The sequence below is a fragment of a genome, unplaced genomic scaffold (genome assembly GCF_019419815.1).
Source record: "Pyrus x bretschneideri cultivar Hongxiangsu unplaced genomic scaffold, Pyrus_bretschneideri_v1 Contig10, whole genome shotgun sequence".
NCBI classification, from domain to species: domain Eukaryota; kingdom Viridiplantae; phylum Streptophyta; class Magnoliopsida; order Rosales; family Rosaceae; genus Pyrus; species Pyrus x bretschneideri.
The window spans coordinates 539,986-675,064 of record NW_025999391.1 but is presented as its reverse complement, the minus strand read 5'-3'; the positions used below and the strand labels follow the sequence as shown (position 1 = coordinate 675,064).

General features: G+C 36.6%; 12 protein-coding genes across 18 annotated transcripts in view; 5 read left to right on the top strand and 7 right to left on the bottom strand.

Annotated features, from left to right (window-relative positions):
- LOC103938352 (proline-rich protein 4) overlaps positions 1 to 1,166 on the bottom strand; it is a 2,182-nt gene extending 1,016 nt beyond the window's left edge. The window contains exons 1-2 of the mRNA XM_009348359.3: positions 908 to 1,166; positions 1 to 508 (exon numbers count right to left, since the gene is read on the bottom strand). The exon at positions 1 to 508 is cut by the window's left edge and continues 1,016 nt beyond it. Of these exons, the coding sequence (XP_009346634.2) occupies positions 1 to 508; positions 908 to 1,049 (650 nt within the window). The 5' untranslated portion in view covers positions 1,050 to 1,166. The remainder of the gene's footprint in view (positions 509 to 907) is intronic.
- Positions 1,167 to 25,845: 24,679 nt separating this feature from the next.
- On the bottom strand, positions 25,846 to 31,801 carry LOC125468530. 3 transcript variants are annotated; one of them, XM_048564362.1, is made up of 5 exons: positions 31,164 to 31,798; positions 30,577 to 30,654; positions 28,602 to 28,698; positions 26,494 to 26,559; positions 25,846 to 26,147 (listed from the first exon to the last, which is right to left on the bottom strand). In XM_048564362.1, the coding sequence occupies exons 1-5, from the start codon at positions 31,190 to 31,192 to the stop codon at positions 26,142 to 26,144; spliced, it is 276 nt and encodes a 91-aa protein (XP_048420319.1). In that variant the 5' UTR covers positions 31,193 to 31,798; the 3' UTR covers positions 25,846 to 26,141. The 3 variants fall into 3 exon arrangements, 2 of the variants coding, with proteins under 2 accessions (XP_048420319.1, XP_048420316.1); XR_007250926.1 differs by lacking the exon at positions 28,602 to 28,698 and having other exon boundaries at positions 31,164 to 31,794; XM_048564359.1 differs by having other exon boundaries at positions 25,846 to 26,559; positions 31,164 to 31,801.
- A 1,394-nt stretch (positions 31,802 to 33,195) lies between these two features.
- LOC103946467 (protein FAR1-RELATED SEQUENCE 5-like) lies at positions 33,196 to 34,782 on the top strand. The gene is made up of 2 exons (XM_048569012.1): positions 33,196 to 34,457; positions 34,680 to 34,782. Exons 1-2 carry the CDS (start codon positions 33,196 to 33,198, stop codon positions 34,780 to 34,782), a joined length of 1,365 nt encoding a protein of 454 aa, XP_048424969.1.
- A 6,480-nt stretch (positions 34,783 to 41,262) lies between these two features.
- On the top strand, positions 41,263 to 44,785 carry LOC103938351 (transcription factor bHLH121). Of its 3 annotated transcripts, none has more exons than XM_009348358.3 (6): positions 41,263 to 41,606; positions 42,177 to 42,298; positions 43,105 to 43,232; positions 43,329 to 43,832; positions 43,982 to 44,163; positions 44,596 to 44,785. In XM_009348358.3, exons 1-5 carry the CDS (start codon positions 41,302 to 41,304, stop codon positions 44,126 to 44,128), a joined length of 1,206 nt encoding a protein of 401 aa, XP_009346633.2. In that variant the 5' UTR covers positions 41,263 to 41,301; the 3' UTR covers positions 44,129 to 44,163; positions 44,596 to 44,785. The 3 variants fall into 3 exon arrangements, with proteins under 3 accessions (XP_009346633.2, XP_048420312.1, XP_009346632.2); XM_048564355.1 differs by having other exon boundaries at positions 43,982 to 44,167; XM_009348357.3 differs by lacking the exon at positions 44,596 to 44,785 and having other exon boundaries at positions 43,982 to 44,383.
- Positions 44,786 to 46,596: 1,811 nt separating this feature from the next.
- On the top strand, positions 46,597 to 50,180 carry LOC103938349 (triosephosphate isomerase, chloroplastic). The gene is made up of 9 exons (XM_009348355.3): positions 46,597 to 46,908; positions 47,203 to 47,229; positions 47,573 to 47,642; positions 48,029 to 48,152; positions 48,640 to 48,724; positions 48,843 to 48,975; positions 49,058 to 49,231; positions 49,595 to 49,677; positions 49,810 to 50,180. Exons 1-9 carry the CDS (start codon positions 46,693 to 46,695, stop codon positions 49,864 to 49,866), a joined length of 969 nt encoding a protein of 322 aa, XP_009346630.2. The 5' UTR covers positions 46,597 to 46,692; the 3' UTR covers positions 49,867 to 50,180.
- Positions 50,181 to 51,137: 957 nt separating this feature from the next.
- On the bottom strand, positions 51,138 to 54,570 carry LOC103938348 (PI-PLC X-box domain-containing protein DDB_G0293730-like). The gene has a single exon (XM_009348354.3). The coding sequence runs from the start codon at positions 52,320 to 52,322 to the stop codon at positions 51,363 to 51,365; it is 960 nt and encodes a 319-aa protein (XP_009346629.2). The 5' UTR covers positions 52,323 to 54,570; the 3' UTR covers positions 51,138 to 51,362.
- Positions 54,571 to 54,877: 307 nt separating this feature from the next.
- LOC103938347 lies at positions 54,878 to 55,483 on the bottom strand. Its single transcript, XM_009348353.3, has one exon. The coding sequence runs from the start codon at positions 55,374 to 55,376 to the stop codon at positions 54,987 to 54,989; it is 390 nt and encodes a 129-aa protein (XP_009346628.1). The 5' UTR covers positions 55,377 to 55,483; the 3' UTR covers positions 54,878 to 54,986.
- Positions 55,484 to 57,501: 2,018 nt separating this feature from the next.
- On the bottom strand, positions 57,502 to 67,686 carry LOC103958506. Its single transcript, XM_048564335.1, has 11 exons — positions 67,312 to 67,686; positions 65,126 to 66,737; positions 63,425 to 64,879; positions 62,879 to 63,264; positions 60,741 to 62,491; positions 60,096 to 60,543; positions 59,692 to 59,854; positions 59,451 to 59,554; positions 58,905 to 58,996; positions 58,671 to 58,818; positions 57,502 to 57,979 (listed from the first exon to the last, which is right to left on the bottom strand). Exons 1-10 carry the CDS (start codon positions 67,575 to 67,577, stop codon positions 58,742 to 58,744), a joined length of 6,354 nt encoding a protein of 2,117 aa, XP_048420292.1. The 5' UTR covers positions 67,578 to 67,686; the 3' UTR covers positions 57,502 to 57,979; positions 58,671 to 58,741.
- A 6,655-nt stretch (positions 67,687 to 74,341) lies between these two features.
- LOC103930341 (probable alkaline/neutral invertase B) lies at positions 74,342 to 79,044 on the top strand. Of its 3 annotated transcripts, none has more exons than XM_048564326.1 (6): positions 74,342 to 74,631; positions 75,147 to 75,183; positions 75,505 to 75,999; positions 76,443 to 76,874; positions 77,623 to 78,181; positions 78,515 to 79,044. In XM_048564326.1, the coding sequence occupies exons 3-6, from the start codon at positions 75,568 to 75,570 to the stop codon at positions 78,808 to 78,810; spliced, it is 1,719 nt and encodes a 572-aa protein (XP_048420283.1). In that variant the 5' UTR covers positions 74,342 to 74,631; positions 75,147 to 75,183; positions 75,505 to 75,567; the 3' UTR covers positions 78,811 to 79,044. The 3 variants fall into 3 exon arrangements, with proteins under 3 accessions (XP_048420283.1, XP_048420279.1, XP_048420286.1); XM_048564322.1 differs by having other exon boundaries at positions 75,129 to 75,183; XM_048564329.1 differs by lacking the exon at positions 75,147 to 75,183.
- A 1,060-nt stretch (positions 79,045 to 80,104) lies between these two features.
- LOC125468497 (ER lumen protein-retaining receptor erd-2.2-like) lies at positions 80,105 to 82,755 on the top strand. Its single transcript, XM_048564315.1, has 6 exons — positions 80,105 to 80,514; positions 80,946 to 81,145; positions 81,507 to 81,647; positions 81,739 to 81,819; positions 82,275 to 82,399; positions 82,500 to 82,755. Exons 1-6 carry the CDS (start codon positions 80,292 to 80,294, stop codon positions 82,546 to 82,548), a joined length of 819 nt encoding a protein of 272 aa, XP_048420272.1. The 5' UTR covers positions 80,105 to 80,291; the 3' UTR covers positions 82,549 to 82,755.
- A 1,124-nt stretch (positions 82,756 to 83,879) lies between these two features.
- LOC125480652 (type III polyketide synthase B) lies at positions 83,880 to 85,499 on the bottom strand. Its single transcript, XM_048591659.1, is given in 4 exon segments — positions 83,880 to 84,978; positions 85,041 to 85,069; positions 85,287 to 85,303; positions 85,305 to 85,499. Coding segments are annotated over 4 exon segments (1,236 nt in total). The 3' UTR covers positions 83,880 to 83,983.
- Positions 85,500 to 107,304: 21,805 nt separating this feature from the next.
- Positions 107,305 to 115,657, bottom strand: LOC103942584 (COBRA-like protein 1). Its single transcript, XM_048569010.1, has 7 exons — positions 115,019 to 115,657; positions 114,830 to 114,909; positions 114,101 to 114,557; positions 113,137 to 113,299; positions 112,757 to 113,022; positions 112,057 to 112,275; positions 107,305 to 107,483 (listed from the first exon to the last, which is right to left on the bottom strand). The coding sequence occupies exons 1-7, from the start codon at positions 115,107 to 115,109 to the stop codon at positions 107,305 to 107,307; spliced, it is 1,455 nt and encodes a 484-aa protein (XP_048424967.1). The 5' UTR covers positions 115,110 to 115,657.
- Between the last annotated feature and the right edge of the window lie 19,422 nt (positions 115,658 to 135,079).

Genomic DNA, 135,079 nt, shown 5'->3' with positions numbered 1-135,079 from the left:
ACTGGTACTGGTGGAGGGACTGGCTTCTTGTAGATTGGCACTGGTGGAGGAAAAGGCTTCTTGAAGATTGGAACTTTTGGAGGGAAGACCTTAGGAGGGAATGGCAATGGGTGTCCAAAAATTGGGTGAGATTTATGGAAAGGTGGCAACTTAGGCAAAGGTGGCAATTTGGAAAAAAGTGGGTGCTTCTTGTGAGGCCAAAAGAAGGCAGAAGTGCAAGTCACAGGTGAAAATTTGAGATTTCCACCAGCCACTCCAAGGGTTTGTGTCCCATCACTTGCCTTGGACTTGAAGACTATTTTTGTGGATTTCAGGCCGTCATGGGCAGCACAAGGGGCAGCTGATGCACTGTGGAGTTGGGCATAACATTCCTCTTTTAGTTGGTTTTCTTCTTTCACAATCTCTTTAGGAAGTAAGACTTTGAACTCTCCCTGTTCATTGAGCTCCCCAACACCTCTTGTTTTGAAGTGCCCATTTTCGGGCTTGCAGTCAATTGATACACGAAGACCTGTAAAATTGTAGCTAAGTTTAATAACAATTTAGGTCGAGAATAAACCCTAATTGGTTTCTTTGTTCACAAGAGGAAGAAAACAAGAGTAAGTGCTCTAAGCTATAATAAGTTCCATACATAGAAAGTGGAAATGAAACTTCAGTGAAACTGTTAAGTTTATGAGCACGTTTCTCAATGCTTAAATAATAATTCAATCATCAACTTCCATGTAATTTAATTTACAAAATTTTATGTACAAATTTAGTCTCACTAGCATTACTCTTCCAAATATAGTCACTTTGCTGTCCACTTTTGAAGTTCATGCAATGCAACACATGCAGTAATGTGCATGGCAATGCAAAAATACCTAAAATATTAGCAACTTATGAAAGAAAATGCAACCAGAAATTTTGTTACCTGAAAAGGCTTGGCTAGTCTTAATGTTATTCCGAGCACAGTCAGTGCATTCTCCAACCCCAACTACCTCAATTGTCTGCTCAGCATGGCTAAAGCTCACAAAAAGCACACACAGCCAGAAGCACTTCTGGAAAATCTTCATTGGGAACACTACCCCCAACACAGACGTACGGGGGAGAGAAAGTTCAAGAAGAAAACGGCTTATTCTATAAGCTGTTGCTATTACCCATCTTTACAAAGCTTATTATATAGGGTTTATAAGCACTTTGATCTAAAAGCACATCGACACTGAAATTTAAGGGCTTCACATGAGATTAGGGTCCCTAGGGACCCTTTCTTTAGGGGTGACCTTGCGTTTAGGGGAGAAGAAAAGGACCGTAACGTGCATACCGACTTCATCCCCCATATCACAATGTCATTCATTCAATGAATAGCTCCCAACTGTATATCTTATCTGTCTAAACCTACTTACTCGGATCCCATTAATACCATGCTTTTTACACATACCCACGTTTAATTTACCTAAGTAATTTATGTTCTACGATCAACGCATGTTCCTAAATACTTAAATTGTAAGGAAATGAATCAACAATGTATATCAAACTTATACTTTTTGACATGTGCATGATTATTTATGCACATGCATGAATAGCCCAACTTGTGGAATAAGAGTGACAAACATATAAAATGTATATCAAGCCTACACCGTCTAACACATGCATGATTATTTATGCACTTATTGGAATACATCAACTCTTGGAATGTAAACGAGAATCAAACTCGGTCAAGAATGAGAGGTGAACCATTCAACTTAATTACACTGATATTGACTCAACTTAATTACTTGCACTGATATTATCTCAACTTAATTACTTGCACAACTCGACAAATGTTGATTTTTATCACAAAAGACAACTGTGATTACAAGTGAAAATGTTCAATATAAATTATAATTTATTCTGTCAAATTTTCGAATTGCAATCTTCAATAGGGCGCACCCTTTCCTCATGAGCCCCTATTTATTTTCTTTTATTGGGCTTGGTGGCTTAATTTGTCACAGTTGGGAGACTAAAAGAGGAAACAAATGGTGGCATTTGCAGGCACATACCTAATTCACGCGATCATCATATCAAATAAACTATCAACCAATTTTTCATAACAACCTCTCGCCAAAAGTCCAAATTATGTATTAAATGTGGACACACACTCATCATGTGCCTGTTCAATTACAATAGGAGGCTAATGGAGCTGGAAGTTCAAATTGAAACCTCATCTCTTTTCTTTGTCAAATTTGAAATTAGCTAGAGAAAATTGATTTTGTACTATATTTGTATTTGGTCTAACAGAAGCTTTCGTTCAATTGAAATTTTGGTTCCTAAATTAAAAATATGTGAGTATTAGTCTCAAAACTCGTCACAATATGGAGCAATGTTCCTAATAACACTGTTAGAACTTTTAGTCAGATTAATGGATTTTAAGAGGAAAATTAGGGACGAAAGTTATAACAAAGGGCGTATAGGATTCTCTTCCCTCCTACCATTACTTTACACACAGTAAAAATACAAAAACTAATACTCACAAATTTTTAATTCAATGATTAAACTCCAACTAGATCAAAATTCAAAAACTGCTATAATTTTATGAAATTGATTATTCATATGGGTATGGTGGGGTGGGTTCTAAAATTGTGGAATTATAGAGCACATGGTAGAGCACATGGAAAAAGTTGAGTCGCTCGAAGGAGAGCAATCAGAGAGCATAGTGGCACAGGCAAATTTGTTGGTATTTCGTACAAAAAATTAACTCAAGCCCCTAGGAGCAATTCCAGCATGACGAAGGCCCCCTAGGGCAACTTCCTATTCAATCCCCTTCAATGAACAATAATTGCCTTTTGCATATTCTCCCATAAACTGATTAGCCATGGCAATAGGTAATAAAGTATTAATATTTTTTATTTTATAAAAAATAAAAAATAACTTTATTTGTAATTTCGGATAGAATTTTTAATCAGTCTCGTTGTATCACGTGTCATTAAATAAGAAATTACAACCCAAAATATTTGAGAAAATATAAAATTGTGGTGTAAGTTGGAAGATAAGGTTAACATAAATATAGAAAAATTGATTTTTTTTAATTTTTAAAATTTTTTCAGATTTTTTATTAATTTTTTACATTTTTTAATTAATTTTTTTATATTTTTATTAAGTTTAAAATGTGGCTAACGTCAGCCAAGTATCACATAACCTTAGGCTCTTGAGCCACCAATTCGAATCGGGCCTCTCACTCGAGCCCCCCTTAGTCCACTAGCCCGTATGGGCTGGAGCTTGCAGCTCTGGCTATTGGGTTGGAAAAATGGTTGGTCCATCGTGCTATTCCCCCCACTGGAGTTGCTCTAACAAGAAACTTGCCAATATGGGGTTAGACATCATTCCACTTGTGGGCTCGAGTCCTATATTAAGTTGTACGTACAAGGGACAGCTGTAGGTATTTTGTACAAAATAAAGGCATGTGGGCGGAATGAAAGGCCGGGCGATTCTTGCATGGGCATTGGGTCGGGTTTGGCTTGGCTAACCACTTGTTCTCTGATTTTTTGGCCGCCAGAGGACATTTTTTAGTTTAACGGCAATTTAGAAGCCCTTGCCCTTGCCCTTGCCCTTGCCCCGGTGGAATCGCTCCTAAGGGTACCTATAGTGTTAAGTCATTGATATGACCGTGTAAGGAAGAGAGGAAAAATCTTAAAAATTTGTATACTAACAGTTGTGGCATGTTTTGTCTATTATTCATTTCTTTAGCGTGCCTGGATTCAAGGTTAAATTATATTTGGAATCATCTGCAACATATTTTATTTGTAAACTACGCAGATCAAGTAAGAACATGTTTATGTGCAACGAATAAGAATATGTATCAATTCAATTTCAGATATTTACTCAAATGCAGACAAGTGAATCATTTTACATAACTTGTTTACAAATGCTAGACAACGAATCTTGACTCGTATATACAAGAATAACAATTGTCATTACTCAAGAACCAAAACACTAATCAATATCTTCAACATGGAGCTTTGGGTACAATTGCTAGTATACAAGCAATTCAAAGGCTCTCCTTAAACAAATTTACAATTATTAGTTACCCAATAACCAATGAGCATGACAACTGTACAAATTAGTATCCAATGCAGAGATGCCATTTGGCATCCTAACAACTTGTTGGAAATGTGCCCTAAAACCAATCATATGATGATACTTTATGGACATTTCACATGTTAAACTAATCTAGTTTAATATTAAGGGCAAACATTATTGTTTGAGCCGTCTCATATAAATGTTATATGCTTAAACGATAAGTCCAAGGAATATGTGATTGGAAGAATGCGATCTAAAGAAGTTAGATTCATGAGACCATTCTTTCGTTGACACATCCTAAACGTTCCTGATCATAGGATTGTCAATTGGGCATTGACAGTCCGTTAAGATCAGTACGTGCTATGTCTTCTCTCAGGGAGAGTGACTAGTCTCGAGTCATTGGTGTGTGTGACATCAAGACAAGTACGTAGGTGCTCAATAGAGAATGAGTTCACTGAACACGATCAACGAAGAGTTCTCATATTCATGTCACATGAGAACTCATGGTTGGGATAATGCAAATTAGTCTTTTGACCTGAGGCATCACAGTTGTCTTATGGTTAGGTCCTTAATCTTTGATTATGTCAAAATCACTCCATCAGGATGGTGTCCATGGCATCGTTGGGGTTAAGCCACTTAGCCATGGAGGCAAGTGAATGCACAACAAGGGATCTCTAACCTTCAAACTGTTTGAGGGAGAATACTCTATGATATGATTAAGAATCTTTGGCCAAAGTATGAATGAGATTTAGGAATGTGTTCCAAATCACATTCAAGGTAATCATATAAGCACAAGACTCACATTGGATAGTAGACATGAATAAACTATCAAACCAAACAATGTGGTCAAGAGTATTGTATTAGAGAAAGACCGTATTGCATTTGTAATCCTAAAACTGAATAGGTTCTCCACCTCTTCTGATTAGCTTGGGTAACCATGACATGCTGCTAGGCGTCAACCATGGTTTGTGGAAGCCCTAAAAGTGTATTATCACTAATGGGAGAATTGAAAGTAAGTTTCAATTCACAATCGATTAGAAAGAGTTTTGATCGCCCACTGCCTCGCTAAAAGGAACCTAATGGATCGTTCACCGAGTAAGGTAGAGTTTGAAGAAACAACGGAGATGAGTAAGAATAATTAAATGGTTTAATTATTTATCTAAGGCTAGGATTAATTAATATGTTAATTAATCAAACGAATAAGTTCGTTAAAGACCTCGGGTTAGTTTTGAGCCGCAAGGCCCAATGGGATTTGAATGTCAAGCCCATTAACTCAAGTTGTATGACAACTTGAATAAACAAAGGGCTTGAAAGCCCAATAAACCCTATAGGCTTGCCATGTTAGAAGAATAGGGCTTTTGGTCCATTAGGTCACTTATTTGAAGGGACTATATAAAGGACTTTATAGCCTAAAATTTACATATGGTAATTTTTGGGGAAAGGATGAGAACACAAGCTCTCCTTTCTCTCTAAAATTTAGGCCACCTTGGAGGGATCATCTAGCAATCAAACTCCTCCAAGGTCACTCATTTCTTCTTCATTATGCCTTGGTGATGAATATTAGAGGTTCTCAATTTTGGGAACTTGGAGAAACCTTTTCATCCATCCAAATCCATGGATCTAAGATGCAAGGAATGAAGGCCCTCTCTTTGGGTGATTAGCCTTTGCTTATGCAAAGAGGAATCTACAAAGGTATTGATTTCTCAACTCACTTTGTTTTGAGTTGAGTCTTGGTTCACCTATCTACTAGGCTTTGAATTTCATGGGTAAATGTTTTGTTTTAAGTGCATACAAGCATGATTCCGCCTTTAATTGTTAATTGCATGCTATTGATGTTGCTTAAATGAACATGTTTTTCACAAATTTTCCTTCAAGTGGTATCAAGAGCCTAAGTCTAGTAGTTGGTGAATCCTTTTGGGTTTTGTAGTTCATAGTTTGTGATTTGAATGTTGTAATTGTTACAAGCTTTATTCTTGCTTCTTTGAATGTAAATTTTGTTAGAAAATTTGCCATCTCAAATGTTGTAGATGTAGTTCATATGAGCATGAATTTTGGAGCTAAAATTTGGTGCCATGTTTTTGGGGAAATTCGGCCAAATCCAAAGGGTGGATTTTTGGGTTCTTGTTTGACTTGTTAAAAGTGTTTTAAAGTGACTTTTGGAACCCCTATGTACCCTAGTATGGTTGTATGTTATTTCCCTTAAGTTTGAGTGGTTTTGGTATGTTTTTGGGTGAAGAATGTTCATGGAGCTCTTATGGGTTTTCATGGATGTTCTTCATTGTTCTTGATATGTTCTTGCCAAGAACAAAAGGTTTGGTGTTTTGATTCAAAGTTTTGATTTATTTCATAAAGTTTTTGTTTTGAAATATTTCTTATGTTTAAATATATTAGATATTTATTTTGAAAAATTAAAGAAATTTTAGTGGGTTGGTGTGTAATGATTTATTCCATTTCACACACCCCACTTACAAAAACTTTGAAATTTTTTTTAATACTTTGCTTCAATGGCCGGCCACCCTACTCAATTAGGGTCTTTGTGGGGCTTTCATGCAATTACATAAAGTTTTGATACTTTTGTGTATTTGTACTTTGACCCAAAAGTTTACGTTTTTACGTAAAGGTCCAAAATCACTAAAAGGACAAATTGTTTTGCTCCTTTAATGAAGTTTTAGCTTTTGTGGAAATTTTTTGGGTTCTAGTTGTAATTACATGAAGTAGTGGACTTTTGTGTTTTTACAAAGTGACCCCAAAAGTTTAAGTTTTGCAAAATGGCCCAAAAGTTGAGGTCATAGCATTTTGGCCCAAATTAGGTAGAGAACAAAATTGTTTTGTCTCTTTAAATGAGAATTGGATTTTCATTTCATTTAGCTCCATTTAAATCAATTCTATGGATACAAAAACCAAATGAAAATGTTGCATTCAAGTTTAATTAGTTAAAGCGTTAATTAATTAAAGAAAGGGTGATTATGAACCTAAGCCTACTATAATTGAGCTATGTGAAAGGCCGTTTCAAATTTGTTTGAACCATGGGAATGTGTAGATTAAATTTTGGTTGTAATTTGATATGATCAATTGTTGTAAAAGAGCATAAGCTCTTCTTTACTTTAAAGTAATTTGATTTGATCAATTGTTGTAAAAGAGTATAAGCTCTTATTTACTTTGAAGTACTCCTTTCTTGTTTTATTCGATATGCATGAAATTGGAGTAGTTGGGTCCAACGCCCAATAAGACAACACGCCTTAATGTGATTAAACGCGTAACTAAAATCAATCTCCATCCCTAGACCGAGATTCAACACTAGGCTCGTGTTGAATCGAATCAAAGGTTCATAGTCATCCTAAGGCCCTAAGGCAACTATATAGTCCATCAATGAATGCAAACCTTATGTTAGTAGTATCATATACTCTTGCTTTAAAAAACCGTTTTAAAAGCTTAGTGGGAGTATTATATACAACTAAATCAATCAAATGGACCAATAGTTGTAATAGGACCAAAATGTTTTAATTGGATTAAAATGTATGTTTATATGTGATGAGACCTAAAACCCTCAACAAACCATTATTAAGTTGATAAGCGAGAGATGCTTTGAATATCTCTTCGTGGCCTTCCACCGTGGTGGGCTCCAATCGTTTGTGACTTGTACACCGGCTTCACCCTATCATGGGGGAGTACAAAGTGCATGCTTACACTCAGGAGGAGTCCATAAACATATGATGAGGTAAGTGTAGGCAACGAGGATAGCCAACATCGTATCATCGTGAGGTTATTCTTGAACCCCTACACGAACTAAGCATGGTGGGAATAACTTAACTAAGTGCAATAGTGCCAACATCGTATCATCGTGAGGCAACATTCTCTAGAGGCCAAACAAGATGGGTAATTACAAACGTTGTAAATGAGTAAATCGTTATTCTCTCATCATTATTTTTGCTAACCAACATCGTATCATCGTGAGGTGGGCTTGGTAATGGTGAGTCTCCCATACCCTGCTAAGAGTTCAACAAAACTCTCGAATTCTGATGAGGGATATGGAATTTGCCAAAAATAGTGGGTGGTGCTATTTGATTTAAAGACCCGAATCAAATGGCTTAAAATCAATCAATTTATATTCGTTATGTATTTGTTTACCAATATATTTGCAAACGCTATCCAAAACTTGACAAAGAAAAGCCGAATGCTTTAATTTCCGGACTTAGTTCTACAATCCCATAGATTGTCTTTAATGGCTTGTAGATGTAACTAAGTAGTCTCATCCTCACAATCTTCCTATTGATAATGTATCATTGGAAGAATATGTTAGATAAGTCTAACATGAGAAGGACAACACTTTTAATGTCATAATTCTTCAAAAACAAATTGTTGTATGAAGAAATAAGAGTTGCTTTGAACAACCCTTAATCAACACAAACTTTAGTGCTTGTTTCTTTGTTACATAAACAAGGAACTTTTGAAGTAAGCACAAGGGCATGGACGCTTTATGTGCCATGATTCTTCACTTACAAATTGTTGTATGAAGAAATGAGAGTTGCCTTGAACAACTCTTGAAAGTTTGTAATTATGTTTAGAACATAATGGTTGGTTGACAAAAATAGTCCATCAACATGGACTTATGATGATTTTGAATCATTGAGTGTTGAAGTGTTAAACCACTTAACGAGACGGAAACGAGGCAAGGACTTCACCTTTGTGTCCCTATCCTAATGGTTCGCTAAGTTTATTGTAAACTATATAGTGAACAATAACCGCACGCTCTCCAAATCGTTTGATGTGTATAACACATTTGAAATAAGTTTCAAGAGAGATAGTGGGAGTTTAGGGACCATGACTATTGTAGTCAAAAGGGAAGTCAAATGAAGAAGGCAAAATAACTCCAAGGGAACAAACTTTCTTTATGAAAGGATGGACATTGGAAGGGGTATTTGCAAGAAATGTCTTGCAAGTGTCAAGAACACACCTTTCGAAGGTGTTGTAATATGTTCTTGAAATAGTTCAAAACAGTTGGTTCTTCTACTTGAATGCTTGATTCCGTATTAGTAACTATGTTTTACAATTGTTGTAAAAGTATGATAATAAAAAGTAGAAGATTAATGAGAGAAGAGAAAGTACTTCACATTCGGAAAGTGAATAAAATATAGATCTCTGCGAAAGCGGATTGTACTTACTTCCTCATATGAACTACCAAAGAAATTGGAAAATACTAAAGATTGTCTTTACATTCCAATTTTAAGGAACTTAAATCCGTCACTATAGTAGAGATGGATAAATGTTTTGTTTGACAAAACATTGTTCTTTATTAATCAATAATTAGATTATTGTAATTTAATTGGTTGTCTCTATAGTAGAGATGATGTGGTAGTTCAACTGTTTAGAATACGATGATGCTTAAAACCCAAAAGGTTGCAAGGTAGTGACTAATCCCAACTGAGTTGTGATACCTCTAAAACATAAGTTACGAGTTGGTCATAGATGGATGCTTTGGATCGTTAGATCCGGATCCAATACCTTCTTGTTAAAATTGTATAGAGGCGAAATGTTCGAATCTTTATTCTTTTGGAAAGAAGAAAGAATCACAAAGTTGTTGAGGTTAATTCACTTAGATGTTAGTGGCACTTATCCACAACATAATACTACTCATGTTGTATGACATTCACCGAAGATCACTCTCGGTTGGATTATAGTTTATTTTGAATAAACACAAGTCCGAATACTTTGCAAAAGGTTTCAAAGAATTCAAGAAATGTAAGTAGATGAGTAAGACGTCTAAAGTATTTACCTCCTTAGATTTGATCCAAGGAAAAAGTAACACTTTAGATTAATTTCCTTGAAAAATATCAAGGAAAGTAGCATCGTAAGATAATGAATTTCTCCATTAGGAGAAGAATGAACATGAATAAGATTTAGTTCGTTGGACATTATCAATTACCCTTATATATATGATATATACTTCTAAGACAACCTAGTTCCTATACCACAAGCTCCAAGGTAGTCCAGAAGGATTTATAAACCGTCTCAGTTGAATGGTTTGGACATAATATGGGTTTCCGAAACCATTATTAAGATAGTCTTGATAATATATGTCTAAAACTATAAATCACAAGACAGGTTAGTTGTAGAGATCCATCCATCATGGATCTTAGCAAGCTAGTGGGAGCTATAAGCGTCTTATGAGAAAAGATCAATTGTTTGATTTCTCATAAAGATGTAAATGAATCTTTTGTTTACTAGGTTTACAAAAGATTAGTGGGAGTTGATCATATTCCTAAATTTGAATATATATACATGATATATATTAATTTTGAAAATGAAAGGAATTCTTCATCGTTAAAGTTATGACTTTAAACATTCTATAATGATAGAATGTATATGGGAGACATAGTCTATATACATGGGATGGAAATCTATAATGATAGATTTCAAGATATAATTGGATTATATCAATCCCTAAAATAGACAAGAGATGCTAGGAAGTTTCTCATATGATGATAAACTTCAATTAGAATGACAATTCTAGTGAGACTAGGAAGTTGTTCTTCTCAAAGGGAATATACCCTTTGACTCCCAAAGAAATAATGCGTAAATAGAATCCTTTATGCATACGCAGAAAGGTGATTTATGTATTTCATATTGTATGAAAACATTGATATAAGTTGTACCTAGAACGGTACAAGATGATATCAGTGCAAGCCCAGGATCAGAACCATGGCAACTGTCAAGTGAATCCTTAGGTATTTAAGAAATACTAAGGATGGATTCCTCAAGAATGAGGAAGAATTAGAGTAACGTAATGGAAGCGTAAATGTATTAGATTATGAATCTAATCCATCATAGAATATCTCTTCATTATGAATGAAGTGATAATGAGATATCTCTTTATTATGACTAAAGAGATATTTGGGTGGAAACGTTAAAAGTAAATGACTTTAATGTGTTCCATCATGTATGCAAAATATATTGCCATATAGAAGCTTACAACATTGTTGTTTGGATGGGAAAGTTCATTCATGAACTCTCCATTCGGTTCCAACCAAAAAGTGTATGACACTAATGGGGCGATAGCTCAAGCCAGGGAATCAAGGTCTCATCAAGGTCCGAACTCAAATGAGAGACTGAACCACATGATTGAGAATCATGTATAATGGTGACGTCGTTATTCTCAAGGTTGCTTCTATGGATAACATATAGATATCCATTGTCTAGGCCTACTACTCAGCCATTTATGAAATGACTACAGAAGAGGTATCATCACTGATGACTAAGCTGATTGGCTCTAGTGCAAGTGGGAGATTGTTGGAAATGTGCCCTAAAACCAATCATATGATGATACTTTATGGACATTTCACATGTTAAACTAATCTAGTTTAATATTAAGGGCAAACATTATTGTTTGAGCCGTCTCATATAAATGTTATATGCTTAAACGATAAGTCCAAGGAATATGTGATTGGAAGAATGCGATCTAAAGAAGTTAGATTCATGAGACCATTCTTTCGTTGACACATCCTAAACGTTCCTGATCATAGGATTGTCAATTGGGCATTGACAGTCCGTTAATATCAGTACGTGCTATGTCTTCTCTCAGGGAGAGTGACTAGTCTCGAGTCATTGGTGTGTGTGACATCAAGACAAGTACGTAGGTGCTCAATAGAGAATGAGTTCACTGAACACGATCAACGAAGAGTTCTCATATTCATGTCATATGAGAACTCATGGTTGGGATAATGCAAATTAGTCTTTTGACCTGAGGCATTACAGTTGTCTTGTGGTTAGGTCCTTAATCTTTGATTATGTCAAAGTCACTCCATCAGGAGGGTGTCCATGGCATCGTTGGGGTTAAGCCACTTAGCCATGGAGGCAAGTGAATGCGCAACAAGGGATCTCTAACCTTCAAACTGTTTGAGGGAGAATACTCTATGATATGATTAAGAATCTTTGGCCAAAGTATGAATGAGATTTAGGAATGTGTTCCAAATCACATTCAAGGTAATCATATAAGCACAAGACTCACATTGGATAGTAGACATGAATAAACTATCAAACCAAACAATGTGGTCAAGAGTATTGTATTAGAGAAAGACCGTATTGCATTTGTAATCCTAAAACTGAATAGGTTCTCCACCTCTTCTGATTAGCTTGGGTAACCATGACATGCTGCTAGGCGTCAACCATGGTTTGTAGAAGCCCTAAAAGTGTATTATCACTAACGGGAGAATTGAAAGTAAGTTTCAATTCACAATCGATTAGAAAGAGTTTTGATCGCCCACTGCCTCGCTAAAAGGAACCTAATGGATCGTTCACCGAGTAAGGTAGAGTTTGAAGAAACAACGGAGATGAGTAAGAATAATTAAATGGTTTAATTATTTATCTAAGGCTAGGATTAATTAATATGTTAATTAATCAAACGAATAAGTTCGTTAAAGACCTCGGGTTAGTTTTGAGCCGCAAGGCCCAATGGGATTTGAATGTCAAGCCCATTAACTCAAGTTGTATGACAACTTGAATAAACAAAGGGCTTGAAAGCCCAATAAACCCTATAGGCTTGCCATGTTAGAAGAATAGGGCTTTTGGTCCATTAGGTCACTTATTTGAAGGGACTATATAAAGGACTTTATAGCCTAAAATTTACATATGGTAATTTTTGGGGAAAGGATGAGAACACAAGCTCTCCTTTCTCTCTAAAATTTAGGCCACCTTGGAGGGATCATCTAGCAATCAAACTCCTCCAAGGTCACTCATTTCTTCTTCATTATGCCTTGGTGATGAATATTAGAGGTTCTCAATTTTGGGAACTTGGAGAAACCTTTTCATCCATCCAAATCCATGGATCTAAGATGCAAGGAATGAAGGCCCTCTCTTTGGGTGATTAGCCTTTGCTTATGCAAAGAGGAATCTACAAAGGTATTGATTTCTCAACTCACTTTGTTTTGAGTTGAGTCTTGGTTCACCTATCTACTAGGCTTTGAATTTCATGGGTAAATGTTTTGTTTTAAGTGCATACAAGCATGATTCCGCCTTTAATTGTTAATTGCATGCTATTGATGTTGCTTAAATGAACATGTTTTTCACAAATTTTCCTTCACAACTAACATCCTAACAACTAACACATAAAAAAATCGCAAAAATGTGAATTTTCCCTTAAAACCTGTAATCAAAAACAAAAAATCAAGAATCATATGAATTAATGGAGCTAGATGATCTGATTCACTTCCTCACTTCCTCCCATTTTAAGTTATCTGATTCTTTCCCTCTCTCGTTTATGTCTTAAGTAAATATGCTTTTCTCATAAGTTCGAACCTAGCTACAAATGTACGGCAAACTGAAGTACAGCTTTTTAAGCATTTCTTTTGTTTTTAAAAGGTGTCAACTGGTAGCAAGCCATGGTTATCCACCCCTTCCAGATCCGAAGAGGCTATTAGAAATTTCACATTACCCGTAGCCACAGTCAAGCAGACTCACCTAGGAGTGGGCAAATGGGTAGAGAACCCGTGGGTTGGGGCGGGTAATCATGGTTGGGGCAGTTACAGGGCAGGTCCAATTTTTTTTAGAACAAATGGGGAAGGATGAGGCGGGGCAGTGATATATATGGGGCGGGGCGGGTCCAAATCTTCAAGCCCGTTTCTATAATGCAAGGGATGGCACTGCTGGGCTAATAGAAATTGGGCTTGTTTCTACTTTGATTTCAAACTGGCCCGTTTCCTATAATTATATAGAATGAAACCATCCAAGATGGACGAAGATGGCGCATGGGTCCAGATCAGAGAAGACGCCCTGATGACAGAGAAAGAGAAGGGATTGAGAGGGGCAGAGCTAAGACACTGAGTTGGCGAGAGCAGAAGTACTGAACGCGTACAAAGCTTTGTTACGAACGATGTGCAAGTCGTTCACTGGAGACGTGACGATGCTAAACGACTCGGTTGGGTTAGGGTTTTTTTTATTTTGGGGATTAGGGTCAATTGTGTTGTTTTAGGGCCCAAGGTTACTGATTTAGGGGTTTTCTATGATGGTGGATTGAATGGCGAGCAGGTATTGGGTGGTGTCTTTGCCGGTTCAAAACTCAGTGTCATCCCCATCATCGCCGTCCGATCATCCATCATCATCATCGTCGTTGCCGCCGTCATCATGTTACTCAAAAGTTGACATGCAAGCGAAATCAGATGGCGGCGCTGCCGACAAAGGGTTTGGGTGGGAAAAAAAAAGACCTGTGTACCCAGCTCGAACCAACCGGTTTCAAACGGGCCGGTTTAGGTCCGGTTCCAGTGATCATATTTGCAATACCCAGCCCGGCCCGTCCAATTTCCTTTTTAAGCGGGTTCGGTCCGGTCCCTCCAAATTTGGGCCCGGCCCGGCCTGTGCCCACCCCTAAACTCACCAACTCAAAGCATCGAACCCGAAGCTTTTTAAATATTTCGTACTAACTACTTGTGCAGCATTAATTCAAAATGTGTATTATTTCATTTATATCCTTTAATTTACTCTCTGCATTATTAGCAAAGCCACTATTCCTTGCATTCCTTCTCTAAAATCCAACCGACAGTGTCATCAAACTTTGGCCCAGACACACACCGACAAAACGTACAAGGCAAACATCAACGTCTTCGTGTATGAACTGCATCTTTGAAAAACGGAAAGCAGCTAAGGCAGTGTACAATTAAGGATTAAGAAGCTAAAACTATTCTTGTTTAAGGTAAGAATAAAGGTTAAGTGTAAAAATAGTGGGTGTTTGGTTTAGTGGTATGATTCTCGTTTCAGATGCAAGAGGTCGTGAGTTCAATTCTCGCAACACCCCAAACTTATTCATATTTTTTTTAACAAACCATAATTTATTCTTCTTACAACTTTATTTTTATCTCACTTTCTTATCATTAGCCTCTTATCATACACATGTGGCAGAGAACTCTTTTTTATTAAAAATATATTTCGAAAAATAATGAACTTACTAATCACCCACAATCTCACTACGTTGGGTTGTTTTTGTGAATATTTATTTACTTGTTTTTTAAATTTCTAATGAGAGAAGGTCAACTTGGGTATTATGAAAGTTCATCATTTTTGTCTTTTCCTTTTATATATATGTAGATTCATATACTCTAGTATTCATTAATTTTATGTGAGACTCTGTGTTTTCAAAATCTATATTCATTATCTAAACTACCTATTAATAAAACTCTCTTTGTCAACTAAAAGAGAGTGAAAAAACCAAATTAACATTGTTAACAAAACTAAAGAAAAATAACCAAGATAGGAACTGTGGGCAATATAGTAATTAAACACAAAACAATTTTACTATTTTTTTAAAGCCCCACAACTAGGTAACCACTAGAAACATTGCCCGTATGTTGTTGCGGGATTAGAAACCATATGAAAAAAAATCTGTTTCAAAGCCATAAGGGATTGTCAAAGAAGGTTAATGTTATTTACATTGACTGATGTTTTAGCTTTTTGAAAGAATTTTTACATGAAGAGTAGAAATTGGGTGAATGAAACTCTTGGAATTCTTTGAACCACTTGAAGAATAGCATGACCTATGAGTGATCAATTGTGTAACAAAAATTAGTAAGAGAGTATAAGAGTTATATATGAAAGACACAATAAATACAAATTTATAAAAGACACAAAAGATAAGTGTTTTTTTGAGATATATGCACAACAACTAAAATATACTAATGTTAAAATTTATATGATTTCACCTAAACTAACTAAAATGATTTGTTTATTTTGGTAGGGCATTAAAAAAATTAGATATAATTTAGTAGAGTAATTGTTAGAATGGATCAAACACTTTCAGCAACTAAACGTTTTATACAAAAGCTTTACAATAGCTTAGTTGGAGAATGCAATATCTCAAACATATAACTGGAAAGAAAAACAGATTCAAACTTACAAATTCTACATATGAAACTATATAACAAAATGTCAAAAAGCTTACCACATTGTTTAACAACTTTTTACCAAGAAATGTAAAATAATTTGCAACGTAGCAAGGAAAACATTGATTCATACCATATGTAACAACTCGTCCCTAATTTTATAATTTTATTAATTTTAAAATAATGAATCGACGAAAATGCCCTAGAAGCGAGTGGGTTGACTTTCTTTGACCGTCGTATAGCGACACGTATGATCCATTTTTTAGTGCATTTGTGTAGTACTCGACGTTGTGAACGCGTGGGCGCATGCATAGTCGAATTTGGAGTTATAACGAAGATTTCACGAATCACTGAATACCGAGGGCAAATTAGTAATTTCATATTTGGGGATATTTTGAGTCTAGTTTTGTGAGCCGTGTGGGACCCACACCTCACTCATTCCCTCACTCTCGTGTCTCCTTCTTTTTTGGAAACTCTCCCTCATCTTTTCTCCTTCTCGTCTCTCTCCCTCCGTAACCCTCTCCCCGTCTACACTATTCTAAAAATCCCCGCTTGACCCCGCCTAGGCACTAGGCAGCTGGCCACTGCCCCAATTACGCTTAGGCATCTGAAAATTAAGAAAGGGCTCCTAGACCTACTGAGGCGCCCGCCTAGACTGCCTAAAGACTCGTTTAGCCTGCCCAAACCTGTCTAGGTCACGACTCAATTAGACAGAAAATATATCACTTTCGCTTTACATTTTATTTTTTCAATAAATTGTAAGAGACTTGTTGCATACTTAATAGAACACACATTATATCCTTGTTCCCTATGTTTTCATTATGTTCCAATACTTCATAATATATATGTCATTCTATTTTGTAGTCTATGAAGAACTTATATATATTTTAAGTATAAGTAGACACTTATTTACACGAAATATTATAGATTTACTTAAATCCACCTAATCCTCCTAGGCACTCGCCTAGGCCCCATCTAGCTACCTAGGTGCTAGGCCCCAACTCGACGCCCGACTAGAGCCTAACGTCTTTAGAACCTTGCCCGTTTCAGACGAACACCGAAACCGAGCCCAACAACCACCACCTCACCATTCTTCCTCCGACGAACCACCCAAACCACCATTACTTCCCCTAACGTGCTCAGGACGCCAAGTTGATGGTTCGAAACGCACAGTGGCCACTGCCACTATTCTTGATTTTTCCCAGCAATTCCTCAATTTTTTCGACGAAGGTGAGTTTCAGGACTCCCTTAATCTTTCTCATTTAGCTATCCTAAGTTTAATTGTTAGGTTAGACGTGCGTATTGATGAAGTTTTGGTGCATATCGACTTGGGGGAAAAGTTCCCCAGATTCCGATGAATATCTGGTAGTTTCGAGCCTTTTTCCAGCCAACTTGGGCTACAACCAATCCTCGATCAGAGCTTAGGATAATTTTTCCAGTTTCTGTCATTCTTTTACGTTTGGCTCCAGTAGGTGCAACCTGTAAGCGTAATTGGATCCAACCCAACCCCTTTTTTAAAAAAAAGCCCAAGCCCAAACCCAGATCCAAGCTTGGTTCTGAACCAGTCGACTCGGACCCATTTTGGAAATTGGAAGGAATATTCCAAAAGAATATTCTGTTGACTTTCTAGTTAACATTAACAGAATATTTCGTTAAAGTTAACTGTTGACTATTTCTTGACTTTTTTTAAATTTTCTCGGAAACATTTCTAGGCTAATTTCGACGTCCCTAGTCCGTTTTTGACATCCGTTTAGTGAAATTCCAAGTTTTACTGTAGTTGACAACTAGGCCAGCTCGGTTGACATTTTAGGGTTGATCGTTGACTTTTTACAAAATTTACCGACCCTTCTTAGCGTATTTCGACGCTCTGATTCCAAATCTGCACTCAATTTTTTCAAATTTAGTCGTTTTAGTTGAGTTTTACTAACGGGCCCCAATATTATGCTTAGGTGCGATTACTTTCTGAGACTTCAGCTTTCTTAGCTCGAAATGATATGACATCGCAAGTACCTGTGAGTGGGTCTTTGTTTTTATATATAGTATATATGTTTGTTAGTTTCTATTTTGTATATTTCATAAAGAATTTTCTACTATACGTCTAGATTATCTTAACATTTATAATTTAGCGCATTGATATAAATTATGAAATTATGCTACATCCTACGGGATGCACAAGTATGCATATTATTATCAATGCCTTAATTATATTTATGGCCGTGAATAATATTATGGTGATGTAATTATCAATTTACCGTTGTATGATTTTAATTACATTATCTGCTCATTGTGTGCTACACTGGTGTTAGTACTCGCCCAGGGTCAGGGCAAGTTTTTCACGTGTATATTCACATCACACCATACGCTCACTTTAGATCCATTGTAGGTGCTAGTCCTGTCCTAGATTGCTATAGGCAATTAAGACTCGTATGTGATGCGCATAGCGCCAGTTTTCGTGTGATTGTAGTACTAGAGCATAAATCATTATTACAACCAGTCATGTTCATGTCAGAATATCTCTACATGAATTCGTGTATCAGCATATGTCGATGAGCACTCAATATGATATGTTGTTTATGCGGGATTATGTGATTACCAGACATTAAATGTTTATATATGATTTATTGTGACACATAGAATTCTTGGGATATTGCAGGTTACAGTAAGTATTTCATACTATACGTAGTGTATATTTTGGAACTGTACTTGTTTTACGGTAAGGGGTTATTGTTTTTTGAAAAATTTTTACAAAGTTTTATTTTTAGGCCCACTTACCCTTGTTTTTCGTCCTTCCAAGTTTTAGTGGTAGAACTTTTATATCGACGAGGATTCTTGGTAAATCTTGGTATCGGAGGTTACTTTCAATGGTATAATTCTCAATCTACCCTATTGTACTTTACTTATTCTCTAATATCACATATGGAATGAATTCATTCTCGCTCACTAGCGCACTCTTACATTTAGGCACTTTTAGGTTTAAATTTACTCGCATTTTCCACATCACTACACTATACGGTTTTGTCACCCTTCTGGTGTCGGCCACCACACTCGATTCGGAGTCCTGGTGGATATTCTGGGTCAAGGTGAGTTAGTTTGGGCATTATTATGTTCATCACACTTGTGATGTAAGTATTCTCGGTTCTTGAGCCTAATTTTCGAATCTTGCCATCTTGTCAAGCACGAAAAATGTGTTAGCTTTTATTAAGTTTTAGGTTACTTAGACAACTTATCAATCTTCTAGAAGAACATTTTGGCGACCGCCTCTAAATTTAAATAAAGTACCTTGCTGCCAAGGAAAAGTCCCGTTTTGGATTGAGTTGATGGCCCTGATGCAGGGCTAATGTAACGGTAATTGTGCACCATCGGAGATTTACCTATCAATCTCAGCACTATTCTTCCGCCATCATTACCAAACCTTTCAAGATAGGAAACCACAATCAGTTTTGATTCTTTGGTAGCAACAATTAGTATACCACATGTTAGAATTCCTACGAAGTTTTACTTTCGTCAAAATTTCCAGAAATGTCACGAGTGACAATATGGTGCTAAAGTGGTAGCACTCGATGGAAGAACATTTGGGGGACAATCACCTTTGGTCCCCAACTATACTAATCTTTCAAGCATTGTTATAATTTCGAACCTTCAGCAAAAAGATTGTTTTTTTCGTTAAACCCCGATTTAAAGTAGGTTATTAGCAAATCTTTTTCCGGCATTGGGACATTCCAACCAACACTAGTTCCCAGATTTCCTTTCGATGTTGTACTCGTCATTTCGAGGAGTATAGGCATGAGAGTACGAGTTGTTATACCTTCAGATAGCAGAAATCATAGAACCAGTAAGTAATTTTCCTTATAACCAATGAATCCAGCTTTCAGGACCAATTTCTTACCAATCATCCGAGACCATCCATCCGAGCGGCTCTAACGTGTAATCAACCTATGGTGGCGCTACCAATTGACGGTACTTTTCGATATCTAGAAGTTGTCAACTAGTATTCAGGCGGTATGATTTCTGGTATTGGACACATGCTAGTATCTAAGAGTGATACATTTTTACCAAAATACCAGTTCACAGTTTGAGGGTAGTGAACAATATCAAAATATCATACGCGAGTTAATTAGCGGCGTGACTGATAGACTAATTAACAGTGACAACCTGAGTCGAAAAAATTTAAATCGTGGAAACTTAGGAGCAAGCCTTGTAAGAGGACAGTAAACTCGTAGTTGTTTTAACCTTATCACCCATCTAGATAACCAAAACCTCTTCGACCAGTCATCTTTTTTATCACGTTCATAGGTAAACATCAGAATCGAAGCACAACTTAAATTTCTGCTGTAAGAGTGATTTGAGTATCAAGAAAGTTATGAAGACCTATTAGTACGAGTTGTAGAGAAAAGAAGTAGTATAGTACGTTTCAAGAACGTATATTTTTGGTGTCATTTCTTAAAATTTTACCTGGGTCACCAAATTGTGAAGTAAAATACACCATCGATCCACTTTCTCGTACTACACTTATTCTCCTTGCATCTTATTCAACGATTTCTTCGACTTTGAGAAACCTAGTTATAAAAGCTTATTGATTAGGAATCATTCAACCCAACAATTTATGTAGGGAAACTCAAACCTAGTCAAGAGGACGATAGACCAAACCTTAGGATCCTACCTAGATTTTACCAACTCAATCGGGTGATTATTAAAAACCATTAACCCCTACTTCAAGTTGATGATCTTTCCAACCAACTTTTAGAGCCTGAGTTTTCGTCCATAGCCTGATGAATTCGTAGTTGTTTTACTGACGATTTTCTCACCTACTTCAGCAATGAAATCAAAATTTCGAAACATTAACACTCAGCTTTATACCAATCTCAAATGTTAGCTTTCTTAGACTGGTACTTTTCTTGGGAGACATGCACTCAATAGACAATATTCTTTTCTTTTTCCCAAAAGGTTGTAACTGAAGAAAATTGAAATCCTCACAAAGTGTTGTGACATTCGAGATATCTTTAGTCTTTTCGATTTTATCGACAGTTTGTTAGCGATTTTTCAGCTATAGCGTTTTCCTCACTTGTCGATTGAGGAAAGTTAGTTTAGTTTGTAATGTTACATGTGAATAAAATTTCTGACAACCGAAGTGTTGTCTCTTCCTGAACATTATTCCTACACTTTTTATGACATCGATTATTTTGAAATCTACTATGATGTTCTGCTGAATGCTTTAACTGCGTATCAATGTAGCGTGACGGAGTCTCACTTTTGCTTCCCGACGATTGAAACCATACGAAATGAACCATCTTATTCATGACTTAGAGTCAACAATTATATTTTTCATTTGAAAATCAGATGACACTTCTCTGTGGAGAAACGTGTCCAAAATCTTTACCCACCTTATCCTTCTCAAATACATCTTCATTTGAAAGGAACTAAATTTCTGACAGCGACGATGGAAAAACCAAATCAACGTCTACGATTAAACTATTGTGTATCACCTCGGTTGTGCAAACGTAATTACTATTTACTGCATCAAAAGACATATCCCATTTCAACTATAATTCACAAGTGTTGATATGACGTTACTTACAAATCATCAAGAAATCGTTCGAGTGGTTATAATCCCTTTTCTGTATCAAAATGAAGATGGGGAAATATCACCATAAGCTTCATGTATGAAGTATCTTGTACATATAGAGATTCTGATGATGTTTTGGTGATTATCGACCGACTTGACAAGTCAGTTACTTTCTGTTGGTTCAAAAGGACTACATTTTGGATCACTTGGTCAAATTACTCAATCTTGAATTTATTGGATTTTCTGGCGTTTCGATCAGCATCTACTTTGACTGTGATTCTATATTCACCTCCTTGTGATGGAAAGCTTTTCAATCAACCATGGGTACGTGTCTACCCTACCACACTTCGTATCATTTTTCTTTAGCAGACAGATCGTCTAGGAGAATCGATTGGACATTGAAGTTTTAGTTGTGACCATTAATTCCTTAATCACCTATCAAATACTTTTCTAGATGAATCTTTATCCTTGGTGATTGTATATTCCATAAGCTATCGTTGTAGCAGGATGCTATGCATTCAATCCAGTTATCTTATACTCTAGATTTGATGGACTTATTTTGACTCTCAAATTCTTAAATGTTCTTTTAGCCTTTTTGGCATAATTTTTCACTAAACCCGAGGGAAAGTTCATAATGAATCTACTTGCTGAGGCATATGTGGGCTACATTGTTCGGTTACTTGGTGTGCATGTCGTTATTGTATCTCACTATGATGCGTGTTTCACTTCCAAGTCTTAGGAAGTCTTCTTGAAGGCTATGAGTACTGAGTTTTTGTCCAGTACTACATTTCACCCTCAAACTTATGGCCAGTTTGAATGAACTATCTGGACCTTGGAGAACATATTGTTTTTGTCTGTCCTGCAATTTTTGCATGGTTATGATAAACACCTATCTTTGTATGTGTTACGCACTACGATAGTTATTATTTCTGGTGGGTATGGTACCGTTTAAGGCATTGCATAGAGATTCTATGCACAGTACATGATTGACAGAAAAATATTGCGAACAGATGTTCGAAGGATCGAGATTACGATGTAAGAAATTCTGTACCATTAACGAAGTTGCCCAAAAGGGTAGTACGTGAGTGCGATTAAGGCATTAACCGGAGGATTTATGTGTATTTCCCATTAAGGGGCAAGATGGTAATATTGTACCCTCGGGAAAAAATTTCTTGTTTATCGTGACAACAGTGAATTGTCGGTATTACAGGTTGCAGACTGTGATATCGATAACTTATTCATTGGATTCGTTAAGCAAGTAGATGAGTAGGCCCGTCGGAGTTAGTATTTTTATTTATTCATTTAGTTATTTATTTATGGTTTGCGCTTGACCCAAAGATACTACAGTTATTCATGGAGTTCGTGACGCTACGAGTGCGTAGGTGAAATTTTTCTATGTTCGGTTTTGATTTCAGTACAACTATTTTTGACGTTATGTTTTTATAATGGTATTATGTACAACCACTCTGACTTGATTTCTTCGTTATATATATATATATATATATTTTTTTTTTATCTCTTTTTTTTTTTTCCTTCCTATATTTTTCGAGTATTTTATGTACAACAAGTTATTTCAAATTTCAGGGACGAAATTTTTTTAAGCTAGGTAGATTGTAACAACCAGTCCTTAATTTATTAATTTTAAAATAATGAATCGACGAACATGCCCTAGAAGCGAGTGGGTTGACTTTCGTTGACTGTCATATGGCAACACATATGATCCATTCTTTTAGCACAAATGTGCAGTACTCGACGTTGTGAATGCGTGGGTGGAAGCAGAATCAAATTTTGAGTTATAATGAAGATTTTATGAATCATTGAATACCGAGGGTAAATTAGTAATTTCATATTTAGGGGATATTTTAAGTCTAATTTTGTGAGCCGGTGGGGCCCACACCCCATTCCTTTCCTTACTCCCGTGTCTCTTTCTTTTTTGAAAACTCTCCCTCATCTCTTCTTCCTGTTGTCTCTCTCTCCCTTCGTTAGCCCTCTCCCCGACTCAGACGAACGCCGATACCGAGCCCAACAACCACCACCTCGCCATTCTTCCTTCAACAAACCACCCAGACCACCATCATTTCCCTTAACGTGCTCAGGACGTCAAGTTTATGGTTCGAAACACACAATGGCCGCTGCTACTATTCTTGATTTTTCTCGGTAATTCCTCAATTTTTCCAACGAAGGTGATGCTTAGGACTCCCTTAATCTTTCTTATCTAGCTATCCTAAGTTTATTGTTGGGTTATATGTGCGTATTGATGAAGTTTTGGTGCAGATTGACTGGGAAGAAAAGTTCCCAAGATTTCAACGGCTTCGAGCTGTTTTTCGGCCAACTCTAACCACGGCCAGTCCTCGAATTAGTGAATCCTTGTTCTCCTCTTCCTTAGCTTCATTTTGAGTTATAAATTATTGAAAATAGTGGAGATTCGAGCTCGATATAATTTTCTCAATTTCCGGCCTTCTTCTACGTTTGGCTCCGGCGGGTGCAACCCATGAGCCTAATCAGATCCAACCCGACCCGTTTAAAAAAAAAAAAAAAAGCCCAAGCCTAAACCCGGATCCAAGCCTAGATCTGAACCAGTTCCAAACTCAGATCTGAACCAGCCGACCCAGACCCATTTAGGAAATTAGAGGGAATATTCCTAACTTTCCAGTTAACTTTAACAGAATATTCTGTCTAAGGATGAAATATTTCGTTAAAGTTAACGGTTGACTATTTGTTGACTTTTGATGACTTTTTCAAAATTTTCTCGAAAACCCTCATAGGCTAATTTCGACGTCTCGAGTCTGTTTTTGACATCCGTATAGTGAAATTCTAAAGTTTTAATGTAGTTGACCGCTGGGGTGGCTCACTTGACTTTTTAGGGTTCACCGTTCACTTTGTCATTGACTTTTTACAAAATTTGCCAGGTACCTGTCTTAGCATATTTCGACACTTTGATTCCAAATTCTCACTCCGTTTTTCCAAATTTAGTCGCTTTAGTTAAGTTTTACTAACGAGCCCCAACGTTATGCTTAGGTGCATTTACCATCGAAGACTCTAGCTTTCTTAGCTCGGAAGGATGTGACATTGCAAGTACTTATGAGTGGGTCTTTTCTTTTATATAGTATATATGTTTGTTAGTTTCTATTTGTATATTTCATAAAGAATTTTCTACGATACACATAGATTAGTTTAACGTTTATAAGATTTAGCGCATTGATAGAAATTTTGAAATTTTACTACATCCTAGGGGATGCACAGGTATGCATATTATTATTGATGCATTAATTATATTTATGGCCATGAATAGTATTATGGTGACGTGAATTATCAATTTGCTGTTGTCTGATTTTAATTACGTTATCTACTCATCGTGTGTTATACTGGTGTTAGTACTTGCCTAGGCCAGGGCTAATCTTTCACTTGTATGTTCACTTCGCATCGTATGCTCACTTTGGATCTATTGTTGGTGCCCGTCCTGTCTTAAATTGCTATAGGCAATTAGGACTCGTAGTGATGCGCATAGCACTAGTCTTCACGTGATTGTAGTACTAGAGCGTAAATCATTATTACACCTAATCCTGTTCATGTCAGAATATCTTTGCATGAACACATGTGTCAACATGTGTCAATGAGCACTCGATATGATATGTTGTTTATGCAGGATTATGTGATTACCAAACGTTAGATGTTTATATATGATTTATTGTGATGTATTGAATTCTTGGGATATTGCAGGCTATAGTAAGTATTTTCATACTATATGTAGTATGTATATTTTGGAACTATGCTTGTTTCACGGCGAATGGTTATTATGTTTCCAAAAATAAATTTACAAAGCTTTATTTTTAGGCTCACTCACCTTTGTTTTTCGCCCCTCCAGGTTTTAGTGGCAGAACTTCTATGTCGACGAGAATTCTTGGCAAATCTTGGTATTGAAGGTTACTTTCAATGGTATAATTCTCAATCTACCCTACTATACGTCACTTATGCTTTGACATCACGTGTGGAATTGGTTCATTCCCGATCACTAGCGCACTCTTACATTTAGGCACTTTTAGGTTTAAATTTACTCACATTTTTCACGTCACTGTACTTTATGACTTCGTTGCCCTCCTGGTGTTGGCCAGCACATGATATAAAATCATAAAAAAAGCAGAAAATGATTATTCTTAAAATACCTAAAAAATATAAGAGTAGATGGATGTTTATGTATTTGGTCTTAAGAGCACACAAAAAATTAAAGATCCGGAACATCAGAACAATAGTTTGAACAATTTAGATACAAATTTCAACTCTAAGCAGGAGTTTGAGGTTTAGCTAATAGAAAAATGTGGTCCAAAGAAACTAAAACTGGATCCTAGCCGTGTTAATGAGATATTATGTATAGAACAATGTTGTGGGTGTAGAAAACCTAGCAGATTGAATTCCCATTAATAATTCAGTGTGAAATGTGGAGAAAGACCGAGATATTACTTACAGAAAGTGAATTAAAATGTGTATCAGTTGTGGCGGTAACAAAGGCCAGGGTCGATCAGACAATGAACAACTTCTTCACATTGTAAGCAAATAAGTGTAAACAACAATGGTTAGGAAATCATTTTTTACTAAGTTGACAAAGAAAGAAAAGATTACTACCTTTCCTGGATTTCATAGTTGGGAGTTCGTTTTTTCTTCCATAAACATGACTTTAGAATAAACTACGGCTGCAATGAACAAAAATTGAAAAGAATTAGAGATTTGTGGTTCTTACCCAAATTTAAGCCTACCCTCAACAAATTTAGTTTGTGCAGCCTTAAATCTGGATCACCAACTTTTATCAATTAGTTAATTAAATATTAATTACTATACTTTATTTCCAAGGTGTCTTTTACCTATGTGTCTACTATATACTTTTATTGTGTGGCCATACTTTTATGCCATAGAAACAATATGGCTGGGAAGGAATAGTTTTATGTGATAGAAACAATACATGCAGGGGTTCTTCCCAGTTTACAAAAGCCTCTTTTTAATCATTGGAGTGAAAAATTTAGAAACGCAACAATTAAATACCTGAAATTGAAGGAACCGAAGCGTTACAAACTGGAATTCGTTTATTAAAAATGTAAATAAACTCCTCTGCAACGCAACAAAACTAAGTTTAACAATCTTATTTAAACCTTAATAGAAAACTTGTACCAAACAAATAAATAAAGGCCTAATTTTCCAACTAAATAAAACAAATTGATAAAAAGAAGCTGAATCAGAAGAAGAAAATAATAATAAACTGAAAGTTTTCAACCGGGTTTTATCAAAATGTAACTATATAATCACAGGTTAACCTGATCCTCTAAAATGATTGAATTCTCTTGTTTCAAGATTCTTAACTGTGCTTCAACCTAAATGCATGTGTATAGATGTTTGTTAATGTATTTGTAAGAGCAATTCCACCATGGGCAATAGCCCAGTGGACTGGCTCTCAAACTGGGCGAGAAAGCCCGAGCAACTTGGTCCAGCGTGTGCTGGCGATGGAGCCCGAGCGAGCCCGAAGGAGAGGCCTGGCAAGAGTTGCCAGCCCGAGAGCCCGAAGGGCATGTGACGCAAGGCTGACGTCTGGGCGACGTTAGCCACGTGGTGGACGGGCCTGGACAGCTCTTCGCAGAGGTCGATCTCGATGCCAATATCCCAGAGACGGAGGACGAGCTTCTCGCCGATGCCGGTGACTCCACCACACCACCAGGCGTTCCCATTTCTTTATTCTCTCTCATTTTCTTCCCAAAAAATAAACAATACAATTTCTTCAAGTTCACAGAGGGGAGAAAAGGAGAGAGAGAGAGAGAGAGAGATGGTGCGGATAATTCCCATGGCGTCTTCAATCAGACCCTCGCTATCCACGATGAGGTTCGCTGGAGCTTCTCGCCTAGGCTTTTCCTTAGCTTCCTTCGCTCCTTCCCGACAACTCGCTTGCTTCCAACTCGGCTTCAATGGTGGTTTACACCATGATGGTTCGATGACGCATGCAATGGTATAGTTAGGATCCTTTAGTCCCAGAGATTAAGGTTTCATGGTTTTGGAGTTTGATTTGTTTAATTTTCGAAGAGGAAAGTGGGTGAGAGCTCTCGCAAAGGGAAAACAATGAGGAAGAGGGGAGTGAGAGAGTGGGAAGGAAGAAGAAAACAAAAATGGTAGAAGTTTCGGGAAGAGATTGGAAAAGATAAATTAATAATATAATATTAATTTATACAAATTAAATAATATAATATTAATTATAAATAAATAAAAAATACTAATATTTTATTGCCTATTACCAGGACTATTGAAGTGCAACGGTGGAGATGCAAAATGCGGTTACTGTTCATTAAGGGTAGTTACTGTTCACTAGATGGATATCATAGTGTATTGCCCGGGGGAGGGTTCACAGACTGGAACTACTCTAAGGAGATTGTTTATTAATTTGAAAGGACTATTTTGTAAATGTGCTACTGAATAAAATCTTTAGCAAAGCTGTAGTAGGATGAAAATGTTTAGCAACCGATTTTCTCAATCTTGATGTCTAACTGTGCCCCCTCATTATACTCAACATTGAAAGTAAATACCGTGATGTAGCTGGCTGACTAATCAACTAGAACACCTAAATTCTTTTTCATTGAGAACCAAATAAAGAGTAGCCAATTCCCAATTGGGAAACACTTCAAAAACCAAAAGTAACAATGAATTTGAACTTCAGTCAGAAGAAAACCACAATTCATTTGAAACTTCTAATAAATTTAATAAGTGTACATATTTTTTTTTTTCCAATACCTTAAAATGTATAAGTAAAACTGTAAACACTCAATCACTATTTACAAACAGATACTCGTTTCAAAAATATAAATCACCAGTAAGGAATGACAAATAATATATACATATATGGGAGCTATTTTGTAAACATATATACTGAATATAAATTAAATTTTTCTAATTATGTTTAGTGTTATCAGGATATGTCTAAGAATATTGAAGAAGTTTTCACAATTAACTACACCTTTACCTGTTGTCATTGGCATTGATCAGTGGGTGAAACAGAAAATTTCCAAGTTAATTAAAGGTTTTTGCATAAAAAGAAAGCTTGTGTCATTTCATTAAATAATAAAAATTTGCAAGGTTGAAGGTAAAATTAAATACTAATTAAATGAAGTAACCTGTAACTTTCTCTTGCAAACAACACTCAACGAAGTCGATGCATAAGCTCTTCTCTCCAGGACAAAAAGTTGGGTCATATGTTTTAAGAAAATAAGTCTAAACAAAAAAAAAAAAAAATACAAAATCAGTAAATTGTTGGATAAATTTGGAATCTGAGCTGTTTTGTTGAAGGAAAAAAAGTGTGAACTTTTTCTGAGAAACTAGAAGCCAAATTGTGATCAGAGAGGAAACAATCATGTTATAACAAAATTCTTAACCACCATTAAAGATGCTTTCATCTCTCTTTGTGATCTCTAATTATCATTTAATTCCAAAATTGATACAATACAACATAGCAGTTTTAGTTAAGCATTGCTTAAAATGATAATTCATAATAAATTAGAGATGAATTATATCAACCTAATGCAGAAAAAGTCACAAAGTTCTGTACCACAGCTTTATAACAATGAAAAAGAAAGATCCACTATAATAAAAACTAAAAAGTTAAAACATTATCTAATTTTTCTCAACAGCACATAACAATTATTATCTTGGACATGGGCAGATGCTTGATGTTCAATTTTAAGTTACATAATCATATATCCCTAAATATCATCACATAATAAGTTAGGGTAAATTACATTTTACCTCCTCAAGTTTGAGGTCAATTTCAATTCCTTACAACATCTTTAAAATATTTCAATTTCATACATTTACTTATCATTTTATTTCAATTTCATACATCTGTTAGAAAATCCGTTAAGTAAACCATTAAATGATGACGTGTCAAATATGAGATCCACATTTGTGCTGACATGGCTACCAAATTTGTGCCACGTGGCAATTTTTTTTTTTTCTATGCATTTAAAATATTATAATAATTTACCCTATTAATAAAAATTAAAATTTTAAATAAAAATAAAAAAAAATAAAACCATCTTCTTCCCCAACCCATTCCTCTTCCTTGCAACCCAAACACCTCATCCCCCACTCCACCCCACCCAAAACCCCAAAAAACCCAGCTGTTCACCTCCCCTCCCATACAAAATACCCATCACAAACTTCTCCGACGCCGCCGCCACCATCTTCTCCCTCAGCAGAGCTCCGCCACACCCTTTGACCAAATCGAGATTTGGGACGACCTCATCGGCACCGTCGACCCAACTGGTGAGCTTGGTCCTCTGTGCGCTTAGAAGTCGGGACTCCAACAATGTCCTTCAATTCGCCGGATTTGAAGAGTTCACCGAGCTTGAAGACCATGAAGGATGCGGTGGAACCGATGCCAAGGCCGAGGACCATTCCCGATTTGACATACTTGACTGCCTTGTCGACGACGAGCTTCTTGAGGCATTGTGGGGGGAGAGGAGGGATAGGGAGGAGGAAGCCATTGGAGAGGTGGAGGGAGAAGTGGGTCGGGGGTTGCAGAATGGTAAGGGGGAAGGAAGGGGATCTGGGTGTGGGTTTGGGTTTTGTTTTTTTTTTTTTTTTTTTTCTTCTAAATAAAGAGGGTAAATTATTATAATATTTTTAATGTATAAAAAATTATTTTTTTTGCCACATGACACAAATTTGGCAACCACGATAGCTCTTAAAGGACCAATAGATGGAAAATGTAACAGATGTATTATATTGAAATAAAACAGTACATGAGGTATGAAAGTGATATATTTTGAAGATATTGTATGAGGTTGTAATAGACCTCAAACATGAGGTGGTAAAGTGTAATTTACCCGTAATGTTAACATCCTCTTTGGTTCTCTTAAGACCAATCATCCTATTTCTTGCCATAAAAAAACCCTCATTTTACGAGTTATGCCACAACCAATGATTTGAGCATGCATTACTTTTAACTTGATTATCGTATGATGAGAATTGGGATAATAATAAAGATATTGACAGTGGTATACAATAGTTCAGATTAAAATATTTGTAAGGAAACTCCATACCTGCCAACATGGAAGCAATAAGGAAAAAGGAATGCATATTCTACTTTACCTTCTGAGTAGCACTTGAAAGCTCTTTTTGAACTCTCCTGTGCTCATCCGAGTGAGAATGTTGTGATCACCCAAGTGCCTACACAAATCAACATCCCATAAAAATCATACAAAAGAAAAATCTAAAACAAAAGCAGTAATAACAAAAATGTTAAAAACTCTAAGAAAGTTTCAATCAAAAGTTCAAGACTTAATTCACAGGAAGCTCTGTGAGTAAATTTGTGGGGCAAAAAATTTCCATCAACGCATTCTCTTACAAAAAATTCTTTAAATACTGATTTCATGCAATCCAGTAGCTAAATGTTTAAACCAGAAAAATTTCTTTAACCCAAGTAGGAAGGGAAGAAAAATTCCTTTCCCAAATGACTAACATGCCTCCTTCCCAGATGAAACTACATCTCTAAATAATGAAACAGTCCTTACAAAATTGGAGGCTTGAAAATAAAATAAAAAACAAATTCAAAAGAAATCAAAACAACTAAAAATTCTAACATTTCTTAACAACCATTCAGTAAAGGATCAAAAAATCATGCCGTCAAACAAATTTGACAAAAAAAATGTACTGAATTTAAGTTGAAAATTGCTTACCCAGAAACCGAAACCAAATCCCTAACCATTAAGCACCGCAAAACCCTAGAAATCACCAATATTCATTTGCTACCAAAGCCAAAACCCTTTAACATACGGGACCGGAGAACCAAAGCCCACCAAAAAATCTCAGGAATAGTCGAGAATTCCTGAGAAAATTCAAAATTTTCAGCAAAGATGGTGTTTTTTTTCGATTTGTTGGAAGGCTTGAGGGTTTTTGGGATTTGTTGGTTTCAGGTTGAGATTAAAGGGGAGCAAGTGTCGAGAGATCAGAGAGTGGTTGCACCATCACCAACACTTGCTTCCCCTCCCAGATGGCCAACACCCGTACATCCAGCCTCCTCCTTTTCCTAGATGACTAACATGCGTACACCCAGCCTCATTTCCTTCCCACGATGACCAAAATACATAATTTCACTGTGCAACAAAGGAAGAAGGCTGAGAATTGGGCAGCAAATGAGGGGCATTTTCACTAAATTTTTAGTGACAAGTAATTATCCAAAAACAGTTAATAAATATGAACAACTTTTCAGTGACAAAAAAACCGTTTGAAGATCGCCACTAAAAAGTTTTAGTGACCATTTTATTTTTTTTTCTTTGTAAATTTTATTTTCAAACTTTTAATAAGCACATGCATAACATGTGTACAATTGCTAGTTATCGTTGAAAAAGCGTTTTTATTAGGTTTTCTTATATATACATATTATCTCCTAGCTTTGGCTTAGGTTTCCCCGTGATGCCGTTGTGCTAGAAAAACAATTCTACCTATTTCATTTAGCAATCCATTTCATTCATATCTTGAAACAGATTGAGCGATTGAGCACTCTACCTTCACTTTGCTGCCAACCTAGCAACACTATCACCTAGCTTAGTTGTCATATTTGCGTTGGAGTAAGATTTTCTCCCCTCCTATTCTCATATATTTCCCTCTCCTCATCTCACTTTGCTTTTTGTCTTTTTCGTCTTTTTTGTTTCTATAAAAAAATCAATATAAGATGTTGATGTGGTTTAATCGTAACTGTTTAAGTAAGAGGAGAGAAAAGAAGAAAGAAATTAATAAGGGAGAGAATCCTCCTCCATTTGCGTTACATTCTTGTCAGACTTCACTACAATATGCTTACACCTTTCAAGCCAACTTATTTTTATAGCTGCCAAAGCCCATCAATTAGCAAGAAGTCAGAGCCACTTTTTTTATTCTATAAATAGCAGTTCATTTCACAATTTTATTCATACCACTCTTTAGTCACGTTGCATGGATGCATAGTAGTAGTCTTGCATGCGTAATATTTGTATATATTATGTTAAACATATAGAGAAAAAAAGAAAGAGAGAGCTAGGGTTTGAGGTGTGGAGATTGCTAGTAGGCTTGTTTTGCTAAGGTTTTAGTTATCGATCGAGGTGAGTGGTTTATGTAATGTGTTAGAAAATTCCTTATTTTGTAACAAATGAAAATCTGAAGTATCATCAGATTTTACTCTATTTTCAAATAGGGTAAAGTACAAAAAACTACTTCAACTATTGGAGTCACGACAGTTTCATACCTCATCTTTTAAAATTGACAATGTCATACCGCATCTTACGAATTTGTGACAATGTCATACCTCCGTCAATTTTTCTGTTAGTTTTTCTGTTAAATGCTGACGTGGCAAGAGATGGGGACCACTTTCTATTAAAAAATTAATAAAATATTATTAAAAACTAAAAGCAATATTTAATATTTTTTAAATATTAAAATAATAAAAAAAAGTAAAATTTTAAAAAAAAAAGGATAAAGTACAAAAAACTACCTCAACTATTGGAGAAAAAATTGTGTGGGGCTTGGCTTGCCACTGGATTTCGTTGAGTGGCACTACAATCCACTCAAAACTCGCCATGTGGCAAGTCTTAAATATAATCTTTTATCATTCTTTTATATTTAAAAATTTTATAATTATTTTTTTAACTAATTAATATATTATATTATATATATTAATGTTATGTTTCCATTTTTATTTATAATTATGTTTGGTTATTTAAGACATTCTTAGAGTCGATGGGCAATAAACAACCAAAGACTATTTTCACTGATGAAGATCAAGCAATGGCAAATGCTATTGAGCAAGTGTTTACGGGGACACGTCATCGGTTGTGTACTTGGCACATCGCACATAATGCTACAAAAAATATTTCTAGCCTTTATGCCAATCCTGAGTTCAGGACACATTTCAACAAGGTGTTTGGTGGTTGTCAAAGTGTACCAGAATTTGAAGTTGCATGGGATTCCATGACTAGTAAGTTCAACCTTCAAACTCATCCATGGCTTAATAAGCTATATAACCTTCGTAATAAGTGGTGTCCTGCTTTTAGCTTAGATACTTTCTCTGCAAATATGAAATCCACTCAAAGAGTTGAGAGTACAAATAATGTTTTCCATCAAATGTGTACAAAGACAACAAATATTGTTGAGTTTGTGCTTCACTATGAGAAAAAGCTAGAAGACATGCGTTTGACAGAGTTACAAGAAGATTTTCGCTGCAAACAAGGTATGCCTCGTCTCAAAGTAATTAGTGGAATTTTATGTCATGCAGCTGAGGTGTACACCAATAAAATATTCAAGTTCTTTGAAATTGAGTACATGAGTTGTTTGACAGTAAGGTTAAGAGAAGTTAGTAATGAAGAAGGTGTTACTATCTATGAAGCAACCGAAGAAGGTCATAAAAGAGTGAACACAATTGAGTTTATCTCTCATACTTCCATGGTTTCCTGCTCATGTAAAATGTATGAAGCTAAGGGCATATTGTGTCGTCATGCTTTAAGGGTGTTTGATTCGAAATATCTTACTAGTATACCGACCCAATATGTATTAAAGAGATGGACCAAAACGGTCAAAGAAGGGATGCTTTTGAGTAGTGATTTAGATGATTCATCACCACAAGGAAATCTGAAGTCTGCTCAATCATTACGTCTCAGTCAATTGATGCATAAAGGAAATAGTCTTTTTAGCTTAGCGTCAATGAGTGATTGGGGTGCTCACATTGTTAGTGAAAAATTATCAGAGGCAATGAAGTTGGTTGAAAAGGACATAAAAGCAAAGAAAGCCTCAGATAAGGTTAAAAAGAAAAATAGCCTATCTACTTCCGGTGTTCAAGATGATGATCAACATATATTGGATCCTCCAACAGTGAGAGCTAAAGGGGTAACCAATAAGAGATTGAAGAGTGCTTTGGAAAAATCGAAGAAAGTGGCAAAAGTTAGATATACCTCGAAAATGTCACCACCTAATACTGTAGTTTCTGGTAATACTCATTCAATATGGTACTTTATACTTTTTATTGTGAATATACTATATTATTATGTAATGAATATATATACACTTGCAGAGCAACATAATCAAGAGTATATCAATGCTCCATCAAATATGACAACCTTGTATCCATCATTTCATGACTTTTATAATCAGGTTTGTATTGAAACTTATATTTGGAGTTATAAGTCACAATTTGTGTTATCATTCTAACATTTTGTTTATTGATTTAGGTTAATGGCAGTAGACATCTTGGATAACATAACTTTAGCTCTTCAACTTCAAGAATTCTTAGAAAAATGCGCAGATGCTGGAAACATAGAGCTCATGGATTGAAGATGGATGAATTGAAGAGACAATGTGGGATTTTTTTTTCTTTTTATTTATATAGTTTGGTTGCTTGACATTTAGTCAAAATAACTTTTACATTCACCTGGGATATCAAGTTTTTTAATAGCTAATGTTTTGATCAAAGTTTTATTTCAAATAGTATTATCTATGGTTCTTAATTATATTTGGTAGAGAAGTACTTTCTTGAAAATAGAAAGTTACTACGATCAAAACAAAGTGAAAGATAACAAATATGAAAAAATTGACTCGATAATCTGGAGTGTGCATAGCAACGATTGTATAAAGAAAGAAAAGAAACTTATGGTTGCTTTCCATGATAAACTTGGAGTGGGTGCATAACCCTTTTTTTTTTTTAAAAAAAAAAAAAAAGAAACAAACAAACAAAACTGGGAAAGAAAGAAAGGGGAGGGAGTCGGCAAAACAAAGTGTGGTGGGGGGATTTGGGAAGAAAATAAATAGGGGGAAAGAAATAAAAAAGGAAACATAACATTAATATATATAATATATTAATTAGTTAAAAAAATAATTATAAAAATTTTAAATATAAAAGAATGACAAAAGAATATATTTAAGACTTGCCACGTGGCGAGTTTTAAGTGGATTGTAGTGCCATTTAACAAAGTCCAGTGGCAAGTCAAGCCCCATACAAGTTTTTCTCCAACTATTGGGGTCACGATAGTTTCATACCTCATCTTTTAAAATTGACAATATCATACCGCATCTTACGAATTTGTGACAATGTCATACCTCCGTCAATTTTTCTGTTAGTTTTTCTGTTAAGTGCTGACGTGGCTTGATTCGGGACCTACTTTCTATTAAAAAATTATTAAAAACTAAAAAACAAATTTTTTAAACATTAAAATAATAATAAAAAGCAGAAAAAAAAACCCCCCTCATTTCGTCCCTCCCCTCCCCCCTCCTCCCCTCTCTCCTCTCCCCATCTTCATCTTCTTCCCCCACGTGCAAATCCCAACAAAAAAAAAAAAAAAAATTCAATTTGTCTTCCCCCCACACCCACACCCACCCACATTCTTCTCCCTCCTGCAACCCAAAAAAAAAAAAAAAACCCCCAAATCCCGTCGGCGGGAAGATAGGTGAGTAGAGAAGGTAGAGGATGGGTGCGGAAGAGGATGTAGAGAATGGATGAAAGTGGTGTATTTGGGGTTTGATGGGTTTTCAAAAAAAAATTTTTTCCTTCTTTTTTTCCTCTTCTTCTTCTTCTTCTTCTTCTTCTTCCGCAGGGGAGTTGATGGTTTTAAAAAAAAAAAAAAATTTCCTTCCTCCTTTTTTTCCTCTTCTTCTTCTTCCTCTTTCTACTTCTCCTTCTCCTTCTTCTTCCTTCTCCTTCTCCTTCTCCTTCTCCTTCTTCCGCAGGGGGGGTGTTGATGGGTTTTCAAATTTTTTTTTTAATTTTTTCTTCCTCTCCTCCTTTTCTTCCTCTTCTTCTTCTTCCTCCTTCTCCTTCTCCCTTCTTCTTCTTCCGCGCCGACAGGGGGGAATTTTTGTTTTTTTTCTTCCTCTTTTTTTTCCTCTTCTTCTTCTTCCTCCTCCTCCTCCTCCTCCTCCTTCTCCTTCTTGTTCTTCCGCAGGGGATTGTTGGGTTTTCAAAATATTTTTATTTTTTTTATTTTTTTGGGTTTGCAGGTGGGGGAAAAAAATGAAGATGGGGAGAATAGAGAGGAGGGGGAGGGGGAGGGGGAGGGGAGGGACGAACTGATGGTTTTTTTTTTTCTCTGCTTTTTATTATTATTTTAATATTTAAAAAATATTAAATAATTGTTTTTTAGTTTTTAATAATTTTTTAATAGAAAGTATGTACCGAATCAAGCCACGTCAATACTTAACAGAAAAACTAACAGAAAAATTGACGAAGGTATGACATTGTCACAAATTCGTCAGATGCGGTATGACATTGTCAATTTCAAAAGATGAGGTATGAAATTGTCGTGACCCCAATAGTTGAGATAGTTTTTTGTACTTTACCTTTTTTTTTAATTTTACTTTTATTTATTATTTTAATATTTAAAAAATATTAAATATTTTTTTTAGTTTTTAATAATATTTTATTAATTTTTTAATAGAAAGTGGTCCCCGTCTCTTGCCACGTCAGCATTTAACAGAAAAACTAATAGAAAAATTGATGGAGGTATGACATTGTCACAAATTCGTAAGATGCGGTATGACATTATCAATTTTAAAAGATGAGGTATGAAACTGTCGTGACCCCAATAATTGTGGTAGTTTTTTGTACTTTACCCTTTCAAATATCTCTCCATTTTCAAGTCAAGCATGTGTGATTTCGTGTATCATTTTGATGTGTATATATAAATATACTATGTGGATTGTTGAGATTGTTCATGGAGAATGAGAACTTTAGTGTTAGGTCATCCGAGAGATATATGTACAGGGCACAGGGATAATAAGGCAAGTAATCCACATTTTTATAAAAAAAAAAAATTAAACAAAAATTCATTCCCTTAAAGATTTCCCTCAAACTATTGTGAAAAACTTTAACTACAGTAATATTATTCTAAAACTTGCACTTTACCACGCTTACCAAGTCAAGTTTGAAAGTTTTATTACAGAAAATCTCAGTACAATAACTATTTAAGTTAATATAATTTTATCAGTTTCCTCTATATGAGTTTTATATTTATTTAACTTTGTAACAAAATTACCAAATCAAAAAATAAAAAGAAGAAGCAAAAATTATGTGAAAAAAGAAGAAGAAAAGGCAGTCAAATGTTGATAGGTCCAGACAACTGCGAGTCTGTCACCAGAGAAGCGAAAAACGACGTTCTGGCATATAAGATTCGCACTTTACAAATTACATTTGCACACGACACCTGAAAACAATGTGTTGCCTTCAATTCGCACATCGTAGATGGATGGCTCCATTCTCTTATATATATGTAGATTCATATATTCTAGTATTCGTTAATTTTATGTGAGACTCCGTATTTTTTAACTATATATTCATTAGTTAAACTATTTATTAATAAAATTCTCTTAGTCGACCAAAAAAAGATGAAAATACCAAATTAACATTGTCAACAAAACGAAATAAAAATAAACAAAATAAGAATTGTGGGCAACATAGTAATTAAATACAAAATAATTTTACTATTTTTTAAAGGCCCACAACTAGGTAACCATATCATTTGCCCCTATCTTTTCTTTCGCATTTTTCTCCCATATAAGATAAATTTTAGTGATAAAATAGTTATCCAAAACAGTTGCTAAATATGAACAATTCTTGATCGACGAAACACTATTTGAAGATCATCACTAATAAGTTTTAGCGACCATTTTATAGTCTTTTACTTTGTAAATTTTACTTTCAAACTTTTAATACGCACATGCATAACATGTGTAAAATAGATAGTTATCATTTAAAAAGACTTTTTATTAGATTTTCTTATATATACATATTATCTTCTAGTTTGGGCTTGGGGTTTCCCCGTGATGCCTTTGTGCTAGAAAAACGATTCTACCTATTTTTATTTAGCAATGCAATTCATTCATATCTTGAAATAGATTGAGCGACTGAGCATTCTATTTTGATGATTATAGGAAGTTATTTAGTGGACGTGTCCTCCATTTGAGCCATGCATTTTTTTTTAGCACAATGGTATATTTTACATTAAAGAGAGGGGAAGTTCGGTTTAATCATACAATGAACAATCTAATTTAGTATTGGATTTACCATCCACGAGATTTAAATCTAAAACTTTTCACTTACAAAAGAATAAAAATACCACTAGATTATATACTGGGTGGCATTTGAGCCATGCATTTGACAACTTCACTTTATGGCAACACTATCACCTAGCTTAGTTGTTATATTTGCGTTACATTCTTATCAGACTTCTCTACAACACTTGCACCTTCGTGCCAACTTTTTTATAGCCGCCAAAGCCCACCAATTAGCAGGAGGTTGTAGCCGCTTTTTTTTTTATTCTATAAAATTATAAGTAGTAGTCCATTTCACAATTTTATTATAGGAATTGTTATTAACACTTCAAAAATTTCATTCTATACTCCAAACTTTCTATATTTGGAAAGAAAAATACACTTGTAAAAAGTGTAGAATGAGATTTTTGAAGTGCCAATAACACTTCCCTTTTATTATTTATGCCAATCTTTAGTCACGTTGCATGGATGTATAGTAGTAGTCTTGCAATGCGTAATATTTGTATATATTATGTCACATATTTGTATATATTTTGAGGTGTATATATAAATACGTTATGTGGATTGTTGAGACTATTTATGGAGCATGATAATTTTAGTGTTGGGTCATCTGAGAAATAAATGTATGGGGCACGGGATGGTAGGGCAAAATGGCTAATATAGGGGTCATGCAGTGGGCTGCATATTATGAAGGATAACAAACACGTGAATGGATGATGTGATGTGGAATTATGTGGCATGATATGTGATAAAACTTTTGATATAATTATACTATTTTCTAGCGTGAGCAAACATTATCGCTTGACTATCATATTACATATTCTATTTACTAGTGACAGTGGTTGTTCCTCACCCTCACCCTTTAATTTTTTGGAGGAATATATCTATATGACGGGCTAGACAAGCTGAGGTTGTGTAAGTAAGACAAGAGAGATAGAGTTTTGTTATTTATTTAGTACAATTGTAACGTTTTTGGAGCTATTTGTATAAAAGAAGTTTATTTTCAACCACGTATTTCGTCTATTTTCATTTTTATTTATTTATTCGCACACCGAGGATGGAGTTAAGTTTTGCACCCACCACGAATATGGGGCGTGACATTTTATGTTGAGACTGGACATATATATTTTTTATTAGGCAAATTCAAATTTAAAGACAGATTTTAAGGAAAACTATAACATCCTCATCCTGTTTAATTTGGATAAAGCCATAATTTGTGGCCAGTGCATTTATAAGTATAGGAATATTTACATATTTGTTCCAATAACATAACTCATATGCCACTGGCACCGATATCAATTTTTGGGTCGCTGGAAAATTTCATATATGTTGCAATTCTATTGGAATAGAAATGTGATTGTGTAAATTTTAGTAGATATGAAAATATATCTTAAGAGTAGATTACCTATTAAATATTGTAATCCTAAAGGGTAAGGAATTAACATTCCTTACTACTTAAAGGCACAAAGGGGTGGAATAACACACACCCACAATTACACATCTCTCTCTTTCTCTCTCTATGCCGCACCCTCTCTCTCTTTCTGGCCTCCATAATTGTAGTAAATTATGCCTACAACAATATCAATGTGACCTCCATAATTGTTCAGTAAATTATGCCTACAACAATATCAATGTTCAACAATGACTTAAAAAATAGCAATATGTTCAACTTTAAACATCTTGAATTATGTTCTGTTGAGTAAGTTTTTTGTTTTGTTGAGAAAATTCATCACTTAACTTCTTTTTTTTTTTTTTGAAAATCATTTTTGAGCAATTATATTGAGATCGGAAAATTGGATTGGCCGCGGGCCAAAAAATTGGATTGATCGGTCGTGAAAAAGTTGGCCGGTCATAAACCGTGGTAGAATTACGTGATAATTATGTAATTATATTAAGTTATAATGGTATGTATAAGTTATTTTGGTTGATTTTTTCATTAGAGCAATTCCACCGCATCTCAATTGCCTAAGCAATCGGGCAATTAGATCCCCCATAACTCAAAAATCCTTCCCCACCTCAGCCCAATTAGTCGGGACATCCGTGGACCCATTGCCTAAACTAAAATAATAATACTTTAGTTTAAAATAATCTAAAAATTAATATTTAAACTAAAAGATCCTTTTTGTTATAAAAAAAAAAAAGTTGTCTATACATTTGAACTCATAACCTCATTGAAAATATTTAAATAAGAAGTTTTTTTTTTAATTTTTTATTTCATGAGAGAGTTCATTGATTCAATACATTGTTTAATAATAAATGGATTTTAGAAATAGATAATTTTTATGAGAATTTTAGAAAATTAAAAAACTCATGAAATTCACCCTTGAATTCTTGGTTCTTATAATAGAATCATCTTATAGTAAATTGGTAAAAAGTATTGTTTGAAATACACACTATTAGGCCTTTCATAAACATAAATTTTCTACAATGGGCCGAATAATTGAAGTATGATAATGATATATTAAACTCATGAATTAATACCAATGTATTAAACTCATGAGTGGTATATCAGTAAATTGAATTTACGCTAGTGTAACAATAGCATATAAGTATTAAACTACCTCATTTTCACATATAAGTATCACACTCACTCAAACTATTATGAAAAACTTTAACTACAATAATATTATTCTAAAACTTGAACTTTATCACGCATACCAAGTCAAGTTTGAGAGTTTTATTACAGAAAATCTCGGTATAATAACTATTTTTATATTTATTTAACTTTGTAACAAAATTACCAAAATACATTTGTTAAAAAAATAGAAGAAGCAAAAATTAGGCGAAAAAAGAAGAATTAAAGGGAGTCAGATGCCCGGTGGCACCGGGCGACTGCGAGTCTGTCACCAGAGAAGCAAAAAAACAACGTTCTGGCAGATAAGATTCGCACTTTACAAATTGCATTTGCACACGACACCTGAAAACAATGTGCTGCCTTCAATTCTCTTCATCTACTTCCTCCACCATGTAGACAGACTCTCTCTCTCTCTCATGGATCAGCTCAAACACGAGGACTTGAACCAATCCGCGCCGCCTCCGTTCTCATTTGCCGCCGAATTTCCGCAGCCCGCTTCCGATCGCGGCGTGCCCCCAACTCGCTCCCAACCCAATTCAAGGTTCGTCCTGCTCTTTACGATTCCAGATCCTATATATATATATATATATATTATGTTTATGAAAATTTATGTTTGTTGCCCTTTTATCGCAGCAGCATCAGATTAAATGTTGAAAATTAGAACTATATAGCTATCTTTTTCTGGGTTTGTTTCTAGCTGAGCTAATTTTCAATAACTTTTGCTTTCCAGTCCAAATGGTGCTTTTTTTTTTACATGGGTTTGCTTACATTCTGCTTAATTACTGTGCTAAACACATTTTTTAAGATTTTGGTTGTAATGGGGATTCAAACTTGGGGCCCCAGAAGGTTGCGAGGGAGAATGCTCCAACAAACTGAGCTACAAGCCCCTTGCTTGCTAGTTTAACGGATTATTGTGTGTTTTGCTGTGTGCAACTTCTCTGTTGTGAATCCACTTAGCAAATGAATGTGTGCAAAAAAAGCCTTTTCATTAGTTGACTTTCTGCATTACCATTACCTAAAAGTAGTTGACTTTCGGGGTACACTGAGATTATTGGTGGGTTACCTTGTGATCAATGTATGTTAAAGCATCATGATTGATTACTGTTTGCAGCCAAAGGCCTGAGGGGGAAGTTAAGGATTGTCTGACTGCTAGAAAGATTCAGAAGGCTGACCGGGAGAAGTTGAGGAGGGATCGACTAAATGAGCAGTTTCTTGAGTTGGGAAATGTCTTGGGTGAGCTTAGCACTATATAAAAGCACTATATAAAAATAACTATTTAATTTTTGTGAATATATCAATAATCGACTAATAACCGGTTCTTTTCTGAATGCCTCATAATGTGATGAAGTTCAGCTATGACATAGATAACCATAGATAGAGATTTTGATACTTTGATATCTGTAACTCTGTCCAGATGAGTATTGCTATAGCCTATTGTCAAATTCTGTTTTTGTATTATTTCGTGATAGTGAAGTATGTATAGATAGACTACTTATACTTGAGTTTCCTTACAGAGCTGAGTGCCATATTCGAATTGTGGCACGCATTTATTAACCCCCTACTCTTTATAGACTTGCATATGAAAGTTTTGTGTTCTGCAGTTCACTGCATGTTTGCTCAATTTCCTTCTTCTGGTTATGCGAACAGCCTTCTAAGTTCTAAGAAATGCTTCATTTTCTTAGTACATTTGTATCGCATTTTTTTTTGGAGTCAGTGCTATGCGGAGAAGTATTTGTCACCGAAATTTTCATCTGACCCTTATGGATAACTAGTATCTTTCTAAGATAAAGTTTCTAATGAGAAACCTGAGTCAAGTTAACTATGCTCTGAACTCTAGTTTGGGGAGTATGATCTAGAAGTTTGGAAACTTGGGCCAGATTGATGGGGGACTATATCTTACTGATGAACTTCTTTATGCTTCCTGCATAACTACCATAACTTTTAGTATGATGCACACTTATGGATTTTCACTTTTTCTTTCCTTGCTGGAGACATGAGTAGCACATACTTTTGCGTTGATTTACATGTGTAAAATGCAGATCCGGACAGACCCAAAAATGACAAAGCAACCATTATAGCGGATACAATTCAAGTGCTGAAGGATTTGACATTAGAAGTAGACAAACTTAAATCTGAGTGTGTTTCTCTAACCGAAGAGTCTCGTGAGGTGATTTAGTAATTATCTCTGTACTCTGGTGAATTATGTCCAGATATGTTGGATTCATTTATTGGACACCTAATCACTGTTTTATTTTAATAACAGTTGACACATGAGAAAAATGACCTTAGAGAAGAGAAGGCATCTCTTAAATCTGACATTGAGAACCTTAATGCTCAGTATCAGCAGAGACTCAGGACTATGTTCCCTTGGGGTGCTATGGATCACTCAGTTGTAATGGCTCCACCTTCATATCCATATCCGATGCCGATGACAATGCCAATGCCAATGCCCATGCAAATGCCTGCACGACCAATGCCCGTGCATCCACATATGCAGCCATACCATTATTTCGGAAATCAGAATCCTGGGGTCATTCCGAACCCCTGCTCAACTTATCTTCCATATATTACTCCTAATACTCTGGTTGAGCAGCAGTCTACCCAATATATATCTCCAATAGTGCATCCAGGAAGCCAGTCTCAAGTTTCAGGCAAACAAGATGCTATAAACAAATCACCTGGGGAGAGCCAGGTTCACAAAAGTGATGATTCAATCGATGTCACTACAGAACTAGAGTTGAAGACTCCCGGATCTACTTCGGATCAGGTTAGCTGTAGCCTTTTAATGTTTAAGTTGTTTTGTGAAAGATATAAAGCTATACAATCATTTTAACGCAATTACGATGGACCTTGTTGGTTTCATTTTACATTTTTGGGAATGGCAGTCCTCATTTACCTAACTTCATTGTTTTGTAGGATTTGTCATCAGTACGAAGAAAATCTAAAAAGTCAGCGAGGCTGGAAAACAGAGAAGGCAGTTCGTCAAGTAGATGTTCTTCTTCTCGTAGTGTACAGGATAGCTCATCTAATAGTGTAGTTGGTGGCAAAAAGGCTGACGACTGAAAAGGAGAAAAAGGGTTAACAAAGAACAGAACAAGGCAGGTTCTATTTTTATTTATTCTCTTTAAAGCCATTGTCTTATGATTTGGAAAATATCTATGAAAAATGCACGAGTCATCTCACTTCAAGAACGTGTTACGTGTAGACCTAGCCATCAAAGAATATAACCAACTGTTTTTTTCATTTAACGAGAATAGAGTTTGTTATTATTTTATGGTATCAATTGCATCAGGTCGGTTATAAAATGTACTAACGACATCCTCAAACTCTCTAATATGCATATCCCGTGGAAAATAGGAAGGATTTACATCATTCCTGGTTAAGTTCATGTATTGGCATATTAGCATGGAACATAATGCATGAAGTAGTGGGAGAACTCGTTGGATGCAGATAATGTTTCAATGTTCTAATGCGAGGGTCGAGTTTTTTTATCAATGGTATCTGGTTCTGGTTTATTACGGTTTTTGCAGTTCATCATGAGGGAGAAGGTGAATTTCGGGTACATGGGCGCCATGGGGACGACCGAGATGAACTATCATAATGTACATAATTCTTGGATCAAAGTCGATCGGGGTATAATTTACGTCCAAATACATTTGGACGTGATTTTCAAGCATGAAATTGTAGCATGTATAATACAAAAGAGACCAAAACTTATCATTTCTTAATTCTTAGGCAGATGAGCGGCTGTGGTTGAAAGTTTTACGTTGTTTTCCCAGAAGAATCTGATCTGTAGATATTTTGGGATAAAATTAAAAGGAAGCGTGTCGTAATCGTGAATCTTGTGAGGTTGAGGTCCAAAAAGGGCAAAATACGAGATGGCACGGGGGCTGTGATTGGTGAAACCATTTGGAGGACCTTAAATGCTGAAAGGGATACAAGAGTGGGGTGCTTGCATTGCATGAATACAAAGAAATGTCCAATGAAAGCCACAAATTCGATAAACGGATGAAATGAGTTTTGCATCCAATCCAAACACTTTGAGTGAACGGCGAAATTTGGTCGGAGAGGAGAAAAACGTACTCCGATGCAGGCAACTCAATAGAGACAACACTCGTTCATGAAATTTGAGCGCATGAGATGCTTTGACGGAATTTTTTATGAGATTTGAACTCAAAATTTACTCCGAGAGATTGGAAGGCGTACTTCTTGGATGCCAGTGTATTTGCAATTTGAGTGCTGAATATGATGATGCAACTGTAATGCATGAAACAATACCGAAATATATCCAAATTGAATATCCTTCTTTGTCGCTTTAGTACGCTGTGCTTAACTTCAATGAAAAGACAAAATAAAGCGGCAAACTTGACCTCATTATCTCAACTGTTTTTCCAACTGTTTCTTGGTTTCTACTCAAACTTCAATTCAAGATGCATATTACTCAAACTTTTTTGTTTAATTTTTGTCAACAATCAATTTTCAGGAGAGAACCGAACAGAGAATTTCAAGTGCTAAGAAAAATACTTTTAACTGCTCTCAATTAAATTTCTCAATATCTCACATTCTTCGTGTTTGAAGGTCCAAAATGATATCATTCATCCTTAATATAATATTTATCATAAATTATAGTTAAATCCATCAAATGACATTGTTTTTGACGTCGTTCTAAGTTGAACACAGAAAAATGAATAGGCAACAGCTGCTCTACCCACAATCTTAGTGGATGAGCCTAAAGTTGTTTTGAGATGACACCTAGGTTGATAAACCACGTTAGGAGAGAGAATCAAGTCAAACACTTGAAATGCACGTGTAAATACGTACATTTTTACTTTTCGATTCACTTTTTATTTTTGTTGATGAACAAAATCAACGAGATTTTTTAGCAACATAAAGTGTCAAGTTTATGACCTTAGTTCGGTTACTCCGATCATCTAATAAAGATAATATGTAAAGAGACAGATATAGAAGTAAACATAAGATGTACGTGGTTCACTTTAAGTTTGGCTACGTCTACAGAGTAAAGCAGTTCTCATCATTAGTGAGTTCTAATGACTAGTTTAAGTACAATAATGACATTAGAGATTAATTATAGAAGAATGGTCTTCTTTTATAGTTGAGGAAGGTCTTCGGTTTTCGTCCACAATTGATGTGGGACTCTAGAAGTTTTATTCTGACATTAACACATGTCGTTCTGTGATTGGCCTCTTGGTGGGAAAGTGCTTCAACAGGGGTGCCTCAACATGAATCCTTGAAGGTATGAAGTTGACCAATGTTTAGTAATTTCGGGATTAGTCAAGTAAGGTACAAACAGTTGTATTTATTTTTTCTTTTTTTTTTTAAGGGGAATAAGCTAGGCGACCGTTGGTTGGTACCTGACAAACCACCGGTTAAAAAACCAAAGCTAGATTGTTAGCTGGTCAAAAAAAAAAAAAAATTGAAGTCGCGTGCAATTGACGTGTCTAGCAACCGCGTGAAGGCTCCTATCCTAACAACCCTTTCTGGTTACCATAAAACCTAACCACCACAAGTGGCGAAGTTTCTCTCGCTCTCTGACTCACTACCTCACTCGCACCAAACAAGTAAAACACCCCCGACTCGGAAGCTCCCAACTCACTGAGTCAGCAGCCATGGCGGTGGCCTCCACATCTCTAGCCTCCCAACTCTCAGGCCCTAAATCTCTCTCCTCTTACTCGGGCCTCCGGCCGTCGTGCTCCAAGCTCGAATCCTCTCACTCTCTCTCCGCTACCCAATCCCTCTTCCAGCACCTCCACTCCCACCTCCGCCTCTCCTCCTCCTCCCGCAAGGCCTCCAGAGGCGTCGTCGCCATGGCCGGCACTGGAAAGGTAGATTATTAGTTCTATTACTCCAGCTTCCTTCTTGTTATCGCGTCCTTGTCTTTTGTTTGGTTTCCGAGAAAATTGAAAGGAGGGACCTTCGATCTTAATCGATTAAAATTTCATATTTTCTATTGGATTTTCCTAGAAATTTTGAACATTTTAGTACTTATACTCAGAATGCAGTTGTCCTTCACTATAAATTTCTGGAAATTTTCACACGATGTATTCATAGTTATTCATATTTATGGGGTCTCCTTTCCGGAGTTTACTAATTGATTGTATCTTTTATTTTTCTTGCAGTTCTTTGTTGGTGGAAACTGGAAGTGTGTAAGTACTTTTGCTGCATTGTCTATTTGCTTTGTTTTTTGTTCAACGAATTTGCGCGGTTCCTTGATAGAGCATCTGTAAAAAACTACCATTTTTCAATGGATTTTAAATATAAAGCCGGCACAATGCTGCCCTGGTATTTTAATTTTAGTTGTTAATTTCAGTGATACATAATTAATAAGTTTTTCAAAATTTGTATAACCTGTTTTGTTTAATCTATATTCTTAGCCTCTTTTGTTGGATGTTGAAGATGTATATAAGTAGTCAAATTTGAAACCCTTTTAGTATGGTTCGGTTCTTCTTTTGACGTTTTTATCTTCATTTTTTTTTTCCTGTCTTTTAGAATGGCACAAAAGACTCCATCAGCAAGCTAGTTGCCGACTTGAACAGCGCAAAACTGGAACCGGATGTCGGTGAGATAATGCTATGTTTAATCTTCATTATATACCTCTTTCAGTTTGCAGTTGATTTAAAATATTGCTTTTATCCTGTCTTTACTTATACATGAAGAATGACCAAAATTGGGTAGAAAGATAACTCTGCATGAATGGAAGTGAAAAATAAGTTTAGGTGATATGACTTCAGAAAATAAGGCAGCGATAGAATTGTATCTAGGTAAGAAACTTGGAACCATATACAACGGCCAAAAAGGTGTTGGTCATAGATGTTCAAGGGTGGCAAGTCCAACATGTTACTTTGCATGTACATAATGGTTTCATATGTGTAAAATCAAGTTTGTATTGATATCATTTAAGAAGTTTAGTGTTGTTAACTTTTGGTTTTCTTATAACATGTACAGATGTTGTTGTAGCACCACCATTTCTTTACTTAGATCAGGTGAAGAGCTCGTTAACAGATCGTATTGAGTTATCTGGTCAAAATTCCTGGGTTGGAAAAGGTGGGGCTTTCACAGGAGAAATCAGGTCAGTTTCTCTTCCTTGTTAAATTACTAGTAGTTTTTTTTTTTTTCACATATACATGTACTTTCATTTTGCAATGGATGTATGATCTTTGGTTGTGTTGATTGGAGACTATTCTCATTATGACATTTTAAACTTGCTGGGTAGCGGTTTCATAGTTTCTGTTTTTCCCCCTTTCGAAGCTCTTCTCCAATTATGTATGGAATACTTCTTTTTTTTCTTTCAATATAAATGAATTTAAACATTATTCAAGTCCTGTTTGAATTTAGAATCAATTCCACAGGGTTATTAAGTCCTTGTACTTCAAGGAAAGTGAGTGGTCTGTTTCAAGATTGCGACTCAAACATCCATATCTTATAACAGTAGTGTATATAAGCTCTGAGGTGACATGGGTCTCTGATGATTCTCTTATGAATGCATTAGCACACTTCCGTCCGTGTTTTCAGTTTGATGAATTTACATAATTACTAGTACCATTTTCATTTTGCAGTGTGGAACAATTGAAGGATATTGGAGCCACTTGGGTTATTCTTGGGCACTCAGAACGGAGACATGTGATTGGTGAAGATGACCAGGTGAATGCTTTGAAAATCTTTTGTTTAAATTTTAACGGAGGTGTCCTGAATAAAAAAATTTATGAACTTTCTGATCTATTGTAAGTATTCAAAATGTAACTGAAGTTTTTTATTACAGTTTATAGGAAAGAAAGCTGCCTATGCGTTGAATGAGGGTCTTGGAGTAATTGCTTGCATTGGTGAGAAGCTAGAAGAAAGGGAAGCTGGGAAAACTTTTGACGTCTGCTTTCAGCAGCTGAAGGCTTTTGCAGGTAACTTCACCCTTCTTTTTAGTGATTGTGTAGTCAAGGTATTCAGCTTATCCTTTGTATAACCCATGTCTCCTATGCACAGACGCAGTACCCAGCTGGGATAAGATAGTTGTTGCTTATGAGCCTGTATGGGCCATTGGGACTGGTAAGGTAGCCAGTCCAGAACAAGCTCAGGAAGTACATGTAGCTGTTCGTGATTGGCTGAAACAGAATGTGTCAGCAGAAGTTGCATCTAAAACAAGAATTATTTATGGAGGTAACTTTTTTCCTGCAACTTTCTGATTGAGGGTCTGTTTGTTAAAAATTGCACTGCTGCGGTTGAGCAACTTAAATTAGTTATACACTTTCGGCTCAAGAGGGGCCTGTTGATATATGGATTTAACTTCACCTTGAAATTTTGTGTGAGTTTGGTGTTTGGCTTGGCAATAATGGCATCGTTGATGCTTTGACTGTAAGATGTAAAGAACTTTAGGAGACATTCAAATTGTCGTTGTTGTAAATATCATTTGAACATAATGATTCCGCTCAGCTGTCAGCTGGTCAGGATATTCCAGTCTTAGATCTGGACGAATATCTGAGTGCCGGTAGTAGATTTAACTGAATTTGGATATGATTTCAGGATCTGTAAATGGAGGCAATTCTGCTGAGCTTGCAAAGAAGGAAGATATTGATGGTTTTCTTGTTGGCGGTGCTTCCCTAAAGGTATACCCCTGCAATTATTTGCGTTGAGATTTCAAACACGAAGGCGAAAAGCATTACGTGGTTTAGAACCATCTTTTTTTGGTTGCAACTTTTACAAAAATGACACTAACAAGTTGAGTTTTCTTCCTCCAGGGCCCTGAATTTGCTACTATCGTCAACGCTGTGACAGCCAAGAAAGTTGCTGCTTGATTATGGTGGTTCCGAGATCAAATAAAGGGCCGATGCGAAGGTACCTTGAGATTGAAGCATATTGTAACAAATGTACGAGCCAGTTTATCATAAGGAATTTTTTTTCCTGGGTCGTTTTTGAAGTGTTTTCCCCCTCCATAAAGATAGGAAAATATATCTTCTATCCATTTTCCATCGGTCACTTATTGTGTGGTGGACATTAGAGAGCAATACAAGTCATATTATGTGGCATAAACATTTTGAACAAAAGGGTCCTCTCGTAATCAAATCCACATCTTGGGGTCCTCTCTTTCCTGCCCTAAATCTCAATTGAATTCTGGCGTACTGAATTTGGTGGATCAATATTGTAAAACAAGAAACTTTTTTGGTGTGTTACCTGACACATGACGTTACTAATCCACTGTCTTATAATATAGCTAGATGATAGGGTCGGTATTTAATGGATGTTGGGTCTACTCCTAGTAATTAGATACGCGTGTTATATCAAAGCTTGGATCGGTAAACCCGATGTGAGAGTCACATTGAAAAGTTTCTCTAGAATTTAGGAGCAACTAATCAAAGACATCAACGCCAATTAGGCAATCAATCACATGATTAGTCACCAACCATTACTTGCATATCTAGGGAGAGCATTTGTTCAAAGTAAAACTTTGTGAGAAGCAAAGCCTACACTCAAAGCATATATGCCAAACCCACAACCTAATGTAAAACTCAAGCCAAAAAACCCACATCCTCTCTTTTTACCTCTTATACACACACACACGCGCACACAGAGAAACCCTAGCTGCAAGGAGACCGAAGGAGGAAGACAAGGATGGAGTGGTTCTACCCTAAGAGGAGGGGCCCACGGTGGAAGCAAGGTTGGACCGGCCAAACCCTAACCTCAATCTCTGCACCTCCCCTACATTTGCTCACCATCTTTGCCATTGTTATTGCTTTCTTATGGCTTTCTCAGTACACCGACTACAAGTCCCAAATGCAACACACAGCCATCAACGCCCACCTTTTCCTAATATCCTTGCCTATTTTCTTGATATTTTTGGTAGCTTTGTACTCTTCGATTTCTTCTACCGGATGGTTCAACTTCAGGTACCGGCCTTCACAGCGCGAGGCAGTTCAACGAGCAGGCAGGGGTGGCAGCTCAAACTCGCTGTGGGGTGTTGCCATCTTGTTGGTGCTGCTTCTGGTCTTACCTATCATCGGTTCATTCCAAGTGGTTTGGTGGGAGGTCGGATTGATTAAATCGTTTGTTAACTAAAAGATGTAATGGGTTGGAATTGGATAAACGAATGCCTGTGCATTTTAGCATCATTACTATTTTGTTTTATTTTCCCTTTTGAAGTAAATACACAACGGTATGGATAGGCAAAGTTTCAACAATTGTGTCTATCCGAAAGTGTCAACGGTATGGATACACAACTTTACACGTTGAATATTTGCAGAAGGTTGCCATCAACAAAGACAAAGCTACACATGACACAAGCTAAGATGAAAAATCAGGCTTTCCCGTGATCAATTCTTGAGTACGTAACAGCAACACATGCATCAACAAAATCCTCATCTATAAAATCAGTAGAGAAGATTTGCAACCTATCTGCAATACCCCTACAGAAGCACTCCGTTATAAACAACCTCGCAAACTCGTGAATCCGTTGGGTCACAGGTCTAACACACACAATAGGGTTATCAGCCTGAGGTGTCACTGTGTTCTCCACCCTGTAAAAAAATTTCCTTGATGAAATTGGAGGTTGTTCACTCAAACACTTCAAATTGTTCTCGAATTTCGTTGATGGCAAATCCGTGTCAATCCAATCATCATTCAAGTAGACAGAATTCCACAGAGGCGCCCCTGCCTCAGGGGAAGGTGAATTCCTCGGCTTCCACACGCATATTATTCGCTTCGGCAACAACTCTGAAATAGTCTTGTTGAACACATTGTCGTCCTGGTTGATAAGGACCTCTCCGAGCTGATCCACCAAATACTTATCGAAATCAGGAGGGTCTTGGTGCCCATATTCCGTCCTGATTTCAAGGAGTATGATCTCAGACTTTGTTTCGGACAGAAATTTTTTAATGTCCTTGATCACAACATCAATGTGGTACGTGATAAGAATTCCGTGGCACACCCGGCGATCTTTTTGAACCCGAATGTCAAGCACTCTGGTGCCTGTGACAAGCTGTTTGTATATAGACATTGTTTGGCATTGTCCAAAAGGCCTAGTGATGCATGGAATTCCAATCTTGTCGGTTGCAGAATCATGAGTTCCCGGCCATACAATTTTGTTTATGTGAACTTTTTTCGGGTTGATTCCCGCCATCCAATTTTTCCTGTCTGGAGGCCTGTAGGCACATGCTGGGAAGTCCTCACCAACGCTTTGGTGGAGATCGCGTAGTGCTTTCCCCTCCGTTGAGATCGCCTTCCGGCGTTCGAGCTGTTTAGGGAAGCAGGAACCCATTGTTAATAAGAATTAAAGATTAAGAAGAAGAAGAGAAGAAGAGTTAAGGTTATGCTCTTCCTCTTCTTCTTGTTCTGAGGATGAAAATTATGGATTAGGCTGAGCAGAGAAATATTAAGATTATGGGATATAAAAGGAAGCATCGTAACGTTTAGAGAGAATAATTTTTATTAGAGTCTAAGTTATTGATTTGTAGTAGAAACTGATTATTTTCTTTTGAGCAGAAATCTTGTTGATATATTATTATCTTCAAATGTGTTGTTTTTTAGGGCTTGGAAAGTCTTCCATTGATTGAGTAATTGGTGGAGAGTTATAATCGATTCTTCTCTTGTTTTGATCCACTTGTATTCGTTTGTTTTTTTCCTTGATTGGTCCACTTGTTTGGCTCTCCAAAGTTATATGACCTGTTGGTTTTCATTTAATTTTCCATAACATTTCCAAAGGTAGAAAGCAAACTTGTGTACGGAGACCTTTTATTTCCACGTCATTTATTCAACACTTCTTATAAGAGCATTATACTTTATTGTATTTGGTCTCATCCAATCTCCTTCAATCCCCACTCAAGAAAAAATTACCCTAACCAGACAGTTGTAACGAATATCTGCTTGTATTATTATAGAAAATTTGTATAAGAATACCCTCTCCTCTCATAAGACCTTATTGTATTTTATCTCATTCAATTTCATGCGATCCCTGCTCTTTTCTCCTAATAAGATAGCCCTGACGAATATCTTCTTCCATTGTTATGATTAATGGTCTATTAATGACATCCATTATTCCATATGGATTGCTTCAACCAGGACAAAGTTCACTATTCCTTGCCTTCTCATTTCATCAACAGCTACATTTGATCAATGGAATCCCACCATTTGTCCGCCATTTGTTTTCCATTTTCTTGAAAAGTAATAAGATGCTTTCATGACGTTTATAATCCATACATGTTTCATGATAAGGTCGTTCTGAGGATAACCACACCTTTTTTTTGGATTTTTGGATTCACAAATTTTTATTAACTGTTAAATTATTAAACTTATTTGTAATTTTTTAAATTTAATTAGACTTGTGTGTTTCATTTATGTGTCACATCAGCACTTAACAAAATATTTGACAGAATTGTAATGGAAATGCTACATTGATTTGGGACATTTACTTGCGGGACTACATTGATCGATTTTCAATTTTAGGAACCATTTTGATGTCGCAGGTCAATTTTAGATACCATTTTCATGTCGCGGGTCAATTTCAATGATCATTTATGAGAAAAAATGACTTATGAGACTCATTTATGTGCCACATCAGCACTTAACAAAATTGTGATGGAAGAACTACATTGATTTGTGACACCTATTTTCAGGAACTACATTAATTGATTTTCAATTTTAAGGATCATCTTGATGATGATCGTCAATTTCAGAGACTATTTATGATAAAAACCTGAATCTAAAATATGCCCTTACTAATTTGGCCTGATATATTATTTGAGGTAAGGATTATGATTATCTATAAGAGTCCCTGATTATTCAAGGGTCGGTTTGCTAAGAGCAGTCGACGACAAAGACAGGTGTCGGTAGGGTTGGTTTGGGTTAATTTATAATTAAATGGGTTAGGGCGGGTTGTTTTCAAAGTTTGATTACAGATGTGAGAGAAGTCAGACGTAAACAAATAGCTGAAAACGAAATACACAATATGAGGACATTACCAGGCTAAATTCCTTGTCTTTTGGCTGGCCGGCTTGACAATTATCTCATAACCTTGAAGCACATAAGTTGCTTATCTAATTATTTTTTATCAGAACCGTTCATGTACTTGCTACATATATTTCTTCGTATCAGTAAGATCAAATTATTTTAGTCATATGCATTTGAGTGTAACAAGTAACATTCTTATTAATTATTAATATGAGTCACGAGTCTATTTGGCCCCTCGTCTAACTAATAGGACAAACTTCATATGAAGAGCAAACGGATCAAGCAATTGACTTATTTGATTGTACTCAAGTCTCACGATGCCTCAACACAACTTTATGAATATTTGAAGGTTTCATCCCAAAATCAACTGGCAACGTGATCGGAATTATCAAATTCCTTTTAAGTTACTTTTCTGATGTGGGATAATTTTTTTTCACATACTCAAATAGGTTACCTATTTCATGTTTCTATAAATATGATCACTTACAAATTACAACAACCCTAGCTTAAGTATAAAGTTTGCCTATAATACGTACTTTGGACAGTTACTTATTATTCCCAAGCAAGCAAATTAGGCTAATGAAACAATTAGAGAAACATATAACGGAAGAACCTAAAACCCACAATGATCATATTACATATAGATGGAATAAAGAAGGAAACGTTTTTTTTTTTTTTTTTTTTTTGACAAACTGTATGACAACAACATAACAACATAAGATACTTTCATTTCAAATCACAGATTATGTTACATTTTTTCTTGAACTGTGAGTCTAAATTCAAAATCAGACAATATAAACATTTGCATCTCTTTCTTTCATGAAATTTTTATCATGATTAGTATGAAAGTAAAAAGCAACACAGAAATTTGAAGTAGAAGATCAAACTTCACTATATACAGCTCCAATATACACATACAAAACTTGAACTCAGAGCATAAAAAAAAACAAACAATCCTACTACATCCGCATGCTAATTAAATGAGCCAGCTATCACGAAAAGAAGACTGGTATTGCAGCAAAACAAGCAAGAGAATAATGAAAGCAGCAACACCCCAAGGTGAGCTTCCCTCTGAAGGTATATGGTGAGTCCTCCGGCGGCGGTCCCACGGCGACATGGAGAAGAGCCAACCAGGATCCATAGATGAGAGCCCCTTCACAATGAGGATGAGAAATATTGGCGTGAGCAAAAGCACCCAATTGAATTGCCCTTCAGCTTCTTCCACAGCTGACTCGTAGGAGGAGTACCATGAGATGCCCAAGAAGATGGAGATCACTGCCAGGATTAGGAGTACTGGGTAGGGCAGAGGGCTTAGAGAAAACCCTTCTAAGAAGGAGCTGGTTTGGCTTCTTCTGTAGTAAGCCATGTGATTTGGAGGGAAGATTTTTTGTTGTTGGAAAGAGAGTAGATTTATTCAAGAGGTTGTTATGGATTCAAGGTCTTGTGGTTTTATAGACAAAAGATGGTGGGTTGGGGAGTAAATGTTTTGGAGGTATGCAACTTTCGAATTAAGTAGAGAATAATGCTTGGGTTTTCTGTATAAAAAAGTCATTTTCTCCTTTATTGTAAACCACCGACTCACACGCATAAACAAGTAATTTATGAAAAACAAAAATTCTGCACACATTATTAAACTCTGATTTGTTTAAAGAAATTAAAAAATATAAAGGATCAAGTATTTCTTTGAGTAATGCTTTTGATAAGGCAAAATTGTTCACATTATCGACGCATTATTTAATACAAATCATAATTAGAAAAGTTCATCCATCATTAATGTAGTCAATTTTACGTATCTAAATGACATTATTGTTTCTTTGTTAAGAGTATATGCTTAGATATTTGGTTTTCGATTTCTTTGTTTATATTGCTTAATAAAGTTGTGGGGTTTGATGGGTGAAGTGGAGGGCAATGCAATGGTCGACAAGGAAAACAAGACCAATAAGATAAGAAGAGTTGTTTAACTTATGCATACGTGTCTGCTTTCAAGCACATGAACTCTCGTACGATACCTGCACCGGCCAAAAAGAAAGAGATTCCAGTAAATATTATAAAGATAAAAATGCAGTGATTGATAAAGACATATATATAGTTTATTTTACATATTTTAAGCTTCTACCATTTTTTGTGCAAGAAAAAGGAAAAGAAGGTTTGACGATTTTAATCGTTGCCTATGTTACAAGGGAATTTGTTGAGATTGATTTTCTGTAAGGTGATCCGCAAATGAATCCCATAATATGGGTTTGATTAAAAAGATTCCTACAATACATATATGTTTTCCCAATATTAATTTTGTTTAAATTTGATCGACATTTTTTTTTTAATTGAAAGGAGGAAATTGAACTTTAACATGCTCTGGAATTGAAAAGAAAATTAGTACCTACACTGTTACTAAGAGCTATTGCTAAGCTTCCCTTCAATTAGGTCATCAACTTGAGAGCGTTGATCTCGTGGCAGAAAAAAGAGGATATTATATGTACTTATAAATAATTAAGTTATTTTTTATATTGTTAATTGATTTAATGATGAAATCTCATACTTTTTTTTATAGTATCAGAACATATTGTTTCATATATAAATCTTAACTGTTACACATACTTTATGTCACACAATTTATGTTATTCGGATGACAAATTATAAATAATTACGTTTCATATTTCCAATGCGTTGCATGCATCCACTATGTGTCCCAACAAAGAGTCGGTGGAGGCTTCCAATCCGTTGCATGCATCCATCCCCTCTGTGTGCCCTAGCAAAAAGTCGGTGGAGGCACTTTAACTTAAAATATCAACCCTCTGAGCCCGATGATAATTACAACCCCATTCCTCCACTGGACATGAAAATTTAATAATAGAGCGGACGTTGACTCAGTTGATACTGACGCAGTTGAGCAGGTGACCAGTGAATATTCTTGACCATCAGATGACTAGGGAATATGTTGCAGGACGAAACAAGGGTGGATGGAAAGAACGGGGGATAGGTATGGGGAAATCAATCAATCAGAGTAACAAAGAAAAGTTTAACGTTTCTAATCGTGAATTCACTCAACACGATCAAATTAAACGTTTGATTTGAGAAAGAAAAAACAACTCACTTCGAATACACAAAGCAAATATAATTTTCATTCAATCAAATGTTTAGCTTTACTTTCTGATGGGTCCTCTCTTCTTCAAAATCCATACATCTTTTATCAGTGTACGAGTTTAGGCTCAATGGGGACATGAAACAGAGCACCTAACAACGTTTCTTTTACAGACCATGAACCACAATATCTCCCCTTTCGTTCTTGGGCTGATTGGGAGGGTTTTAGAGTTTGAGCCTTTATGTTTTTCCCAAGGTTAGAGTAAGCTGTAATCAATAGGATTTTGGAGAGGAGGTCGAATAAGAACGGAACTATCATTGGACTAAGAGCTAATCGACGAAAATTTAGTATTTCGATTCGCTTGTGCCATCAATCACCAGCTGAGGATAGTGAAGAATACAAGAAAAACACATGCGAAATCTACAATCATATTCTCGAATTCAGAATCATGTTACAACCATATTTTACCCAAATTTGATTGAGTACCAACAACCTTAACTCATTACATACAATAATTAAACCAAGAAGAGTCTAAGATGAGTACTAGACAAACCAGCTCTCTTGAAACTACAGCGGCACTTTTTCAGAAGTAGCCACACTTGCAAGGGCGCCCACACTTCCAACACGGTGGAGGCATAAAACACTGCTTCTTGGGAGTTTCCGACGACAACCAATGCACAACCGCTAGCAACAGCAACGGCATGGCTATGAGCCCCCAATTGATCTCAAACGTGGGGGTTTCAACATTGAAGGAGATCAAAGACGACAGAAGAAGAAGCACAGCGGCCACCGCCAAGAAAACCAGAACCGGGAATGAGGAGGGGGCCTCTCTTCTGCAACAGTGATGTCCCATCAAGATTCAATGGCCTCTGTCAATGGAAGTTGATGTTCTGCAGAGAAAAAAAAAAAGCACATGGAAATTGAAATTTGAAACCCAATTGACAAATATAAACAAGGACTAGCGCGTATATCTTATAGGTCTCAACCGCACAAGTTTCTGGTGCTTTCTTTTGGACTAAGCATATGGTTTGGTGGTTGCTCAATCAATCGTTTTCATACCAGCTGCCTAATCATACCATTTAGGAATATAGAATCACTAAATATCCCAAATGAAAGGGGACCAGCTGAATAAGGAGTGTGCGTAGAGGAGTACATTTTAGGTGAGAAACACATCATGATCATGATCCTATCGTTAGAGGTCGTACGTAGTGCAGTTCTAACAAAAACACTTTTGAGCAAAAGTGCTTTTTACACTCGTAAATAGGCTCTAATACCACGACAACATGAATCAAACAATTGGACAAGACAAGATTTTCCACATATTATGACAACAAACAATGAGGAAACGTTTAAAGTTGCACCGTTTATGCTTAAACTTATGCTCAAACAAGCAACAAAATTCTGACCCAAAAAGGGATGACAGCCCATTAACATAGATATGTTAGGCCCAAGTCTGTATTATGAACAGAGCTTTGTAACTTCAATGAGGATTTGCTACCATTTGTAGCTTAAAGAATGAGAAAGATATGACTACAAATTTATAATCATACATTACATTTTACCCTATTTGTTACAACTTACATGTTAGGAGAGTTGTGTAGTCATGTCAAAATGACGATGCCTGTATAGCCCACCGTAGGAAAGAGCTTCGGTTAGACTTTTCCCTGGTATTGGAAATTGAGTTCGTAATCATGTTTTAAGGTTGCCAAAGTGTTTCTGCAAGGACCCTCTGCACAAACAAGAAGAAAATGTGAGACTATTTAAATGCCCTTCAAGTCATACATTTTAGCCTTGATAAAGTTAAAATTGTTTTACCTCCAAAAATGGTATGAAGACGTTGAAGATCGTCTGGTGAGCAAGTATCTATTAGCGCGTATACACCTGGTCTTAGAGCTTCATCTATTTCCCTGAATATTGAACATAAAATAGTTCAGGTAGTCTGAATGACATGAATGTATGTCGGTCAATCCAAGATTGTCCGCTCCAAAGGTTAATGCTTTTGGAGATAGTAATGGGTCACTTGAACATACATCTATTTTATAATATTATTCTCCCATTGTACAAAAATTGGAAGGCAACATCACTTCAAAGTTCAAACTCAAGTTTCTGGAAAAGTTTTAAGAGGGAAGAAAATGGGAAGAAAGTGATTTATAAACATAGGATCAACACCCTCACCCCTCTTCCACCTTAACCCGAGGCCAGCGGGAGTTGATATAACGTACTAATTTTGAATGTACTAATTCATAACAAAAACAATTGAGACATACAAGTGTATAATTATCTTATCAGTTATGCCTTTTGAGCTCATCAAGAATCTCACGAACATTACAACAACAAATAATCTAAGGTACCAGAAATTACCTTTTGATGCCTGTTTTACGGGGGCCATGTCCTGAATAAACCCATATGTAATTAGATAAAAATTGGGCACAGTGCGGACCAAAGACATCCTTTTGATGTCTTATCTGCAAAATAGATATGACAAAATCTGGTGAGAAAGATCTCATTGTGTTTTCTCCCTTTCGACATAATGGAACATATACCCAAAATGTAAGACGATAAAGATAACCTTAGCGAGGCATGCATACGAAAAGTCACCTACCTCTTCATAAATCCTTCGGAGACTACCAGCACATTTCACTCCCTCAGCCACTTCCCATGAAAAGAAACCTTTCTTCACAACTGCATCAGCATCCACTGTCTCCAAACAATGAAGAAGTATACGAACAGAAGCTTCAAGTATAGCAACACACCGTTCGCATTCACTAGAAATTACGAAACAACAATTCAATTATATTCTAAGTCTACTTGATGAGGATGAAAAACAAAAAAAATGAAAATAAATTCAGCATGCATCGCAACCCTCTTCAATAATCAATTTGCAGAAAATGAATATCAAAAGCTTAAAACTATTCTTCTTCATATTCAGCCTTTACTTTTATGTTTTCCAGCTTATTCCCAAGGTTAATAGTCGTGAGGTTTTTCATACAAAAGGAATACAATTACCTTTTGTGATGCTTCAGAACATTATGTAACAATCGGCAGCAAGCAGAAAATAGGTCAACCGAGTATTGCCTATCTATGCCAGAGAAATGTGAACTTGCTACTGGATTAGAGACTTGGTTATTTGGAATTGTTGAAGAATCATCAGGAATAGGAGCTTCTGAAAGTTTTAAGAGATGGAAGTCTTGAAAAAGTGCTGAAGGTATACGTAAAGATTGTGCTACATGCCAGGGCTCCATTTGGTACAGAGCATGTTTGCCAGAAATTCTAACCAGTACATCAACACACATAAGAATAACTGTTCCTGGATCTGGATCAGTATCAGTATCACCTTTACTCTGGATCACTCGCTCATAAAAGATTAGTGGACTCTGCAAGTGTAGAATAACATTGAATACACTAGCAATGAAGCTCTGGATGTATTTTTTAACGACCTTCAAACGTTTATGTCCTGAAAGAAAAATAAATGTTCAGTCCAGCAAGTCCCAACAAACTGTAATCATATGCACTTGAAATCTATATAAAATACGTACTAATAGCCAACATGACTATTATGCATAACATAGCGGTGATAGACACCTTAGAGAATATAGTAGAACTGTTTGATCCAAAATTACTGAATATTCCATCGATAGATGTGTTGATTACCTGAAACAAATTCCAGAACCAAATCCAAGCAATCAATGCCAGCTGCAACAACTGAAGAAACCTTTCCGCCATCTGCACTTCCAGTATGTATGTCATAACTCATGGTGCACCCTTCCCGCACACCAACTAGTGCTCTCTCTATAGCTTGTAGAGCAGATAAAAGATGCAACTCTGATGGTCTCTCTATGAACACTCTGAACGATGACCTCAACCTAGCTTTAAGTTCATCCAATAAGTATGGCCAGCCAGACAGAGATGCTTCAGAAAATCCCATAGGAGAATGGAGCATTTTGGTGCTTGACTCTGTCTCATGGGATACTAGGGTGGCTCTTTTTCCCTGTAAAGTTATGCATTTCCCCAAAGCCCTTAACTGTAGCTGAACCATCTTATCATACAAATTTCTGGATAGCGTAGGATTAGTCAGAGGAAAATGCTTGGCCAATTCTTCCAGATACTTCAGAACACCGTCTAAACACACAAAATAAAAGAAGTGTGGCACATGATTCATGTCCACTGATTCCAAAAACAGGACTTGTGTGATGCCAGTAAAAGAATGCACCAAGCTTGAGGACAGGGGAGCACTATTCATATGCAAACTCAACCTCAAAATAGCTGAAGATGCAATAAACAACTGCCTGAGCAAAAATGCTGCATCCGGGTAATCACCTTTTAGCAGGCGTCTCAACAAAGGCTTATTTAAAGATTGCAATTCAAATGAATCAACATCAGTCAATGCACTGGAAGCCAAAACAGCACCTTTCAAGTGCAACTTTCTTCCACGGACACTACCAGATCCTGAGTCATCATGGATGTCACGTGATGCTGAGCAGGTCATTGCTACTCCAGATTCATTATGCAGTCCACCACATGCAATATCAGTCTCAACACCAGTGCCTTCCGGTAAAAAATCCTCTGTACCGGACTCTACCTTTGTCTTTTGAATATTTTGAGCATCACATAAAGTTCTGGACTGTTGATTATTGTCGAAAAGCAACATTTGTAAGAGAAGACTAGAAAACTCTGCAAAAACATTTATACAGAGGTTAAGTTCGGTGATGGGTTCAAGTTTCCGCCTTGATGAGTTTGCTTCATGATCACGATCACTATTTCTCACATTTGTATGGTTCACAACACATACTAGGCCCCATAAATACCCACAAAGGCAAGAAATTAATGATGAAAACTTGTTCAAATTCAGAGCATCAACATCAATCCCCACTTTTCTCTTATAAGGGCCATTCTTCAAATTCAATAGTACGCTTTGCATCTGTTCCGTCAAACTCTTAGCAATAATGCCTACACTTTTCCTGGCATCAATAGAGTTGGAAGGATCCAAGCACTGATCAGATTCCCTTGAATTACTATGCTCATGGACAGTTTCAGCATTCAGTTTGGAAGCATTAGGACGATGATCAACATGATTAAGTTGATATTTACTTGATGTCAGAAACACATAAAATGTGTGATCCATCAGCGACAAGATCATGTCATTAAATGGGAGACGATTATCTTTTGAAAATGACTCTTGAATCCCAAGAACTGCATAAACTGACTTGTAAAGCCATGACACAGGAAATGTATCCTCAAGTAACACGGAAGCATGTGAGGTTTGACCAGCTGCTGTCTTCTCTTCACAAGCCAGAATTATGCATTTTAATGCCTTCCGGCAAGACACAAACAGTCTGAAGAGCTCGTGATAATGATGTGAGTTCAATGCATTCTGACAATCTAATAAGCCGCCAACAAGAAGCCTGAAAAACACAGAACAGGTAATATTAACAAATATCTTCATCGAATGACTACAAAGACTACACTTATCAGAGAGCTTCAATTGTTAAGCACATAAATGTTTTCCATGAGAAATGAATTCTTTAGGCTGCTGGGAAAAAAGGTGCACATGAGACTATAGAAAGAAAGCTCAGAAGTTGAAAGAGTTTGTCAGTGACGAGCAGTTCTGCGCAAAACGCTTTCTGAAACAGTTTTACAACAAACAACATTTTTATGAAATAATTGCTCACCACAAGATTTTTATATTTTATATTTTATTGAAAAAAAATATAGCAACAAGAGCTATTATGGGGGACCATTGGTGCCGCATCACACCATAAAAAATGATGTTGATGGGATAATGTTTGTACCTTTCAAGGTTGAGTATAGAAGTCACATAAAGTGAAATTGATCTTGAACTCAAATGACCTTTTGGCATGTGGCACAATAGATTAAGTAAACTCTGGCAAGCAGTAAATTTCATGATTGTCAATGGTAGGGCTTCTTGTTCCTTGCAACTTCCTGTAAGAAGCTTATCAGAAGCACCAGTGACCGGATTTGCTATGGAGGAACGGTCAAATACGTTATGTTTATTAGAGGAAACAACCACTGATGAGTTCTCCAGGTCATTTAAAACTTTCACCCAATTTGGTGATGATTTGAAATCACAATCGCCAGATGAAAAGTCACTGATGAATTGTACTGTTGAATTCTCCAATGCACGGCAAAAACTTGATGCAAAATGCCTGCGGACAAACTAATAGAGGCGATAGAATAAATACCTGGGTAGAAATTTTTTTCTATAAAGGCACATAGAATAGTGTATGTCTCAATAAGAGAATAAAAAGGTGTAACAAACATGAATTAACACAAAATGGAGTCAATGAAGCACCATGTGATGTTTGATAGAAGCTTACTCTTTGCTCATACAGAATGGAGTCAATGAAGCAATGTGATGAGACTTGATGCAAGGTTACTTTCTTCATCCTGTCAGCTGCATGGTTATTGTGCTCTCTAACCACCCCAAAGCTGCTTCTTACACAGGGAAGGGAAGTTTGGATTAAAAGAGAAAGGAATGTCTTCAAATTCTTTTTAGTCGCATGAGTGCACCAGGTATCAATATTGTGGCAAAGAATCCACCAAATTGCAGTTGGCAGTGACTTCTTGTTCAAAGCAGAAACACTGAAATCCCATTCATCAGTTTCCTGGGCAACCATTTTAGTACAACTTGTATCATCAGAAGTGAAGATTGGCCGTTGATCTTCAGACACTAATGAAAGGTGCTCCATTAGAAAACCAGTAAGACCTGCCGCCTCTTCCCTCAAGGCAGAGATGTGCCTTTCCAACTTTTTGATTCTTTTATGACACCTTGACAAGCCAGCATCTTCAGGCAACCTGACTTGCACCAGATTTTTGTTATGTTGCATCACATATTCAGAAGACTTTATATGCCTATTCAAATCAACAAGCCTTCTAAAAGCCATAGCATGCATTACATAAGTCAAAGACCAAGAATCTGTTGCACAGTTCTTACAATAGATGTTTGAAATGGATTGAATAACAACAAGAAGAGGAGCTGAAGGTTGCTTGATCCAAGAAAAATATCCCCCACTGGTCCAGTCAGTCATCTCCATCCAATCACTACCAGAGTATGATGCGAATGAATCTCCCATTGCTGCTGACATCTTTCTTGATAAATCTGGAGGCATAAGGCTCGTTGCTGACCTATATAAGCTTTGGCAGGACATATACAATCGAAAGAAGAACACAAAAACCCAATGAGTGGATAATCCAAATATCAGCAAATTGGTTTTGTTCTCAGCTGTCTCAATATCAAAACCTTTTCCCGTGACAGAAAAAAGGAACTTGTTTAAAGAATCTGGCTGTTGTGAAACCAGATGGCCCATGCAAGGAAAAAGTAATGCTATAAGGTCCTTTATAGAAACTCCAAGGAGATTACAGTTTCCAGTTGTGGCAAATAGTGAGTCTAGCACTAGTGCATACATTTCAGACAACCCTCTCCCCAAAAGCTCAGCTTCCAGATTAAAACCATGCGAGCTACTTTGCACATCCCAATTGTCAACTTCCTTTTCATCAGATTTTGAACAACTAATTTTCATCCACTCTAGAGATTCTGATATATCGACAGTTAACTGCCCAATAAACCCACTTGCTTGGCCTTCTGGTATGGACTTTATAGCTTGTTGGATTGCAATCTTAAACTCTTGCGAGCATAATAACATTTCCACTGATTTTGCATAACCTTCACCATGTAAAGAAATCACAAATCTAGTATAGTTTCGTTCACCATCACCATTATGTGAACTTAAAAGCCTTATTGCTTTACACAATGCAAAAATGGTATTATTCACCTGCAGTACAATAGTAAAATGACGGGGTTAAACAACAGCAAAACCTCAAGGGAACAAAACAGACTCTTAGTTCTAGAAATGATCTGTGGCAAATTGACAATTCATGACCCGCCCCCTAAAATTCGTGAGTGGAACTGGTAAAATAGTTGATTTCGGAAACAGCAATACATATATAATCAGGTATATGTATATGCATGCAGAAGTTAAAAAGCGGCCAAATGCTTAATCAAAGAGCATTCTACTAACCTGGCGAAGTTGACTATAGAGAACAACTAATTGACATCCAATATCGGTTATCTTGAAAGATAATGAGCACCGATCCGGAACATCCATCAGTGAAATCCCAATGGCTAAGTGAGAAAGCATCAGAAGCCACAAGCTTACTAAATCATTCTCTACAACCTCATATTCAATTTCCATTAGATACCCCACAGCAGAAAGCACCTCATTGGCTATTAAAGTTAAAGCATCCACGTGTGTCCTGTTAACTACATCATACTTTGATGACTGAATTAAATTGGAGGACAATGATATAATCATATTATAAACCTTCTTCAAGAAATTAAGGCAAGCTCCAGTAGATGTATCCTCCGTTCTCACATAAACCCTTTCATGCATAAATCCAAAAACTAAATTATTAACAGATTTAAGCGTGCAATGAACATCCAACAATACAGGTCCCATTTCCAGCTTAGTTTCAAGATAGCCGTTAATCTCAAGCAGAAGAGGCTCCATAATCAGTACAAAAAAATCAAGAAGTGACTTTCGTGTTTCCGCATTGAAGCTAGTTGAGCAGTAATTCTTTTCAGCTAGTGCAGTACTGGTTGAACCTTCAGTCTTCCCCATCATTTTGGTATTTTGAGTCACCACTGAAGCCCTTTTTAGCTTTTTAACTTGATCGATGAGCAAGCGAAATAGTTCTCCTATGCTTTCCACTGCCAAAGCATTCTTTCCAGCTAAAATTCTTTCCAGTTTATCAAATAAATGTCTGTGATAACTCTTGAGCGTTGTTTTGGAGTCCTTTGACTTCCCAGAATTGGATGTGGCATATTTTTCACTACTGCACAAGCTCAAAAATCCATCAATGTGGATTGGGTGATACAGCCCATGAGATAATACTTCTTCAACTAGCTTCAATAAGTTTCTTGTCCAATCAGGATTAATTCCCTCAATCTGAAGATGCAAGAGACCCAAGAGATGCAACAGAGGCTCAAGGAGTTTATTGATAAAATCACGAAATCCGTTCTTCCGAGCTGGGTGGGCCCTCAAAAACTTGGCAAATGGCTCAAACACCAAGCTCACAAATCGGAAAACAAAGTCACCTCCATTGCCACAGGCAAGATTTTCACCGTAAAATTTGTGGACTAGATCAAGCACTGCACCTACAGTTGAAACCCACAGATCTAAATTTTCATTTGATAAGCCTCCATGGGATGAAAACACCAAAGCTATGCAATCAAGCACAGTATTGTACAATTGTAACCCTTCACTACTGGAAAACAAAGTCAAGCGTGAAGATGTTTTGTTCAATAAGGACAGTGCATTTCTTGCGATCAAATCAATAGAGTGTAAAAGGTTCCGTGAGAGATTTAGAGAAACATTCACTTTCAAAGACTCCTCCAAACAGAATTTGAAAATTTCCCAGCATCTAACATCCAAATATGTGTCAATAACTTCGGCTTGATGCTTCTCTCCGCCACTCTGAATTTTCTTTCCTGAAGAAATCAACAATGACTGGATCCAATCATTGACAAAAATTATTAAACGTGACATATTGACTGCTTGAGTATCCTGGTTACTCTTGCCGCCTTCTTCTTTCGCTCTAGATATCACAAAACCATAAGCTAGTTCCACCTTCCTGCATTTTCATTCCTCAGTTATCAGAATTAAATCTTCTTTCAGATTAGAAAGTACATTCATCAGAATTAAATCTTAACCCTCCTTTTGTTCACTTAATGAGGAAATGAAGACAACATGAAACTTGAATCTTGGTTTCTACTCTCAATTGCGGAAGGAAATCTGATGGATTAAGTCTAATTCAACCAATTTGGCTCAAATGGGATTATAATTTCCTTGATTCCCCTTCTAAGACACAGCTTCATCGACTTTACATTTCATTAATCTCGGTTCCTACTCGTAAAATAAATAAACAAAAACACTCAAATATCGAAATATTTTAGCCAAGAACCAACCTTTGATCACAAAATTTTAAATTAAGTTTACTTCACTCATTAAAATCAAAATCAAAATCAAATTTTCCATTCTGTCGGCTGAGAAACTTTTAGGAACATAAATCACATCCATCAAACTCAACGTAATCAAATTTCTGCACTTCCGAAACTATCAATTGATTGAATTCGAACATTTTCGCAATCTAAACACATTAAAGCAAATAAAGAAAACGAAAAGGTAAAAAATATACTCATACTCACTTCTCAAGATCAATTTCCTTGTTCTGGATTGACAAAACCAACTCCAGGTTCCGCCATGGACCGCCTTCTTCGAGCTTGTGACTGGGTTCTCTCGCCTCGTGCTTTTCATCTGCTCCAACTTCAATCATTTCTTGCGGTTCACTCTCCTTCTCTGAGACAATAATACGCTGCGTTTTGGAAGGCCTTTCGGATGCTCCGAGACTCCTCTGCTTTCTCTTTTTGTTCTTCGATCGTTGAGCTTTAGGGGTGGCTTCGGAGCCGGCCATTGTTGAACTCCTGTCAGTCACTGTGGTTTTTAGGGTTTAACGGATATACAACAAGTTGAACTTGTAGGGTTTAATGGACTCGGTCAGGGCAGGGTGGAGGGTTGAAGAAAGGATGAAACGGCAGCGTGCTGAATTATTGGATATTTTGATAAATAACCGTATTTTGTAGCACGAAATAATTTTTAACCTACTCCTAACATGTTTTACAAATTTAACCAAAAATCCATGCGAAATTTCTAAAATGCCCCCCACCCCCACCCCCACCCTCCCTTTGTCTCTTCCTCCTTCCTCTTCGACTCTACAGTCCACTCCACCCCACCCTACTCCATCCCTTCTCCCAAATCCATCATCACCATCGCCGCACCCGCTACGACCGACGCTGCCACCAGATCTCGCTCTCTTTGTGCGATAGAAGATTTTCGAAAATGCATCTAATGTTAGAATTTCTCTGTCCCACATCAGCCACAAAGCTTGAAAACAAACCTTTTAAATAGAATTACTTCACTCTAACTAACGCCGATGCCTTTTGTATTAAAACCCCATACTTGACGGATTGAGCAGGTGGCCAAGTGGGGACAGTATCGGTGTTGTTGGAGTGAGCTCATGGCTTGTCTACCTGAAATTTAAGATGGTATCAGAGTTAGGAGACGGGTCCGTATATCCACATGAACTGGTGGGTCTCCTTTGACCCCACACAAATGGGTAAGCCCTCACATGGCTCCACGTAGGGCAAAAGATGCCACGTGCATTGGCCCAAAGCGAACGGGTAAGCCTCGGGTTGGCTCCACGTGGTTGCCGATGTGTGGAACTCTACGTGTGACCCATAAAATAGGGTCTCACGTGCAGAGGAGTGTTAGAATTCATCTGTCCCACATCGGCCACAGAGCTTGAGAACAACCCCTTTAAATAGAATTATCTCACTCTAACTAACACCGAAGCCTTTTATATTAAAACTTCACACCTGACGGTCCCACTCTAACTAATACCAAGGCATTTTATATTAAAACTTCACACCTGACGGATTGAGCAAGTGATCAACTGAGGATAGTATCGATGTTGTTGGAGTAGTTTAATGACCAGTCTACTTGAAATTTAAGATCTAAATCTGCAATTTCTCATCCCATCGTTTTATATGATATAATCATAGGTTGTTCTAATTTGCCTCCATTAAAGCATTTATGCATATTTTGAGTTCTCATTTTTTGTAGATCATTCCAACAAAAGCCATAGAAGCAGTGGCAAGAAACATCATAATTGTCCTCATCACCAACAAAACTAACAGCACATTCACAAAACGGAGTGGAATGACAAACATGAAGAGGAAAAAGAATATTCGTAGAGTTTACTTTACCAGTCAAAAACTGAACACAACATCCAACCATAAAAAATGCAAGCGTAGAAAGATTAAACTTTAATTTGATTTCCAAGGGGAATAACAGAGATTAAACTTTAATTTGATTTCCAAGGGGAATAACAGAGCAAGATATGGCGGCGGCGTCGATTGTAATGGGTGCGGCAATGGTGGTGGTGGATTTGGGAGAAAAGCCAGGGTGAGTTGGGTTGGGGTGGGGGTATAGTGGACTGGTGAGTTCGAGAGGGGGAAGAGATAAAAAAAAAAGAAGGGAGGGGGTAATTTAGTACTTTTGCATGAGTTTTTGGTTAAATTTGTAAGAATAATAAAAGGTAGGCTAAAAATCATTTCGTGGTGCAAATATATGGCTAGTTATCAAAATTTCTCCTGATTTAGTGTCTGTGAAATATGACAAAGGGTAAAATAGTAATTTTAACTACAAACAACAATACTATTCTAGGGAGAGGATTTGAAACCGAAACCCAGTGGAGTAAAGATGAAGACTCTATCTACTAGCACAATTCACTACTTGCTAGTTCGAAAGTATTTCATACCATACTACAGTCTAATAGAATTCTATTTATTATAAGTGTGATGTTTTAAGTTCAATTTATGTGGACGGTATCACGGCGACTTTGATGATAAATTGTTATGGTTGACCAGTTACGTTGTTTAGCCGAAATCCCCTCCCCTTAGTGTAAATATATCGCCAAAAACATTTAGTAAATATAATACTACTTCTAGGAAGGACTTGTAACTTAGTTTATTAGGTGTAGTATTGTCTTTTCACCTCTAATTTTGTATCCAATTTCCCATCTTTCTCTTGTGAGCGTCAGTGAGTGTGAATCGTTAATGAAAATTTGTAAAATTTACATAGATTTACGACTAACGTGTGAGTGAATGTCTTTAAACTTCTTATTCATCACATTCTACAAAAATTCCATAACATCTCAACAATCCCTTTATTTGGCAAAGCCAAATGTTAGGATTTTGAATTAATATGATGAGCCTTGCTCCATCTATAAACATTCTAGAATGAACATGAGCCTACCTATAAATATGAACTTATTAGGGATTCAGTTAAGGCATGTTAATTTTCATGGAAAGGGGATGATTATTGAGAGCCTTGTTTATCAACATTAGCAAGAGTTTGTAGCTAGTTAGTTTAAAACATCTATTCATGCAACGAGGTCCCAAATTTTATTTACCCCTCCTCAGCTATGCTACTCAAGAGTCCGACAAAAAAAATAAATAGAGGATTAAAAAGATACGTGCGGCTCATTTCTAATCAATAATTAGATTTCGAAAGAAAATGAGGAATCAACTTCATTTTCATTATGACTCATGACAGATGATAAAAACTTTAATTTAAATATTTAACTGTCATTCTTGATCATTCTAATTATGTCTTGTTCTTATTCAAGTTTACTTCGCTTCTTTCTAAAAATTTCGTTCTCAATAAGTAAACATAGCCTAAAGCCGTGTATTCACACGTAAAGCATGCCGGGCATGAGGTGGGCATGTTGTACTTAACCATATCAAGTAGCTTGCACGTGGTCATCAACCCACGCACGTACGACAACTAGGTCAACAATTCACATAAGAATTTCGACACCAATTTTTCGGATTAAACTTTTTTTTTTTAAATAATGTTAAATTTGGTGGTTGATTGATCACGTGAGTGCTTCCACTTTTTAACTTGATGCCAAAAAGAGAGAGAGAGGGGGAGTCAACAAACGGCACCGTTTAGGCGTTTTAGGGTCACCAACCACTTTGGATCTGCTGACTCCTTGTTTTGCACAAAGACAAAGATTGAAAGACATCTCTCTCTCCATTTTTGCAAATTGCATTATTTTCGAGAAAGGATCTTCTAGATCATCTTTGTAGGGATACTGGAAATCCTCTAATTACATTCATTTATTATACATCGTACAATTAATTTTTATTAAATACTGTTTATATTCAATTTTAAATAAAAAATTTATAATTATTTCTAACAATACGATGCATAATAAACAAATATGATTTAAGAATTCCTCGATTCCTCACAAAGAGAATCCAACAAAGATCTTTACTCATTATTTTCAATTATTGCAAAGGGCCAGGAGAAACCCAGTTGGCCTTCTATGTCTTTTAAGGTCCAAGTCCGAAAGCTCCCACGTTGTCATATACAATTTCATGTCATGCAATCATGACTCTCAAACATCACTTTCAAATACACACATTTGATAGAGAATGACTTACATGCGTCTTTTACTGTAGCGGTATTTTTAACTAGTTGTATACTTTTACTTCCTTTAACATTCTCATATGAAAGTGTGTTACTAATTTTAAATTTTGAGTACTTACGTACATCTCGTACTGTAGCGCATTCTTAACAAGCTGTGTACTTTTACTTGCTTCAACTTTTTGATATGAAATTGTGTTATCGATTTTAGATTTTGAGCATAGAAAATGTGAATTAAACTGGAAATTAAATTAAGCATGGAATTAAACGCATGGATTAATAGTTTGAAAACACAAGAAAACAAGACCTAGAGCATCGAATTCACCATAGCTAATTCTACTTAAACTTCTCGCTATGTTATGAACAAGTAATTCTCCAATATTAATGATCACTTTTCTCTAAATAATTCAAATGTCCATGACATTTGTCGCACCAAAAGTATTGTTACATATTAACTCCTTATGACATCTAGGCGAATTTAAACAAGATCTAATTAAGCTATATGGAAATCGTTGGAAAGCACACAAATCCTAACTACATGGCATCTACAAATAGGAGTTTACGGCATCAATTGCAAGATGCTAAACTCAAATTAAGTGTCGTATTTAATCTAACTTACATCAAATCAACTTAATTAAAACCTAGATGGTTATTAAGCATTTAAATAAAAATCAAGCGCATTATGAATAATAAAAGATACTCAATAAAAAATAAAAGCTCGATAATAAATGGCAAAAGAAAATTAAGTATTTGTAATTAGACTGCAACATAGCCCTAGCAAAGAAAAACTTTATACCACTCTTCCTCCTTGCCCCTCTGCCGCAACCTTCGTGTATATGTTTGGTCTGAATCAAGAAATAAGTAGCAATAATCTCCTTATATAACTCACGACAACTAAGGCTCAAAAGGCTGATAAAAGTTCACTTAGCACTGTGGTCTAGTGGTATTTTTTTTTACTTGTAAGTGAAAGGTCTTATATCCGATTCTCGCCAAGCGAATTCAAACCAAATTATTATATCTAATCCATTATAAGACTCAGTTCACTAAAAAAAATACCCACTAATATATGCAGGGCTGGTTTGAGTTGTGGTGCTTTGAAAAAAAAAGATTATTAAAAAAATTTAAAACATCAAATGCGTTTGGTAAAAAAAAAAAAAAAACTACTTTCAATGTCAATAGAAAAAGCATATAAAAGCAGAACCAAGGTCTACCATGCTTCTAAAAAGTGTTTTTTTATTTTTATTTTTTATTTTTTCCCAAAGCATAATAATCAGTGCTCATCTAATGAATTTTCAAAGGGCAAGTATACCACCACATATTTTACAAAATTACAATCATTGCCCTTACATTATTCTATTTGACAATTATTATATCACATTAAATACCATATCTTTTTTAGACTTGTAACATATTCATAGCAATTTATATAAAAGTTTACCAAACACTCATACACTATTTTTTGTTAAAAGCACTTTTATAAAAAAAATATTTACCAAACACTTAACAAGTTTATTTACAATTGTTTATTCTCACAGTAAATGCATAAACAATTTTTTTTTTTTGAAGTACAACAATATCAAACTAGCTCGTACTAACCCTAATGGACATATCCCTTATTAAAAAAATGATAAATCATAAGACTAATAATTAAATTCTCCTTAAGCACATTAAACAGCTTCCACACCAATTGTGTCATGTAGTTCGGATATTAAATGCCTCGAAATTAAAATAATATGATTTAGTGCATATAACTCATTCGAGTGTACAAAATTCAAAAGAAATATATGATAAAAATGCATAAAAATATGTCCAGATTAGAAGATAACTGATATTTTTATGTATATAAATACAAAAATTTACTCAAATCGTCCTTAGTACTGCGGTCTGATGATATTCATTTTCACTTGTAAGTTGGAGAAGTCTTAAATTCAAATCTCGTGGATGATGAATTTGATACTAATTTAGGTTGCTCATTGAGCGACTTAACCGAACTCTCTTCCCCCTTAGTATAAAATACGTTGTACCCCCCAAGAAAAATCCACCCAAATCATGATACCAACATCACTTCTCATATACACATTTTTGTTTTTATGTCAATTTCTCATCTACACATTTGACAACAACAATTTTTGCTTCGATCATAATAAAATGCCAACATGGCATTAATGAGTTTCAACAAATTATAAGTATCCTATAGATGATATTTAATGTATAATTTGACACAAATCATAGTGCACATTCATAGCTCATCATTACTTATCTAAGCTACTTATTAATAGAACTCTATTTGTCAACCAAAATCTATGAAATTATTATTCTAACCCTCTCATCAAAGCTAAATAATATTAAAGACATGGCAATTTAGTAATTACATACCACTCAAATTTTCTATCTTTCACACGAACCTCACAGCTAAATAAACATAACATATCCTATTTTAAAAATAAAAAACTGGATATATTAACCAGAGTAAAGATGCCAAAATACAATGAAAGCCCACAACGAGGCAAGCTACCAAAAAACAAACTCGGAAGTGCAAGGGGAAAGGACTCGACACTAAAAGTAACCAACTAGCGTCACCTCTTGCACAACCAAAGAACATCAATGTGGGCAAGGTGAAAAAAAAAATGGAGGACGTTTTTTTTTTTAATTTTTTAATCCACGTCTCCACTTCAGAACCGCCCCTTAATCCCTTCTTCAAAGATCCACACGCAAATGTTTTATTTTTAAGAAGTAATATAAATATTTTATAACAAATAATAGACAAATTTAATTACACACGTATTATGCGCATATAACTAGTTACAAATACTCAAAACAATGTTAACTTAATCCCTTCTTCAAAGATCCACACGCAAATGTTTTATTTTTAAGAAGTAATATAAATATTTTATAACAAATAATAGACAAATTTAATTACACACGTATTATGCGCATATAACTAGTTACAAATACTCAAAACAATGTTAACCGTGACCGTAACATCACTTACACACTAGTATAACATTATTACTCATTATTCAATAGTCTCCATTTTGACGGACATAACGGAGTTACCCATCGCAGTCAATCAGACTCACCCACGTTATCAAATATCTTCCGTACATCGCAGAGCCCCGCATACCAAAAGCAAGAGATATATATATATATATATATATATATATATATAGAGAGAGAGAGAGAGAGAGAGAGAGAGAGAGAGGTCTATCATTTCATTTCATACAGGAGGTGATGTGTAGTAGACAAAAACTCGAGCCCCAATAGCTCATCTGCCAGTCACCGCTACCAATTTACACGAAAGCCTTCACAGGCTCGTCCGGTCGACTGCCGCAGAGTGGCCCCACCACCGCCTCATGGCAGCAGTACCCAACCAAATTCTATAAGAATACACTCTCACCACCGAGCTTTCTTCTTTGGTTTCATTTTTTATACATCTGAAACTGAAAGCTCTGGCAGCCTTTCAAATCTCCATCGAGGTTAGTTCTTCTCTCTGTTCTTGAAAACCCAATTAATTAATTATTAATTAATTAGGATTTCCGCATTGCATGCATGTTTATATGGGTTTGGATCATCGTTGATTTCCACTTGATTGGATCTTGAATCATTTTTTGGATTTTGGTTTTCGGCGATTGATGTTCTTTCTGGCGAATGGATTTTTGAGTATTTTTCTTGTGAGTGATCAGATTGATGAATTGAATATTGCTTCTTATTTGTTTTTTTTTTTTGAGAAATCGAAAACCCAGTTTTCTGGTAAATCAACGAGGGACTACCACATTATATTTGATAATGATATATTTGATGGATTGAGAAGATAATGATATATTTGATCACCACATTATATTTTAGCATAGTTGTAAAGAAATGTATTACTGATTGTAATCGGTTGGTGAATTTTCCTGTTGCATATTTGTTGATCATTTTGGGGCAGTTTGTAAATTTGGAAACTTGTAATACCTAAAATTTGCCCTTACAGATAACCTTAAATCATCAGTGAGTATCTTGATCCAACCAACCAATCAGGCAGACAGGTACGTCGTCTCTGCGAATTAAGCATTTTCTTGTTTTGTTAATTATTTTTTATGGATATGCAGGAAGCATGTTTTTATTACATTCTGGAATTGTTTGTGATATAAGTATTATTTTTAATATATGTAATATTTATCATAAATTTATTATATTTTAACCACCGTGTCCTAGCCGTGTCCGTGTCCTTGTTTTTTGAGATTTGCCGTGTTGCCTGGTCGCGTGTCATGTCTGTGTAACATAGATCACACCTGGGAGGGGTGAAAGTAGCTGATTAGTGCGTTTTTGCATGCAATGAATGCTGAATTCTGGTGGTTGAATTGCAGGGTGTTGACTGTTGAGCACAAAACTAGCCACTGGGTTATTGTCCACTGCTAAAGTCTGTCGAAATGTCAGCGCCCAATGCGGATTTGTCCCACAATGGAGATATGAGACATGTTGATTCACTATGTAGTGTGGCAGAAATTGACGAAATTGATTTTTCAAAGTTACTAGACAAACCATGCCTTCTGAATATGGAGAGAAAAAGATCATTTGATGAGAGGTCACTCAGTGAACTATCTATTGCGGTGTCCCCACATCCCTCATCGAGAAATGCTGAGAACACTTCCAGATTTTTTGAACCTCCTGAGTATGTATTTTCGCCCTGTAGTAGAATGTCACTCATGGGTACCCCTAGGTCCCAGATGGGCTTTGAGCCGCATCCAATGATTGGTGAAGCTTGGGCAACTTTGAGGCGTTCATTGGTGTTTTTCCGTGGTCAGCCAGTTGGGACAATTGCTGCATCAGATACCACAGAAGAAAATCTTAACTATGACCAGGTAGAGACCCTTAATCCTTGTTCTTCTGATTAGTTATGGCTATTATTGGTTTTTGTTATATCAGTAGCTACATTCAATTATTCATTAACTGTATCATAATGGTCGGAACATTGACTTTGTAATGAATCTAATAGTAGAGGGAACTAAAACTTTATTATTAGCATATTTCCGTTTGTTAATCTGAATCCTAAACCTCCATATTAACATTCTGATTATACGGTTTCAATAATATGTTTCAAACTGTGGATGTGTGCTGTCTATGTGTTGCCCTTGAGATGCTTTATGCAGGACATACTTTTATTTTTGTTGAACAAAAGAGTATAGATTCAGCTATCCCCTTGTGCTTTTCTTTAACTCAGGCTAGTTCTAGGCAGACTTTCCAATACATGAAGTTGGCGAGCACAAATTTTGTTCTTATTTTTTCTTCTTATTGATCTGTGAAGGTGTTTGTTCGAGACTTCGTCCCCAGCGGATTGGCTTTTCTCATGAATGGTGAACCAGAAATAGTTAAAAATTTTATCTTGAAGACTCTTCGTCTTCAGTCATGGGAGAAAAAGATTGATAGGTTTCATCTAGGAGAAGGAGTAATGCCAGCTAGTTTCAAAGTACTCCATGATCCAGTCCGGAATAGTGAGACTTTAATAGCAGATTTTGGTGAGAGTGCGATAGGAAGAGTTGCTCCTGTTGATTCTGGATTTTGGTGGATCATATTGCTTCGAGCATACACAAAATCCACTGGAGACTCTTCATTGGCTGAACTGCCTGAATGCCAGAAGGGTATGCGGCTTATTCTAAGTTTATGCCTATCGGAGGGGTTTGATACATTTCCAACCCTTCTTTGTGCTGATGGATGCTGCATGATTGATCGTAGAATGGTACGTTTTTCATAATCATGTTGAGTCCTGTATTTATCATCTGGTATATATAGAATATGCCATATATGTGTGATATCATGAATGGTAAGTAAAGCCCTTGAAATATTAGCAAATGCATAAGTTAATAGTTTAGGAGTTTGTAAGTAAAGTTGATAACATTCTTTAAAGTAAATTAAAATCATCCTTTCATGAGTAATGCTGTTTCTAACCCGAGTTTATATGCTCTTGCCTGCCAAAACAAATAAAAAACTACCAGTTATTGCCTTCTTGCTCATGAGCTGACTGCAGCATTTTATATTGTCTATTAGGTGTCTTGTAAAGGGTCGTCAGCTAAGTAACTTAGTTGCCATGCAGCTCATGCTAGCCCCCACATATTCCTGCCTGACCAATTGTTTTAGGTTCTTATGACCTTTAATAAGGAAAAATAGCACAGGTCAATTCACACAACTAATACCCTAGCAATTCTTGGTGCACTTAGCCTTTGAGAATCATTTATCTGCCCATCAGATTTTGAGCATTAATCTCAATGAAATTGCTACAGAAATTTAATCAATAAAATCTATTTGGATTACAATTTCTTGTATAAGAGGTATTTCTTGATCATTCTTGATCTTTATCATTTATCACTACGAGTTGTTTGCCATTTATGTTCTGAGGCACATATTTTTTTTCCATTTAGATTTAGATAATGTGTTGCCTATCTTTTCAAGTCTTTCAACTCACTTCTGTATTGGTTATGTGTTTCAAGGGTGTTTACGGGTATCCCATCGAAATTCAGGCTCTCTTCTTCATGGCTTTAAGATGTGCTTTGCTTCTTCTTAAGCATGATGATGAGGGGAAGGAGTTTATTGAGCGCATATCAAAACGCCTTCATGCCTTGAGCTATCACATGAGAAGTTACTTTTGGCTAGACTTTAAGCAGTTAAATGACATATATCGTTATAAAACTGAAGAATATTCGCATACAGCAGTCAACAAGTTCAACGTGATACCAGATTCTCTTCCGGACTGGGTTTTTGACTTTATGCCAACTCGTGGTGGTTACTTTATAGGGAATGTCAGTCCTGCCAGAATGGATTTCCGTTGGTTTTGCTTGGGTAATTGTGTAGCGATTCTTTCGTCCTTGGCAACCCCTGAACAATCTATGGCGATAATGGATCTAATAGAATCACGATGGGAGGAATTAGCAGGAGAAATGCCACTAAAGGTCTGTTATCCAGCAATAGAAAATCATGAATGGAAGATTGTAACAGGCTGCGACCCGAAAAATACTAGATGGAGCTACCACAATGGGGGGTCTTGGCCAGGTATGCTTTCACACTATACTCTCCTTTGCACAAAGTTATAGCGTTAATGCGGATTTTTTATCAAAAACCCTCCAATAGGTCTTAATAATAAAGTGGTAAAGAAAAACGCCTACCATCCTCCCCATCGTCCTTCCCCCTTCCTTTGATTATGAGTTATTAGCGATGGATTAAAATAGAAGTGTAGTTGTTTTCTGTGCTGAAAGGGTGATTACTCTATATACAGACACCTGCTATACTTATCACCCCCATAATTAAATGATACGGTTATGATAAGTTATATTTGGTGCCATCTTAATTTTTCTGCCAAGTAACATGCCATTGTGTTCGGTACAGTGCTCTTATGGCTTCTCACTGCTGCATCCATCAAGACCGGGAGGCCCCAGATAGCTAGACGCGCCATTGAACTTGCCGAGAGCAGGTTGCTGAAAGACAACTGGCCCGAGTACTACGATGGGAAACTTGGTCGTTATGTTGGGAAGCAAGCCCGTAAATTCCAGACCTGGTCAGTTGCGGGGTACTTGGTAGCGAAGATGATGTTGGAAGACCCATCTCATTTGGGGATGATAGCGCTTGAGGATGACAAACAGATGAAGCCGGCAATGAGGAGATCGAATTCGTGGACTTGCTAATTCAACCGCGGTCAACCTATGACCTAAGGATGACCTAATCGGCACAAGGGTTTGGTTCAGGGGTTAGGGGAGTTGATGGAGGACCAACAACTTGGTGAAGTAGTGGCTTCTTGCTTCTCCAATTTTAAATAAGCTACTTGTATGTAGTATGCTTGTAATATGTCTTTTCCTAGTGCAAAACCTTCTATTCTAATTAACTAATTCCTTCCTATATTATGTCATTACTTCCTTGAAGAGATGAGATTTGATGCCAAGGACTTTTCCCAAACAAATGCTTAAGCCACATGAGCACTTTTAGCACAAGCACTTTTTTGAGCAATTTGCGGCCTGCTTTTGAGTTTTCCCTTTGAAGTCTTTGAGAGCATAAAATGAAGTAGGAATTTGGTTGACCAAATTTTGTACAACATTGAATATAAGGGATGAACACCATCACAATGTCAAGGTGGCATGTTGTGATTGGTGAATCGCATATGTTTGTTGCTTATTTGGTAATTCTTGTTGTCAACCTAGAGATTTAAAAAGGACATAACTTATCAAAATTTTTTAAAAGAAACCAATTAAGTAATTAAGATTTATGGATTGGATTGGATTTTACTCAAACCGTACTTTTTAATTTCGTTACGGATGAGGGTTTCCAATAATGCATCTGTCTCTAGGCTACTTCTACCGCCATTGAGCTGATTAAATATTTTAATTCAGTCAACTGGTTTTAAGAGATCTTAATTCATGACTTTGTTTAACAATTGAAATCATGGACACTAACAAATTGGATTGCTAATTTGGCCTTGGTTGATATCTTATCACTTTCAAATACAAATGTTATGCAATATACAAATCTATTAGAAATAAGATAATAAAAAGAAAAAAATAAATACGATTTCTTTTAAAACAAAAAACAGGCTTACCAAATAAGTTTTTGAGTTGTGAATTGGGAAATCGTTTTTGAGTTAAAAATTTTAAACTCAAATAGTAATAATATAATTCAAATTCACCTTTGATGAAGATCGAATGTAATACATCTCGCTTACAGTGAAATTTTGGACTTATAGTTGAATTAATTTCTCCCCATAGTTTGATTACGTTACGGTATCTGGTAAGCAACCGAGCGTCAGAGTTGTTTCTGAAGACGGTGCCTTGACATCCAATCCACTGAGAACAAGCCACGTTGAAAGAAACGACGTATAAATCTTTGACAAAATACCGGATCAGATTGTGTTACCCGGGTACGGGTACCGAAAACCCGAAAAGATCACCAGAACCATGCCCATTACAAAACAGTCCAATTAAGAAAGGAAGTCTCTCCCTCTCCCCTCTTTCTCTCTCTAAATTCTGAGGGAACCTGTTTCCGCACCACAACTACTCACAATAATTAGTTTTACCTCACCTTCTCTCCACCGCATCAAACTTTCCGGGAAAATCAAGGGCCCGAGAAAACCACAAAAGGGGAAAAAAAAGGAAAAATCAAAACAGAACCAAACCTCATGAGGGCTCCGAAGAGGCCGATCCACACCGTATGGACATGGGCGCGACGCCAGCCGTCCAAAGTTCAGGCCTTTCTGGCCGTCGTTTCGGGCATGGCGGCGCTGGTTCTGCTCCGATTCATCGTCCACGATCACGACAACCTCTTTGTTGCAGCTGAGGCTGTGCACTCGATTGGAATCTCCGTTCTTATCTACAAGCTCATGAAGGAGAAGACTTGCGCTGGTAAAGTTTCGAGCTTTTTAGGGTTTTTTTTTTGTTTTGTTTGAATGGGTGCAAAATTTGGGATTTTAGGGATTGTTGATGCAAATGATTTTGTTCTTGTTGATTCGATTTTGGTACTTGCTTCTCTGTTGTGGGGAATCTGGTATTTTTCCGATATTAGGATGACTGGAATTTCGCATGCGAAGTTTCCTGAATTGGGTTTGTTTTGGTTTGTGAGAAAATTGTTATCAATGGAGGGAAAATCTGATTTTGTTACTTAACAAAATAAAAGAAATCTGGGCTTTATTGGATTGGTGATATAATTGTTAGAAAATAATTTCGTAATTCTATCCGTTTAGAAATTAGGAACAAGACCAGTGTTTCTTTTCCCCTCAGGCTATGAAACTCGTGAAAGTTTGATTGGAAAATATTGGAATTGGAATTGTTTGCAGGGCTATCACTCAAATCGCAGGAACTGACAGCTATGTTTTTAGCTGTGAGATTATACTGTAGTGTAGTTATGGAATATGATATACACACCCTGCTAGATTTAGCTACGCTGGTGACGACCCTCTGGGTCATTTATATGATCCGGTTCAACTTAAAGTCGAGTTACATGGAGGACAAGGACAACTTCGCAATATATTATGTTGTAAGTTTCTCTCTCAATCAATGTTATCTTCTTTTGTATTTCTATGAAGTGTTATATGCTTATATGTGATGGCGAATTCTCACATTATAAAATTAAGCAAAAGCATTAATTTTCTTTATCGGTTGAGTTTCTGATCAAAGAGGTAATTAAAAATTTGCTTATGTGTGCAGTCATGTTAATTTGTTTTGTTACATGGACAATTTTAGGAACATGTTTACAGGGAAAAATCGATTGACTACCTCTTTCTGTGTTGATGCATTGTGAAGTTTATTCTTGAATAAAAGCAATACGTTACTTACTATTTCTTGCTTTTTTATGTTGCTTTCTTTCTTATAGTGATATAATTTCTGGTTTGATGCAGGTGGTTCCATGTGCTCTACTAGCTCTGTTTATTCATCCATCAACTTCTCATCATTTGTTGAACAGGATTTCCTGGGCATTTTGTGTGTATCTGGAAGCTGTTTCCGTACTGCCTCAGTTGCGGGTCATGCAAAACACAAAGGTCAGATTGTATAGAATGGAAACTTGAATGTTTATGATTTTACAGCTTTGACTGCTTGCTGACCTGATTCATTTTATATTTCTACTTTCAGATTGTTGAGCCATTCACAGCACACTACGTGTTTGCACTGGGCGTCGCAAGGTTCCTCAGCTGTGCCCATTGGGTTCTACAGGTTCGATCTTTATGCATTTTTTCTTTGTATTAGTTTGTTTTGTTTGCGGCATTTTGGAAAATGATTATTTTGCATGATGTTAGATGAGTTTCTGAATTGATTCCTAAATGCTGTTTGTGATGCTCTTTGAATCAATTCCCATGTAGGCACCTTGTTGGGTCGCTTTAGTCTCATATTTTAAAGTAGCATATTGATTATAAACAAACAATATCTCACAAACCTTTCCTACTGTAATTTTTTTTATTGATGAGTGAAACCCTTGTTGCGTCATAAGTTGCTTTTCAAAGTTGTAGTTCACCCGTCCGTGCTCGGACACTTGTGCCAGTTATATAGAAATGTATGAGCGCATTGATCAAAGTCTTAGAAGAATCATACTTTATAAATTGTTTTTTCGCTAAAGGGTATGAGCTTGTAGGATTCTACCACTAATAAAACTTAATCTATTGCTCTAACAGGTATTAGATACACGAGGGCACTTGCTTGTAGCCTTGGGCTATGGGTTATGGCCTTCCATGGTTCTTATTTCAGAAATTGTCCAGACTTTCATATTAGCAGACTTCTGTTACTACTACATTAAAAGGTTTGCCTCAATCCATTATGTTATTTCCAAGTTTCCTTTTCTTTTCCCAAGTGTAGATTCTTTCATTCAACCCTTAATGTGGACATTTTTGTTTTGGCAGTGTTTTCGGAGGGCAGCTTGTCCTGCGTCTCCCTTCCGGGGTTGTATGAGTTAGCTCTGGTTCTGCTTCTGTCTGCGAGCGCACTGCCGTCAAAGACTTTTAACTTAGCTAGGCAATGTGGCTGGTGAATGGTTGTTTAAGTTCCCCTTTTTTTATAGTTCCTCGTATCACTATACCTGGGTAGATGAGTTGAATTACTCCATATTTGACTTCAAAACAGCAATTTCATCTTGTAGTGCCAATTGCTTAATCACTAGCTCCTCCATCTTGTCTTTAAATTTATGCCCTCTCTCGTACACCTTTCGGTTGATTATTTCTTGGAGCATATAGATGAATTGGAGCAGGACGAGCCTCTTCGGCGCGCTGCAGTACCATAGGTGCGACAATATCCATGAACATCTTCATCTGCAATCCCATCAAATATCTTATCTCGTGCAGCTGTGGCCTGTTCCGACTCGCTCAGTTCATCAAGTCGTTGATTATATTCTTCCCAAGTAGTTTCAAAAGACTTCAGACATGAATTTTCAGAAATTCGTTCATGTTTTTTCTAGTCTGTGCTGACATTTTGCTATAAGTTTACTATGTTAGACTTGTTTATTTCATCCAATTGAAAAGTCGCATCTCAAACACTTGTCCGCCATCTGCCCACCAACTTGAGTGGATTCTCATTGCTGCCTACTTATTTTTTGATTTTCTGATAACCAATCAAATGCCACGTTTGCCACGACCATCAAACTCGTGTTTATTTTTTTTCAAATATCTACATGCACTCAGCGTCGATGCATGTTCGGTGGTGGTTGAATTTAATCCATCAGTCCTTGGTCATTCAATTAATGTGTTGAATTAAATTCAACGGTCAAATATGTGTTGGTATTCTATTTCTGCCAATTGCCCGAGTCGTAGGGTATTTGGGTTTGCTACAGTTTTTTGGTCTTTCTTCTTGGTCCTGGTCCTACTTTGGTGAAGACTACTAGTCCCACATGTCCTGTGCTAATTCAGCAAATACATCCCAATAAACATTATTTCTATCACGGACAAAAGAAAAGTTGTTGCATAAAACGGAATTTATATTGGCATCACCAATGCATCCTCGTGTGGAAAACTTACCAGGTTGGGGAGAGAATAGATAATGCAAAGAGGGTACAAACCTCTCTCTCATCGTTTGACATGTGACTAGAGACATAGAAAGTAAGAGATATAGCTTAGGTTACAAACAAAATTTTGGCCCGGCACGGGTTCTATTCCCGTTGTGCCCCTATCACATCCTCAGATGGTAAGTCACGTGAGCTGGGACAGGGGAGGTAATTGTCTCCTCAAGGTGAGATGTTTCCTTATTCTAAGCAAGAATTTCTTCATTTGTAGGTTAACTAGATTGTCAACTAAGAACATAAGACTTCGATTAATCAACTGGAACAGCAGTGGAAAGGCAGTTACTAAGTAACGTTGGTCATCCATTTAATGACAGTATATATAAAAAAAAAAACTTAGACAGCAAGCTTCCTTGCTAAAATTCCCTCAAAAGTAACTCCAGGTCCAAAGGCCAGTATCATTCCCCATTCACCATCTCCTTCTCCTTCCTTCTTCATCTTCTTGCTCTCTTCAATGATGTACTCCAGAACATACACTATGGTGTTACTGCTAGCGTTGCCATAATCCGCCAGAGCGCGTCTGCTCGCGTTCAGCTTCTCTGGCGACAAATCAAGACGCTTCTCCATTCGGTTCAAGATTGCCGGACCTCCTGGATGGACAGCCCAAAACATCTTGTTGTACTCCTTGTTATCGTATCCAACAACTCCCATCAGCCTCCCACAGAAACCTTCAATGTGATCTTCAATTATTTGAGGCAGCTCTCTTTCCAGCTTGAAGCTGATCCCTTCTTCTGTGACCCTTCCATCAATGGTCTTCTCAGTACCAGGCAGGAACTCTTGTAAGGCTGTGTGAAGTTCGAACAGCGGGTTTTCAGATACCAATTCGGGGTCTGAGCCAATCATCATGGCTCCAGCACCATCCCCAAAAAGTGCAACACCAACAAGATCATATGGTCTGTTTGCACTTGGTGGTTTGTACCCAATGATAGTGGTTTCAGAAGTAGCAAGCAGGACTCTACTTCCTGGATTGTTCTCGGCAATGTCTTTGGCAACACGAACGCCAGCCACACCGCCCGAGCAGCCTGAGAAGTAGAGCATGACCCTTTTAGTCTGGGGACTGAGTCCAAGGCCTTTCGCTAGGTAAAGGTCACCACCCGGGAGGCGAGCTTCACTGGACGAGACATAGACCAAGTGGGTTATATCTGAAGTAGGTCTCCCCCATTTCTTGATGCAAGCTTGTGAAGCTTCAATTGCCATCTTTGTTACAGCTTCATTGCAAATGTGTAGCCTTTGCTTTATAGTTGGTGTGCCTTCAGTTGTAAGCTCTGGATACTTTTCCAGAATCTCTTCTGACATGACCACATACCTAGTTTTGACTGTTGTTGTTTTGCCTGTGAAATGCCATTGAAGAGTTACTAAAACAATATGATATCACCGTCCTTTTAAACAAAACACTGTCATATTTTCCTACAAGATATTTGGTGTGTTATGTTGTCAGACTGTTAGTCGGACTTATAAATTTAAACAAAAAATTCACCTGATTAGTTAATGGTACAAGTGAAAAGTCTGGCAAGAGAACATTTCTTTTCGCATGGTTCACATGCAGAGTCTATACGCGTAGTAACTTCTTATGATCCCCAAATTGGGGTCTTTTGAGTAGGGTTTGCATAACTATTAGTGTCAATGTTGATATTTGAAAGAAAAAGGAGAGAAGTTTGACGGACTTACAGAGTCGAGCCAGCTTCTGCTTAAGCTCTGGATCATCACTGTTGGTATCTTTGAAATACCCATCAACCAGAAAATCCTGCATGACAAGCTGGTGAGGGAAGGCCTTTCCGAGTGAGAGAATTGTAGCATTTCCGGCGTTCGCCTTCATTGGGAAACCTCCTTGCACAACATGTTCACTCCCCATTTTCTAGTTCTCTGATCTCTCTCCTCTCTCTCTTTCTCTCTCTCTCTCTCTCTCTCTCTCTCTCTCTCTCTAAAGAGATGCTGATATATATAACTTTTGATATTACCAGTAAAGCAGGAACTGGGGCTGCCCTATATATACAGCTCCTCTCCAATTTTTGACATTATATTAAAATCAAAGAGAACTTTGGGATTAACATTTTCAATTGGGGTGGTAAGATATCATGCAGAGTGTAATTGTTATAAATAGAGTGGTTTAGTTGAGAAGCAAGGTGTTCATGTAGGTTATGTTTAAAGGTGGTAGGTAATACTTTGGTTTGGAGTTTGGGCATTGCACTGGTACGGTGTTTTCACTTAAAATCAAGGCTTTTTAGTTTACATGCCCCGTGCTTTGATGAAAATCTCACTTTGCTCCATGAACTTGTAATTATGAGACTTTGCCCCTTATGCTTCTGTTTCGTGTCTTTATTTTACCTTATCTCATCAATTTGGTCAGAAAAATTATTTCGTTTATTTGATGCGGAATTGATTAAAAGCGTAGGGGTCAACGTCACACAGTTGCAAGTTTAGGGGGCAAAGTGGGACTTTCATTGAAGCGCAGGGACCTTACAAACAAATAAGTCTAAAAGCAATCAAATATGTACTTACTCTCTCAGCATTTTTGGTCCAGAGATCCCCATTTTTTGTTACATAATCACAAAATTGAAGCCATGGACTTGGCATGTCCCACTGGCTGAGAAATGATCTAGCTAAACAAGGAATAAACCTTCAAATTGCTTTCGGAGTAGGTAGCATTCACTAAGGATATGAGCGAAAGATCGAAGGAGAGAACTTGTAATTATATCAGCACCAATATTGTTTCTAATATATAACAACTTATTAACCTCTGCAGAAATGTAATGATCTGGACATTTTTACCCCATAAAATTTAGCAACTAAAAGGCTTGGAGTTGGATGAAATCGTCAAAAGATCAGAGAGGCACTTTCCAATAACAAAGTCGATAACTTGGGTGACCGCCTGTTCAAGGGCTGTCACACGTTGCAAGGACTCTTCTGCAGTTGGTTTTTCACCATTTTTTATATCAGTCACAGCTTTAACAAATATTGATGCCAATTTCAACATATCTGCTACTTAGGCAACAGCGCCCTGAAATCCAATTTTTATCTCCTTCAAAGTTATGGAAAAGTATGTTCCAACGTAACGACGACTGCAAAATGCAAGAGCACTGTCATGATTATCCATATCACCATACCAATTTACCAGCTTATTTACATAATAGATCAGATTTCAAATATGCAAATAGGTGACAGTCCATTAACCTTCGCATGAAAAAGTAGGGATACCAAGATCTAATATCCTACGAAGAAAGCAACGGCGTGGTTTAGTTAAAAGATTACCTCCATACCTTTAATGGTAGCATCCTTTGCAACCATTGATGTATTACCCTGTGGGGACATTAGAGTCACCAGTAGACAGTTTGCCAACCTGAAGTGTACGCGGAGAACTGCGAATCCCATTGTAATAAATTTGTAATTCTATCAAATATAAAGAAATTAGCGATAATGATAATGCAAATCTCTATCGTAAGTGGCGGCGGTCTCTTATACAGATCAGAAATTAATGAAATGATTTGGAAGCTATATCAGTTATATAAACTGCTCAAATAACTTCCGAGTCCAAGCATTTTTCAGCATGGTTATTACCTTGAGGTTAAGTTCCCTCTGAAGACTGGTGTTGAAAAGGCTTGTCGCAAGCCAATCAATATACTTGTTTTTAAGTTTGAGGAAAAAAAAAAACTAGAGGAAGAAAAAAAAAAAAATTAAAAAAATTAAAAGAAAAAAAGAGATTTGGTCACTGGAGATTCTGAAAAGAGGTGTTAGGTTGGGCTTTTGAAAATATTATCGTTAGTTCCAATTGGACTTTTGAAAATAGGAGTTAGTTTCGAGGATTATGATTTGGTAGTCAGGTTTTCAAAAAGAGACGTTTGTTCTAGTTGGGCTTTCAAAAAAATTGGCGTTAGTTCGGGTTGGGCATCCGAAAAGAGACGTTAGTTTTGATGGATTGTGATTTGATGAGCTTTCGAAAAGATTGGTGTTAGTTTCAGCATACCAGTCAAGATTTCATGCATTCTCCCTTAATGCGTGGTCACACGTGAATGAGGTGCTGATAGTTTCAAATTAGATCTTATTTCCTTTTTGGCAAACTTATGATTTCACATCATGAGTTTAGGGGAGTGTTGGAAAATAAAAATGAAAGTATTTTAGGGATTTAATTTAATTAGTAATTTTATATGATTTAATTATAGTTTTGGTATGATTTGATTTGGTCTAGGTTTTCTTATCTTGTAGACAAATGATCATTTGATTTATTTCCTAGTATTGCTTCTTTATAAACTTATAAATACCTCCTTACAAAGATGGATAAAGTATTAAAATTGTCATTTGAGAAATAAGAGATTGTACAGAACTCTTATATTTTAATAAATCCTTTATTTTCAACTTTTATTCCTATACAGCATGAAGCACGAAGGTCGCCCATAAACAAACATTACTCCATTGTCGAGGAAATATATATCGCATCTGCTATTGAGCATATATTATTGTGGGTTATGAATTAAGCTTTGATAGGGAATCTAGTGTGTTCAACTACATTGGCCAATGCAAGAGTGACTTTCTTGTCAACTTTGTATCCTAGGTTTGAAGTATTGAAAAAGTAGATTGTACGAAGGTTTAGTTGAGGGGGTACCGCTAAATTGTTATACATACTTTTATTCATTTTTATGTTAGATGTTTTCAGCCATTCCAGGCCACATAATAGGATCACTCATTCGATTCACCCTACCAGATTGAGCAAAGTTAATGCTATTACACTCAACAAAGGACTAAGGGCACCGCAGAAAGATGCAATAATTTACAGCGAATAATGGGAACAGGGAAAAATACTCGAATGAACAAATTAAGGAACACTAACAGGAATGTGTTGAAGTATAAGTCTTGTAGCTACAGGAAGATTGAAGAAATAGGATGTCTGGAAGTTCAAGTTTCAGTTCTTAGAAACTAGAATTGATGGTTTTTCAATTATGGGAGAGAAGAATGCTGCTCTTGCACCACGACATGAGTTATGTTGGAATTTGTGATTGGGTATTTCAAAATACAAGTCCTTCATGTTAATATCATTCTTAATGATTTCTTTTAATCTCAATTTCAGTTTTGTTTGCAAACCAAAAATTGATGCATTAAAGGGTTATAATATTGGGGCTATAAATTACATTTTCTCTTTCAATATGCCATCTTGATTAACCCATTAATTGGGCAATTATATAGTCTAACGTTTCTAGACCATGCTTAATCATGTTTACCTTTCTCATGTTCTATATAAAAACAACGCTTCAAGCCGTAAGGATTAAGTTGATCTTTACCTAGACTACTCCCTTGCTATTGGACTTCAAATATTTTCTTTCCTACAAACCTCACCTAATTAAAGGAATCCCACCTTCCTCTCCTCTCTTGATTTATTGTGTTCTCTCAAATGCTATTATAATTTCACCTCTCATATGCCAAAGGAAAATCGAGTTGTTCATACAATCCAAATATTGCGAGTGTACGCTTACGATGATTATAGGTTGTTGTATCCTGGAGGGTAGGACGCTATAACCTATTACATCGAGACATTGTCTTAGAGGGGCGAAATCTACTCTTTAGGACAGTGACTACACGCCTCAACCTAAAATCCTATTCTAATTGAGGATTGACGAAGAGCATTCTCTACCTACAAAAGTTAAGTATTTTATCTTAGTTGGTTTATTTTATTTAATAAATTGAGGTGATAAAATTGTGCTATACTAATATTATTTTATGTGATTTGTTGTAGGAGAAGTAGCATCCGTATCGCAAATATTTCCAACAAGTTCAAGTCCTGTCGGCTCCCTAATTTAACAAATCTATCGTTTGACCAAAAAAAAAAAAACGCAGGTTTTTTTTTTTTGAAGTTTAAGTTTACAAAGTTTGTAATGGATGGTCACGATTATAACATCTAAATGGTATAGATTGTGCCACATGTCTAGTTTTATAACTGATTTAATTTGCTCATGTGCAACTCACTTGTGGCCTTGTTATTAAGGTGTTATGCCTAGAAACAGCTATATCACACACTCTTTATGCTTTCTTTGTAACAGAGAGAGAGAGAGAGAGAGAGAGAGAGAGAGAGAGAGAGAGAGAGAGAGAGAGAGAGAGAGAGAGAGAGAGAGAGAATTCAATGTAGATATATTCTTGAGATTTTACATTGGTGACCTTCTTCTTCTTTCTTCCATTTCACTGCAATTGACGGATCACATTCTCAGTGATTTCGTGAGTTAAATCCCATTGGAAATTGAGTTTATCACCCCTTAACACACTAACATGACCTTAGAGCTTGGTTCAAATTGAATCAAGGGGCGTGATCTGTGAAATTTTCTTTGAGCTTTCAACCAAGAGCTTAAGTAAATTGAAGAACAAAATGTCTAGATCTGGAGCTGATCTTCAAGCTCCAGTCTTCATTGGTGTTAACTATGAATTTTTGTGCATCAAATAAGATTATCTTCAAGTCTTACAATCTGTTGGGTTGTGCTAAAAATAGCTATGAACTTCCCTCAAATGAGAAGCAAATGGATGGGAAGCAGTTGATTGTTGCTCATGATCTTATTTCCAGAGATGCAAAAGCCCTGAGGTTAATTCAAAGTATAGTGAGTGATGAATTTTTTTTTCAGGATTGCAAATCAGGGGACATTTAACAAGGCTTGGGATGTGTTGAAGCAGGAATACAAAGACGATTCTCAGATCATGGCAGTGAAATTACAAGATATTCTAGAATGAGAAATGGTGAATATCTTTTTGATTATTTGACTAGATTGTTTGCTTTGGTGAGTCAAATGAAAATGCATGTAGAGGATTTGTTAAATAAAATTATGGTAGAGAAGTTGTACATTAGCTTAACTCCTACTTATGATAACATTGCATCTGTTATTGAGGGTACAAAGAAATCAGTGAGATTGATCCAACCGAGTCTACAACAACACCCAAAGGTTTTGAGCAAAGATTAATGAGACATGCTGAAGATAGAGAGGTGAATGAAAAAGCATTTAGTAGCCTAAGTATTCAGCCAAAGGACAACTCACAAGTTGGTGGTTATAGAGGCAAGAAGCCTTGGAAGAATAAGTAGAAGAAACACTTTGTGAAACAAAATGAGAAGCCAAATGTGATTGTAAAGAACAATGGTAGTCAAGGAGATTGCAAGATTTGTGCCAATTTACATTTTGGTGAATGTTGGTTTAAATCCAAAGTGTCACAAATGGGATAAGTTTGGGCATATTGCCAAAGATTGTACAAGTAAAATGGTCTAGTTGGTTCATTATGTCAAGGAGGGGGGAGAAGACACTAGTATGTTCTTTTCTTGCGATTCCGCAACAACTGTCAAGAATGAACATGTCTGGTATATAGATAATGGATACATCAATCACATGACTTCACACGTGTCAATGTTGATTGACGAAGATAGAAATGTGACTACATGACTTTTTTTTTATGAACAAACGATATTATCTACACTAAGGGGGAGGGGATATGCTTAGCTTCACAATGGGCTAACAATAATGAGGTGCAAATTCACCTTGGGCAAGAATCAAATCTAAGACCTGTCATTGACAAAGTTACAAGTGAAGAGAAATACCACTAGACCGTAGTACTAAGTGGCATTGCATGACTTAAGATGGGAAACAGATAGATATTACAAGCCATTGCAAAAGGAACCTTGGTGATTGAAACCAAAAATAGTACAAGGCATATCAAAGAGGTTATGCTTGTTCCTGATTTAGATAAAAACTTGCCAAGTGTAGGCCAAATGCTGTAGCATGACTATTTCTTATTGTTTAGAGATGATAAAGTTGAAATATTTGAAGATAGAAGCCTTGAAAGACATGTGGTCGCAATACAAATGATAGGAAACATATGTTTTCCTCTCATTATGAAGGATATAATGCCATCTGCATTGAAAGTAATAGCTGAATAAGACTTTTGAGAGTGGCACAAAAGATTTGGTCACTTGAATTTTCAGAGTTTGCATATGTTGGCTGATAAGGAAATGGTATTGTGTATGTCTAAATTGAAGAAATCAAATTCTGTCTTTGAAGGATGTATTGTAGGAAAACATCACTGAGAGGCATTCAGTAAGGAGGTGACTTGGAGAGCAAGTAAACCATTGGAGTTGATACACTTTGATGTATGTAGTCCTATGCAGGTTGCCACATTTGGAGGAAATAGACACTTTCTGATATTTATTGATGACTATACCATAATGTGCTGACTATATTTCTTGATGCTTAAGTCAGGCGTATTATGTGTATTTAAAAGCTTTAAAGCTATGGTTGAGCTTCAAAGTGGTTATCAAATCAAAAAATTGAGAAGTGACAGAGGAGGAGAATATACTTCTCAAGAGTTTCAAAGCTTTTTTGATGATCAAGGCCTTGAAAGGCAACTGACAGTGGCCTATTCTCTTAAACAAAATGGTGTTGCTGAGAGGAAGAACATGACCATTATTGAAATGGCTAAAAGCATGTTACTTGATAAGAAGCTACCTTATAATTTTTGGGGAGAAGCTTCTAACACTGCAGTATATCTTCTAAATAGATGTCAACTAAAGCCTTGCAGGACAAGAATCCATTGGAAGCATTTAGTGGTAGAAAGCCAGGAATAAAACATCTCACAGTTTTTGGCTGCATTTGTTACAATCATGTTCTTGGACAACTGAGATAAAAACTAGCTAAAACTTCTGTGAAAGGGATCTCTATTGGTTATGGGAAGCTATAAAGAGTTTATAACTTAGCAATCAAGAAGGTTTTTGTGTCAAAGAGTGTTATATTTGATGAAGAAGGTGTATGAGACTAGAAAGTTAAAAATGCAATTGCCATGGCATTTTCAGTGAATTTGAACCTCAATGAGAAGGAACAAAAATAATCCTGTGAGCAGCCAGCAGGTGTGGGAGCATTTGTGGAGCTAAAAATAATCCCAAAAATCCTGGAGGCAACATGTGGAATTTTGGAGAAGAAAGGTGAGATTGCCCTTGTCAGATGAGCAAGGCACACCCAAATTCCCATGCGCATGCAACGGACAATAACGGCTCAAAATTCCCTTCATCCATGTAAGAGTCAAAGGTGATTATTATGGAATTTATTCAAATTCCACTCATCATTCCCTCATTGATTTCATTGAATAAGATAACTCTTAAACTCCCTTATTTAATTTAGAGTAATTGTCATAGTAATTTCAAGATATTATTTCACATAATATCTTGAATTACTCCACCCAATCTCACCAAATATGGCTGGCCACTCCCAACCTTAATGGTCGGTTACCCTCCTATAAATACCCTATTTATCCCACTAAAATGTTAAGCCATTTGCTACCCAAAAACTCCTCAAAATATATTCTTTTCAGAATAATAACTTTGGTATCAGAGATTCTTCGACCAAAGCCCTGCCATACATCGTGGGTGTGTAAGGCTTTTGGCCCTAATCGAATGTGTTTTTATTTTGTAGGTGCATTTTCGTCAAATTAAGAGACAACGGAAATTTGCATCCATAATAATATAATCAAGCAAATCATCACATAATGATTCCTATTACACCAATTCCAATTTATCAAAATCAAAATTCAATAACAACGCATACAATAACAGAAATCCGAAGTAAGTATGCTAGCAATACAGTTTTCCTACTACTAATTTCTAGAAAGGCATAGGTGACACACCCCGATCCGGGATGTCCACTAGAACTCCGAATCGAGCTGTGCTGGCCGACACCTGGAAGGTGATGAAGCTATAAAGTGTAGTGATGTGGAGAATATGAATAAATTTAATCCTAAAGTGCCTAAATACCAGAGTGCACTGTGAGTGGGAATGAGCCCAATTCACACGTGATGTCAGAGTATAAGTACAGTACAGTAAAGTAAGGTGAGAATTATACCATCGATGGTAATCGTCTACACCAAGATTTGCCAATTGTCCTCGTCGGTATGAAAACTCTGCTAGTAGAACCTAGAGGGGTGCAAAAACAAGGGTGAGTGGGCCTGAAAATAAAGTTTAGTAAAAACCTTTTGAAAACATTATAACCCCTTGTCAAACCCGTATAGTTTCCAGAAAATAATACTACGTATATACATATGAAAAACAATGCACAAGGTCAGTAAAAACTAAAGTATGCCATGTCATATGTTTCAGCACTAAAAGATGTAAGCAAGGTGAAATCAATATAAAATAATATGCCAGTCGAAGCCACTTAATGTGACCCATATGACTAGACCTATAGCTCATCAATATATGCTAGTACACGACTTGGAACCACCTATTGTGGTTTGTACAACAGGGCTGGGTGTAAATATATACGCTTAAATGCTACGATCATGTGAAGGCTGTGCGAATAATCGTGGGACACCTACGTGTCGAAACCACCTATTGTGGTATGTACGACAGGGCTGGCACCAAACTTGGATCCAAGATGAGCGTGCGATGCGGGAGGTGAACATCACGTGAAGGACTGTGCCCTGGCCTCGGGCGGAAGCACTAACACCGGGGTGCAGCAATGATGAGCTCTAAATGCATCTATGCATAACAATGTGCAATGCAACCAATATCATCACAATATACTCACCTGGAGCTTACCTAAGCCTAAGCAGCATCATTCAATATAAATATAATTCATACTAATGCAACATTTAAAGTATCACACATTTTAGACATGGCATAAACTGCATGAATCAATTCAAGAGCATTTGTGGAAGTTATCATTTTGTTTACCCTAAAAATTACAAAGCCTATGTGGCGCGCAGGCTGAGTAACTAATGAGCTAAATACGTCATTTGGTTGATGCGGGGCGTGCTAACTCGTCGGCCAAGCCTGGCCGAGGAGTACAATTTGTTGATGTTACGTTGAGCACGTTGCTGACTCCTTGACCTTGCGATTGCGATGAAGGAAGGAACAAGTCTCGACCTTTGGATTCTCGAGCCCGAAGACAAGGCTGCTAGTTCTACGAAGTTCAATATCAAATTCGGCTTTCAATGTGCCGAATGTAGTAACCTGTAACACCTCACTTTGCCGAGATGGCTAATGAGATGACCTCTGCCAATAAGGATTTGAAAATCCTTCTCGACCGAGACTTGGATAAATAACCAGTCGACCTCAATGCAGTGCTGTTTATCAAACTAAAGGTGCTCCGGGGATAGCCGATTCTACGGCAACAATGCTGTTTATCCAAACTGAAGATGTTCACCAGTTGCCTTCACAGTGCTATTTATCCAAACAGAAGATGTGTTGGCGAAAAAAGAAAATAAAAAAAATCTCGAGATGTTTGAGAGGTTTTTGCAGGGCAGTTGTGTGTTGAATTTGAGGTCCCCTTCTCGTTGCCACTGCCTCTGTATTTATAGGGCTGATGTAACCCTAAGACTGCCGTCGCAAGTTGCAAAATAATTAAGAATATTCTCTTTCGAATATGCATGATCCTGCTTGGCGCGGCTCTTGATGATTTTGTAGAAACCAATTGGAACTCAAACTGATCCGTGGTAAATGGCTGACTTTTCAAAGATAATAAAACTTATCCCATCACCCATCCAAAAGCCTATCCATGGCAGACTGATCCCATCATAATTCCATCAAATCACCTCACCCATTGAATCCATTATGCACATTTCCCCTAACAAAGACCATGTACATGCATGATGGTTCTTTCACCAAACTAAACTCTGGAATGTAATTCTAATTGATGAAATATAATCACCGTATCCCAAGATAAACCACGTGCTATAACCCCATTCATTCCAACACGTCCACGAATTCCAAGCCAATTTAAATTGTACCACTATTTCCTAGCTTGGAAATATATTATTTTCATAAAAAAATGTCAAGATAAATCATTATTAAAAGATAATTATGATAAAAACCATAATGCTATCTTTTAATAAAATTATCTTCATTTTTTATCAACAGTGTGGAGGTATGCTTACTTCTCAGCCTCAATTACTCGGGCCAATGTTGTAAATTTGGGTCCAAACACATTTATATACATACGTGTGTGTATATATATATATATATACACACTATAAAAAGGAAAAGACCCACTCACTTAGAGTCCGCGCTACAACTCCCTAGCACGAATATCGATGCATCATATATGATTGGCGCCTAGAACAATTATCAAATCATGTCTCAGAATTCTTATCAATAAAACATGTAACTTACATATCCTATTAGGGAAGATCCGTACATTTCTAATATCCTCAAATATTACCTACTATAACGTATCAAGGTTTGGTGATGATTCAACGGTCGGATCGTCGATTGCTATAATAATCAAGTGGTGGACCTTAATGGAACTAGGCTTAAACGACGGAAATTCGTCAATTGGACTTCACATATGGAATTGGAGAATCAAATTTAGCCTAGGAAGGTTAGGGGATGCCTCGGTCCATGCGCCACTGTACCCGACGGTCGGCCGCCCCGACTCGTTGGAAAAATAAACTATTTCTACAAATTACAAAATTTTACAAGAATGTAGATCTCAATGAGGGCAGTAATTTTCATACCTATGGCTAAGGCCAATTTGGTTGGGAAAAGCTCCAATTCCCTTGAACCTGCCGAAACCCTAGAATTTGGGTGTTCTTCAATTCGTCCTCAAGTCGAACTTCGACACCCCAACCAATGTATGGGCTTTGTTCCTGACCTCAAGAGGAGTTGACCCATGGTGGTGGTCAAAGAAATTTGCTTCGTGAACGGCGGAATTGCTGTTGTATACACCAGAAACCCGACGAACTCACTCTCAGAGAAACGAAAACGAAAACCCATCAAATTTGGGTAGAGATACAAGTTGGAAGGTCGCCGAGCTGTATGCAAGTGATAGATGAAGGTGGTTCACCGAAAAAACGCCGTGAAAGGTGTTGGAAAAGCTGGGGAAAATCGGGTCTCAGTTGTGAACGGGTTAGGGTCCGGGTTGGCTAAACCTTCCTTCCATCCTTTCTCTCCATTCTCTTCCTTCTGATTGGCCAGTCTCTTCTCTCTCCTCTTCTAAATGGGGCATCCCGCCCCTCCTTTCTCTCCTTTATCTCTTCTCCTAACTGTCCATTTCTTCTTTCTTTAAATTTGGGCCACACACGTGGCTTTCCAGATTAAGCTCCAAAAATCTGGGGCTTTCTAGAAAATAACCAATTTACTAAAATGCCCTTGACTTTAAATGCTAATATCTCCTTCGTCATAATTCCAAATCATGTTCCGTTTGCGCTTACTCGTTTGTAGCGACGAGTACTACGAGGATATGCCAAGAAAACGAGTATTACATGAACTGACACGGTAGTCAACAAAAGTCAACACTTTGCCTCAAAGGGCATTTTCGTAAATTCACTTATTAAAATTATATAAACCGTAAAATTGGGAATGGGTTGTTACAATAGGACTATAGATTCATATTACCTCTTCGAAACACATGAAATGAATTGAAAGTAACTTTCTGCATGTCACAGTCATACAATAGGGTGTGCTTTAATTGGTGGAGTTTGAAAGAGGGAAACGGGTGAAGATTGAAGAATTATGTCCCCCATATAATTTTTTATTTATTTTTAAATGCCTAAATGGTGTTGTTTTGTTGGTTTTTCAGGGAATAAAAAGAAACGTCGAGCGTAACAGCAACAAAGTTAGGCGCTTGTTGGACACCTGATTGGGCTTTAACGCCTAGGTGAGGCATAGGTGGACTAGGCAGATTTAAGTAAATTATTATGTATTATATAAATAAGTGTCTAATTTAGGAAATTGGGTTTATTTAACATACAACATATAAAAGTATTATAATTTTTGCTTTAATTAGTATCTTAGTAATTCGATGGTATGAGATGAAAATTCAAGTGATTACTAGTGTGTAGTGCTTTACGAAATATTTTTGAGAAGTCTTATGAATTTATTATAAATTTTAAAAGAATTAATGGTGTTAAACACATGAATAAGGGTTAGTTTGCTATTGTTGTGCTTTAAAAAAAAAACTGCTTCTGCTGCGCTTTGAGAATAAATTGCTGTAAAATAAAGTGTTGAGTGTTTGTTTTATCTTTTTGATAAAAGTGCTTTTAATAATAAAAATAGTATTTGAATGTTTGGTAAACTTCTATATAAATTGCTGTGAATATGTTGAATGACTAAACATGATATGATATTTAATGTGAAATAATAATTGTCAAAAAGAATTATGTAAGGGCAATGATTGTAATTTTTTAAAATATGTGGAGGTATAATTGTTATTTGAAAAATTTATTAAATAGACGCCAATTACTATACTTTGAAAAAAAAACATTTTTTTTACAAGCATGGTAAACTTTTCTACAGTGATTGATAGGGGTGGTTCGGTATGGGATACCGAACCGAAAGTAGTATCCCGAATCCCAAACTGAAATTTTTTGGGACGGGAATTTGAAGACCAATCCCAAACCAAAATTTCGGGAATCCCAAATTTCGGGAATCCCAAAATATTTTCGGGATTTTGGGACAAATCGGGAATCCCAAATTAAAATATGAAATTATGAATTATTCTTCAAATATATAATTTAAGAACACATTCATGAACTAGGAATGTCATTTCATTCACATTACCATTTAATCAAATATTGGCATGCTTGATTGTTTTTATCAAAGTCAAAATTCAAATTAATTAAACCCTTTTGACAATCTGTTAAGAGACAAAAGAATCAAACCTTCTGAAATCATTAACCATGACAGCAGCAATAATAAAATCCAAATGAATATCAAACAGAACATGAAAAATATGCAAGGTGTAAGGCATTCCAGGTTGCAGAGCATGAATTAGAAACTACTAGCATCAATTATAAAAGAATAATATATAATATATATATATATATATAAATTAATAATATATAATTTCGGTTTGGTATGGGATTCCCGAAATATTGAGAAGTCAATCCCAAATCCCATACCAAAATTTCGGGATCGGTTCGGGATAGCATCCCGAAAATTTCGGGAATTTCGGTTTGGGAAATTTTTGGTTTGGGATCGGGATTTTTTTGGTTCGGTTTGGGATTTTCGGGATTTTTTTCCACCCCTAGTGATTGACAACAAATTTTTTATAAAAATATATTTTTTTGTTTTGCCAAACACATTTAATATTTTAAAATTTTTAATAACCTATTTATTTATTTATTTTTAAAAACATCACAATTCCAGACCAGAGCTAAAAAGCATAGGCTGAGTGATGGAGATATGCAAGTGGTAACTGATATAATATGCAAGGTGGCAGAAGCTCATAGGATCACAACTACAAAAGAAGACAAAAATGTTGCTTTGCCACGAGGGAGAGAGAAAATGAGTCTCTCTGCATCATCTTCTTCGTTGGGACAAGGAGGCTCCTCCTCCTTCAGCAAACCAGACCTCATTTCCGATAGAACCAGAAGTGTGGCAGCACAGCAAATCAGATTCCTGGGTTTCTTTTCCGGCTAGAAGAGGGACTGCCGTCCTCTTTGCGCCATAATAGGTTCGCCCTTGATAGCAGGACGCATTCAATATTAAAACTCTAACAAGAAGAAAAAGATCAAGATTTAATTCAAAGATTAAATTCTTCAACCTTATCGGTTATGTACTTACGTAAAGAATTCGGGTCATAAATTTCTACTTTTTTATTGGGTCAAATAATTTTCTACTGTTTGAACAAGTATCTGTAGCTGGAGCCTGGCGCATACGAAAAATCTCATCACTGATCGTCCATATTGACCTTCAGAAGTTATGCCCTCAACAGTTCGCAGACACAATATAAACATGCAGATAAATGACTCTTTGTTTCCAAACGCAGATAATATTTTTCCTTTGTTGAAAAACTCAAGGATATTTGATCATTTCAAATTAAGATGAGATCGATCGAGGAGTTGTGTACATTATCTCACTTTTCACATAATCACAAGTCCTACCTATTCTTTTAAGAATATATATATATATATATATATATATATATATATATATATATTTTGTAAATAATATATTTTTTTATCATCTAAGTTCTTAATTTCTTAATCTCAATTTGGATATCATATATACAAAACACTGTTCAAATTGAAGACTGTTTAGTCATCTAAATGTATCAATAGAATGAATAGTTTATTATAAATCTTTTACTTGGTGTCTACACTGTCGATATGATTCATATATTTAGATGACTAAATGATCTCAAATTCAAATAATTCTTTTTGTTTAGATAATCTTCAAATAAATATTAAGAGACTGAACGATCCCAATGTCAAATTTGTAGAATATGTGGATTGCTCATAGGTGGAATGCAAGGATTATCCATTCTTTTACGTACATACGCAACTTTTGGGTACATGAAACGTGCTTTCTTTTAAACTACAGACCATGACTTGGGACTTTAAACTAGAATGTTCAAAGCCAATTTTCTTTTCGAATTTTAACCCTTTACTATTCTCATGAGCAAGTACGTAGACACCATATCCCTTCCTCCCTTCCTCCATATATATATATATATATATAAACCCCATGCAATATATATTCCAGGAAGAGACAACTTAATTATCTCGATCGATATCAAAACTCCCAAGTTATGGCAACGAAATATTCACGATCTTTGCTCTTTGGTGTGCTGCTACTCATTGGCTTTGCATTGACAAATAGCAAAGCTGCTAATATGGATTCACTGGTTCATTACGAATTTCTCAATTGCAGCAGTTTTGAACCAGGGTTCATATTTAGCACAGGTTCTGCATCTTACTAGGTCAGTGTGTGTGTGTGTGTGTGTGTATCTTCTGGGATTATTTTACCATTTCTTGGTGTATTTTAAACATGCAGTTAGCATCCATGCATGAATTATACTGTTGACATCTTCCTTGCGTGTGGAGTAGTACTCTTACGTGCATGCATGTGTGTATATTTCAGTATGAAGGTGCAGTAAAAGAAGATGGAAAAGGACCAAGCATATGGGATACCCACACCCACAAACATCCAGGTCTGTGATTTAATCAATTGGTAATATGAAAACTTTAGCTACTTCATTTCAAAGGAGTACAAATAGCACCTCATTCTTTTCTTCGTGAGGACAACTATACCTAAACTCCAACCTCTCTACTAACCATGCACTTTGTTGGGAGATGAATAGTATGTGGTCATGTGATATATGTACAATATATGTATACACTTCATCAATGTGCACGCATATAAAACTAGTAAGCATAATTGCTTAGGCGACGAAGGGAAAATTGTCGCTCAAAGGCAAATACAGTCACGGGAAACATTGGACGGCGAACACAATGTTGCGCAAAGTTCGTGACGTCAGACATTGCGCGATGGAGGAAAGTGCTTCGTCGCGCAAAATGAATGTTGCGTGACTGAATTGGTGGTCGTTGCGCGAAATGAAGAGCGACGAAGCAGTGTTCATTGCGCGTGATACTCTGCTTGACGAAACCGGGGTTCGACACCCAAACCCTTACGCGATGGACATAGAGGTCGTCGCAGTAAGATTTTAAAATATTTTTTTTTATTTATTATTTAGTTTTTCCTTTTAAATGTTGATAATATTGTTTTATGTATAAATTAATTTAATGAAATTAAAAACAGAAAATGTAAAGAAGAATATGAAATTAAAAAATTATTGAAAATGTACATACAAGGGAAAAATATTTTTAAATTTGCAAACAATTTAAAACAAAAGTAAAATTGGTAGTCTTTCATGTCACAATTGCCTACTGGTGTTGTTGATGCTGCGTTGGGTGGCTGGGAGGTCGTAGCTATTGCGCGAAGGGGCTGGGAGGTCGTTTCTGGAGGTGGTTTAACGTTGGGGAACCGAATGCTAGAGATTTGAAGGGCGAGATGAATTTGGTTCATCAAACTACTTTGGGTCGCAAGCTGGGGTGGCAATTTGCTCCTTTAGGTCCACCACTTAAGATGTCAGTGATCCGAACTCTTCTGTTCTTTGCCTGGAGGATAAGGTAGAAGGGTTCGAGGGCAGGCTTTCCCAAGCCCCTGGTGAACATTCCTATGCTTACGACGTCTGATCTAGTGTGTATGTCATGATTTGAAAACCAGCATCCTCAGGGGGAAACACCTCCTCAATCTGGGTTTCTGGGGGAAGCTGGGAAGCCACCTTCTCTAGAACCGTTTGGCCCTTCTCCACCAAACTGGTTTCGATTGGCATCGAGGTTCGTGAGCTCATAGTGATGCTGCAAAACTCAACAAAAAAATAGGAGTTAAAATTTATAATATTTGTATAGTTTAATAAAAATTTAGTATTTGAGGTTGAAAATACTAACCGATAATTCGTGAAGAATGACAATCTTGACTTCATGTGGGACAACTTCCATGACTCCTACAGGAGAGGGCAATGATTCATGATAATCGAGCCAATGTCACTGGCCAACGCACTGTGCTGCTCCTTTGTTGCAGCCGTTCGATGTCGAGGATCCCACGTAATGGTGATCTTCTCATTCGTGGTGCGATTGGTCTGTGACATCTTCAGAAGTTTGCATGGTCCCCTAGTTTTTTTTTAGAACTACCAAATAAACAAAGTAAACAATAGACGAATTCTTTTTTCTACCGAAAATTCGGCAGAACCTTCCCTAATACTATAACATTTCCTAAAACCTTCAGACAATATAACAACAAAAACAACACATCCACCCAACAATTCCAATTGTTGATATTACTTCACATTGGGAATCTGCAACAAGTTTTGACTTCCAAGGCCAGGTGTGCCAACTTAAATTGGTTACAGTAATGGTTCTACTAATATAGAAAACATTTGTTTGTGGGATTACACGAAGTCACAACAATAAGTGCAAAGCACTCAAAGCGAAGTTCTCAGTAAGTTCGTTCTGATTAATGGGAATGTGACAGTTTTGAAGCTTCAAGCATGCCCAAAGACTAATGTTAATGTTGCTTTGACAATTATGAAACTAGAAGCAAGATTATCAATCATGCCATTTACATAACGAAATGTCCAGCATAATGCACCTTAACAATTGGGTCGAGTAAAGTAGATATGACTGGACCAAAAGAAGGACCTAAGAGGATATAGTAAGTTTCTCAAGAGTTTACTCCTACCTCCACATCAATCCAATGTCCCAACCAAAACCTTATTCCCCAATTGCCCTGCACCCAAAACCCTTCAAGGGTTTTACAGAATTATACATTTTCAACTCAGTCCTCCAAGTTTCCAAAGTATGACATGCCCTTCGATTTTCACAACAACCAAAAAACCTTTCAAAATTTCGATTACTTCGATTTTCATAGCCACCAAAAAAACTTTCAAAATTTCGATTATACTATGAGAAAGATGCATTACCTGTTTAGGACCCCTCTCCATGGACAGATGAAGCTTCACCAGAATGCTCGGCCTCCTTAGAACTCTGGGGCTTTCGATGAGCCTGTCGGGCGCTTAGTACAGAATGTGTCACCAAAGAAGTAGATGATGCAGGAGCTGTAGACACCGTTGGACGGATAGGTGTGACCGAAGGTACACCTATCCTGCCCATATCAGGTGGGGAGGGGGTAGCAGCACTACCTGCTGGAGAAGGTGTCTGACTGACCCTACTAGTTGTCTGGAGGTTTGAAATTAAGTTTGACATCTACAAAAACAATAAATAAAAAAGTTACATTGCACTACTTTGACCTATTAACAGCCAGGAAGCTAGAGAGAACAGATTATGGCTAAGAAAAGTAGCAAAAATCATGAATACCAGAGATTTACCATAACACAGAAATGCGAGACTGACAAGTCAATAATGATTAGCATTAACTAATTAATCTGGTTTGGATATACTAAAAAATATCCTAACCTTGAAGCAAAATGCTATATATATATATCTCTCTCTCTCTCTTTCTCTTTAAATTCATTAATACCATTAAAGAAAGAATCGAATTATCAAATGATCTATACACGCGCAAAACATATATTGCATCCGATATCGTTTTCAATACTGTTTATCACTTTCTCAGGGAAAAGGGACCTTACATGCTTTTCTCAAGCAGGTACCTTTTCAAAGAAATCTTGAGACTTGCGACTTGCACCAAGGGTAGATGGGCAACCGTAGGAATTACCAAAATGCATTAGAACAAGTTATCATAAAGAAAAAGTAACACCCTGAGATAGAAGAACTAAAAAGTCTAAACATGATATGAGGTTATATTAGATTATATGGCCTTCATAAAATTCTAACAAGACTATATTTTTGCAATGCTACTCACAGTGCAGCAAATGTCCTTTGAAATAAAAAGATGGAACTATGGAAGTCATTTTGGGGAAATTCTTAATGCGGTGCTGCATAACATGAAAAATATAAAAAACATAAAGATGATCAAGTTTTAGCAACCTCAACTAATTCCTAGCAAAACCCATCTCATACAAACAAGAACAAAAACATCCTAAAAAATCACATTCAAATCCAAATGACAACAAAAATTTAAAATTTTTCCAAAAACCCAACTGTCAAAAAACCACCAGAAAACTATATTTGAACCCAAATGTGCTCTCACTTTGTACCCAAGTTGAAACCTATCCCCCGTAGTTTAGACGGATATCCTATTGTTTGTCAAAAGAAGAAAATAAGAAGAATCCATTGTTTTATACCAGTTCCTTGCCAAGTTCAATGGCAACATCCTGATAGCTGCTCTTCTTCCCTTGGCTGCTTCCACAAAACACACAAATCCTCCTAAACCTGGATTGCTGCTTCATTTCACTCTTAATCACCATTCTTTCTCTCTCAAACCACTCATCTTTTTGAAATAAAAAGATGGAAGTCATTTTGCTAGGAAATAATATATTTGTTGATTGTTAAAGTGTTGAACAGATCAGTGTACTATTTGTTGTATACTTGTGCTTGGACCTGATTTTACACTATCGGCCCGAGCAATTGAGACTGTTGAATAAGCAGAATTTTAGATCGTTGAACGGCAAAATGGTTGAAATGATTTTCAATTATTATTGAGAAATAATATTGTGATTTTAATCATGATATTATCTCTTAGTAATATATTAAATTATTTAAACCTAACATTAGTCGATCCAATTGATTTGGGATAAAGCTACAAGTGGGATTTGATAAACAAGATTGGTGATGATTATGACCAAGGAGCAATCCTGATGCTGCACACATTCCAAGAGGTGCACGTGGGTTTGGAGATAAAAGGATTGGATTCATGCATGTACGTAGGGAATTAGGAGACCATTTTCCATGCAATTCATGCACGTAGAATCATAGATGATCTGGTGAATAGGTGATAAGATATGGTGTGTGGTGCCTAGGAGTTTGAAGTTGGCTACAATTCTAAATACGAGTCTTATCAGGAGACTAGTGTATCTAGTCTGAATATAAGGAAAATGCAGTTGTCAACTATTCTGGGATATCAAAATGATGACAAAGGCTTCTGTGATAATTATCTCAAATGAGTGTTCTGCTTTGGGCTAGAATTGCATGGGTAGGCTAGAAAATATGTTCCTATAAATACAGACGTAGTGGCAACGGAAAAGCCTCCTCCAATTCAACACACAAACTGCCTTGTGCAAATCCTCGCTCCATGCGAAACCTCTCAAACACCTTGAGATTTTTATTTTCTTTTTCGCCAACACATCATCAATTTGGATAAATAACACTGTGAAGGCAACCGGTGACACCTTTAGTTTAGACATTGTTGCAGTAGAATCAATCGTCCGCAGAGCACCTTCAGTTTGGATAAACAACATTGCGTTGAGGCTGAATGGTTACCTATCCAAGTCTCGGTCGAGAAGGATTTTCGAATCCTTGTTAGCAGAGGTCATCTCATTAGCCTTCTCGATGAAGTAAGGTGTTACAAGTTACTACATTCGGCGCATTGAAAGCCGAATTTGATATTGAACTTTGTAGAACTAGCAGCCTTGTCTTCAGGCTTTAGAACTCGAAGGCCGAGACATGTTCCATCCTCGGCTGCAGTCGCAAGATCAAGAAATCAGTAGCGCACTCAACGCCACATCCGCATATTTTACTCACCGGCCGAGCTCGGCTGTTGAGTTGGCACGCCCTGCACACAGCCGAATGATGTAGTTAGGTCATTAATTACTTGACATATACGCCACGTAGGCTTGGTAGTTTTTAGGGTCAACAACTTGCCATGAAACTAGCTCTAGATTTCTTTAGCATTTCCTATTTTATTATTTAATTTGTAAATAGTGACTTGAGCAGTTTCCAATGAACGCTCTTCCGCCTTAACTTTTGAACTTGCATCTCTAATCTCTATCAAAGTAGTAGAACAAGTGTTGCTTTAAGAACCTTTGTGATAAGTTTTAGTTGTGATGTAAATTTCAGTGCCTAAACTTTGCAACTTCTAAAGTAAGACTTCCACCCCCAAAATTTGAATTTTATTAGGAATGCTGTTAACAAATGAATTAAATAAATTCAAATATTGGAAAGATGAATAAATAGTTATATATATATATACACACACACACAGAAGATGATATAAGGATGCGAAAGAAGCTATACTAACTGAATAAATTGCATTTGTGATAAATTCATACCAATCAACATGGGGGGGGGGTGTAAAAAAGGGGATCCTATCAACTTGTAATAAGCTCATGAGCTTAGTCTTACTTCATTGTTGACAAAATTAGGTCCTCAACATAAGTAGTATTCATGCAGAAGATCTAGAAAGTAACAAAACAATACCAATCTATCTGAACTGAAAATCAAGCAGAGAACCAAAGTAAACCAAAATATATCCAACTAGAGAACTACCTACTAGAACTAATAGAAAATATATTCAAGGTAAACCAAAGTAAACAAAAAAAAAACCATCCAGAGAACCAAAGTAAACATGGGTGCGCTGGACACACACTGCTTCCATTTATTTAGACAATTAGAAGATGGTCTAAGATATGCAAACAGAAACAACAACATGAAATATAAAGAAAATGTCTTTAAGCAGTATAAACACTTTGCAGTATAAGCAATTGAAAAACAAAAAAAGAATGTGTTTGCGTATGTGTGTGTGAAGGTGGCCAGATATTATAAGAAACTATAAGCAATCAAAAACCACCACCCAATATTCTCAATTTGAAAACCATAACCCAATATTCTTAATTCGAAAACCATAACACAATATTCTCAATTCGAAAACCCTAACCCTAGATTCCCAATTCGAACCCTGAAGCAGTAACCCAGGATTCCCAATTCGAACCCTAAATCCCTAAATGTTCTAATTAAGGGAGAATGAATTAAGGGATACTGGGTACTAACCTAGTCTTGTTGCGGTGGCGATGAGATGGTCTGGCGTCGGAGTGTGGTGGCTGAGAGAGGGAGAATGGCAAAGAGACAGAGAAACAGAGAGAGGGCGAGAGAGGGATAAACTGAGATAGTGAGTGATGAGAGCTGGAAAGAATAGAAAGAGAGAGAGAGAGAGAGGAGAGTAAGTTCGGACATAATCAAGAGATAGAGTTAAGCTTAAGCTTTTCATGTAGAGAATGAGAGAGAGACAAAAATAAATTAAGGCGCCGAACTCCAAATGCACTCAATTTTGGCAAAAAAAAAAAAAATCAATTTTTTACATGTTTGTGCAACGACATTGTTCTAATTCTCGTCGCATGACCAGTTTTTAAATTAAAAAAAAAGAAGAATTTTAAAATATTTGCGCGACAAACATTTCCAAAACGTCGTCATGCATATTTGTACATTTAATTTATATTTTTAGTTAAAGGAAACTTTTGTTTGTATAAAAAATAAATACCATTCAATAAATATCATTACATTTACATCACAAGTTTTCATTAATCCTTGTTTGAACTAGAATAAATATCATCACTATCGTCAGAATCAGACTTCCATTCCTCCTCATCTGTAGGCACATCAACATTGTCGTTCGCCCACTCGGGTGCATCGTATCGTGGTAGATCCTTGAGGTCAATCATAATGGAGTCGATCGGTATATTGATTTCTTGACCTCCAGCTACATAATACGGTTCTTGTACAATAGTCATATCCTACAGTGTTTCTGCACCATGTGACAACCCCTCCCTAATTTTGGGATTTTATTAATTTTAAATGAGTGAATTGACGAAAATGGCCTTAGAGGTGAGGATGTTGACCTTCGTTGACCAGTGTATTGTGAGATGTGTGAAACATTCTTTTAGCGTATCCTTGTAGTGCTCGTTATTATGAATGCAAGGTGCAAACAAAATTGAATTTGGAGCTACAATAGAGATTTTACGGACTTACGAACGTAAAGGGCGATTTGGTAATTTCATATTGGGAAGATATTTTGTGTATTGTTTTGTGAGCCAGTGGGGCCCACACCCCATTTCTCTCTCTCTTCCGTGTCTCCTACCTTCTCGGGTTACTTCCTATTTGTCACTCATTCTCTTTGTACCATTACACACACACACACATTTTCTCTCTCAGCTCATTCTCATCTATTTCTTTCTGAAAATGCAGAAGCCACACTATACAACCCTAGCCAGAACGGCAAGCACCACCACCATAAACCTAGACTAATCACAAACCACTGCCTACTGCCATGATTTTCCTTTCCCTCACTTCTTTCTTTCTCTGTTGCAAACTCCCTCTTTCACTCTACACCCCTTCTTCCCCCAACAGTCTCTCAAACTCTCTCTACAAACTGTGCACAGTGTACTGAGCCACTATTACCAGCCACATACAATGATGGCTACTCCGACGAGTCCTCATGCCACACCTTAGACCATTTGCCTCAGTTGCTCACATTCCTCACTACATAGACGCAAGTATGGTGGCACCATCGCCATCTTTCACGGCTATTTTCCACCATGTACTCGTAGACGCGTGGGAGCATGTGAAGGAGCCACCATGAGTGGAACGTGCGGTGCGTGGCTGCCGGTGCAGCCACGTGGCGGCGAGTGGAGGAACCCGAGGTCCCTTCTTAGGTTTCTCGACGTGCCAAATCCGAATCCGCCGTATGTTTTTCGAAATTTGACTGTTTTAAAATAGTTCCTTTATTAGTCGTACTTTGTATGAAAAACACGTTTATATGTTATATATTTATGTTAATGGTTTTGTTTCTAGGTGAACGCATCGTAAGGATCTTCGAAACCCGTGAGACGGGGTTGACCCGACGACATAATCTATGAGTGGGTCTTTTCTTTTATATATTATATACATATTTGTTATTTTCCATCTATACATTTGAAAAAGAATTTTCTACGTATGCCTAGATTAAACAAATGTTTACAAGAATTAGCAAAATGATGGAATTTATGAAATTATTTCGAATCCTACGAGCATAGGTATGCGTATGATGCCTTAATTATATCTGCAGCCATGAATAATTTATACTGACTATAATTATTGAATCACTGTGGCATGACTATATTTATGTTATATGTTTATTGTTTGCTGCACCGGTGTTCATACTCACGCGGGCCAGGGCCAGTCTTTCACGTGTATGTGCACATCGCATCGTACGCTCACTTTGGATCCGTTATAGGTGCTAGTCCTGTCTTAGATTGCTATAGGCAATTAGGACTCGTATGTGCTGCGCATAGCGCCAATCTTCATGTGATTGTAGTACTACAACGTATATCACTGTTACAACCAGTCCTGTTCATGTCAGAATATCTTTGCATGAACTCGTGTGTTAGCATGTGTCGATGAGCACTCAATATGATATGTTTGCTTATGCGAGATTGTGTGATTACGGGCGTCATGTGTTTATTTACGAAATATTATGCCGTATTGAATTCTTGAGATATTGCAGGCTACAGTAAGTGTTTTCTTTACGCATATTGCAGGCTAACAATAAGTATTTTCTTTACTATACATAGTATGTATATTTTGGAAACTATACTTATTTTACGGCGATGGGTTATAATGTTTTCAAAAAAGTTTTTATAAAACTTTATTTTTAGGTTCACTCACCCTTGTTTTTCGCCCCTCCAGGTTTTAGTAGCTGAGCTTTCATATCGACGAGGATTCTTGGCAATTCTTGGTATTGTAGATTACCTTCGATGGTATAATTCTCATTCTATTTTACTGTACTTTATTTATGCTCTAGCATCACGTGTGAAATGGATTCATTCCCGCTCACCAACGCATTCTTATATTTAGGCATTTTTCAGTTTAAATTTATTCACATTTTTCACATCACTACACCTTATGACTTCATCACCCTTCTAGTGTTGGCCAACACAGCTTGATTCGGAGTCCAAGTGGACATCCGGGTCGGGGTGTGTCAGTTTGGTATCAGAGCATAAGTTGGGCAGTATTGCGTTCTTCACATGCATGATGTAAGCATTCATGATTCTTGAACCTAAGTGTCGAATCTTGCCACCTCATTGAATATGAAAAACTTGTTAGCTTTTCCCTAAATTTTGGGCATCTTAGACGACTTATCGATGCTCTAGAAGAAAATTTCGACAACTACCTCTAGACTTTATACAAAGAATATTACTGCTAAGGAAATCCTGATTTGGAGACGAGTTTGTGGCCCTGAAGTAGGGTTATTGTGTCAGTAATTGTGTACCATCAAAGATTTTACTCATCAATTCCACTACTATTATCTCGTCATTTTTTCCAACCCTTTCGAGTTAGGAAACCAATAATCATTTTGATTCCTTGGCAGTATCTGTTAGTATACCATCTATCAGAATTCGTAAGAAGGTCCGCCTAAGGTCCTTCCAAATTGGAGATCTTGTTTTGGCATTACGAAGGCCCATCATCACAACTCACAAGACAAAAAGCAAGTTCACATCAAAGTGGGATGAACCTTATGTAATACAAGAGGTCTACACCAACGACGCCTTCCTAAACTACACACGACACAATGCTCCTCGCCTGCACAAGCCTAAACTGCACATGGAAACAATGCTCCTTGTTTGCACAAGCTTAAAAGGCGACACTCAACACTCCTTGTTCACACGAGTTTAAAAGGCGACACTCAATGCTCCTTGTCTGTATGAGCCTAAACTGCACACTGCACAACTCTCCTTGTTCGTACGAGTTTAAAAGGTGACACTCAATGCAACAAAGTTAATTTCATTGAACGATCAAGACCTAAAAGAATGTTGCACGAATCTTGAAGCACATTTGAATCTTGGAAATTCCATTGATGTAGGTAAAGCTGTCTTATATTCTGAATTACAGATATTGCAAACAATTTTACCTAAAGAATCATTTCAATCTAATAGACCTTGGACATCCATTGAAATAGCAAAGTTTGTAAGAGAAATTGATGTGTTGACTACTTATGTACCTGTAACTGTGGCATATGCAGAAAGGAGTTTTTCAAAATCGAAATTATTGAAATCTTACTTGTAGACCACTATGACTCAAGATAGGCTAAATAGATTAGCAATCTTATGCATTGAAAAAGATGAGGTTGAAGACTTGAAGTATGATCATATAATCGATGATTTTGCTTCAAAAAATGTTAGAAGATGATTTCTTAAAGGTTGTAATTTCAAAGAGTTTTGCTTGGATTGGTTGTATATGATTTTGCTTTTAATCGTCGGGGGTTAGGTATTATGTCCCACGCCTCCCACCCACCCCCCCCCCCCCCGCTTTAACTGGGTTTCAATCCTTTAATTTTTTTTTTTTTTAATATATGTATGTTTTTTTTTGGAGGAAATTTTTTAATATATGTTTGTCTATTGAAAAATTTTCAAGGCACATTTTTTAGCCTTCATTCAGGGCACCAAAAAAAATAAGGACGGGGCCTGGCGTCAAGTATGTATTACCGAATGGAATTTTCAAATTAATAAATAAATAAAAAAAACCATGTTTCGTGATGGAATTGATACTATACTTTACTACCATAGAATATTGATTGTTAAAAAATCATTGTCATACTTTTTTGTCCAATTTTCTTAGTATTATTTTAATATTGACTACAAATTATAGGATCATATAGTTTTCATATTATTTTGTAATATGAGAAAGCATTCCTAATCGATGTCTCAATTCTTAAAAATGTTTTGAAATTGTGAATTTTTTGGACGACATAGACTCTTTAAATTTTTGTGTGAGATCCTTTCATTTGTCATATCTTTTTGGAAATTTACACATTTGGAGCTTGGTGGTAAAGTTTATCAAGTGGAAAGCAAATTGAGCACGTATTTTTGATAACGATAGGAAAAGGCTAGAGACGATCAAAGAGGATGCATGCATGAGTATATTAACAAAGCTGAGATAGACAGTAATTAATTATCATTATTGGAGAAAAATAAAGAACAACATATGAATTGAATTTACATCAACAAATTATGATCAGAAAAAGTATGATCAACATTATGAATTGGCAATAATGTTAAACTGTATCAATCAGCAAACACTTTGAGAGATAAATTACAATTCAGGTAAATGTAAAAATCCTGTGTAAACATGTACTTTAGAAGTAAAGAATTTCTAGTCAAGATAACCATCAAGAGCACCAAGCTTGTCGGAAAAAAAGGTTCAATATTTTATTCATCAAACCCATGTAAAAATTAGGGTTTGGGAGATGAAAAATATCAAAAGAAGGAAGAGGAAATGTGATGGTTTGGGTTTCGAGCTGCCATTTGGCAACATTGGGTAAGTGTCTGGTAAGGGCATCTGACAGTTTTCTCCATTGAAATATAGTCTTCTAGGGAAACCCCATCCATTTTTTAATGTGAAGGAGTTTGAGTCCTTTTCCAGAAGTATCTCTGTTGAGACTGAACCCACTCCAACCTCAGTTGTTGCAATCAGCTCTTCATTGACGTAGGGTATGCCCCAGTACAGGGCAGCTGCATCTGCAAGAGTCCTCAATGAGAAACTAGAATTTGCTTGAATAAAGCGGTTATAGAATAAACAGTAATGTTCTATTGTCAAATTTAGGTTGCCAGACAGAACGTAACTTCAATCATCACAAGTTGCCTATTGAGTATTGATAGAGGGTTTTGACTACCTAGTAAGTCTTGGCCAAATTATCCGAACTCTCTTACAAGGTTGCAAGGTCTATGTGAACCTCACAATATCATGGTTCCACTTCAGGTGACCATAATCGTCAATACGACATATTTATGTAGTTGTCAGGCTGTTTGGCAGCAAGGCTGTGAATTTAGATTATTGATCAGGTTGATTCTATTTAACATGTGATCCAGATTCACAATGTTATTATATAGACATATTCTTTCTACTAAAATTAATCTATAAAACCAACTTGATGTTCAACATTTCTTAGTTTTACTTTCATGGTTATTGAAGCAAAAATATCAAATAGAGTATAAGTACCTCTAAACCCAGTAGGAAGAATTGTACTGTTGAAACTGTACGTTCTTGCTTCCTTGCTGAGACCAGGGTGCTGGACCAGTACATTCCAATTTGAGAAGTTTTTCATATAGTTGTAATTAGTAATTGTAAGTTTAACTCTCCAGTGAGTCAAGTAGTTAGTCTTAAGATGCCAGTGAACACGAATCGGGCACATATGATCAGTGCATTTCACTGTGTCAAGACCATCCCCATCATATTCTACTGACGTTCTTAAAGGGTAGGCTTGCCTGTTATCATAAAGAGGAAAGAGATACAGAAACGAAGGATTAGTGGAATTCAACTTAACTTGCAAATTTGGATCTCTCAGTGTTATGATGCAGTAAAAATAATTAACAGTGCACCTAATGCATGTATCCATCTTTTTGTCTGTTACTGGTCTGCATCCACAGCTACATTTGAGGCATGATGTGATCTCAGAATTGTAAAATGAAGAGAGTGAAACACAACAGACTGGAGAATCACTAGCTAAAAAACTGGAATAAGTGCATGTTGCTTTCCAAGTTCCTGCAAACAAGTAGTTGATGATGCTTTAACCTCAAATTAAGTTAATCAGAAGTAGCATAGTTAAATCACGTCATCAGACTATGAATCATATTCATGCATGACTCTATACAATCAACCATTATGATTCACAGCCTGTACGTCAAGAGAAAATCTCAACTATTCACAACCTGATCGCTAAAAATTATAGCTTTGTTCCATCCCCTCCGCATGCCGAGGATCCAGCTCTAAAAGATGGTTTGGTTTTGGCGGCGACAAGGGGCTATCAAAATATGATGTTTGAAAGCGATGCGCTTCAGATCATCTCGGCATTGAAGGATTCTGCTATTAATATGTCTTCTATTGGCCATTTTATTGAAGATTCCAAAGACATGTTGGGAAAGATCACTGAGGCTTCTTACACCCACGTCCACCGTCAAGCAAATGGCGTTGCCCATCGTTTAGCCCCTATTGCTCTTGGAGCTGTTAGTCCATTTTTTTGGGTTTGATACACCTCCAGACTTTATAGCTGATGTGATTGTGGAAGATGTTATGTAATTGTAAATGGTCTAACATTGTAATCTCCTTTTGTTCTACTTTTTGCAATGAAATGCAATACTGTCCTTTTGATAAAAAAATAGACTTATGCATATTAGATTTGCTTACATTAATGAACTCTGAATATGAACCACGCGTAAGTACTAACAAAATTGAGCTAATCCAGTTTTCCAGTTTTTGACACATGCATTTTATGTTATCAATCAGTCTGAAAAGAGAACATTTTCATTAATATACGTGCATGTAATGGCTAATTAAAGTGCTTACTGAAAACTGGACGTTGGCGTCTACCCCCAAAATCCATAGAAACTGTGGGGTCAACATTCAAAAGAGGCCCACAGGTGTAACCAAGACCTGGTGCCTTCAAAGTAAGATTGAGAGGTGGATTTCCATTAAAAGGATATCCTCCCAAATTTCCGACTTTAATTCCAAACGAAGATAATGACTTGGAAGGGTTGATAGCCCAAGCATCAAGTACACCACCCCGGCAGCAGTCCTCCAATTTGTTGTCCAACAAGGCGTCTGGCGTGAGGTCATCTATTTCAGGATTTTTCTTACAGGAGTGTGGTATATCAGTCTGGTACGCCGAGCAATTTCCTTGATCGTTAGCAAACGCACCGGTTATTGACCAAATCACCTCATTCTGTTGCCAAACCCATCCAAGCTGCCAACCAGGTTTGTCCACATGACGATACTGGTAGAAATTTTGGATGGTTACTTTTGCCTGCAATAAAAGTTTCTGTTAGTCTATTGCATATTGTATATAATTAAGTTCAAGACTTGAAAAGCATCAAATACATACACAAATGTACGGTAATAGAATCAAGGGTTTCTTTAGTGTTTCTAGGTCATACAAGTGTTTTTCTGGAGAAGTACTTGCCGAGTGCTTCAATAAGAAACACTTTCAAATGTTTTCTTTTTCAGGAAGGACATGAATTTTTAATCAAAGTTTCAACATGTTTCTAGGTCATACAAGTGTTTTTATGGAATACTAACCAAATAGCCATCATCTGCCCAATCATATGTGTCGAAGGTAACCGTAAAGTTTCCATTTGGATCCAAGGGGTCATAGCAATCTGCAAACGAAACAAAGCATCATCTCATTTAGAAAATCTTTCTCACCCAAAAACGGAATCAAGAAGCAACACACAGGCTTGTGATCAATATAATGGCTCGTGTTCATGCCTGATAAACTGCACATAGCAATTAACAACATGGACACTAGGGCAGAAGGCCACAAGCAAGAAAGGATGAGAGACATTTTTTGTCTGGGCATGAGAAACAAAAGTTGGAGATGGTTAGAAGGTTGTTATAGTGCAATGAAGAAAAACCTGTTCCCCGATGTTTACATTATAAACAAGCTGAAGGGAAAGTTCTGCATAAATCTAGATGAAAACCCAAATTCCTATTTCATTCAAGATTTTCGGTTGCTCAAATCAAACAAGAAACATCGGAAATATCACTTGGATATGAGCAGACAAATCCAAATGAGCTGGTTCCTTGGAGATGAAGACGGAAGATAACATTGAACCCAAAATAGACACAAGATACCATGCAGTACCCATTCATCCTTAGCTACTTGACATATTTGGAAGCACCCTCTTGTCTCATTCAAATTCCCATTCAACTGGAGTTATTAAAAGGGAGGACTGCATAAACTTAAGCGTCAACCTACATGGGATTACAAAAACAAGTAAATTCAAACTGTTGCTGTTAATCATGTAATTCACTGAACCATAATGGTGGCATTTTGATGGATATATCCATGTATTTGGATTCAAAAGCATTCATTTATTGAATATCGGAACGCTCTTCTCATTCTCTTTGCGTACCATTTTTCTTAAACAAATCATTTATCTCAAACGAATATTTCATATGACTCTGAAAGGAAACGTAGATAGATGCCAAAGCTGATGACGTTATAAGTGATGAAGATGCTCAATTAGAGTTGATCCCTAATTTGCATTTGATAGTGGATTTTTGTTTTGTACCATCGATTAGGGGGTATCGAACTTGAAACCTTGAATGTTAAGGCAAACACTTTTAACCAAGTATGCTACAACCCTAGTGCATTTCAATCTATATTAGCTGTTGAAACCAAATTCGCGCACCATCGTAGATGTTGGAGGCACAAATCCGAGTAACCTGTAAAACAACAAACAACCGTAAGCAAGCTAGAGACTAGGAAGAGGGGTGTGTCGGACAAATGCTCTTCGACGACCAAGTTAGAGAGAGAGAATTAGAGTACGATGATTTCTCTACCAAAGACGAGCCCTAGATGGGTACGTTTATACCAGTCGGGAGAGAGACCTTTCTATGATAGAATCCTTGTTCTAAGTCAGGAAAATCCTACAAGGTATTTAGAAGTAGATATTACATCCTCTTTAATGTGATTACTTGTGGTGCACCAATTCCTAGATTGTAAGAACTTATAGAGGGTCTAGCTAATACCATGCTAGATTAGATCCTCGTGTCTTGCAAAGCAAGCATGGTCATTCTCAACAAAACCACCCGGACTTCACTTGCAACTTTTGAGGAGGATGATGATGGCACCACTGCTAGGAGAGGAGAATCCTACAAGGTATTTAGAAGTAGATATTACATCCTCTTTAATGTGATTACTTGTGGCGCACCAATTCCTAGATTGTAAGAACTTATAGAGGGTCTAGCTAATACCATGCTAGATTAGATCCTCGTGTCTTGCAAAGCAAGCATGGTCATTCTCAACAAAATGACCCGGACTTCGCGCGCTGCTCTTGAGGAGGATGATGATGGCACCATTGCTACGTTAATCTAGCTCCGTTATGAGCTGTTGAGTCCATACCAGACTTCTGAGGTAGCTTTATTCCGATCTGACTTACTCTGACTTATGAAAATTATGGTCCCACAACTGCCTCTAACTATGCATCTGAAATGAACATGTTCCTCTTAAGGATGGATAGTTATCCAAAGACCATACCTTTTAGAGTAAGTTGAAATATGCACTGTTTAGTCTTATGTCTTCATATGGCGATCCGCTGCTTGTGGACTAGTGGAGACGTTTCGAATTCAAACGTGTCGTGCCATAAAGGTTTCAATGATGAAGTTTCCCTTTGTTGCGTGTGCACAAAAAACAAGAAAACTTACCTTCGATATTCTTCACTGATTTTAACTGTCAGATTCATTGACCCCGAGAAAAGCTGGTCCGTATTCAACGAATAGATGATTTGAAATGTCTTTCTAAATGTCCCTCGGACCTCACCTTCTCTTCTTTACCAAATCCCTAATTTTGGTATTTTACCCAGAAAAACATCAACTGTCCTTTCACTCTTTAATTCAAATCCCTTCCATCTTCGTTTCACCCAAAACTTCTTTTTTTATTAGAATTATCCCAAAATTTCAGAGAAATGACTTCCATTTCATCAGTTCATCCCGCTTCTCATGCTAATTTCGATACTCACTTTGATCCTTCGATGATTAGGGTTCACAACAAGGAGGAAGAGAAGGCATTTATGTCACACCCTGATTTTTTTTTTCTTCCTTCTTCGATTAAGGGCGTGATGAAAAAAAAAAAAAAAAAATTAAAACTACAACTAAAGTAGAACTAGACGAGAAAAATTTGGAAAGAAACTTTTATTCCAACAAAAGTAATTTACAAGGTAATATTACAAGAAAGTAAAGGAAAAGAAACAACACATTCTCAACTTATTATTTTATTGGATCACAAACTAAACTTCCAGTTGGAACCCTGCAACAAATTCATAAGGGGCGAGCCTTAAAAGCATAGTAGGGGTCCTATGTCTAACATGTTTTATTATTACGTAAGAGATAAACAAACTCAAAATTGAAAAATATATACAAATGAATGAGATAAATTTATGAATTTCATTCTCCTTCATTTTTGCCCCACTGGTTAATCCACACAATAGAGCAAGCAGGCTTGCATGTTAGCATACCATGCATTCTAGCATAGTGACCCCGAATGCCCTATTGCATGAATTAACCCCCGAACACAATCAACCCAAAAATACCACTTTTGTTGGTCATCATGTTCATCTCTCGGTTGCCAGATTCCTTACTACTTCAAGCCATTCCTATAAATTCCAATTTTCCTGCCTGACTGGTCTTTACAAGAGTTGAACTTAACCGCACAAAAAATATTTCCACTCCATAACCCAAGCCTTAAATATGACCACAAACTCCTTCACTCCAATATGTAATGAAATACAATATTTATTCATTATAGAAACATCGTATGCCAATACCAAGAGTTAAAAAATTAATAATTAACTTCATAAACACCATCATAATGATATTCATCAAGGATACCAAATTCATGATTCAGTAATATTGTATAAGCAAATTACTCGATCAATGATAAGTTAATTAACTTATACAATATTAGTGAATCCTGAATTTGGTATCCTTGATGAATATCCTTGTGATGGTGTTTATGAAGTTAATTATTTAACTCTTGGTGTTGGCATACAATGTTTCTATTTTGAATATATTGCATTTCATTACATATTGGAGTGATGAAGTTTGTGGTTATATTATGGAATGGAAATATCTTTTGTGCAGTTGAGTTCAACTCTAGTATGGGCCAGTCAAGGAGGAAAATTAGAATTTATAAGAATAGCTTGAAGCAGTGGGGAATCTGACGACCGAGAGACGAACAAGATAACCAACAAAAGTGGTATTTTTGGGCTGATTGTGTTACGGGGGTTAGTTCATGCAATAGGGCATTCGGGGTCTTTATTGTACGTAGAATGCATGGTATGGGACATGCAGGCTACTTGCTTTATTATGTGGATTAATGGGTGAGGCAGAAATGAAGGAGAATTAAATTCATGCATTTATCTCATTCATTTTTATATGTGTTTCAATCTTGAGTTAGTTTATCTCTTATGTAGTAATAAAACATGTTAGACATAGGACCCCTACTAAGCTTTTAGGGCTCACCTTTTATGAATTTGTTATAGCTAGGGTTCCAACCAAAAGTTTAATATGTGATCCAGAAACGTCGAGGTCTTCTTGTAGATGTTTGGACTTGTCTTGTGAAAAAATAAGTTGAGAATGTGTTGTTTCTTTTTCTTTACTTTCTTGTAATATTACCTTGTAAATTACTTTTGTTTGAATAAAAGTTCTTTTCAGATTTTTCTCATCTAGTTCTACTTTAGTTGTAGTTTTATTATTTTATTTTTTTTCATCACAACCTTAATCGAAGAAGGAAGAACAAGAAATCGGGGTGTGAAAAGTTGGTATCAAAGCATAGGTTTAGTATCCAATAGATTTATAGGTCTTGCATTCACCTCTAAGTTGAGAAAGGTGGGAAATCGGAGATGGATATTAGATGTGAGGCTAGAAAGTTGTATTTATTTATTTGGCCTTGTACCGCTTCAACTTTTTTTTGTTTATTTTATTTTACTTTATTCGTGCGTCTGGAATTTTCTGTCAACCCTAGGTCCGGGCGTGACAATTTCTAAATGCAATAGTCACCTATTGGACAGCTGCAAAGTCTGGTGGGAGGTCGGGCATGACGTTAGAGGGCTTTTTCCTAAACCCTATAACCCTAGACGTCCTTGTAGCAGGATCCATCCTTGGTACTTGGATTTGGGGCCAAAGTTCTTGTTGTCGCCTTTGTTGAAATAGATTTTGATTTGCTTAACTTTAAGATTGGTTTCTGCAACCTCACTCCCACCTCTATTCGCATCATTACCTGTTTTAAGCGCTTAAATGACTGGTATGGCGCTGAACTTGGTCTTCAAAAATTTTGTATGCTCTATACAATACGGAAGAACACTAAAACTTGATATTTTTATCCAATCCAGGTTAAACCTCTGATGGCTTGCAGACATCACTGATCTTCCTGGTCAGGACAAAGACTATATGTTTCTTGTTGACAGGAATTGGGAGGGAGACATCTTCGGAGCTAGAGTCCCCAATATGCCTATTGTTGATCTCAACTAAAACAATAATGTCGTAAGCATTAGACAACGTCGCCTGAGCTCATTAATAGAGCGTTCCAAGAGATTTCTCTTGAGCATTGGAGTTAGAGATAGCAAACACCATTGTGAACCATTGCTCTAATCATCCTATTCAGGACCCATAATGGGTTAGTGCCAAAGTAGAAAAAGAGACTTGAATGTGTGGAGCAAAAAGAGAATCATATCAAGGCTCCCAAAAAAAAGCCCAAATCGACAAATAGTTCTGGGAGTTGTCGAGAAGAGATAAATAAAGTGTTAGTAATTGGCGACCGCATTCCCCTTAAATCAAAGTTGGCTACAGAGGGTCCGTAAAAGTCTCTAGTAGCTGGTGAAGAAAAAGGAAGCAAACTCTTTTTTGGGAAGGATGAGAATTCCACCAAGGTTTATATGGATCAAGCCTCTCTCATTGTGGCATAAGAACAGTAATAGAAAGAGCTACAACAGCAGCAACACCAATGTCTTCAAAAACAGGTCTTTACTTTGATTGTTCACGATCTGATACTTGAACAAGTTCATGCTTCAAATTTAGTAGATAAGGCGGCACTTATCGATCCCTAGGGACCGTCACTTGCTATGTCTATCCCTCCCGAAGTGGTTACAATAGGAGGGCATTTTTTTACAACCAAACCTACATGTGGTTCCAAGATGTTTCCCATCAACGCAGTCAGTCTTTGTGACACCAGGTAGGCTCAAGCTTTGGTCTACTTGAATATCTCCTCCGCCAATTTTAGTGAGATAGTCACTGATGTTGATCACCTAGCAGAGAAGTATTATCAGATCACAGATACGCGGTTAGTTCTTCTTTCTTTCTAACATGATATCTTTATTTTTTTCTCTTTTCTGGGTTTTTGAATAAAGTGGTGAATATTTTCTTTTAGGCAAATGCTTGGACTGAGGTCCTTCTTCGAAGTTAAGTAGATAAAATGCTAAAGTTTGAAACTACTTAAAAGAGTGAACCAGGCAGTATGAGCTCTTGAATGTAGAGCACTCATAGGATGTTGAAAAAATGCTTTGAAAGAACGGTTGCAAAACATAGAAGCAATGTCGGTTCAAGCGTTAATGACTAAAGATGAGGCAGAACAGAGACTGGCATCAAATGAAGCTTATTAGATGCTGATCGTGCCATCATTCAATCAAACTTAGACACAATTCAACGAGAAACGGACCAAAGCGATAAGTCTCACACGGAGGCCTTCCAACAAACCGTAGTAGAGAACGAGGCGGCTTGTTTATACCTTATTCGTTTACAACGAAAGCTGTGGAGCTCACTATCTCTGAAAATGTGACTTTTCTTCTGCCTTTAAGAGGGCATTAAGCTAACCCGGCTGATTCCAATGTTGATCTTGTCAACCATTATGCAACAGATCTAGCAGGTGCTACAGATGTGGCTGCTAGTAATGAGCTATAATTGCCACATTTATCTTGTGATCCTTCAATTTCGCTAGGATAAAGGTCTATCTTATCCATAATTTGAACTTCTTTGCCCCAATCATGGGATTTAGGCTTTCTTTTTGCCAAACTTTACGTTACAAATGCATGATTTTGTCGAACGATGTTTAGTTTTTCTGAGTAGTTCTTGCCCAAACGGTTAAGTGCTTGGGACTTCCCATACTTTGCTCCTACATTATAGAATATAGTTTAATCTAACAATCTTTTTGAAGTAAACTAATGCGCCGCTAGATTCTCATAGTAAGGCGATTCGAGTTAACGAAGCTGAGCCAAACTTTTGCCAACCTGTTTTCATAAAACAATATCGTGGCAACGTAGACCTAAGTGGTCATATTGGATCCTTGAGAATCATCAGAAGTACGACCGAAATGCAGGAATGATCTTACTAGAAAGTCATTCAAAACTTGATCAAAGAACCAGACCTAACCGTTGGAGTACCTTATAGGAAAGAAAAAATGATTTTCCAACTTTAAAGTAGTGATTGACAGGGCAAGACACGAGTAAGTTTGTGGGCCCAGGAACAAGCTCAAACCACCCTCGCGTGGTAATGTTGATCCGGAAAAATACTGTCTCCCAAACTTAGTGCCTTTAAAAATTTTCATCACGATAGCTGGAGTACCACTTTACTTAAGTATCAGGCATGAAACCCATGGAAATTCTTTTGCTCTACACTTACCTTAGTGTATTGATCGGATTAAGGATGTAAAAGTGTCATCTTGCGTCTGAAATGACCTCCAGTCTTTATCTTTTTTCTTCTATTATTCTTGCCCCCATTTTGTGGTTAAGGGTCTTGATATAGACAACGTGATACTTAGAGAAGATTTATTCCTTAGTTCGAATTGCATGTTCGTCCCCAATGAGTCCTAAACACAAGTTCTTTAATGATTTGATCGCCTGTATGTGGGTCGAAAACACCTTTGGAATCCTTTTGTCAAACCCTATACGTCGGACCTGAGTGTTTTCGATTGGACTACCTTGGTTGACTTGGCCAAAGCATTTCCGTGTATTTGAACTCCATTAGAACAAGTTCCTTTTGGGAATTGCTTAGTCTAGATGCCCCCCTTCAAACCTGCTAAACACATGGTGTTGCAGAGCATACTTATCTTAGTATGTTGGTTCAAGATAAAATTAGTCGTACTCAGGGTTAGAGTTCAAAGCCACCCTTAGATGATTTCCAAATCGCCATTTTCAACTATTCTTTTGAATGGTGTAAAGCCTAGGTTTGAATGTTATAACACACAATTTTACTAGTTGTATTGACTTTTCGGAAGCATGATGGTGCACTAAATTTCTAGGTAAGGAGCCATGTGCCCGTGTCCATAGCCTACCAATCATGACCTCACTTATTCCGGAGGCATAATTTTTATGGCACAGCTCTCGAGATAGCACGTTTGAATTCAGAACGTTTCATCTACTTTGCAAAACCATATTGTTATGTGAAGATTGAAGAATAATCGGTATCTATTCCAACTTACTCTGAAATGCATGGCCTTTGGATAACTATTCATCTTCAAGGGGAACAAGTTCCTCTGATACATAGTTAGGAGCAATTGTGTGACCATGATTTTCTAGGGCCAGAGTAAGGCAAGTCAGAATACAAATGCCTCAGAAGTCTTGTTATAGACTCAACAGCTCTAAGCCGAGTTGGATTAACAGAGAAGTGGTGCCCTCATTATCCTGTTCCAGAGTAATGGGCGAAGTCTAAATAACTTTGCTGAGATTGGTCATGCTTGTTCTGCAAGATATGGGAACCTGATCCAACATGGAATCAGCTGGGTTTCCTATGTTCTTGGAGTTTCTACAATCTAGAAATTGGCATGCACCATAAGTAATCACACTCCCAAGAAGATGCAATATCTACTCTTGGATTCTACTAGTTGAATACAGGATTCTATCCTTAAAATGTTACTTTCCCGACTGGTATAAATACATCATTCTAGATTCATTTATGGTAACACAATCATCGTGCCCATTGTTTGAGTCTTATTATTGCTTTCAAACTTGACTGATGGAAAGCCTTTGATCATCACATTCATCCCCTTGGTCTTTAGTGTGCAAATTTAGTTCCAACATGGTTAACAAGGTAATGCCCTCGAATACAAAATAACTCAATGTTCACAAAGTTCACAAGGTTTAAAACCAGAATACCATGTGTCAGAAGAATCAAAATGGTATGTATTCCGACTTACTGTGAAAGGCAGAGTCTTTGGGTAATTATCTATCCTCAAGGGGAACAAATCCTTTCAGATACGTAGTTGGGGAAATTGTGGGACCATGATTTTCTAGTGCTGGAGCAAGACGGCTGAATATGCAAACCTTAGAAGTCCGATGATAGACTTAACAGCCTACACTGTGGACCTAAATAAATGGAGTAGTGATGCTACCATCATCCCATTCTGGAATCAGTGTGCGAAGTTCGTTAAGATTTACCATGCTTATTCCATAATATTTGGAACCTAATCCAACAAGGAATCAGAGGGTTTCGAATGATTTTAGAGTTCTTACAATATAAGGATTTGCGTGCGTCACAAGTAATCACACTTCTAAGAGGATGCAATATCTATTTCCTAGATATCCTCTAAGATTCTCTTGGTTCCTAATATCCTAAAAGAATCCTAACATCTTAAAAGGTCCTCTCATCGATTGGTATAAATGCACTATTCTATGGTTCATCTCGGGTAATGCAATTCTCATGTACTTATTCTCTTGCCCATTACTTGAGTCTTATATAGATTACTAATTCACCGTTAGAGAGCCTCTGACCGGCTTATCCCCTATCCCAATCTGTAGCTTGCTTATGACTGTTTGCTATTTTACAAGTTACTTGGATTTGTGCATCTCCACCACGAAGGTGGTATGCAAATTGCTTTTCCCGGAAGTCAACGCCTAGGGGATATGCATGCCAATTATGGCAAGATGACAATTATGTAAGTATTTTGTTCAAAATTTTTATTTCAAATTTCATTACACTTAAAAATTTTAAAATTATGATCGATAATTTTAATTAGTTTTCTTTTCTGTAGGTTTCTAAGTCTCTGAACAAAGACGAGTACCTCACCAACCTCTCTTAGCAGCAACTGAACATGCCACTAGGGCAGCTAACACTTGATCCAGATGTGTCTCTAGAGTTGCTGATGGACAAGGTTGGGCAACGGAAAGGCCGAGAGCTTCGTGGCATAGAAGCGGATTAAGTTCAGGACATCAGGGATCTTCTTCATCTGGCTCTCAGCTTCCAAGTGGGACATCTTCCAAACTGCAACAGTTAGTTTAGGATATTTTTCATATACGTTTGTACGATTATTTCAGTTTTAATATAGTTAAATAATTTTTTGTAATATTGTGATTTCTTTTGAGATTAATATAATTTAAATTACAATCTAAAAATAACAATTAAATGTTTGCTCCACAAATTCTTTCGTCGATCATGTTCTTTGTGTTTTTTTTTTTTCCAAATTCCTTGCCCGATGACTATTTTATCGGGCAAATGTGTTTTTAATATTTTTATGTTTAGAACTCGACGAAATACCGTTGTCGGGCAAGTTCGGTTCGTCAAGCCAAGTTGGTCGACGCATTTTGCCCAATGAAACTTTTCATCCGAAAACATAGTTTGCCCAACAAAATTTTAAGAGTCTTCAGGCAAACATTTGTGCGATCTTTGCCCCCACAAATATCTGTTAAGCAAAGATTTAGGCGATGAAAACCTTATTTTGCCTGACAAATTTTTTTTTTTTGTTTTCTAGAAATTGTTTAATTATGAAACCATACGCAGCTATACTATTAATTAAGAAAACTCTCTTTGGTTGAGTAAAATGACACATTTTTAATTATGTGAGTTTAAATCCGACAAAAAAAATATGTGAGTTTATAGTACTTTTCATAATTAAGGATGAAATAGTAATTCTCCTCTTACATTTATATCCTCACAACTACTTATCTCCCCTTTTGGAACTTATACTCCAATAACCTCTTGTGTGACTTGCATAGCCTGTGCAAAAGTAATTAGTCCAATCATTATTTACACAATTAAAAACATTTTTGTAGTTTTGAATCAAACTAAAACAAGCATAATTACATTTGAGGTTAAATTAAGATTAGGGTTTGTGGGTGTTGTATGTTTAAGGGCAATTTGGTAACAAAGTGGTGTTTTTAAAAAAGTTAAAATTGAAGTTTAGTGGGGGTATAAATAGAATTTAGAGTGAACTTAAATAGGTGATGATGTTTAAATAGTAAAACTCTTCTTTTATGGTGTGTTTAATTAGAAGAATAGAAGGTTTTTTAGTCAAAATAGTCATTGAAATTAGCATAACTCTGCACTTTGAATCCTTGAGAATTGAAATCGATAGAAGTGGTCCTTGAATTTGTCCACCATTAATCATTTTAGTCATTCCGTGAAAAAATCTCTCTTAAATAAGGATAAAATGATAAAAAATATCTTCAATTTGTGTCAAATCATTTTGTCTTATTGTTTATTAAATTGAGGATATTTTTGGCACTTTGATCCTCATTTAACAGATTTTTTCACGAAATAACCGAAATGATTGATGGTGAACAAATTCAGTAACCACTTTTATTGATTTCAAAAGTCAAGAATCAAAGTGAGGAGTTATACCAATCTTAAATATCATTTTAGCTAAAAAAAACCGAATAGAAATCATACTGTCCAGATTTGGGATCCAAAAAAGGTAGAAAATTGTTATTGTTTGCAACGTCGTCCTCTAACTATCATCAATAATTTTCATAACTCTGATGTTGTTTTATACACTATATGTACAACAAATCATCTAGCCCAATGATCAAACCAAATCTTTTCATAGAAATTGGAGAGATTCATCCCACAAATGCATCAGATCTTTGCAATGATGCTTCTTTCTTCAAGAAGAGGGCTAGGCTCCACGTCAAATGCAATATCTTTTGTTGCCAATGTCTAAAGCTCTAGGCTTTGGAATTGCTCATACTTTCTAATTAAGGAAATTTTTATTTTTAGAGTTGTCGAAAATTATCAAATTTATAGATTGAAGTTTGCATAAATGTAATGTTCTAAAGACAGAATTTCACTCATGCTCTTGTGCTTGCAATTCGGTAGGTGTTTGTCTCATAGGATTCAATAATTTATAATCCAAAGTCTAAGCACTATAACTTTTGGGCTCCGACAAACTTTATATATTCCGTACACTCAAAACACAACTCGAAGAATTAACAACGTGTGAAAATACTTAGGAGAATACTCTATTTGTCAGGAATCTAAAGTAACTATCCGATTTCTATGCCTAAATGATAATGATATTTGGGTTTTATAGAATCTATGTACATTAATTAGAAGCAAGGCCGGTCCTGAGGATGTGTGAGTTGTGCGATTGCACAAGGGACCCGAATTTTTAAGGCCCTCCCAATGTTAATAACCTTTTGTGCAAGTAGTACATGTTAATGAAATGAGACTGTTAAACAAGGCAGTGCTTAGAGGATTTGTCAAGCGTTATTTTTTCAATTATATTATTTTTACCATGTATATTTGTACTATCATTTGTATCATGTTTCTAATAGATATGAGACTCATATGTGTTGGTAAGTTCTACCTCTATTAGAAGGATGCTAAAACATATGGTCAGTGTAGCATTACTTTATTTTTTTTTCCATCCATTTCTGCATGGTTTCGAATATCTGCACACCTTCGTCTTTGTTATTTTTGTTTTCCAACCGTGGTATTAAGGGTCTCTTTCCTTACATTGGGCATGTGCGGGGGTCATATTATTTTGGGGCCTTTTAGAGGATGAATAATTGAGCTAGGTTTTTTTTAATTCCTTTCTACATATATGTAGTTTAATTTATTTTATTAATTTCCACATGGAATATTTTTATTGGTGCATGTTGTTGATATGACGATATGTTGACGTTAGTCAATTGACTAATTTTAAAAAGTTTAGGTTTTTAATTAAAAAAATAAAAATCTAAGCGTCAATTTGAACTAGGGTGTTAATTCAAGATGTAAAATCTATACTACTATATAGAGCCAACAGCCCCATTTGGGGTCACGGGCTTCACCCAAAATAATAAGACAAAAATACCTCCCAAACAAAAAAAGTTCAAAAGCAACCCCATTTGGGGACAGCAGCCCCATTTGGAGTCACGAACATGATGTTTGCAGATGATTGTTTGATCTTTGCTAAAGCTACAAATAATGCAACCAGAAATATAGCCAAAGTGCTTAATGATTTTTCTAATGCTTCTGGACAAAAAATAAATTTCCATAAGTCGTCATTTTATTTTTCCAATAACACTCGAAATCAATCCAGGAATGATAATATTCTGTAAATCCAGCATAAAACCACTATTGGCAAATATTTAGGGATTCATAATATAATTTTTTGGAATGATCCAACTAATGCTAAGGAACTTATTATCAAGATCTAGAACAAACTTTCTGGTTGGAAGGCCAATACGCTTTCTAAGGCAAGGGGACTTACTCTTATTAAAGCAAACCTCTCTGGTGTTCCTAATCGTACTATGGCTTGCTTTAAATGTCCTGAAAAGCTGACTAAGGCTATTGATAGAGAGAACAAAAAATTTATGTGGGGAAAAGACTCCAAACTTAACCCTGTTGCTTGGGAGAAAGTTTGTTGCCCTAAAGAGAATGGAGGGTTGGGCATTAGAAAGAGTGCTCACTTCAACAATGATTGCTTGGCAAAGTTGGGGTGGAAAGTCCTGACTGAGGAGAAAAATTGGTGGGTCCACATTGTTAAGAATAAGTATCTAAAGAAGGAAGAATTTCTAAGTAATAAAGTTAGACAAAACTATTCTTGTGCGTGGAAGGGTATCCTCAAGACGAGGGATGTTATTAAGATGGGTTTGAGGCAGGTGGTGGGAAATGGAGAAAATATTCTTTTTCTAGACCATAATTGGATTTTTCCTTTCCCACATACCAATCTCTTATCTAGCAACTAGATTACCCATGTTAATCTTGAAATGAAAGTAAGCTAGGTTATTGTTAATAGGCAATGGAATAGACAATTGTTATATAATATGGTTGATGTTGAGGTGGTTAATAAGATTTGTAGTATTCCCTTACCTTTAAGCCCTCAAGGTGATTCAAGTTGTTGGGGTCCAAATGCAAATGGTAAATTCTCTGTCAAGTCCACAACTTTGATACAAAATTCCGCTATTAATAATGCGAAGGATTCTAAAAAGAATGTGGAACCTTATTATACCTCACAAAGTAAAAAATTTTAGTTGGCTTCTCATTCTGGGAAAACTCCAAACTAGAGACAAGTTGGCGAGATATATTAATAATATGCCTACTTCATGTCCTATGTGTAACTTAGAAAATGAAAGCATTAGCCATCTTTTTGTTGATTGTAGTTTTGCTACACAAGTGTGGAATAATCCTGCAATTTCTAACTCTTTAAAAATGAATCAAAACCTTAATTTCAATGATTGGTTAAACTCCTTGGACACCAAAAATAGTGAAGAGTTGTGTGAGTTGAGTATGGTAGTCTTGATTTGTTGGCAGATTTGGAAGTACAGAAACCATGTCGTTTTTCAAAATAAGAATCCGGATTATACTATTCTCGTCTGCTCAGCATTTAGTTTGGGCAGAGAGTATCAGGCAGCTAATATGAAGGGACATAATGGACTATCTAACAACCAGTTGGCCAAGGCTGGCACAATTCAGTGGTCTCCCCTGGAGGTTGGCTTTGTCAAACTTAATTTTGACGGATTGGTGACTAACCAACAGGCTGCTTAGGGATTTGTGATTAGAAATGAAAATGATTCCCCTATCATTGTTGGGGCGTGAAGGGTTGGTCGGAATACCATTAATGTGGCAGAATGCTTGGCTCTCCGTGATGGCCTTTGGATGGCAAATGCGAAAGGTCTTAAGCGCATCATCGTTAAAGGTGACTCTAAGCTGGTTATTAAGGCTATTCATGGTGCTCATGCCCCCTGGATTGAAGACCATTCTTGCAGACATACGTCGGTTGGCAGACTTCTTTGAGGTCATTTGCTGGAAGCATGTTTTCAAGGAAGCCAATTTTTTTAGCGGATCATGTTTGGGATAGAACTATCCCTTTGGCTGCTCACCCAACTTTTCTTTTTTATTGTACTCAGACAGGTTGCCCTAAGGGCTTTGGCTTCTCTCTTTAATGTATTTCCTTTTCTACCAAAATGCAGGGGTATTTTCGTTATATAAACAGTGTTTTTTTATAATTAATTTCTTTTGGGTAGTTTCCTTTTTTTATTTTATTTTATTTTTTTATAATTAGACCTCACAATGGGCTAGCCATAATGTGATTCAATTAGTTGTTTATCAAATATTATTTTTTCTATTTTTAAACACCTTCAATACATCTTAAGAGGCATAAAAGTCTTTCGCACGCGCATAATAATGTGATTCAATTAGTTGTCAAATGATTTTTTTTAACAAACAATATTATCTACACTAAGAAAGAGAGATATAGATTTAGCCTTACAATAAACTAGTAATAATGTTATTAAAAAAAATTTATAATCGCACATAGAATACCGTAATTTAAAAATATTTTTTGCACGCACGTAAGCACGTGCATGAAATTAGTAACTTATAAAGAAGCGGACACAATATCCTATTTAGTAACTTTGACAAGATATCCTATTTTAATCTTACACGGGATTTCGTAAAGCATTGGACCGGCTACGGGATATAATACATAAATCCGATCGCTAAAATAGAATATATCCTTTACTATTTGGAAAGATTCTAAAGTGCAGTGCGACTTCAGAAACGGTGGCATGGCACCAGTTCATTCAAACAAACTTTGCCGTTTAATGCGATACGCTTACAACTGTATTTTCCATTCAAAATATTAAATTTACTCATTAAGTATAGTAACTTATAATATCGAACTAACTTCAGCCCAGTGAACTACTACAGGAAAGAAGACAAATTCGACCGAAGACCCTAGAGACCGTTACAAGACAGCTCGACCGGGAAGTAGTATATCTTATAAGAAAAAATTAGGTTACAAGGTATTCGCCCTAATTGAATAAAAGCTATATCTTACATAAAAGAAGGGAACCATATTCGTGAACAGATGAGTTTGCAACCGTTTACAAGAGTTAATACCGAAACAGACAATTCCGGATGCCCTCAGACAGAAGCCACTAAACAAGTAAAGGACAACGGGCAGTATTCGTGGATCGGGAAGACCAACTTTCATTCAAGGAAGCGGACCGTTGACGACAGCAGGCTGGGAAGTCCTTGATAAGAGTTTGTCTAATTGTTCTAGGATAGAAAGAATTCAAGAAAACAAGTGCAGTTCAGATGATAGACGTACCCATAAGTACAACAAAACATTATATATGAACTTCAAATTCATATAAACAAACGGGAATTATTATTAACACTTCAAAATATATTATGCACTCATTTTTTGTTCATCTTTTCACTAAAGAGGAGCGCATATTGAAATTTTGGGGACTATCGATAATTTGGTATTAGAAAGTAGTGTACATCACATAATAAATAAGTAGGGGGTTAGCAAAATTAAATCCGTTATGTATACATACACACATCTACGAATTGACTTTTTTTGTTTTTTTTTTTTTGAGTAATTGTAGCAATAGTCATTTAACTTTAACTCAATTAAAGTAATGGTCCATCAACTAAAAATTAATTATCATTGGTCCCTTAACTCATCAAAATGTGCAACTATGGTCCCTCAATTAAAAATTCATTACCATTAATCCCTCAACTTTAATCCAACGGGAAAGCAGTCCCCCTCAACTTTAACCCCAATTGGAGCAATGGTCCCTCAACTTTAATCCAATTATAGCAATAGTCATTCCCAACATAACTCATTTTGACAAAATTCTAACGAAAATAATCATAACTACACGTTTTGATGAATTGAGAAACCTCAATTGTAGCAATGGTCCTTCCAAATAACTTATTTTGACAAAATTCTGACGAAGTTGATGAAAATGACCATAGCTACACATTTTGAAGAGTTGAGGGACTAATGGTAATAAATTTTTAGTTGAGGGACCATTGCCACAATTTACTCTCCCTTTTCTTTTTTCTTTTTTTTTTTTTAAGTGGCAGCTGCTGCTGTAAAAGGTTATCCTCTTCTTGTGGAGCCTGTGGTTGCTAGGGCGGGCCTGTTACTGACGATGTAAAAGGGATTTCAAAATTTCATTCTTGAGTGTGATTCGCTCCAAATTGTTGTTGCCCGTCAAGATACTTCTCCTTGCCTCTCCGATGTTGGGATTATTATTGAAGACTTATGGCTTCTATCACTGGAGTTTATTCTATCCATGTCCATCGCCAAGCTAACAATGTGACTCAACGACTAGCCGTTTTGGTATCTTTTCTGGATCTAATTGCAACTGGTTTGAGGAACCCCAGACCTCATTTCAGATTTGATTTTGGAGGAATCCTCCTTGTAAACTGACTTCGTTGTTCTACCCTTTTATGATTGAATGAAGCTATCGATGTTTTTATCAAAAAAAAAATTCTCTGAACTGACTATATAGATACTGTTATAAAAGGGTTAAAGTTTGAGAGAATAACCTTTTTAGTAGTAGGTGCAAGGTAGATGTAAAATGCCACACTAAAACTTATAGCACAAGAGGATAACAAATAAAAGGCAGAGGAATAGATGATGTTACTGATATTTCTCTCTTGTTTTCTTCTTCTTATATTTTCTGTTCTATGAAAACATGCGGAGTGCTCTATTTATAGAGCAACTCCAAACTGATGCAGTTAATGCATCTTGAAATTTATGAAACTTCGTCTGACTATACAATCTCTTTCACTTTGCATGGGCATTGAAAACTTTGCCCATGCAGAAGACTTTCACAAATGAAACTGTGGGCATTCATTGCCCATGAGACTTTTCAACACTCCCCCTTGGATGCCCACATATCAACATGAGTTGCCTCGTTAAAACCTTGCTTGGAAAAACCCAGTGGGAAAAAACCATAGCGAAGGAAAAAGAGTACAATTTTTCCTGGATCGTTGATATAGTGTCAAGTATGCTTATGTTGCCTCGTTAAAACCTTGATAGGAAAAACCCAGTGGGAAAAATCCTAATCGAAGGAAAAAGAGTACAACAAGCATGTATCAGGGATGCTCCCCCTGATATGTATCTCCTCCTGATTCCACATTCTCCAAATTTAGCTGTTTGGTAAGTCGACGTAATCCGATGCCTTGCACTAACTTCTGAAATGTGCACTTTGGTAGAGATTTGGTGAACAAGTCTGCCAGATTTTCATTTGAACGGATTTGTCTGACTTCAATAACTTTAGCCTTCTGAAGCTCATGAGCACTGAAAAACTTTGGAGATATGTGTTTAGTCTTATCGCCCTTGATGAATCCTTCCTTCATTTGGGCAACACAGGCTGCATTATCTTCATGGATGACAGTTGGATTGTCTGTCTTCGAAGTTAGACCACATGAATTCCGGATATGATGGATCATTGATCTTAACCAAAAACATTCACGACTTGCTTCATGTAAAGCAAGTATTTCTGAATGATTTGAAGATGTAGCAACTAATGTTTGCTTGGTTGAGCGCCATGAGATTGCTGTATCTCCATTCTTAAACACATATCCAGTTTGTGAGCGGGCTTTATGCGGATCAGAGAGGAAGCCAGCATCTGCATATCCAACAAGGACCTGGTCATCTGTGGAGTTCTTTGAGTAGAAGAGACCCATGTCTGTTGTCCCACGAAGGTATCGCAATACATCTTTGATACCCTTCCAATGGCGAATTGTTGGAGCAGAGCTATACCTTGCTAACAAATTAACTGAAAAAGTTATATCTGGTCTAGTACATTGTGCTAAATACAACAAAGCACCTACTGCACTCAGATATGGTACTTCTGGACCAAGGACCAGCTCATCATCTTCTTTTGGACGAAATAGATCTTTCTTAATGTCCAAAGAACGAACAACCATTGGCGTGCTTAGTGGATAAGCCTTGTCCATACCAAATTGCTTCAGAATTTTTTTAATGTAAGCTGATTGGTGAACTAAAATTCCACTAGCACAATGCTCGATCTGCAGGCCGAGACAATATTTTGTTTTTCCAAGGTCTTTCATTTCAAATTCTCTTTTCAGATATTCAGCAGTTTTATTGAGGTCTTCAGGAGTCCCAACTAGATTCATATCATCAACATATACTGCCACTATAGCGAATCCAGAATTGGATTTCTTAATGAACACACAAGGGCAAATAACATTGTTGATATACCCTTCTTTAATCAAATACTCACTAAGACGATTATACCACATTCGTCCAGATTGTTTCAGACCATACAATGATCGCCTTAATTTGATCGAGAGCATACCTCGTGGTTTATTACTTGTTTCAGGCAACTTAAAGTCCTTCTGGGACTTTCATATAGATGTCAGTATCTAATTCTCCATATAGATACGCAGTGATGACATCCATAAGTCGCATGTCAAGTCTTTCTGAAACCACTAAACTTATTAAGTAACGGAACGTAATTGCGTCCATTACAGGAGAGTATGTCTCCTCATAATCAATTCCAGGTCTTTGAGAAAAACCTTGTGCAACAAGTCGTGCTTTGTATCTTGCGATCTTGTTTTTCTCATTACATTTCCTTGTGAATACCCATTTGTAACCCACGGGGTTTACACTAGGCGGGGTTTGGACTACTGGTCTAAAAACATTCCGCTTTTCCAAGGAATTTAATTCTGCCTGGATTGCATCTTTCCACTTAGGCCAATCCTGTCTCTGTTTGCATTCATCAACAGAGCGGGGCTCAATATCATCACTTAAGATGATTTCAGTGGCTACTGCAAATGCAAACATATCATCAATGATTATTTCATTCCGATCCCACAATTCATTTGTACATGCATAATTTATGGAGATTTCTTTGCTTTCATGTACTTCTGTCTCTTCAGGGACATATGTCTCATCAAGGACATTTTCTTTTTCTGGAAGTCCAGAATTATGAATTGTGGATGTATCATTCATTTTCTCTTCCTGAATGACTTCATTTGGATTCAGTTGTGCCCTCGACTTTCTCTTTCAAGGAGCTGAATCTTTTGAACCTGGGGGTCTACCACGCTTCAGGCGTGCACCAGATGAATCATTCGCTGCCACTTTATTTTGTCCAACAGGGACATCAATTCTTGCAGGTGCATTTGCAGCTAGTATATGTGATTTTGTCACTTTCATAGCATCATTAAATGCATCTGGCATTTGATTGGCAATGTTTTGAAGATGAACGATCCTTCTCACTTCATTTTCACATTGAATGCTGCGAGGATCAAAATGACACAAGGTGGGAACAACCCATGTCAACTCTTTCCGTTCTTCTGGAACGGTCTTTTCTCCCCCTAACAATGGGAAAATTGTCTCATCAAAGTGACAATCAGCAAAACAAGCTGTAAATATATCACCTGTCAAGGGTTCCAAATATCTAATGATAGATGGTGAATCAAAACCCACGTAAATTCCCAGTCTACGCTGAGGTCCCATTTTAGTGCGTTGCAGCGGTGCAATAGGCACATAAACAGCACAACCAAAAACTCGTAAATGGGAAATGTTTGGCTGATGTCCAAACACGAGTTGTACTGAAGAGTATTGATGGTTGGCTATAGGTCTCAATCGAACCAATGATGCAGCATGTAAGATGGCATGTCCCCATGCAGAGACTGGCAATTTGGTTTTCATAAGCAGAGTGCGAGCTATTAACTGAAGCCGCTTGATTAATGCTTCTGCTAAACCATTTTGAGTATGGACATGAGGAACAGGGTGTTCAACATCAATGCCCAATGTCATGCAATAATCATCAAAGGTTTGAGACGTAAATTCACCAGCATTAT

Bases quoted from the DNA above. Each gene is read 5' to 3' on its own strand.
- LOC103946467 (XM_048569012.1), top strand. From the start codon at position 33,196: ATGGGCAATAAACAACCAAAGACTATTTTCACTGATGAAGATCAAGCA. The intron at 34,458-34,679 runs GTACTTTATACT...TTATTGATTTAG, and splicing joins GGTAATACTCATTCAATATG to GTTAATGGCAGTAGACATCT.
- LOC103938351 (XM_009348358.3), top strand. From the start codon at position 41,302: ATGCCCGGTGGCACCGGGCGACTGCGAGTCTGTCACCAGAGAAGCAAA. The intron at 42,299-43,104 runs GTGAGCTTAGCA...TGTAAAATGCAG, and splicing joins TGAGTTGGGAAATGTCTTGG to ATCCGGACAGACCCAAAAAT. The intron at 43,833-43,981 runs GTTAGCTGTAGC...ATTGTTTTGTAG, and splicing joins CCGGATCTACTTCGGATCAG to GATTTGTCATCAGTACGAAG.
- LOC125468497 (XM_048564315.1), top strand. From the start codon at position 80,292: ATGAGGGCTCCGAAGAGGCCGATCCACACCGTATGGACATGGGCGCGA. The intron at 80,515-80,945 runs GTAAAGTTTCGA...AATTGTTTGCAG, and splicing joins GAAGGAGAAGACTTGCGCTG to GGCTATCACTCAAATCGCAG. The intron at 81,820-82,274 runs GTTCGATCTTTA...TTGCTCTAACAG, and splicing joins GTGCCCATTGGGTTCTACAG to GTATTAGATACACGAGGGCA.
- LOC103930341 (XM_048564329.1), top strand. From the start codon at position 75,568: ATGTCAGCGCCCAATGCGGATTTGTCCCACAATGGAGATATGAGACAT. The intron at 76,000-76,442 runs GTAGAGACCCTT...TGATCTGTGAAG, and splicing joins AAAATCTTAACTATGACCAG to GTGTTTGTTCGAGACTTCGT. The intron at 78,182-78,514 runs GTATGCTTTCAC...TGTTCGGTACAG, and splicing joins CAATGGGGGGTCTTGGCCAG to TGCTCTTATGGCTTCTCACT.
- LOC103938348 (XM_009348354.3), bottom strand. From the start codon at position 52,322: ATGGGTTCCTGCTTCCCTAAACAGCTCGAACGCCGGAAGGCGATCTCA.
- LOC125468530 (XM_048564359.1), bottom strand. From the start codon at position 31,192: ATGGTTAGGGATTTGGTTTCGGTTTCTGG. The intron at 30,655-31,163 runs GTAAGCAATTTT...TGATTTGTGTAG, and splicing joins GATTTGGTTTCGGTTTCTGG to GCACTTGGGTGATCACAACA. The intron at 26,560-28,601 runs GTTACTTCATTT...GTTGCGTTGCAG, and splicing joins TTTGCAAGAGAAAGTTACAG to AGGAGTTTATTTACATTTTT.
- LOC103958506 (XM_048564335.1), bottom strand. From the start codon at position 67,577: ATGGCCGGCTCCGAAGCCACCCCTAAAGCTCAACGATCGAAGAACAAA. The intron at 60,544-60,740 runs GTAATCAACACA...TTTTTCTTTCAG, and splicing joins GGTTCTGGAATTTGTTTCAG to GACATAAACGTTTGAAGGTC. The intron at 58,819-58,904 runs GTAAAACAATTT...TTGTTTGTGCAG, and splicing joins TCTTCATACCATTTTTGGAG to AGGGTCCTTGCAGAAACACT.
- LOC103938347 (XM_009348353.3), bottom strand. From the start codon at position 55,376: ATGGCTTACTACAGAAGAAGCCAAACCAGCTCCTTCTTAGAAGGGTTT.
- LOC103942584 (XM_048569010.1), bottom strand. From the start codon at position 115,109: ATGCCCAGACAAAAAATGTCTCTCATCCTTTCTTGCTTGTGGCCTTCT. The intron at 112,276-112,756 runs GTACTTATACTC...GGACTCTTGCAG, and splicing joins TCTTCCTACTGGGTTTAGAG to ATGCAGCTGCCCTGTACTGG. The intron at 107,484-112,056 runs GCTCGAAACCCA...CGTATTATGTAG, and splicing joins CCCAATGTTGCCAAATGGCA to CTGGAGGTCAAGAAATCAAT.
- LOC103938349 (XM_009348355.3), top strand. From the start codon at position 46,693: ATGGCGGTGGCCTCCACATCTCTAGCCTCCCAACTCTCAGGCCCTAAA. The intron at 48,153-48,639 runs GTCAGTTTCTCT...TTCATTTTGCAG, and splicing joins GCTTTCACAGGAGAAATCAG to TGTGGAACAATTGAAGGATA. The intron at 49,232-49,594 runs GTAACTTTTTTC...ATATGATTTCAG, and splicing joins AACAAGAATTATTTATGGAG to GATCTGTAAATGGAGGCAAT.